Source organism: Rhinoraja longicauda, chromosome 5 (assembly GCF_053455715.1).
Source record: "Rhinoraja longicauda isolate Sanriku21f chromosome 5, sRhiLon1.1, whole genome shotgun sequence".
Lineage (NCBI taxonomy): Eukaryota > Metazoa > Chordata > Chondrichthyes > Rajiformes > Arhynchobatidae > Rhinoraja > Rhinoraja longicauda.
In genome coordinates, this window is record NC_135957.1 from 59,198,723 (window position 1) to 59,341,989 (window position 143,267).

Sequence of the window (143,267 nt, forward strand, 5' to 3'; positions counted from 1 at the left end):
CAACACCAAGATGACATTGGACGAATTATATTCGGTTGTCAACTTTCTTGGGACAGGAAGGCTTGATGCCCTAATCATCTGCTTCCAAACAGCCTTGAGTTGGATTGGAAAATGTTCAAAACCGCTTCAACCAACATGAGTGAGTATACCTCAGCCATTACCAGGTTCAAGAAATAGGTTGATGACAGCGTTCCAACAAAGGGTCTGCCCTAATCAGGAACCTTGGATGAACAAGGAGATTCACTCTCTTTTCAAGTCCAGATCTGAGGCTTTGAAGAAGGATGACCCTAAATTGTATGATCTCCACAGCACTAACAAGGATGCCAAGAGAGAATTCCAAAACGATACGCTCAATTCAATCATTGCCAGGCAACTGTGGCATTGGGGCTATAATCCTGAATCAGGGGTGATCTCTAGCAACGATCTATCTTTCCCAGCGGTGCTCAATGCTCTTTATGCCTATTTTGAACAGGCAAAGTTCCATGAAGGCAACTCACTCTTAACTTTATGCCATTCAGTTATTTTGTTGTGCATAATGCAGCCTGACTTGCTGAGATACTCCAACTCTTTGAGTCCTCTATGTAAACCAACATCTGCAGTTCCTTGTTTTTATATTCCATTATTGTACTTTGACACACCACAAGCTTTGTTCATTCTGTTGTTTTGCATTTGTTGTTGTATCAGTCAATATCATCTGTACTGTTTTCTCCATCAAACCATGTTTGTATAGAAATCCCAAAGTTGCTAACAACATCACAAAGTCAAAATAAAGAATGCCAGTGGTTTCAAGTTATTACCACAGCAAACTGAAGCATGACAGTGGAAATTTTACTTCTGCTCAGGGAAACATTTGAAACACTCTTGATACTTCCTAATTTTCAGTGGTGCAGCGGTAGAGCTACTGCCTTACAGCCCCAGAGACCTGGGTTTGATCCTAACTGCAGGCGTTTGTCTGTACGGAGTTTGTACTTTCTCCCCGTGACCTGCATGGGTTTTCCCTGAGATCTTCAGTTTCCTCCCACACTCCAAAGACGTACTGGTTTGTAGATTAATTCTTCTTCTTGCTTCTTCTTAAGCCCTTTGCTCCTATAGGGAGCATAGGCCATTGACAAACGTCCTCCACCTGACTCGGTTGTTGGCGGTTCTTTTGAAGCCCACTCCCAGACATTTCCCAGACATTTCTGCCTGGACACCTCTTCAGCTGTTCATGGAGCGACCTCTTTTCCCTTTTCCTTGTGGGTTTCATTTCAGGGCTTACCGGGTGATGTTTGTGGCAGGTTCTCTGAGGGTGTGTTCAATCCAACTCCATTTTCTCCTTTGAATTTGTCAATGGGATCCTGGCTTGTAGATTAATTGTCTAGGCGTAAATGTAAAATTGTCCCTCATGTGTGTAGGTCAGTGTTAATGTGTGGAGATCAATGGTCGATGTGAACTCGGTGGGCCGAAGGGCCTGTTTCCACACTGTATCTCTAAACGAAACAAAAAAAAATGAAACTCTTCATTTCACCTTGCCCACTGCAACAAGTGGAAGGTTTTCTTCTTTTCAGAGAGTGCTGGATGGCTGGAATGTGCTGCCAGCCGCTGTGGTAGAAGCAGATACGATAGTCGTATTTCAGAGCCGTTTTGTTAGGTTCATGGATATGAAGGGAATGGAGTGATATGGATCATGTACAGATAGAAGATATTAGTTTATTTGGCATTGTATTTTGCAGAGACATCATGTACCCATAGGTCCGTTCCTGTTCTGTACCATTCTGTAATAGCTTCTACATGATCTCAAAAAGATGTTCGATGATATTCATAAAATGGTAACATTATCTTCTTTCAGAAAGATAAATGAATTTGCAAGCAATGCCAACCAATTAAAGATTACCATTTTGGGAATCTTCCATTGCAGCATTATCTGCTTTTGTTTGCATTAAGATCATGATTGATTGCACCAACATAGGTAATCAAGACATTGAAATACAAGCAAAGTATAGATGCTTGAAGATAGGGATATCTGTTTAAGAGATTGTTGACAATGCATTCACAAGCCACAAGTGTAAATGCAACTGAAGTTAGATAAAACCAGGCTCCTTGTAACGTCTATCCTAAGAGTGATCAAGCATAAATGTAGGTTTAACCATTTTGGAAACATTCTGAATAATGTCTCAGATGGCAGGTTGTGCATCGTCATGTTTTTCTTGGCAAATCTTACTTCATTACATTGTTTTCCAGAGTCCCTCACCTCTTTACACTTTCCTTGCTGCTATAATTTTCTGAAAGCTTTTTCAAAAGTTATGCTTGGTAATTCTTCATTAATATTGGGACGGGGGTGGGGTCATCGGTTCTGATGACTGCCCATCACTTGCCAGTAAATTGTGTCTGCAATTGATTGATTGCCACCGCAATTGATTTTGGCAGGAAGACCCCTCAATCCACTTTGCATTACTCAGTTCATTGGCACCTGAGAGAGGTCACGTTATCAGCCCTCTTATGTACTGACGATGCCACTTATTTTCTGCACGGTGAGGGGAATGTGGGGAGATATGAGTCTACGCCCCATTATAGCAAAAGGATACAACCAAGAAACATTACCAAGACTTCCAATGCCAGTCTGGGAGGAAGCACGAGTTGATTTTTGTTTCTTTTTTTGTAAATAATGGCCTGCTTCTACTTTATTTTTTATTACTTTCCCCAGATTATATCTGCATTGTTGGCTGGCATTTTAGACAATATTTACTTCATTCACTTCCACATCCAACCCCCACCTTCTTTCCCAGGTCTCCTCCCATCCCTGAACTCCAGAGCCTCAGACTGATAACTGAATGGGTGAGTGGGGCTGATACATTCTGACATAAGCTGGTGGATTTCACCTTTCAGCAAGTGGACAGGGAACAGCTTCATGGGCAAGCAGGCATCCCAGGCTGCTTTTACCTTCAATGTACCATCTTAGTACACTTGGCATATGCTTCTTCTTCATCAGGCATCGGTTCATACCAGGATTTGGGATTTTGAATAAAAGATGGCATTGTAATAAAATATTGAAACAATACTTTTAATTGCCGAGGGCAGGGCATTAGACATTGTCTGCGTGGACTTTAGATCCTGCTGCAGGAAGGATGTCATTAAGGTAGGAGACTAAGGTAATCTTATAGAGCTGTATAAAATCATGAGGGGAATTGATAATGACTATGATTCTATCTTAGGTTGAATGCAGTCTTTTACCTGGGGTAAGGGAATCAGAGGACATAGGTTTAAGGTGAGAGTCATAGAGTTATAGAGTCATACAGCAGAGAAACAGGTTCCAAGGCCCAACTTGACCACACCGACCAACATGTCCCATCTACACATCCCACCTGCCTGGGTTTGGCCCACATCTCTCTAAACCTATCCTATCCATGTACCCGTCTAACTGTTTCTTGAACGTTGTGATAGTACCTGCCTTAACTACCTCCTTCAGCAGTTCGCTCTATACACCACCACCCTTGGTGTAAAAAAGTTACCCCTCAGGTTCCTATTGAGGAAGGAGCACCATTGTCACTTGGGGTGGTGAGTATTTGGAGGGGCAGCCAGTTGAGGTAGTTGAAGCAGCAACAGCAACAGCATTTAAAAGACACTTGGACATGGATAGGAAAGATTTGGAGGGATATGGGCCAAACTTGGGTAAATGGGACTAGCTTAGATGGGGCATCTTGGTCAGCATGGAAGAGTTGGGCCAATGGGCCTGCTTCCATGCAATATGACTCTATGACTTTAGGTTGGGCATGGTAGGCTCTTTTGGTAATTTAGATCACATGGAATCCAGGGTGAGAGAGCCATGTGGATACAAAATTGACTTTGTGGAAGAAAAAAGAGGGTGCTAATAGAGGGTTATTATTCAGATTGGAAACCTGAGACAAGTGGTGTGCTGTAGGGATATGTGCTGGGTCTATTGTTGATTGTAATCTACATTAATGGTTTTGATGACAATATTGTTAACATGCTCAATAAGTTTGCGGATGACACCAAAGTTAATGGTGCAGTGAAGAGTGATGAAGGTTATCTAAGGTTACAACTGGAGAAGATGAACTGGTCTAAGTAAGATCAGATAGAATTTAACTTGGACAAGTGTTAGATGTTGCAGTCAGGTACTTTAAACCAGGGCAAGACTTAAACAGTAATGTTAAGACCATGGAGAGTATTGTAGAACACTAGGAGGCCAGGTGCATAGTTCTCTGTAAGTGGTGACACTGCTCGACAGGATGTGAAGAAGACATTTGGCCCGCCTGCCCAGGACATTGGGTTAAAGGAGTTGAGATATCATGTTACAACAGTACAAGTCCTTGGGGAGACCACACTTGGAGCATTACATGCAGTCAGGTCACCCAGCTAAAGGAAGGATGTCAATAAGCTAGAAGTACTGCACAAAAGATTCACAAATATCTCACAGGGTCCAGAGGTCTTGAGTTATGGGAGGCTGGATAGTCTGGGACATTTTTTCCCAGGAGCAAGGGAGGCTGAGCGGTGATCCCATCGCGGTATTTCAAATCACGAGGATAAAATAACATGGACGATCACAATCTTTTTCTCCTAAGTAAGGGAGTTGCTGAGATAGCCCTCATGCACCTGATAAGAGTCCACAATGCCATTGAATTTCTTGTTTACTGGGATGTGCAAAATATGAGTTTAAGTCGAAAGGAAGAGGTGACAGAATGTGTGCATCAATAAAAACACAAAGAGCTGTAATTTCCCCTGAACAGGCTGAACTCGTAGAAGGACAAGAGATGATTGCCTGTTCAGGTTAGAGGACGAAGCATCTCCCTGTGGAAAGCAGATGGAATATTTTACATTACATTGCAATGAAACTGCTAAAAATATATTAATAATCTATGAGACTGCAGGAAGGGATTGATGCTTTTGAATAAAAGTGGGGGAAAAGCAGTTGTATTTTTTCATCAATATTTCTAATTAACTAACATCTTCTTTGACCTGGCTTCTCAAACACACAACTTCTATCACCTCGAAAGTCAAGGGTAACCTCACATAGGAACACCACAGCCTAAAGGTTTATTTTCAGGTTATACAACATTTTCACTGTGAAATACGTTGCTATCCTTCCTGTTGCTGAATCAAAATCCTTGGATTCCCCACCAATGGCCCCGTTGGGGCTTATTCATTACGTTTGCTTTCACCTACACAGCTCCACAAGGGAATGGGAAATAAAGGTTGACCTGTAACCCCAAAACAGAGACTAGAATTGCAAAGAGTATTGTGTTATAGAAGTACAAAGATTATTAGAAGTGAAATCAGAGACGGGTCAATTTTAAATCGGGTGTGGGAAAGATGTGCAAAAGGCACAAGGTGAGCATGTTTCATATTATTTATTATATTTCATATTTCAGATACAGCGCGGAAACAGGCCTTTTCGGCCCACCAAGTCCGCGCCGCCCAGCGATCCCCGCACACTAACTCTATTAACACTATCCTACACACACTAGGGACAATTTTTTACATTTACCCAGTCAATTAACCTACATACCTGTACGTCTTTGGAGTGTGGGAGGAAACTGAAGATCTCGGAGAAAACCCACGCAGGTCATGGGGAGAACGTACAAACTCCTTACAGTACAGCACCCGTAGTCAGGATAGAACCTGAGTCTCCGGCGCTGCATTCGCTGTAAAGCAGCAACTCGACCGCTGCGCCACCGTGGCTGATCTGTCCTAAGATCCTGGTCCTAACACATTAGGCCTGGTGGGGAGACAATCCTGATGGAATATACACTGATGAGCCAAAGCATTATGATCTGATGAGCCAAAACATTATGACCACCTGCCTAATATGCTGTTGGTCCTCCATGTGCAGCCCCATAAGCAGCAGGGTGTTGTGTGTATTGTGACACATTCCTCCCGTGACCACCATTAAAGTTTTTTGTGACATGTGCCACAGTAGACCTTCTGTCGGTTCGGACCAGTTGAGATAGCCCTCTTTGCCCTCACGCATCGATGAGCCTAGGGCGCCCAACACCCTGTCGTTGGTTTATGGTTTGTCCCTCCTCGGACCACTGTCGGTAGGTACTCACCACTGCTGACCGGGAACACCCCACAAGCCTTGCCATTTCAGAGATGCTCTGATCCAGTCGTCTGGTCATAACAATTTGGCCCTTGTCAAAGTCGCTCAGGTCTTTACTCCTGCCCATTTCTCCTGCATCCAACACATCAACTTCAAGAACTGACTGTTCACTTGCTGCCTAATATATCCCACCCCTTGACAGGTGCCATTGTAACAAGATAATCAATGTTGTGTAGGATAAAGTAGATGTTATTCATTTCACCTGTCAGTGGTCATAATGTTTTGGCTCCGGTGTGGTCATCAGTAACAGGACCCAGTCAACCTGTGTCAATGGCCCTGCTTGGCTGTTTAAAGATTAGGTGAGTACTGGGGAGACATTGTGGTCAGAGGAGTTTCTTATCTTAAGAACTTCCTCTTGCTGCAGGAGTGAAATTCAGGGCAATAAATGCTCTTCTACTCCTGAATCGCCTCAGAGCTAGAAAAAGTATTTTGTTGTCACAGGTTGTCAACAGACTCTGGAAATGATCACTGATAGTACTATTGCTGTATCAGGAGAAGTGAATATCTCATTGCTGAACCTGTAAGCATGACAGTGCTCTCCTTTAGATCCAATATTTCCTGCCAGTTCCAGTGACACAGATGGGCGTGAAGGCAGTGTTGGTGGAAAAGTGTTTTCCCTATATCCAGAGAGGCATTTATCACTCACCTTTAAGGAAAGTCAGTGCCAGCTGTGGAAAGAAAAATGGCTGTCTTATCTTCCTAAAATTTAGATAAGCCAGCGTTATTGTCCAATCCAAAATGTGCTGGGCAGCTGGTAATAGGGCTTCTTCCAATCTCTGAGCTCAACATTGTTTCAAGAATCCTACTGCTTCAGACTACTGTACACATTAGATGCCCCAAAGTGTTTCCAAGGAACAGTGAGGTATAACACCAGTGCAAATCTTTATTTTAAATCTGTTCAATATTGACTAGGATGTGAGTTATGAACTTTACCCTTCTGCTGGTTTCCCAGCAGAAACAAAGGAAGTTGCAAATGAGCAAATTTTATCTCACATTGTCCTATTTTGCCGAATGTAAAATATTCATTCTCTAGCTGAAAATTTCATGCTAGAGATTTCTTAAATCTGGTTTAAGTACCTTTCAAATTTAAAAGATGGAATTTCTCCACTTATGCTTACCCAATGTGAACTGAAATTATTTATTGTTACAAAGGTAAGAAAAATTAATAAAAATAGAAATAGATGTAGAATTTTAATATTAAACATTCTAGCAAATGACTTTCGCTGGAGAGAGTCGTAATGATATGTAAATCCATTGATATTTCTAATGATTAATATGTAGCTCATGGAGAGCAAAAATAAATTATCTTTGTCAAAAAACAGACAGCATCATATAGGATGAGAAGGTTTATCACAGTTTCACGGTAGGGCAATTGGATGTCTTTAAGATCCCACATTTTCCAATGAGCAAAGGTTAAAAGGGGTCTCAGGGTATTTTAATAACTTGAAGATATTAAGTTCGGAAATTGAAAGCCGTAATAAACGTTGTCCCTGAATGTAGAGGGTCATAATGCTGTAAATGTGCTGGTATTTACAGTAGCCAGCTTTGAGCGTTTGCTAACATCGTAAGCAAATTAATTGCCTTAATTAGAAAGCCAGCTTGTTACAATTCTGACCAAAGGAGTTACAAAGGAAGCCTAGAATTTGTGGTTAGACCAATGATGCAATTGTCACCACTCGCTGTGATTTATCTGTAAAACTGGCAGCATTGTCTATTACTTGCACATGTGCAATTAAAAACAAAAATCCAAGCATTTGACTTGGCGACACCCTACTTTTCTAGGCAGTACTGCCCTGCAGTCCTTCTTTAAATAAGCTTTTCAATTTTTTCTCATCAAGTCAGCCAACAATGTTAACCCAGATTTGCTGCATTTTCCATTTTATTTTAACCTGACAGGGTGTGGCAGAAGGTGGAAAGAGCAGGGCTAGGTGAGTGGAACTCAGTGAGGCCTTCCCTGCTCTTTACCCCGAACTTTGAACAATGTCCTCCCATTATTACTGAAATCACCTACCCTCCTCTCACCACTTCAAACCCTTAAACAACTTACATGACAGGTGAGATAATCCCTTTGTTGCTCTGGTACATCTTCACCCTCCCGTTCCATGTACTCGCCACTCTTTGTGTGAAAATGTTGCACTTCAGGTCCCTTTTAAATCTCTTCCTGCTCAGAATAAATCTACGTCCTCTAATTTTAGACTCCCTTACTCTGGGAAAAAGATTGTGATCCTCCACGTTTCATCTGTACCTGGGCAACAGGAAGCATAATTCTATTCATGGGAATCTCCTGAAACACTCGACCACCTGTTTTTAGAGCCCTAATTCCACTCTCATCTTATGTTGCCTGGCTCAAGTACAACACTTCAGGTACATGTCAGATTCCCAGAAGGAAGGAAGGAAACAAAGCCGGTTGCCTCTTTAGAGGAACGATGCGGAGGCTTTGGAGAGGGTGCAGTGGAAGTTTACAAGAATGCTGCCTGGCAGGACTTTCATATGAAGAAAGGCTGGATAGACTAGGCTTGTACTCGCTGGAATTTAGAAGACTGAGGGGGGATCTTATAGAAACATATAAAATTCTTAAGGGGTTGGAGAGGCTAGATGCGGGAAGATTGTTCCCGATGTTGGGGAAGTCCAGAACCAGGGGTCACAGCTTAAGGATAAGGGGGAAGTCTTTTAGGACCGAGATGAGAAAACATTTCTTCACACAGAGAGTGGTGAGTCTGTGGAATTCTCTGCCACAGAAGGTAGTTGAGGCCAGTTCATTGGCTATATTTAAGAGGGAGTTAGATGTGGCCCTTGTGGCTAAAGGGATCAGGGGGTATGGAGAGAAGGCAGGTACAGGTCACTGAGCTGGATGATCAGCCATGATCATATTGAATGGCGGTGCAGGCTCAGGGCCGAATGGCCTACTCCTGCACCTATTTTCTATGTTTCTATGTCACCATGAAGGACAAATGCTTATACTTTTGCATGATTCTGTACCACTGAGAAAAGGGATGGTCAAAAAAGTTATACCAAGATCTTTGAACATTGATTGAGAGCATTCTTCAAAACTGCATAAATAGAATTCATTCTTGATTAGAGAGGATGAGTACAAAAACATATTAATTCAACTGCAAGGGCAACGTAATTAAGGCTGTCAACTTTCCAGAAGTCCCTAGATCATGCAGTTTAATTAAAAAATTATATCATATTTTAAACTTTTGCTCCTGCCAACCATAATGAGTTATTTGATAAGAGTCTGTCTATTTGATAAGGACCTTGCTTTCAGAGAGCCGTGCCTTGTTAATTAAGTACTTTATAAGCTAACAAAATATTTATTGTGTTTGGGGGAACAATGGATTCATTTCCCTTTTTGATCTATTTTTCGAAGGAATGAAAAATCTGTTTATCTAGATTCCAAAATGGTGAACTGCTCAAAAATGTAATGGGTTTTATTAAAGATTGTGTGCCATACAACATGCAGCATCACATATTAAAATGACAATAAAAAACAAAGGTATGTTATCTTTGCAGATTTATGCTCTGAGGTTATAAAAACATTCAACGGGATTAAAGAAACCTTAATTTAGCTTCGTTTAGAGATACAGTGTGGAAACAGGCCCTTTGGCCCACCGAGTCCACACCGCCAGAAATCCATGCACATTAACACTACCCTACACACACTGGGAACAATTTTTACATTTATACTAATCCAATTAACCTACAAACTAGTACGTCTTTGGAATGTGGGAGGAAACCATAGATCTCGGAGAAAACCACGCAGGTCACGGAGAGAACGTATAAACTCCGTACAGACAAGCACCCATGGTCAAGATTGAACATGGCACTGTAAGCCAGTAGCTCTACTGCTATGCCACCATGACACCGTAAACCTATCTGCTCTTCATCTTATTTAGAATTTATTTGTATTAATACCATGTTTATAGAGCACCCTGCCTTTCGTGTCTCATTGCCCGCTTGCTGTCAGTGCGGTTCTTCGCCAGACATTGGGCCAAACTGTGCCAACATTGTCCGATGGTCTGAAAGAAAGTTTAGCTGCATGCAAGGAATGGCACAACTGTTCCACTGTTCCTTCGCTGGATCCTACAAGGATGTGCTGTGAATCCATGTCCCAGCCAGACCTGAGATAGGATCACAATCCCATTTAATTTAAGGATCAGAATCCCAACCTGGAGCTTTGGAAGAAAAGGATAAGTTATTTATTTTTTAAATTTCCACTTTTTTTAAATGTTATATTTATTTATTAGTATTTTTATATGTAACATAGATACACTGTACAAACTATATTTTACACACACACACACACACACACACACACACACACACACACACACACACACACACACGCACACATATATTTATATATATATATAAATAACTATATATATGTCTGTATATATATAGAAATGAGATGAAATATGCTCCATTGTGACAGACTTCACTGTGCTCCCCCCACCCCTCAACTTTACTCTGTATTTAATAATGATGCTTCTTGCACCATACACAACTGTGGAACTGTTAAAACTGCTTTAAATAAGTGTAGTAATCTGTTAAAATAAACAAGAGATAGCGTATATATATATAGAATTTATTTTAACAGATTATTCTACTTATTTCACCATTTTTAACATACAGGAGGCATCTTAAAGCTGTCAGAAAGCTGCACAGACCCTGAGAGAAAGCACGACCCTCAGCAGACCTCCTGTCAAAGCCTGTCAAAGCAGTCCTGGACCTGAGCAGCTTACTGGCTGAGGCCCCATCACCAGTGAGGCCCCGTCACCCTCATCAAGCCTCGCTGTCTGATTTCACGATTGACACATCCAGCAAGATTGAAGTCCGGCATGGTTGGTAGAATAGCTGGCGGACTGGGGGGTCATATTGGGGGAGTGGAAGTTGGAGGGAGGATGGGGGGGGGGGGGGGGGGGGGGGAGCAGTGTGGGGTCTGGCACAAAGGTGCATATTTCATCTCATTAATGATAATCATTATTTCTGCTATTCATCTGTATTTAATAGTGATGCTTCTTGCACCATACACAACTGTGGAAGAAACTCGTAGGAAGGAACTGCAGATGCTGGTTTAAACCGAAGATAGTCTATCTGTGGAAGAAACTCACTTGGCCAATGTGAGTATCAATGGTTCAATAGTACTTTTTTAGAAACTGTCACGTGTAACTAAGTACAGTGCAATTCCTTTTTTGCACAGTTCAGTACAAATCATACTGTACTTAGACACTATCATACTTACGTACAAGAGTGTAGGGATAGTACATTACATTGAACCAGTCCACAAGAGTCACCACGTTTATGGTGCCAACTGGTGCCCTTCAAGTTCAAAGTTGTGAACACTATAGACTCTAACTTGGCCATAAAGGCCGGCTGTCTGGGTAGCGGCATGGGATGGAGTTGCAGGGTTGCCCTTGTTAAGTGATGTTGTTGGTATCCTTCACCACTGCTCTGCTGCTCCATGCCACTGCAGACTTTGTCCGACCCGCCAGCTCGATCTCTTGGAGCAGCGCCCAAACTAATCGAGCCCCAGGCTGCGTTAGTGCCTCCAGAGCCCCATTCCACCAATGCCTCAATCCAGGAATGTCGACCAGCGAGCATGCGGTCCCTTGCCTCTCACACCAACGCTTTGACACCATGCACTGGGGCACCTCCCACAGCCAACCTCAGAGCCTCCAGAGCGCCACCTAGGGAGCGGGAGTTAAAGCCCCATCCTGACGACTGGCACTGTGTTTTCCTACATCCACAAAGTAGCAGTGACAATTGCCATTCTCATTAACGTCAGTTAAAACGTAATTTCCAATGCAAATGATCCATCTATAATTTCAAACATGGAACAGACTTCATAGATAACATGGAACTTTTTTCCATTGGGCAGTCCAGCTCCATTATCTGACAAGCAACCTGCCCACATTCTCTTGGCTGAAGTATGCAGAAATCATTCATTATGTTATATTTAATTCATTTCTGATCAAATACTCAGCTGCCTTATGGCCAAATTGTTAATGCAGAAATCAAGCAAGTTTGATGGGAAATAGTCAACTAAAACATGAAACCTATTTCATGAAGCGAAACATTAAATATTCAAATCATGAATTTTAAGCAGGGTACAATTTACTGCCCGTAAAATTGCAAATGGTGACCAGTTGCTATGTGGCCAAGGGTTAGAATAGTAATTATCTCCATTCTCATAAGGTCTACCCCAAATTCAGGACGATGTAAGGGAAAAACAGTTTTGTGGCCATTTTGTATTTTCAGATTTGTTGTTTAATATATATTTATATCCAAAGAAAATGTTATAGGAATAATAATTGAGAGCTGTGGGCAGTTTTCACTGACTTCTCAAACTTCAAGTATCCCTTGCTTTCCCTTTCTTTCCATCCCCTCCCCTTCCCAGTTCTCCGACCAGTCTTACTGTCTCCACTTCGAGCCTTACTCGACCCGAAACGTCACCTATTCCTTCTCTCCAGAGATGCTGCCTGTCCTGCTGAGTTACTCCAGCATTTTGTGTCTATCTTCACTAAATTGTTATTCATTGAGTTTTTCTAGATGAGCTGAAATCTTCCAAATGAACATTAAATGCCATCTCAATCAATTATTCTTAGTTGTGATAATTATGCAACTCTAAGCCTATGAAGTGATTTGGAAAGTGAGCTTTGAGACAGTCTCAACAAGTAGTTTGGTACAATCAGGGTCCAATTTCAGAACTGCAAATATTAACCAGTTCTGGAAAGTCAATAAATATAGGATGTGGAACATTTTTACATTTTACATAATTTTATTGTAAAACAATTTTACATAAAAATGTACAGATTCTCACTCTTAGTTTCAATTTTTTTAGATAGACAGCATGGAAACAAGTCCTTTGACCACCAAGTGCACGCCGACCATCGATCACCGGTTCACACTAGTTCTATGTTATTCCACTTTCTCATCCACTCCCTGCACACTAGGGACAATTAACAGAGGCCAATTAACCTACAAACCTGCACATCTTTGGGAGGAAACCCGAACACCCGGGGAAAACTCACATGGTCACACAGGGAGAACGTGTAAACTCCACATAGGCAGCACCTGAGGACAGGATTGAACCTGGGTCTCTAGGGCTGTGCAGCAGCAGCTCTACCAGCTGTGCCACCGAGCCACCCACACTGCAACACGGTTTAAAGAAATTGACTAAAGGGAACATTGAGGAACTGGTATAATTTGTCATTGGTTCTAGTTGTTGAAAATCGACAACAGGAGAATGGATTTATTTTAACATTTTTTGCAAGCTGTAAGCCCATGCTGCGGTTATTCTATGAAGCCACTGCATTGCAGCTGCATCTGAATTTTGGATTCTTAGAGCAGCTTGTAATGGAGCCTACACTCTTTGTAATGGAGTGTTGTCCAATGAACCAGATTTGATAAAGAGAACTCGAGGTAAAGGAACCGCTTGGAGGTAGTGATCATAATATGATTAGTTTTAATCTACAATTTGAGAAGGAGAAGGTTAAATCGGAAGTGTCAGTGTTGCAGTTGAACAAAGGGGACTATGAAGGCATGAGAGAGGAGCTGGCCAAGGTAGACTGGAAAGGGATCCTAGCAGGATTGACGGTGGAACAGCTATGGCAGGAATTTCTGAGCATAATCTGGAAGTCGCAGAATCATTTCATTCCAAAAAGGAAGAAAGATTCTAAGGGGAGTAGGAGGCAACCGTGGCTGACAAGGGAAGTTAGGGATGGAATAAAACTAAAAGAAAAGATGTATAACACAGCAAATAGCCAGAAGCCAGAGGATTGGGAAAACTTCATGGGACAACAGAAGGTAACAAAACGGGCAATACGGGCTGAAAAGATGAAGTACGAGGGGAAGCTGGCCAAGAATATAAAGAAGGACAGTAAAAGCTTCTTTAGATATGTTAAGAGAAAAAGAGTAGCAAAGTTAAATGTGGGTCCCTTGAAGGCAGACACGGGTGAAATTATTATGGGTAACAAGGAAATGGCAGAAGAGTTGAACAGGTACTTCGGATCTGTCTTCACTAAGGAAGACACAAACAATCTCCCTGATGTATTGGAGGACAGAGGATCTAGTGGGGTAGAGGAACTGAAATACATTTTCATTAGGCGAGAAATAGTATTGGGTAGACTAATGGGACTGAAGGATGATAAATCCCCTGGGCCTGATGGTCTGCATCCCAGAGTCCTCAGTGAGGTGGCTCTAGAAATAGTGGATGCATTGGTGATCATTTTCCAATGTTCAATAGATTCAGGAGCAGTTCCTGTGGATTGGAGGATCCCACTTTTCAAGAAAGGAGCGAGAGAGAAAACAGGGAATTACAGGCCAGTCAGCCTGACTTCGGTGGTGGGAAAGATGCTGGAGTCAATTATTAAAGAGGTAATAATGGTGCATTTGAATAGCAGTAAAAGGATAAGTCCAAGTCAGCATGGATTTATGAAAGGGAAATCATGCTTGACTAATCTTCTGGAACTTTTTGAAGACGTGACGTAAAATGGATAAAGGGGAGCCAGTGGATGTAGTGTATCTAGACTTTCAGAAAGCCTTTGATAAGGTCTCACACGGGAGATTTGTGACCAAAATTAGAGCACATGGTATTGGGGGTAGGGTGTTGACATGGATAGAAAATTGGTTGGCAGACAGGAAGCAAAGAGTAGGAGTAAACGGGTCCTTTTCAGAATGGGAGGTAGTGGCGAGTGGAGTGCCGCAAGGATCGGTGTTGGGGCCACAACTGTTTACCATATGTTAATGATTTGGAAGAGGAAATTAGAAACAACACTAGCAAGTTTACGGATGACACAAAGCTGGGTGGCAGTGTAAACTGTGAAGAGGATGTTAGGAGGTTGCAGGGTGACCTGGACAGGTTGAGTGAATGGGCATGTGCGTGGCAGATACATTATAATATAGATAAATGTGAGGTTATTCACTTTGGCGGCAGAAACTAGGATGCAGATTATTATCTCAATGGAGTTAGGTTAGGTAAGGGGGAGGTGCAGCCAGACCTGGGTGTCCTTATACACCAGTCACTGAAAGTTGGCATGCAGGTACAGCAGGCAGTGAAGAAAGCTAATGAAATATTGGCCATCATAACAGGAGGATTTCAGTATAGGAGTAAAGAGGTTCTTCTGCAGTTGTATGGGGCCCTGGTAAGACCACATCTGGAGTATTGTGTACAGTTTTGGTCTCCTAATTTGAGGAAGGACATCCTTGTAATTGAGGCAGTGCAGTGTAGGTTCACGAGATTGATCCCTGGGATGGCGGGACTGACATACGAGGAAAGATTGAAAAGACTAGGCTTGTATTCACTGGAGTTTAGAAGGATGAGAGGGTATCTTATAGAAACATAAAATTATAAAAGGACTGGACAAACTAGATGCAGGAAAAATGTTCCCAATGTTGGGCGAGTCCAGAACTAGGGGCCACATTCTTAGAATAAAGGGGAGGCCATTTAAAACTGAGGTAAGAAAAAACTTTTTCACCCAGAGAGTTGTGAAATTTTGGAATTCTCTGTCACAGAGGGCAGTGGAAGCCAATTCACTGGATGGATTTAAGAGAAAGTTAGATAGAGCTTTAGGGGCTAGTGGAATCAAGGGATATGGGGAGAAGGCAGGCACGGAGTATTGATTGGGGACGATCAGCCATGATCACAATGAATGGTGGTGCTGGCTCGAAGGGCCGAATGGCCTCCTCCTACACCTATTTTCTATGTTTCTATGTTTCTTACATTCGCCAAACCTCGCAGTACAAAAATTCCAGGCCCCTTTTAATCCTATAATTAAGATGTAGGATCTGTATAATGAGCACTATCCATGATTAATAATTAACTATGGAAAACACATTTCCTTTTAGCAAGTCATTCTGGCATTGTAACCTTGTCTTTTTTGGAACACATAATTTAGAAAGTCACAGGAGAATTTCCAGTTTTATTGTGATCTATACTACCACCTCCTGGCCCACCTCTGAAATAGCAGCCTTGCAGTTCACCAGCAAAGAACTCCAGAGTCAAGTGTGTTTAATTGTCATATGTGCCGACAACAGAACAATGAAATTCTTAGTTACCGCAGCATAACAGCACTGTAAACAATATACATAGGTGATATATAATAACCATAAATTCAATAAATAAATAACCACAGTGTGAATGCAACAAAAACAAGAAAACCAAAGTCCTTAGTGTAATCAAAGACTGTCCACAGAAGTTCATAGTTGAGGTTAGTGTTGTGCAGTGTTCAAAAGCCTGATGGATGTTCTTGAATCTGTTGGTCATTTTTTCAGACTCCTATACCTTTACCTTTGGTCCCGATGGTCGTAGTGAAATAAGAGAAATGCCAGGGTGATGTTGATGGTATTGACTGCATTTTTTGAGGTAGCACCTCCTATACATCCCTTCGATGGTGGAGGGGTCAGTACCCGCGATGGGCTGGGCAGTGTCAAGAGTGTCAAGAGTGTTTTATTGTCGTATGTCCCAAGTAGAACAATGCCATTCTTACTTGCAGCAGCACAACAGAATATGTAAACATAGTACACTGTGAACAATATAGTAAATGAGAAAAAAAGGTCAGTGTGTGTATATATGCCTACCACTCTCTGTCATCTCCTTCGTTCCTTGGTGTTGGAGTTGCCGAACCAGATAGTGATGCAAGCAATCATTATGCCCCCTACCGTATACTTATAGAAGTTCAAGAGAATATACTTCAGTATACCAAATCTCCTCGATCTTCTCAATCTTCATACACTAGCTCTGATACGAGAAAATGTGATCAGATGGAGAAAGGAAAAGATTCAAGGTGTTACTCGACGAATCTATTAAAATCTGCAACATGCCCATTGACTTTTAGGAAATTCTGGCTGATGGTCACTCCAAGTAGAGATTTAGGATGGTGTAGAGAATGTCAAGTCAATGCAGTGGAAGCATTCATAAGCCTTGCATTAGTTATAGAAGGAGTGCACCACCTCACAATTTACCCATCCACCTGCCCATCAGGCATCTCCTGGACCCTCAGTGTAAGAGTTTGCAATTCCTTCTTGGCATCACTCAGTTCAGAACCCTCAAAACTGTAGTGGAAGCAATTCATTGTGGATACCAAACACCTGCTTAATAAAACGTGTCTGCTATCAGTGCCCAGAGATTAAAAAAAAGAAGTAATCTGAAAGTAAGAGAATGAGAGGAATGTTTTCTAGAGCTGTTCCCGGGTCTGTCCAGATATTATGTAGATAATGCTGACGGGGTAAAGGAATTCTTTGATGGCTGGTGAAATAGGTTTATTGTGAACTGGATTGGAGGCACCAATAATGCAAATTTCATTGCCATATGAGTGTCTTGCAGATCGACGGACTTCACAAAGACTGTGAGGTCTGGTTCACTTATATTTAAACAGGACCTACCTGACCATTTTCCATCTGTGGAACTCAGCACTTGGAACCAGCTGTAGGTGTAATGTTGCGTAGTCATCTTTCACTTTGGTTCTGCCCAGAGTACCTAATTTTTCCACGTCAAATAGTGATCCCAGCACCAATCCGGCCACCACATCTCAACCTGTGTCATCCCCACGTAAACAAAATCTCAACCCCACTCCATCAACCCTATCTGATTGCAATCACACCCCTACAGACTCTCCATCTCTCCCGCAAACATAGACACTATACCACCCTGTCCTCTCCCATCTCCATCCCACACCAATTAATGCTCCTATCTCTCGGGTCTCATTTCCCTGTGTCCTATCACCCACTGCTGTTGCCTCCATCATTCAATAACATGAATATAAGAAATTTGAGCAGAGGGAGGCTATTTGACACCTCAATCCATCTCCATTTTTAACCTGATTTGATCCTGGTCTCAAGGTCATTGTCATGCCTGATCCCCTTAACACTTGACTTCCCTATAATCCAACTTCTCCAATTGTAGCCCTAAATATATTCAATGATTCTGCTGCACAGCTCTCCAGTATAAAGGATTCCAAAGATTCACAATATACAGTATGCTGAGGAAAGACATTACTCATTCACCTCTGCCTTAAACAATGAACCTTTTTATTCTAAAACTATGTTCCATATTCTTAGATAACCCTACTAGGATACAATACAATACGATACGATGGAACTTTATTTATCCAGGGAGAGAAATTGTTCTGCCAACAGTCATAAAAACGACAAAATACATGAAACATGAAATGAAAATGATGAGTGGAAAGGATTGGGGGATGTGCAAAGATTGGGGGGGGTGGGGGGGGGGTGGAATCAGTCCCAGTCTACCCCACGATAGAAGGGGGAGGAGTTGTAAAGTTTGATAGCCACAGGGAAGAAGGGTCTCCTGTGGCGTACTGTCCTGCATCTTTTCTGTATAAATCTTGTCAAGCACTCTCAGGAGCTAGTGTTTAAATAAGATCATCTGTCATTCATCTCAACTCCTATGAAAGCAGACCCAACCCAAGGCTCAACCTTTTATTATACATAAACCCATTTACTTCAAGAATTACTCTGGTGAACCTTCTCTGCGCAGTCTTTCATGCAAGTATATCCCTCCTTAAATAAGGAAACCAAAACTGCACACAGTCATGGAGAAGTAATTTCAACCTACAAAGTTCCAAACTTTAATTCTCTTTTCAATGAATAGAATTTTGCAATGGCAGGTCTCACACAAAACAACTTCAGTCCTTCATGAAGGAAGGGACTGCAGATGCTGGTTTTTAACATTTCATCATCTCCCTTGACTACGTACAACATGACCTTCACCTGATATTAAAATCACAGCTTAACACTCAATACATTCTGTGGTATCAAAGGGAAAATTAGTGAGTGCTCCAAGCTTGTAAACTGTGCAGAGGCTCCTGTTGTACAGTGTGCTTTTTGAGCTGAACATCAAGCAACGAGGTCAGAACAATATGTAGGAAGGAACTGCTGATGCTGGTTTATACCAAAGATAGACACAAAATGCTGGAGTAACTCAGCGGGTCAGGCAGCATCTCTAGAGAAAAGGAATAGGTGACGTCTCGGGTCGAGACACTTCTTCAGACAGTGCTGCTATATAGCACACCATATATAATGGACCTTTCCTGGCTCAGACATCATTGCTGGGTCCCCAAGACTTGCTTGTGTCAATGTTGCAGGTTATTCTATCAGATCTGCAGCTTCAGAAACTGGAATTTGTGCAAGCTAACCATAGGAGACGCATCCGAATATCATTTCCCTGCGATATATTTTGTGCGTAAGGTTGCCTGTGAGCTGTGAATGGGATTGACAGTGTTAATGTGACACACAACACCGATACATAATATAGTTAGATTTCCTAAAGTGCCTTTGCTCCCCATTCTTGCAGTCGCCCCACATTTCTGACCCTGGTGGTTGCATCTTGTGGTGTACAATGCCTTGATGTACTCTGACAACACTCTGAAGGGCCAAGCAGGCAGGACGAATCATTTAAAGTGCTGATAACATTTACAGTCTCTGGCTGTTCTGTAAATTCCTGCTAACAATCTGATATAAATTTTATTAAAAACCCAAGTTTCACATACAAACTTTGATTAAAAAAAGAGAATGACAAATGGCCGGGATTGAATGTGGGGTAATGTTCTCACTGACGGAGCACAGGTGATGACACGAGGCACTGCCACAGAGTTCCAGCAGGTCATGACCATTATCGAAAGCCACAGGCAAGATTACAGTCTTGAACTCACTCAGCTACATCTATTATTTTTCATGTTATGCACAATGGATTTTGCAGCATTATTTCTTCCTTACAATTTCATGGTGGAGGTTGTAAAAGCTCTAAAATTCACACTACAGCACTTAAACATTGCGATATAGCCATTGTTAGGGTCTTGACTGATGATTCAAAGTGACTAGCGGGGAGAAATATGCACTGTAAATTTTACAGAGCAATTTAATAAAAGATATTTAGGAAATTGAAGTTGTTAAGTGTTTAGATACCAAATCTCAGGAAGCTCATTTTTAGCGAGAAATGTGCCTGTTAAAAACAGATTAAACGATTTTATGAAACCTGTGTACAATCTAGTGAAGCAGTTTATAATTATTCATGCGACAAGGATGTCTGTTTGGATGGCAGGGGCAGACCATTGTTTCTCCCGCACGACTGGTCAGGATATGAAAATCCCACTTTGATTTATGAAATGGTGCATCAAAATGCGATGCTTTGCAGACAAACAGTCGTGATTAAACCCTAGTTAATTAAAAATACATCAGGTATTGCCTTCAAAATTAATTGCAAAAAATAAGCACTGACTTAGGCAGCTGTAGAAGGAATATTTTTCATTATTTTAAAATGTCTTTCATGCAAACAGTGTAACTGAGCAAATATCTTGCCTCATGAAAAAATAATTCAGATTCTGCAAAAGTCACGCACATACTGCTGTAGAACTAATCAACCAGTTTTTAACTTTCTCAAAAATTAGTGGCCGCTGAAAATGTTTGTGGTAAAGACATGGATTTGGGCAGAATGGAACTTTCAAGTATTCCCAGAAAATGTTTAAGTTGAGATAAGTGCTGCTACACCCCTTGTATGGTTCCACATCTTGTATGGGTACACAACCTTGTTTTGTTCCACATCTAACCCCCTGCCTCTGTCTCCTGGCTCCAAACCTCTCTTTCCCCTGCCACACTCCTTCTTTCCATTTTCCTTCGCCCCTCCTCAGTCCAGCTATTGCCTCCGGCCCCTGTATCGCCGCTACTCTTTGTACTGACAATCTTCCCTCGTCACTTTCAGTCCTGATGCAGGGTCACGATCCGAAATGGTGAAAATCCCTTTCCAAACACAGATGCTCCTCAAACCGCTGAATTCTTCAAACGGTTTGTTTTATTTCTGCTCCAAATTCCAGCCTCTGCCATCTCTTGGGTCTTGATTAGTGATTGAATATTTGACATGAATATCAGCCCATGGAAAGAGAAACAGGAGAGAGACAGAGCAAATGGAGCCAAGGTTTCCGGCTCTTACTTCTCTGAAGGGAAAAAATAAACTGCTGGAGGATGTTGGTGGATCGAGCAGCATCTATGAGATGGTGGATGTTTCAGTTTAGTTTAGTGATACAGCGTGGATACAGGCCCTTTGGCCCACTTAGTTCATGCTATCATGCGTTCACACTAGTTCAATCTTATCCCATTTTCTCATCCCTACATTTCCCTGCACACTAGAGGCAATTTATAGAAATAAATTAACCTACAAACCTGCACATCTTTATGAAGTAGGTGGAAACCGGAACACATGGAGGAAACCCACACGGTCACAGGGAGAATGTGCAAACTCCACACGTAGAGCATCCTAAGTCAGGATCGAACCCAGGCCTCTGGCGCTGTGAGGCAGCAGCTCTACCAGCTTCACAACTGTGCTGCCCTGGGCCACCCTGTTGAGATCCTGCAACGGGACTTCAGGGGTAGAGGGGAGATGGCTAGTGTGCATAACGAGGAGGGAGGGATGGGTGAAGCAGAGGCTGGCAGGCGTTGGGAGGAACCAGGTGAGAGGGGAGTGGTAATGGCCGGGTGGAGTCAGGTGTGGGAGGTTGGTGGGTGAATTGGCGGAAGACACCTGTCCAAGTATCTTGTAAATGCCGTTATTGCACCTGCCTCAACTGCCTCAACTGCCTCCTCTGGCAGTTCGTTCCACATATCCACCATCCTTGAAGTGAAAAAGTTGTCCCTCGGGTTCCTATTAAATATTTCCCCTCACAACTTAAACCTATTTCCACTGGTTCTTGATTCCCCTACTCTGGGTAAAAGACTCTGTGCATTCACCCTATCCATCCCCCTCATGATTTTATAAACACAAGGAATTAGATACTTATTTTCCCCCAAGTGCATGAGAAACTACTGATGTAAACCATTCACTCTTCTTTTGGTGTAATGTTATTATTTACACAACAGGCTCTTCATATGCCCTTCACTTCAGTTCATCCAAGAGTGACAATGTAGACTCGGTCAATTTCCTGATCTGCTAAATAAAACTTCATTCAGAGGCAGCAACTTCACCATGGAAAGGAAAAGCACATCCTACTTTGGAGTGGAATAATTGGGTTTGGTGTTGGCTGTCAAGTCAACAACTTAACAATCCGTGTAGGAAAGAATGGCAGATGCTAGTGCTTACCAAAGACAGGCACAAAGTACTAGAGTAACTCAGCTGGTCTGACATCAACTCTGGAGAAAAAGGATGGGTGACGTTTTGGGACGTTTTGGGAACAAAATGTTCCCAAAACGTCCCAACAAGGTGCAGGAAAAGTAGGTAAGAAAAATATAAAACTTGAAGTACATGTCCTTGAGAAGTTATTAATTTAACTTCATGTACAATCCTAAAAATATAATTGCTCTGGTAAAATCAATACTTTTGGACATTGCTACTATTACAACCTCAGACTTAATTCCCAAGTTCCAGCATCTACACACTCTTGTATCAACAGAAACAAACTTGCCTCCAGCTTTGTAATTACCCCTGTGTTCCTTATTCCATAAATGATTACTTCAAAGATGGACCTAAAGATCAGGCTAAAGATAAAGACAATAATTTTAAAATATTTTCTATATCTCAGTCACTAAATTAAAACACGCCATAGCAGTTCCACATTGGTTTTCAGTTCATATCATATATATCATAAGTGATAATAATAATAATAATAATAATAATTCATTTATTTTATATAGCGCCTTATCGCATGCTCAAAGCGCTTTACAAAAACAATTAACATAGAAACAAACAGACAAACTTTCCTGACGGAAAAGCGGCGAAATACACAACGCCAGCGTCCTCTCACGTCAGGGTCCGGCAGTAGACATTAAAAAGCACAAGACACACAGATATAATTTTTTACACAAACAGCCATCACAGTGATTGCTCTAGGCATACCCTCACTGTGATGGAAGGCAAAGTCTTATCTCCTCCTCGTTCTTCTCCCGTGGTGCCACGAGGTGATCGAGGCTCCCAACTTTTTGAAGCCCCCACCGGGCGATGGAAAGTCCCAGGGCCGAGCCGAGCAGGCCGATGAAAGTCCTGAGCCCCCACCGGGCGATGGAAAGTGCTGCGGCCGAGCCACGCAGGGCGATGAGGGGCCTGCGGGCGGGTCGATCGTACCTTGCGCTTCGGGGCGGTCGAAGCTGCTACGGCTGGAGCTCCCAAAAGCCGGTCGCCAGCCAGGGACCTGCGAACTCCCGATGTTGCGGTCTGCAGGGCCCACGGCCGAAGCCTCCGAGATGGTAAGTCCAGGCCCTGCGACCGGAGTCTTTGAGGTCGATCCCAGCTGGAGGCCGCCGACTCCACGATGTTAGGCCGTAGCGCGAACGGAGATACGACACGGTAAAGGTCACATCTCCGTTGAGGAGGAGATTTGAAAAAAGGTTTCCCCCAACCCCCCCACCACCCCCCCACATACACAGAGTTAAAAATAAAACAAAACGTACATTTAACGACGACAATGACAAAAAAACAACAACAAAAAACAGAGAGACTGCCGGTGAGCCGCAGCTGCAGAACACAGCCACGATAAGGGCAGAATTAGGCCATTCAGACCATCAAGTCTATGCTATTCAATCATGGCTGATATATCTTTCCCTCTCAATCCCATTCTCCTGCCTCTCCCCATAATCTCTGATGCCCGTACTAATCAAGAATCTGTCCATTTTTGGGGGGACTCTCTGACCAATTTGCTTTACCCACTCAATATAAGATACACGCATTTACAAATTTATAATGAGAAAAAATGAATTGGTGGGACAGTAATGACAGGTTGAAGAAAAAAGATGATTTCTCAGTCTTTTAGTTTGTCAGATCCTCAACATACATGTTCAAAGGTTCCTAGTAGTGCACACTTCTTGCAAATGTTGGACTGACTCACTGCTGCATTCAATGCATTGCAATTTTCATGTCACATTTGTTGAAAGCATCTTTGCTTAGAAATTCATCCTCAGTTACGAGCTATAAATGTGCGTTATTGTAGTGTCGTCATATTACATTCTGCCTCTGAAATTGATTCCATTCAGATCAATGAAATACATTTCAGAGTAAAAATGTGACACGTTTATCTACGGTGTTTAGTATCACTAACAGGGGACAAAGTTCTAACTACTTATCCTTTAGTTAGCATAATTGGTTAGCATGGAAGATCTGGAAGGTCTTTGGAAGATTTGTGGATTCCTAACACAGATACACACACACATGTATAGTCTAAAGAAGGGTCTCGGCCCAAAACGTCACCCATTCCTTCTCTCCAGAAATGCTGCCTGTCCCGCTGAGTTACTCCAGCATTTTGTGTCTAGGTTCGATTTAAACCAGCATCTGCAGTTCTTTCCTACACACACATATTAGATATACTGTATAGTATTGTAGAGTTATGCAGCACAGAAACAGGCCTTTCAGCCCAACCTGACCGATCCATTCCAGGTGCCTCCCTCGACCAGTACAATATGCCTGCATTTGGCCAGTATAACTTTCTTATCCATATACCTGTCCAAATGTTTTTTTAATGTTGTAATTGTACTCGTCTCTACCACTTCCTCTGACAACTTGTGCCATATACCCATGAACTTTCCCCTCAGATCTCCTTTGAATCTTTTACCACTCACTTTTAACTTATTGCTACTAGGTTTAGACTCCCCAACCATTAGAAAACAACTGTGACCATCCATGTTGTCTACGCCCCTCATGGTTTTATAAACTTCCAGTGGATCACCCCATCCGCCTTCTTTGTTCCAGAGAAAACATTCCCAGCCTATCCAGTCTCACTTTATAACTCAAACTCTCCTGTGCCAGTAACATTCGTGTGAATCTTTCCTTCATCTTCTCTCACTATTTCATTGCCACACAGTTATATTCCAGAACTTGAGCCACTACAAGCAGTTCATGGACAGGGAGTTAACGCATAGTAAATATATTTATTTGCAATGTCTTTTTTTTGGGATGATTAAGGTGCTAGAACACCCTAATCATCCTACCAGAGGGAAGGTTGGAAACTTAATAACTGAATATAGATGCCACTATATATTGATGAAGATTGTATTCTGGAAGTATGGAGGGGGAAAGTATAGAGTTATTGACAAGACACTTAACAGCATTAATACACTTGGGCGTCAAGTCCACCACTCCCTGAAAATGGCAACACAGGCAGATAGAGTGGTGAAGAAGGCATATGGTCTGCTTACCTTCATAGGTCAGGGCACTGTATATAAAAGTCTGGAAGTCATAATGCAGCTTTATAGGACTTTGCTGAGGCCGCATTTGCAGTATTGTAGTTCTGGTTGCCCCAATACAGGAAGGATGTGGAGGGTTTGGAGAGGGTGCAGAAGAGGTTGACTAGATTGCTGCCTAGATTAGAAGCTATTAGCTATAAGGCAAGGTTGGACAAACTTGGATTGATTTCTCTGGAATGCTGAATGTTGAGGGGAGACCTAACAGAAGCGTATAAAAACCATGAGAAGCATAGATAGGGTAGACAATCAGAACTTTTTTCCAAAGGTGAAAATGTTAAAGACTAGAGGGCATAGTTTTAAGGTGAAAGGGGCAAACTTTAAAAGACATTTGCGGAGGATATTTTAAAATATAAAGAGTAGTGGGTGCTTGGAACATACTGGGGTTTTAAACTTCTGCTGCATTTACGCAATGTTCTGCTAATTTGCTGCCAAAGCAGGCAGGAACCGTGATACTGTCTTGCAGGTAGGAGGGGTGGTAGAAATTAAGTCACTACCCAGAACAACAGAGATGATCCCTTCAAAGTGAGTACAGATTTGTTTTTCCTTCTAACACACAACCTTTAAAGAAACACGACAATCCTGCAGACAGGATTAATATTGTTGACAGCTGTGACGATTGACTCCAGGAATGCCCGACCTTTAGTCAATGCTTACATGCCTGCATCTTAATGTCCTTTAGATGTAGCACTGTTGCTTAAATTAGGCTGTGTTTCAACAGCAAATCGACACAAAATGCTAGAGTAACTCAGCGGGACAGGCAGCATCTCTGGAGAGAAGGAATGGGTGATGTTTTGGGTCGAGACTCCACCATTTTGTGTCGCCAGTCTCACTGAGTTACTCCGCCATTTTGTGTCTATCTTCGGTGTCGGCTGTTCAGCATCTGCAAATCCTTCTGACACATCTGTTTCATCAGAGACAGGTGGAGATTAAGTTGTAGGTTTTACTCTCAAACTGAGTTAACGTTCCAGGTCCAGAACCCTTTGTCAGGACATTGAATGTCTTACCTGAAACATCAGTCTTGGACCTGAAACTTTAACTGTGTTTCTCCTTCCACAGATTCTATCCGACCTCTTGTGTGCCTCCAGCATTTTCTGCTTTGGCACGAGCCCTTCCCCATTCAGCTGATGACATATGCAAACTCACACGTGGATTCAGAATTTTGAAGTGGGATTGCAACTGTTTAGAGGCTCAAGATGGGATGAAAGCAGATATTTTTGAAATGAGATAAGCAGATTGGCAATCCACTCCATCTGATCCCCATTCAGATGGGGGTCAAATAACTCCTACAAATAGAATGAAATCTAAATTGTCGGAACAACATGAAAACTCAGTTCAACACCTGCGGCAGCAATGCTTAGATTTAGTCAGAGTTCTAATTACAAGGAGCATCCATTTGCAAAATTTCAAAGGCAAAGTGAGCAAAATTTGCTCCCAATGTCACAATCTTATTATTTGCAACACTGACAGAAAAATGGTGCAGGCAGCAATCTATCACAGTCCTGGCTGATCTGAAAAGTTTTTTTATATGATCTTCTGGCAGAATTCAGAGTCTTCTGGTGAACTGAAGCCTTTATTCTGCTCTCCATTTTCAAAGATTTATTACTGCAAAAACCAGTGGAGATCAGTAGGGCTCAGAAAACTAATTTCTGGATTTGTATCTCACTGTTACTTTTAAAATAATATCGATGGTGCAGACTGTAATGTATATTTCTGTACTTCTGGTTTGCACTATTGGTGCTGCAAATGGAATTGCAAAAGCTATGGAGTATGGTCACATCCACTTAAATTAAGTCTCAAACAAGTAAATACTTTGATAGATCCTGTCATGTAAATGAATATATATATATATATATATATATATATAGAGATATATATATATATATATAGGTAATGTTGTATGGATTAGAGACATGGAAAACAACAAAACACACAACAAACAGGCTGCAAACATTCATTAACACCTGCCTCAGGAGAATACTAAACATCTGGAGGAGAGACAAAGTAAGCAATGTGGACCTGTGGAAAAGAACAAGCCAGGATCCCATTGACTTAAAATTTGAAGGAGAAAATGGAGTTGGATTGGACACATCCTCAGAAAACCTGCCACAAACATCACCCGGCAAGCCCTGAAATGGAACTCCCAAGGAAAAAGGAAAAGAGGGCGCCCCAGGAACAGCTGGAGAAGAGGTGTCCAGGCAGAAATATCTGGGAGTGGGCTCAACTGGGGAGATCTCGAAAGAACCGCCAACAACCGAGTGAGGTGGAGGACATTTGTCAATGGCCTATGCTCTCTAGACAAGCAAAGGACTTAAGAAGATATATATATATATATACACCTATCCACCACTTGCCAGGCTTTGTCCCATCCTTCACCTTTTTTCCAGTTTACCACAATTGGTCCAAAGAAGGGTCCCGACCTGAATTGGCACCTATCCATGTTCTCCAGATATGCTGCCTGACCCACTGAGTTACTCCAGCACTTTGTGAATTATTGGTAAACCAATAGCTGTAGTTCCTTATTGCCATGTATTCTCTCTTTCAATGCAATCATAAAGGCTTTACACTAGCACATAATCATTGGCAGAAGTGACTAACTCATAAGAATACAAAATGGAAGGAGGAGTAGGCCAGTCAGCCCCACAAGCTTGCCTCATTATTCAACGTGATTATGGCTAATCAGCTCCAGGCTACATCTTCTCTTCTGTGCCCATTCCTCATAACCCTGGATTCCAAGATCTTACCGAATCAACACTTCTCACTTAATAATGATTAATGTTTCTAATGAATAACTACTTTGTTTTTTTACTAACTTTGAACATAATTTTATTATGAGGAGTTTTGGAAGCACAAGATCCAATATCTTAATAGGTACCGAGTTAATGGTCAATTAAGGGAAGAAAATACTTTTTTTTTAAGACACATTTTTATTATTGACAGGAAATAGAAATACTACAAGATTTCATTTGAAGCATATGTTCCATAATAGCATAGTGATATCAGATTTTTTTGAAAATGATTTAAAAGTTTTTTTTAAATCAAGAAATACTAGTACAAAGATGGTTGGGACTTCAATTCTAAACAAAAATCGTGAACATTACAAATGTTTGTTATAAAATCTAAGGCAAGATTATGTAACATCAGCATAACAGTAAACTGAATGCCAAACTAATATTTTTTTCCAGGTAATTAATGTAAAATAAACAGTGAAATTATTAAATAATCCTACTATGAGGTGCTGATTAACATTAATAGTCTCAATGTGTTGCAAAAAACTTTTCATATGCCCCTTTATTAAAAAGTGTCATATGTTGTATAAAATTCGATTTTCCATTTGCTGGATTATGTTAACCCATTTAAATTACACAATCCTTCTGAAATAGCTGAGAAAGCAATTCAGATGAATGAGCATAAGCTTTCACATACTGAGTCTTGTAAGGTAATCGTGAGGCCTGATAAATTTATGAAACAGTTCCTTACTTAGAAATCAACATGATTAAATTTTGCCGTAAGTGCTCTATTGTGCAATCAGTATACAAAATTGATGTCTGGACATTAAACCATATCTGTGAAGAAATACAATTCAGTGTTCAAAGGCTCTAATAGTTAATTTAGCAATTTCCTTTTTTCCAAAATTCTGTCAGTATATGAAAAAAATAGACTAATGCATTATTCAAGCAGTATTGGACACATGAGAGTACTGTCTTGCTAAACTAATTAGAAGTAGAATAACTGAAGGATAAGTCTGAAGGGCAAGGCTATCAATCATCTCGCAGATCCACATTTTGGCAAGTGAGTACATGTAGAGCTCATTACTGTTACCATGCCTTAAGGAAACCTATTTTTCAGTTTATACTATAAAAATAATCAGATACTGCTTCACTCAATCCTGTTATGTCTATGTATAAATCCACAGCAGTAGCACATTGCGATGTCCATGCTGCCTTGCTGATCCAGGGATGACAATTTGGGAATGCAGGCAATCAAATGTAAGTTCAAATTCCATGGACATGGAGCTTAGCTTCAGTGGTTGAGTTTGGCTTATTATTGAGCACAGTAGTCACCAAAAACTGTTAAAGATATCAAAAGGCAAAACTGATAACCATGACAACTATATCTTTTCTTTATCACAAAAGATGTAAATTTAAATTGGCATTCTTTTTTTTACATCTGATAATCCAGCAATTGATATTCAATAAAGGCACTTATATAAACAGTGAGCCAGATTTTGTTGGAATAGAACAACATGTTTAAGGAAAAAAAAAACATTTTTAGATTTACAGATGGTAGCTGGTTAATGCAGAGGTTTCATTTTAACAGATGTCCATAAGTCAATTCTGGCAATGTCGGAAAATACACAAAATCGCTTGAAAATCATGCCTGCAGAGTTTTATAATGAATGGCATCAAAAGCATGTAGGACTGATAATAAAGAACAATTGCTAAAAATGGAGAGAGAGAGAGAAAACTAGTTTTGCCATTCATGGGACATGAATTTATGGGAGCTTGTTTGGATCTCAGTTATTCATAACCCAGAGATGTACACACAAAAAATACTGGAAACCATCTCTGATACTAGGGTGGACACAAAATGGTGGAATAACTCAGCGGGACAGGCAGCATCTCTGGAGAGAAGGAATGGGTGACATTTCGGGTCGAGACACATCTTCAGACTGATGCCAGGGGAGTGGGCGGGACAGAGATAGAATGTAGTCGGAGACAGTAAGACTGGTGGGAGAACTGGGAAGGGGAGGGGATAGAGAAAGCAAGGGCTATTTGAAGTCAAATAAGTCAATGTTCATACCGCTGGGGTGTAAGCTACCCAAGCAAAATATGAGATGCTGTTCCTCCAATTTATGCTGGGCCTCACTCTGACAAAGGAGGAGGCCCAGGACAGAAAGGTCAGATTGGGAATGGGAGGGGGAGTTAACGTGCTGAGCAACCGGGAGATCAGGTAGGTTAAGGTGGACTGAGCGGAGGTGTTCAGCGAAACGATCGCCCAGCCAGCGCTTGGACTCGCCGATGTACAGAAGTTGACACCTGGAACAGCGGATACAGTAGATGAGGATGGAGGATGTACAAAGTGAACCTCTGCCTCACCTGAAAAGACTGTTGGGGTCCTTGGATGAAGAGAGGAGGTAAAGGGACATGTGTTGCATCTCCTGCGGTTGCAGAGGAAAGTACCTGGGGGGGTGGTTTGGGTGGGAAGGGACGAGTTGACCAGAGAGCTGCGGAGGGTCTCTGCAGAAAGCAGAAAGGGGTGGAGATGGGAAGATGTGGCCAGTAGTGGGATCACGTTGGAGGTGGCGAAAGTGTTGGAGGAATATATGCTGTATGCGACAGTTGATGGGGTGGAAGGTGAGGACAAGGGGGACACTGTCCTTGTTGCGAATGGGGGGAGGGGGAGCAAGAGCGAAGCTGCAGGATATCGAGGTGACCCTAGTGAGAGCCTCATCTATAATGGAAGTGGGGATAAAGAATGAGGACATCTACTATGATCTAGTGTGGAAAACCTCATCCTGAGCGCAGATGCGGTGTAGACTGAGGAATTGGGAGTAGGGGATAGAGTCTTTACAGGAAGCAGGGTGGGAAGAAGTGTAGTCTAGATAGCTATGGGAGTCGTAGGTTTGCAGTAGATGTTGGTTAATAGTCTGTCTCCTGTGATGGAGATGGTGAGATCGAGAAACAGTAGGGAGATGTTGGAGATGGTCCAAGTGAATTTGAGTGTAGGATAGAAATTGGTCGTGAAGTTGATGAAGTCAGTAAGTTCTGCATGGGTGCAGGTAGCACTGATGCAGTCGTCAATGTAGCGCAGGTAGAGTTCGGGGATAGGGCCAGTGTTCTCCTGGATCAGTGATTGTTCGGCGTACACTACAAAGAGGCAGGCATTGCTGGGCCCCATGCGAGTGCCCATAGCAATGCCTTGGATTCGGAGGAAGTGGGAGGAGTCGAAGGAGAAGTTGTTGAGGGGAAGGACCAGCTCTGCTAAGCGGAGGAGCATATTGGTAGACGGAAATTGGCTGGTTCTGCAGTCGAGGAAGAAACGGAGGACTTTAAGACCTTCCTGGTGGGGGATGGAGGTGTAGAGTGACTGGACATCCATGGTAAAGATGAGGGAGTGGGGGCCTAGAATACGGAAGTCGTTGAAGAGACGAAGAACATGTGAGGTGTCTTGGACATACGTAGGGAGGAATTGGACCAGGAGGGAAAGGATGGAGTCGAGGTATGTGGAAATTAATTTGGTGAGACATGAGCAAGCCGAAACAATGGATCTGCCAGGACAGGTCTGTTTGTGGATTTTGGGGAGAAGATAAAATCGGGCCTTGTAGGGCTGGATAAGGTTGGAGGCTTTAGAAGGCAGAGAGCTCTAAGCAATAAAATCGGAAATGGTGTGTGATATTAAGGCCTGGTGCTCCTCTGTGGGGTCATGGTCCAAGGATAAGTAGGAGGAGGTGTCTGAGAGTTGTTGCCTGGCCTCAGCCCACCAGAGGTCAGCACACCAGACTACCACGGTACTCACTTGTCGGCGAGTTTGATTATCAATATTCTGAGAGTTGTCGCCTGCCCCGATATTAGGGCATTGCGAGCCAAAGTACATCTGGTTCCTTGATACACTGTGCAACAAATGGTGCACTACCTTATCTCATGAGAATAAAGGAGTGACAAATAAATGATGAATTAAAAGGGAGGGTAAATGAAGTGGGAGGATCCAATGTCAGAGAAAAAGAAAGGGAAAAACACGATTCAGAGAGGGATAAAAGTCAAAGAAAACAAAACATTGAAGTATTGAATACTAAATTTTCCGAAAGAAAGGAACGTTATTTGGAGTGCAGGAGGATGATGGGTGATCTTATCAGGAGGATGGAGTGTGATGGGTGATGCCACAGAAGGCTGTGGAGGCCAAGTCAATGGATATTTTTAAGGCAGAGATAAATAGATTCTTGATTAGTACAGGTGTTAAGGGTTATGGGGAGAAGGCGGGAGAATGGGGTTAGGAGGGAGAGATAGATCAGCCATGATTGAATGGCAGAGTAGATCTGATGGGCCGAATGGCCTAATTCTGCTCCTATCACTTCTGACTTTATAGAGGTGTACAGTATAAGATCATGAGAGGAATATAGGAGGTAAATGCACAGTCTTTTACCCAGAGAAAGGGATTCATGAACCAGAGGACATGGTTTTAAAGGGAGGGGGGAAAGATTTAATATGAACCTGAGGGGCAACTTTTTTTACACAAAGGGTGGTAGATATATTTCAAGTTGCCGGAAGAAGTAGTTGAGGCAACATGTAAAACACATTTGGACAGATACATGGATAGAATAGGTTTAGAGGGATATGGGCCAAACTCAGGCAGGTATATATTTATACATTTTCATATTTATAAATATTCTGTAAAAGATTGATTAGAAGTCATCAATAATCATTGCAATGTTAAAAGAGTGTGTGAACCCCTTTTATTTTTTGGTTCATTTTTCAGTGGATTAAAGGATAATGTGTAAATATAGGGATTTCAGTGAGGTTAAATACATTTCAGAGGTTACAGACAATAGGCAATAAGTGCAGGAGTAGGCCATTCGGCCCTTCGCGCCAGCACCGCCATTCACTGTGATCATGGCTGATTATCCACAATCAGTACCCCGTTCCTGCCTTCCCCCATATCCCTTGACTCCGCTATCTTGAAGAGCTCTATCTAACTCTCTCTTGAAAGCATCCAGAGAATTGGCCTCCAGTGCCTTCTGAGGCAGAGAATTCCACAGATTCACAACTCTCTGGGTGAAAAAGTTTTTTCTCATCTGCGTTCTAAATGACCTTCCCCTTATCCTTAAACTGTGGTCGCTGGTTCTGGACTCCACCAACATCGGGAACATGTTTCCTGCCTCTAGCGTGTCCAATCCCTTAATAATCTTACATGTTTCAATAAGATCCCCTCTCATCCTTCTAAATTCCAGTGTATACAAGCCCACTCGCTCCATTCTTTCAACATATGACAGTCCCGCCATCCTGGGAATTAACCTCGAGAACCTATGCTGAACTCCCTCAATAACAAGAATGTCCTTCCTCAAATTTGGAGACCAAAACTGCGCACAAAACTCCAGGTGTGGTCTCACTAGGGCCCTGTACAACTGCAGAAGGACCTCTTTGCTCCTATACTCAACTCCTTATGTTATGAAGACCAACATGCCATTAGCTTTCTTCACTGCCTGCTGTACCTGCATGCTTACTTTCAGTGACTGATGAACGTTATGGCAGGTTAATGCAAATTACCTGCAACCTTTGGTAGTTCACTATTTACAAGGCACTCTCTATTGCTACTAGTTCCTGACCAATTTGTACACTATTTGAATCATGCACCATTTAAATTCTGTTACTCTTTCAGCAAAATCTGACCCAATATTTCATAATTAAAATCTTCTTGGAGTTTTTTACTTCACATTACACTGTAAGACAGTTTTGCAAGTTGCTAAGTCATACCTTGGTCTGCTGGAAGGGACGATTCCAATTAACAACTTGATAGAAATCACACAATTAAAAAAACAACTGAATACTCATTTGTGCTGGTGCAAAGTCAAAATCCTAAATAAAATGTTATCCAGTTTAGTTCTAAGTTTAGTTGGCATTTTCTTAAACAAGCCCTTTATCAAAAATAGTGAATTAGGTTTAACAGAGATTTTAACAAAGAAAAACTAAAAAAAGACTGGAATAGTTGTAGGTTTAAATAATTTTCTTGTTCAAAACTAATATGGAACATGATTACTTCCATTTTAGTTTTCATCATCTATATGTATGTACATCTCGACGAGCAGCAAATCACACCGTAAAAAATACATTGAATTCCAAATAATCCTACAATGTAAAATTATGTACATATTTTGGAGGCACATTAAATACTACACAGATTGCAGTAGAATTTGAATATGTATTGTAAAGTACCTGCTGAATGAGTCTTAGACGTAGTCCAAAGACGTACAGGTATGTAGGTTAATTGGCTGGGTAAATGTAAAATGTAAAAATTGTCCCTAGTGGGTGTAGGATAGTGTTAATATACGGGGATCACTGGGCGGAACGGACTTGGAGGGCCGAAAAGGCCTGTTTCCGGCTGTATATATATGATATGATATGATATGATAATGCGTTAGTTAAATGACTATTACCAAATGTTTTAGACTTTACATTTGCACTTAGCAAAGGAGCCCACTAATTATTGAAGGAGACATGTATCTTTGTCAATATTTTCTACAGATGCATTGATGGGTGAACAATGGAAGACAAATGTGTATCATTATTTTCTCTTTATATGACACCTATTTATCTTGTTATGATATTAACTGAAATTATGTGTGAGCCTTTAAGTTTCCCCAGAAGTGGTGTAGTTGAGGAGCGTGGGGTGATTAAGACTGAAACTAATAAAATCTGGCACCTGCTATATGAACAAATTTGGGCAGGACTGGTTAGTTGTATAATATGTATTGTATAACATCACAAAAGCACTTACAAATTTCTTCTATTTTTGTACATATTTGGTGGAATGGTCAAATATGTAATAGCTTTTTGTGTAACCTTTATAAACCCTTCTAGATTTTCTTTTTTAATGTGGTCAATAAAAATATCTACACATTTCCAGTTTGGATGTTGGTGTCTGAACAGGATTTTTCAGGAATATCTCCAGCTCCAGGGCAGCACAGTGATGCAATTGGTAGAGCTGCTACCTTATAATGCCAGAGATCCAGGTTTGATCTTGACCCCGTGTGTTGTCTGCATGGAGTTTGCACGTTCTCTCTGTGATCATGTGGGGTTTTTCCAGGTGCACCTGTTTCCTCCCACATTCACAACACTTGCAGATTTGTGGGTTAAATGGCTTTGGAAAATTGCCCCTAGAACATAGAACTAGTGTGAATGGATGGATGATCGATGGTCGGCGTGAACTTGAATAGCCAAAGGGTCTCTTTCCTTGCTGCATCTCTTGGCTAAATAGCATAGCTAACAGCTGATCTATTTATTATTCCTTCCCTGTCTTTTTTGAAACATCTTCCCCCCCACCCCTCCATCTCCAACAGCGAGGGGACATTTCCAGAAGCTAGTCCAAGTAATTATTGTTATGCTTCTGAATAGACGGACTCTTTGAACCAGAAAATAACGTTGCGTTATTCCCACCAAACATTTGTGCATATCCTTTATCTCAGCATATTCAAAACAGATTTTTTTTTCCCCATGAACCATGGACTGCTGATTGGCCTCTTCATTAATATAGTCCACTTCAATGATGTCACTCCAGCTACTTATGAAAAGTAACAAGATTCAGTACACGTTCTTCAAAAATAATGTGCAAATTAACATCAATGACATGGAATCCTTTACAGCCTTTGGGCAAGTGCATGAACTTATGGTTGTTTGATATACGTATACGTACCAGCCTAAATCAAAGCCATTAAATTATTTAACAAAATCCAAGATTTGAATATTAAATCAGTTCTATTCATTGCAGGCACTAAATCATCAATGTTTGCTGATATTAACTAACAAAAACACCAGCGTCTGTGTAGGTTGAAAGATCAGTCTGAAAGAAGTCCTCCAGCTTCCATTGGAGGGTCTCAAATGTTGGCCGTTCACAATCATTGTCTTTCCAACATTCTATCATGATTTCATACAGTGGCAAGGGGCATTCTGCAGGGCAAGGCATTCTATATCCTTTTGCCAACTCCTGGATTACTTGATAATTTGTCATCCCTGAAAAAAAGAAAATGTTCAATATTTTACAAAATTCTAAAAAACAGAAACATGAATGTGCCGAAAATTTCTCAAAAGTTACATATTTTTCATTTAAAACTTTTTTTAAAAACTCTTCAAAAGCTATTAATAATTCCATTAGAGGGATCACTAAATTTCCATCTTCGGACAGAATCTGCCGCGTGGATTTAATCTGTCCGCAGCAATATTCGGATTTGCAACGAGTTTGTTTACTGGCAAAAATATGATACACATGCGCAAACTGTTCCTAATCTGGATTCCATTCGCTCAAACCCCTCCAGAAAGCTCAAGAAGGAAGGAAAAGTGTCAGCACCTTAGTGATCCTGAACTTAAGGGTATTAAGTGATAAACTCACCTGGATAAGGCATCTTTCCGTAAGTGATAATTTCATACAGCAGTATTCCAAAGGACCAAACATCTGATTTGATGCTGAACTTATTTGAATGGATGGCTTCTGGTGCAGTCCACTTCACAGGAAACTTTGCTCCTTCCCTTGCTTCATAAACATTTTCATCTTCTTGCTAATGATATTTTTAAAATTGTATCAGTAACCATGTATCCAATAGTGGGCAATAGTTCAATAGTTCAAAACATCCAATAGTTCAAATAATATGATAAATTATATTGACAAGATATTGGCTTTATATTTTGCTGATCAGGGCTCAGTGGCCACACTCGTTGCTCAGAATCTGCATTGCTCCACACAGCCACATTCAGTCGGCCAACATGCATATCAGCCCATGCCAGTTGTTTAAATGAACAATGAAATGAGTGGAATATAACTGTTATTCTTACCATAAAAACTCGGGCAAGTCCAAAATCAGCTACCTTGCAGATGTTATTCTCCCCAACCAGAACATTCCTGGCAGCTAAATCACGATGAATATAATTTTGAACTTCCAGATATGCCATTCCTGAAGCTACTTGCGCTGACATTTCCAGTAGGTCACTTATGACCAAACTTGTCCCCTGGTTTTCTGTTGAAATTAATATATGGCAAATATTACATTAAAAAAATTATTTCTATTCGTCCTTAATGTGATGAACAGTTATCAACCAGATGAAAATCAGTACTATTTCTTATTTTACAAGCAGCAAAGGATTTTTTTTTCACTTTAATATCACCTGAAATTAAAGGTATTTTGTCAAAATTGGCATTTGCAAACCTTGTTTATGTAGTGTAGTATTCTTGACATCAAAAGATTCTTAGTCAAGATTCCATTTATTATTTGGCATAATCAAATTGAAGCAAACAAATGGCCACATTTGTTACGCTCAGTTTCTCCTCCTCATCATTTGTGTACTGTCCTTCAGAGATCACACGAATATTGTAACTGTAGCTTTAACATGTGCCTTGCCTTCACACTCTTGGACTTCCTGTTTAATTACTCTTTTTGCAAACTTCTACAGATGCACCATAGAAAGCATACTGTCAGGTTGCATTGCAGCTTAGTTTGGAAACAGCTCTGCCCAAGACCATAAGGAATTGCAGAGAATTGTAAATGTAGCCCAGTGCATCACACAGCCCAGACTACCCACCATTGACTCCATCTACATTTCATGCTGCACCGGAAAAGCAGCCTCTGTATCAGAATTGCCTTGCCCCAGTTATTCCTTCTTCTCTATACTGCCGTCAGGCAGAAGGTACCAAAATCTGAAAGCATACGCCATCAGAATCAGGAACAGATTTCCGAATGGTCCTTCCATAGGCTAGTGTACTGGTCAATTCAGCTCTACCCCATTGTGGACTCTGGACTTTGTCTCTGAAAATGATGCGCTGCAATGTAGGGAATTATATTCTGTCCTCTGCACCTTCTCATTTGCTCTGTTTATTGTACTTGAGTTTGACTTGATTGTAGTTATGTATAGTATTATCTGATCTGCTTAGATAGCATGCAAATCAAAGCTTTTCATGGTACCTCAGTACATGACAATAATAAACCTAAACCTAAAATTAACCTTGAGTCTTGGATGTTAAGTACAGTACTGGGCAGAGTGGATGGACTAGTGGCACAGCTGGGAGAGCAGTTGCCTCACAGCTCCTGCAACCTGAGTTCAATCCTGATGTCAGGTGCTGCCTGTGTGCAGTTTGTATCTTTTCCTCGTGACTCTATAGGTTTTCATTGGGTGCTTTGGTTTCCCCACCACAGCCCATAGATGTGCAGTCGGAAGATGTTTAATTGGCCAGTGTTAATTGACATAGATTTGAGTGATAGAGTCAGAGTCTAACATCATGGCAACAGGCTCTTCAGCCCAACTTGGCCACACTGGCCAACATGTCCCATCTACACTAGTCCTACCTGCCTGCATTTGGCCCACATCTCTCTTAACCTGTCCTATCCATGAACCTGTCCAAATGTTTCTTAAACATTTTTATAGTACCTGTCTCAACTACCACCTCGAGCAGCTCATTCCAGACACCTACCTCCCTTTGCATGAAAAAGTTACTCCTTGGATTCCCATGAAAACTTTCCCCCCCTCACCTTAAACTTAGCTGCTCGGGTCCTTGATTCCCCAATTCTGGGCAAGATTCTGTGCATCTACCCAATCTATTCCTCATGATTTGGTACACCTCTATCAGATCACCCCCTCATCCTCCTGTACTCCAAGGAATAGATTTGAGTGATAGAGTCAGAGCCTGCTCAACCTCTCCCAATAACCAGACCCTCGAGTCCTGGCAACATCCTCATAAATCTTCTCTGCACACTTTCCAGCTTGACATCTTTCCTATAATACGGTGCCCAAAACTGAACACAATACTCTAAATGCAGCCTCACCAATGTCTTATACAACTGCAATATGACCTCCCAACTTCTATACTCAATGCTGTGACTGATGAAGGTCAATATGCCAAAAGCCTTTTTGACCACCCTATCTACCTGTGATGCCTCTTTCAACAAACTATGTACCTATACTCCTGGATTCCTCTGCTCTGCAACACTTCCTAGAGCTCTCCTCCCCAGAGATTAATAGAAACTGGGCATGTGGGGAGTTTAGAAAACAGGGAAAATACAGGAAACCATTGCACTGTGAGCCAGAATAGACAGGATGAGTCAAAGGGGCTGCCTTCTATGTTGTATGGAAATACAGTTCTTTCCTCCTAGTAATTCCATCATTTGATGTGGCCATTCTCTTAGACAGAACATTCTTCATTATTTACTTTATACTTTACACCACGCATCCTTTCCATCATATAATTTCTTCCTAACAGCTTCTCAAATCTGTCTTGCTCCACATTAGCTCCACTATTACAACTCTTCTAAGTGTTTTTGCTTTGGTCAGATGATCATTTTAAACAGCATGCATTCACTTTAAGTCTGCTCCTCCAACTGGCTCCAACCTGCCAAAGCTTTTGACATCTATATCCTGCCCTGCAGTATATCCTGTTCATCAATCAGCCTGCCTCATCATCCTATACCTCTGCTCATTCTCCTGCCCTTGCTTAGAATACACTCGATTGCCTTCTATTATCGCGGCGCTAATCCCAGCCTTCAATCCCAGTGTTCATAATTTATTTAGAAAATACCTCCTTGATTAATTAAATATGACCCAACAAAAGACCTTTGAAATGAGGTAAACATTGCAAAATTAATGTTCACACGCAACATTATGTGGCATTGAACCAGCCTTAATTAACATCTTCTGATATCAAAATTAAAATTGCCAAAATCTTAATAGGATGCAAAATTGACACCAATGGTTAATAGTCAAAGATAATAGGGATCGCTGATTCACAATGGAGAAAACAACATGAGAAGAAAGGTATAATGAGGTCTTCACAACAGATGAAAATAACTTTCAAACAAGTGGGGGGTCATGGTTATATATCACTGACCATGAGACATCTAGAAGCAAATATGATATACAATGCATGACCAAAGTTAAAAGAAAGCTAACTTCAACCCATTAGAAAGACAGAATGGTAGGTTCTAACAGGAGGTCACTAAAGGAAACCATTGATTCCATTTCACTTTACACGGGTAACATCTGATCTGTTTTTGTTTTCTGCATTCTCTGTTTTTTTAATATTGGAAATACATATCAAACTAAAGAACCATTTTTTGTATCCAGTATTAGCATTCAACGTAATGTAAACATAGTAAAATAATGAGAGAGAGAGAGAGAGAGAGAGAGAGAGAGAGAGAGAGAGAGAGAGAGAGAGAGAGAGAGAGAGGGGGGGGAGGAGGAGAGAGAAGGAGAGGGAGAGGGAGAGGGAGAGGGAGAGGGAGAGGGAGAGGGAGAGGGAGAGGGAGAGGGAGAGGGAGAGGGAGAGGGAGAGGGAGAGGGAGAGGGAGAGGGAGAGGGAGAGGGAGAGGGAGAGGGAGAGGGAGAGGGGGAGGGAGAGGGAGAGGGAGAGGGAGAGGGAGAGGGGGAGGGAGAGAGGGAGAGGGAGAGATGTTTATCAATATTTGCGTCAGCTGCTGAGAGCATAGGTACGGGTGGTAGGATGAGGAGGCAAGGGTTAAAGAGACAATCCTCAGGGAGATGGAGAAAGTTACAGGGAGAGGGAGGGGTAAATACTGAACACATCTTCTCAGTCTGCATGAAGCAGTACCACATCACACAATGGAATTAACTGCTGGGCCATCTGGGAGGCACTTTATTTTTAGAATGCACAGTATGGTCATTAGGTAATGTGCACAGATATTTACAGAGCAAAACAGCACTCCAAAATGACAGGGATGTGTTTGCCCCCAACACCACTGCTTTCTGACGTGAGCGATTAGTCACATTGAAACGTCATCCAACAGGAATGAACTTAAAGCACTTAGAAGTCTCGTTAGAAGTTATCTGGGGAAAATAATGACACTATTCCTAACACGTAAAATTCAGATGCAAGTTTACGATCTTTTCTTCCATTAAAATACCGTTGAGTAGATTGAAACTAATGATGTTTTCCACAAATGTTTTGATTTCAAAAACAAAAATATTTATTTTGAAAGAAGCTCCTAGAATCTGCCTTTAGCCAATGTGAATTCTCGTAAACGTTTACAACAATTGCTTTATGTAGTCTCAAAAATGTTAATAAAAAAACATCTATAAATAAGTGCAAAAATTGAAATGTTTTCCTCACAACATGTTTTGGTGCCGTGGAATCATTTAGAAGCATCAGAAATAGGTTTTGGTTTACAATACAACCTGATACACAAAAGCTTCATCATCATTGTAATCAAAACTACATCACCCAGGGATAAGCTTATCATAAAATTAAACAGAAGCTCATTCTTCTTCAAGAGTAACCATCTGTATGAACACAATCTCACATTAATATCACAAGGATACTTGGAGAATGCTCATTTCCTACATTTCCTTTCCCTTTGGAATTAATTGCAAACTACTTATCCTCTTGATATATTAATGCTGTATCACATTGTACTTTAGTTCTGTGAACCAAAGCATGGTTGATTCTATAAAGCTACCATACTTACTGTGTAAATGGTCAAGCAAGCTCCCATTTTTCATTAATTCGGTAATAATGTAAATTGGCTCTTCAACAGTGCACACGGCATACAGCTGAATTAGCTTGGGATGCCTTAATCTTTTCATTATTTGCGCTTCCCTTAGGAAGTCCTGCTTGGCCATCGTACCTAAAAATAGACACATTAAACAAATTCGAATCACCTTCACTCTTATCCAGCAAAGTCCATGACAACATCAGATAGGCAGATTACATTCTACACATAATTGACAGTGACATAACTTCTTTGAAAATAAAATCATCCCTGTCATCCGAAGGCTGCAGCACATCGTTCGATCAGCCGAGAAGGTTGTTGGTTGCAACCTTCCCCCCATTGACAAACTAGACACTGCAAGGGCCAGGAAAGGAGCGGGAAAGATCAACTCGGACCCTTCTCACCCTGGCCACATACGCTTTGAAGCACTTCCCTCCGGGAGACGACTCCGACTATCAAAGCTGCCACAACCAGACATAAAAATAGCTTTTTTTCCACGAGCAGTAGCTCTACTCAACAACCAAAAGCCTGTAACCTCTTTTTGCTCTGGTATTTTATTTTCATATGTTTAAATTATAATGTTTTATTTTTAATTGTCTACTGTATATCGTGTTTTTATCCTTGCGATGAAAGTACCAAGGCAAATTCCTTGTATGTATTAGGGCGGCACGGTAGCGCAGCGGTAGAGTTGCTGCTTTACAGCGAATGCAGCGCCTGAGACTCAGGTTCGATCCTGACTACGGGTGCTGCACTGTAAGGAGTTTGTACGTTCTCCCCGTGACCTGCGTGGGTTTTCTCCGAGATCTTCGGTTTCCTCCCACACTCCAAAGACGTACAGGTATGTAGGTTAATTGGCTGGGTAAATGTAAAAATTGTCCCTAGTGGGTGTAGGATAGTGTTAATGTACGGGGATCACTGGGCGGCACGGACATGGAGGGCCGAAAAGGCCTGTTTCCGGCTGTATATATATGATATGATGATATGATATGATATATATACTTGGCTAATAACATTTATTCAATTCAATTCAATAGTTTGCAGTTTTTATCATACCTTGTCAGCATAGATTCAATGCCTCTGATGGCTTCCTTTATGTACTCAGTTTTGTTACCTTTAGTTTAGTTTAGTTCATTGTCATGTCTACCGAGGTACAGTGAAAAGCTTTTGTTGCGTGCTCCACAGTCAGCAGAAAGACAATACATGATTGCAATCGAGCCATTTATGGTGTGAATAGATACATGATGAGAGAATATGTTTGGTGCAAGGTAAAGCCAGCAAAGTCCGATCATGGCTAATCCGAGGGTCACAAAAGAGGTAGACAGTAGTTCAGCACTGCTCTCTGATTGTGGTAGGAAGATTCCGTAGCCTGATAACAGCTGGGAAGAAACTGTCCCTACCAACAAACTTTGTGATGCCTTAGGGGAAGACATTACCAGTGAGGGTACTGCATAGCATCCCTAACAGTGACTGTATTGTAGAGCAGAGTACAGATCAACATTTATATGGGGTTTGTGAGGAAGATACTGCAATAATCATGGACGATAATAATTATCAAGTTGACAGAGTGTATTCAGAATGGTTTGTCAGAGTAAAATGATGAGGAACCGACTAGGGAGCAGGCTATTTAAAGATCTGTATATTGTAAAAGGATACAAGATTAATTAGATATCTTATAATAAAGCATCCCCAAGGAAAGATTCTTCACAGCAAGATAAGAAATTTGAGTCAGAAACCAGTGTGCTAGGCTTATATAATGGCAATCACACTTGTAGGGGCTCAGAGATGGTGAAAGCGGATGGGGAAAATAGATTAAAGGGTAAGATAATGAATCAACTGTGACAGATATTTAAGAAATCATTTCACACATTTTCAAAATATGCATATTCTGCTCCAAAAAAAGGGCTCTACGAGAATGATACACGTTCCATAGGCATCTACCGAAGTGTAGGACGGTGCTAAATTGAAAGAAACACCATACAATGTTGTGAAAACATAGTGGTAGGCCAGAGGACCAGAAATCTTTTAGAAACCAACAATCACTCACAAAAAGATTTACAGAGAGTGAGAAGATAAAGAGTATAAGAGAGAACTGGCGAATTATATTTAAAAAAGTTAAGATCTACAGATATATACCTTAGTTCATTAAAGTAAATGTTGGTCCCTTAGAAGACCAGATAGGAGGGATGGGGGGATAATAATGGGGTACAGAATTGGCTTCATGTAGGAAGCAGAGGTGCTGGTGGAAGGTTATTTTTCGGACTGGAGGCCTGTGGCTAGTGCTGTACTTCAGGGATTGGTGCTGGGCCCATTGCTGTTTGTCATCTCTATCAATGATTTGGATGAGAACGTACAAGGCATGATTAGTAAGTCTGCAGGTGACACTGAACTAGATGGTATTGTGGACAGTGAAGATGGTTATCAAGGACTGTAGCGGGATTTTGATCAGCTAGGCAAGCAAGCTGAGCAATGGCAAATGGAGTTTAATATTGGACAGCACCTGCCCCAATGTGTTTACTGACTACCTAGATTCCCCAGTCTCTCTTATTGCCTCCTGTCAGGTGTGATACAAGCTGCTGTCTCCCCAACTCTTCATTTATCCGCACAGTTTTTCCTACTGTGAACATTTCTCCATGACAACAAACTCAGGGTACTGAGGCCAATATGGGTTTAGCCACAGTCTTGTTGACTGGTGGATCAGGCTCAAGGGACCATCAGCTTACTCCTACTCCTGTTTCCTATGTATCTTGGGTTTCTTCTGCTTCTTGCAGCTTTTCGTGGTCCCTTGTTTCATGAAATCAACACATTTCCCACTGTTTCCAAATCCAGATAACTTATACTAGACCAACAAAAAAATAGTCCAAAACACATAGCATCAATCACTTTATTACATTGACTTAAATTTTGTTTAATCTACAATTTGAGAGGGAGAAGGGAAAATCGGAAATGTCAGTATTACAGTTGAGCAAAGGGGACTATGGAGACATGAGGGAGGAGCTGGCCAAAGTAGACGGGAAAGAGATCCTAGCAGAGATCACAGTGGAACAACAATGGCAGGTATTTCTGGGAATAATAAGGAAGGTGCAGGAAAAGTTCATTCCAAAGAGGAAGAAAGTTTCTAAGGGGAGTAAGAGGTGACCGTGGCTGACAAGGGAAGTCAAGGACAGTATAAAAATAAAAGAGAAGTATAATATAGCAAAGATGAGCGGGAAGCCAGAGGATTGGGAAACTTCTAAAGAACAACAGAAGATAACTAAAAAGGCAATACAAGGAGAAAAGATGAGGTACGAAGATAAGCTAGCCAAGAATATAAAGGAGTATAGTAAAAGCTTCCATAGGAATGTGAAGAGGAAAATATTAGTTAAGACAAATGAGGGTTCCTTGATGACAGAAGCAGGTGAATTTATTATGGGGAACAAGGAAATGGCAAACGAGTTGAACAGGTACTTTTGATCTGTCTTCACTAAGGAAGATACAAACAATCTCCCAGATGTACTCATGCCCAGAGGACCTAGGGTGACTCCAACTGAAGGAAATTCACATTAGGCAGGAAAAGGGATAACATTAGGTCCACTCCACTCCACAGGGTGGACTGATGGTTCTGAAGGCTGATAAATCCCCAGGGCCTGATGGTCTGTATCCCAGGATACTTAAGGAGGTGGCTCTCGAAATCGTGGACGCATTAGTGATCATTTTCCAATGTTCTATAATTCAGGATCAGTTTCTGTGGATTGGAGGGTAGCTAATGTTATCCCACTTTTTAAGAGAGGAGGGAGAGAGAAAAAAGGGAATTATTGACCAGTTAGCCTGACATCGGTGGTGGGGAAGATGCTTGAGTCAATTATAAAAGTTGAAATAGTGGCACATTTGGATAGCAGTAACAGGATCGGTCCGAGTCAGCATGGATTTACAAAGGGGAAATCATGCTTGACTAATCTTTTGGAATTTTTTGAGGATGTAACTTGGAAAATGGATAGGGGAGAGCCAGTGGATGTAGTGTACCTGGACTTTCTGAAAGCCTTTGATAAGGTCCCACATAGGAGATAAGTGGGCTATTTTTTTTTTCCTCACTTAAGTTTTTATTGAGTTTTCACAGAGATATAGACAGAACAGTACAACAACATCAACATAAATAAAATAAGAAAAATAATAATTTAAAATTATTACACTTACCAAATAAAAAATAAAAAAGTAACAATGATTGGTTGTCTGGAAATATTTCAATAGTCATACCAACATAATATCTAGTTCTATATAATATAATCTTCTAATATCTAGTTAGGCATTCATTTAATTGGTGTCGTGTCTCAAATAAATGATCCATTTTTTCCAATTCTTTTCAAATGTATTCTCTTTGAAATTAGAGCACTGGGGGTAGGGTACTGACATGGATAGAAAATTGGTTGGCAGACAGGAAACAAAGAGTCGGGATTAACGGGTCCTTTTAAGAATGGCAGGCAGTGACTAGTGGTGTACCGCAACGCTTGTTGCAGGGACCGCAGCTAATTACAATATACATTAATGATTTAAATGAAGGGATTAAAAGTAACGTTAGTAAATTTGCAGATGACACAAAGCTGGGTGGCAGTGTGAACTGTGAGGAGGATGCTATGAGGATGCAGGATGACTTGAGCAGGTTGGGTGAGTGGGCAGATGCAGTGGGCAGATGCATGGCAGATGCAGTTTAATGTGTATAAATGTGTATAAATGTGAGGTTATCCACTTCTCTGCACAGCTCATGGTCAATTTACTCAGTGCCCCTTGGAACCCGTGTAGATGCCTTCCCCAAAATTCTCCTCAACCTTCCCCTTGAATCATATCTTCTGCTTCTCTACCAAGTCATCCACATTGTCCCCTCTCAACCACTCCACGCCTCCCACCCTTGATAATCCCTTTGTGATTGTTTGCATGTGAAAGGTCTACCCTGCTGACACTGTTAATAACAAAGCCTCAAGAGCCCTGCCCAATATTGGATGATGCATCACACATGGAGTAATTGGTAACCTATTATCGCTTTTCCTAGCTTTTAATGTCTTGATTAGCATTCCTCTAGCACACACTTCCTACTTGAAACCTAACCTCAAGCTCTGCATCTCGATTGATCAAATGAGTGTTCATACCGGTTTTTAATGTCTTTACGGCAACTTGCGTTCTGTCATTCCAAACGCCTTGCCATACTTCTCCAAACGTTCCAGCACCCAATTTCTTTATTAATTTCAAAGAGGTTCGTGGGATTTCCCATTGATCCACGGTGTTGTAGGATAATCCGACTGTTACCGGCGTTTCCAGCTGATAGTTTAAAAAGAGACGGTCAACATATATTACTTTTCAATGGCACACATGAAATCAGTGGCGAGAATCTTTAAATTTATGAAAATAACGTAAGGGTCCACATCATGAAATCTAGAACCACCACTTAGTTTGATTTTGTCTTCACTACAAAGTGGGGAGCTTAGATTTGAAAACTGCTGTGAAGACACTCAGTGTCTCGTGCTTAGTTTGAGGGGACTGCTGCCAAAAGAAATCTGGCTGTTTTTAAGGATCCATCTAGGAGAGTCGGGGTGAAACCAGATTTACTAAAGAAAGAGGACATTACAGATGTCCGAGAGTGGTAACCCTCATCTTGGGAGTAGATGAGGCAAAGACGAAGAAATTGACAGGAAGCTTCCCCCCCCCCTAACAACATATTCTCTTTTCCAGCTTTCTGTCCCCTACCAATCAGTCTGAAGAAGTGTCGCAACCTAAAACATTATCTGCCCATTCCACCCATGGGTGCTACCTCACCCGCCGAGATCCTCCAGTACTTTGTTTTGTGTTTTGTTCCAGTACAGCATTTCTGTTCTTGGTTCTTCTAATGATTACTTCTTGCTGCACTAACACAGGAATTATTGTCCCACAACAAGATTAGAGAATGCAGGCTGGCTGTTAGGTCAGCACAGTAAATAGAGGATTGGACAGAGAGTTGCATTCACATGGAGCTATTCGTAAAGACCCATAACAAGTTACTCAGTTAAATAATGGTTGCCATCCAGTCACTATTTTCTGTTGGGAGGTACAGAAGCCTGCTAAGCCTGCTAAGTTTCACAATGATTGACAATTCGGGACAAAAATGAGCCAAGATTATAACGAAATGGGCTCCAGGGCCATAATGTGTACTTCTGCTCCTTTTTCTTTAAGATGTGTTTGTGCCATGGACTGGGTAGGGAGCTCTACATCTTGAAGTGCCAATGAAAAAGTGGTATGTGTACCAGAACCAAAACTATCAACGAGAACACAAATATCATAAAAAATCTCCTGCCTGACAAAACACACAGCCAAAGTCTTTAGGAATTTACTGTCCAGCTCAATGAACACATTTCATCTGAAAACTTCAAAAAACTTTGTGACAAAGAAAAACATTCCCCTAGTACTACTATAGAAAATTAAAATTATAAAAATGATGCAATAATTTTTGGGGGAAATTTGAACATTTAATTTTTAATATTATCTTACCTTCTGGCATGGTGCCACAAGTTTTGTACACAAGCCATCTTGCTTCTGCATGTAGTTGTAGACCATTTCTGCCAAAGTTTTAAATGGTGATCTTCTTGTAATGAAAAAGCCTCCTTCGTCCAACCGTCTGATTTTATAATGTTTCACAGTCTCTCCATCACGAACTGCAAATTAGGTCATAAAAAAGAAATAAACAAAACATAATTCAAAATACATTTTATTCAATCAGTTTTTATACAAAAGTGGTGATGGTTTGATCAATAACAATGTGAATGAGATAACACTGCATATAAATCAAAGTTTAATTGCCTCTGGCGGCTTTGATATGAACTAAACCTGGACATATCATACTCTTAGAATGGATTATTAGGCATCAATTAATATTTGTTTTAAAAAATTTAAATAGCGGATTGCGAGCACCCAAAGGAAACCCCTGTTGTCACAGGGAAAATGTGCAAACTCCACAAAGACAGCACCCGAGATTGGGATCGTACCCGGGTCTTTGGCTCTGTGAGGCAGCTGTGAGAATTAATGCAAACAAGTCTGATTCACATAGATAAGCATAAAGGTCGGCATAGGCATGGTGGGATAAAGGTTCTGTTTTTATGGCGTGCCACTATGATGCTATGACAATAAAAACACAGACATTTGGTGCGGTGCTGGGACCCCAGCTATTTACGATATACATTAATGACTTAGACGAAGGGATTAAAAGTACCATTAGCAAATTTGCAGATGATACTAAGTTGGGGGGTAGTGTGAATTGTGAGGAAGATGCAATAAGGCTGCAGGGTGACTTGGACAGGTTGTGTGAGTGGGCGGATACATGGCAGATGCAGTTTAATGTAGATAAGTGTGAGGTTATTCACTTTGGAAGTAAGAATAGAAAGGCAGATTATTATCTGAATGGTGTCAAGTTAGGAGGAGGGAGAGTTCAACGAGATCTGGGTGTCCTAGTGCATCAGTCAATGAAAGGAAGCATGCAGGTACAGCAGGCAGTGAAGAAAGCCAATGGAATGTTGGCCTTCGTAACAAGAGGAGTTGAGTATAGGAGCAAAGAGGTCCTTCTACAGTTGTACCGGGCCCTGGTGAGACCGCACCTGGAGTACTGTGTGCAGTTTTGGTCTCCAAATTTGAGGAAGGATATTCTTGCTATGGAGGGCGTGCAGCGTAGGTTCACTAGGTTAATTCCCGGAATGGCGGGACTGTCGTATGTTGAAAGGCTGGAGCGATTGGGCTTGTATACACTGGAATTTAGAAGGATGAGGGGGGATCTTATTGAAACATATAAGATAATTAGGGGATTGGACACATTAGAGGCAGATAACATGTTCCCAATGTTGGGGGAGTCCAGAACAAGGGGCCACAGTTTAAGAATAAGGGGTAGGCCATTTAGAACGGAGATGAGGAAGAACTTTTTCAGTCAGAGGGTGGTGAAGGTGTGGAATTCTCTGCCTCAGAAGGCAGTGGAGGCCAGTTCGTTGGATGCTTTCAAGAGAGAGCTGGATAGAGCTCTTAAGGATAGCGGAGTGAGGGGGTATGGGGAGAAGGCAGGAACGGGGTACTGATTGAGAGTGATCAGCCATGATCGCATTGAATGGCGGTGCTGGCTCGAAGGGCTGAATGGCCTACTCCTGCACCTATTGTCTATTGTCTATTGTCTATTGTCTATTTATATATCACTGTGAAACTATGAGGTGTCACGTCATTAGGACAGTTTAGCTCTGCAAGAGGAAGGAAGAGGAAGCAATATATCATAATATAAAGGATCTTAAATATATCATTTATTTTTACATCCATGGAAATAGTATTTAGACATCACCTTTGTTCTGAATTATGCCATCACAAGAAATAATGCAGGGTAACAAAATAAAAATTAGCAGCATGGTCATCAACTGAGGTAGCAACCCCAGGCCACCACCTGCATTCAGTGAAACTACCCACTATAAAAAGAAAGGACACCCCATAAAGAACTTAACTATCATTGTATTTAATCACATGCTGGTAAGTGCAAAGTTGTGTTGGTTTATTATCTCATCTGTATTAAAAACTTTTATAGTGTTTTTTACTGCTCACTGTTGAAGTGAGACACTGGTTCCAGGACTAAACTTCCGCAGACCTCCAGGGTAGAGAAGTTCAAAGGTTCTTGGCCCTCTGACAAGAAGAAATGTCTTCTTATTTTGGTTACAAATGGTCTATCCTTCATTTCAAACTGGTCTCCTGGTCCTGGAATCTTCAGTCAGGGCCAACATCTTCCTGACATTCAACTGGTCAAATACTATTTATAAGTTTCGATGAGATGTCCTCTTACCTTCTAAACTCTCAAGATGTCTTATCTGTGTCTCCTCATTCAGCAAAGCTACCATCCCCAAAAGGAGTCTAGTGAATTTTCACTGTACTCCTTCAATGGCAAGTACATCCTTTACTTAGTTAAAGATCAAAACTCAACACAATATTCTCGGTGCAATCGCACCAAGGCTCTGTACAATTACCATAAAACTTTCTTACTCCAGTAATCAAACTCTCTTGTAATAAGGCTACCGCATCATTTGTTCTCCTAACTGCTTGTTATACCTACAAGTTGGCCTTTGGTGTCTTTTCTACAAACACACCTACTGCACACCCTTTTAAAGTGAAGAAAAATGCAGTAAAATCTAGTGATCACATATCTACATACGGGCTTCGCTCAGTCCGCCTTAATCAACCTGATCTCCCAGTGGCTCAGCACTTCAACTCCCTCTCCCACTCCCAGTCTGACCTTTCTGTCATGGGCCTCCTCTATTGTCATAGTGAGGCCCAACGCAAATTGGAGGTACAGGATCTCATATTTCGCTTGGGCAGTTTACACCCCAGCGGTATGAACATTGACTTCTCTAACTTCAGATAGTTCCTCTGTCCCTCTCTTTCCCCTCCCCCTTCCCAGTTCTCCCACTAGTCTTCCTGGCACCTACTACATCCTATCTTTGTCCTACCCCCTCCCCTGACATCAGTCTGAAGAGGAGTCTAGACCCGAAACGTCACCCATTCCTTCTCTCTTGAGATGCTGCCTGACCCGCTGAGTTACTCTAGCATTTTGTGTCTACATACCTATAAAGATTTTGTCAGGCCGGGTGATCAGGTGGTAGGGATGCTAGTGGCTGGTTAAGGATTAGTATAGTGGTGCACAGAGTTATAAGGGCCCTGAATGAGAACACCTACATTAATTACTTTAAAGGTCATCTCTACCTGAGTATTGGTCTTGGAACTGCTCAAAGTCCCCTTCAATCATACTACTAAGGACCAAACAAAGCTCGGAAAACTTGGCTGGGTTGTAATTGCCGAACGACAAATATAACTCAGAGCAGTATAACATAATTTTACCAACAATATTTTTGCTCGACAACAGACATCATTATAGGTATATTGAATGCAGAGACCATTGTATGCACAAGTACTATTTGTGATAGGTAGTATCCTGTCGAATAGAAGTACAGCTTTCCACTTAACTAAATATAACTGATGCCCACTAGTTGTAGATGCTCATCAGCCAATACATAACAATTTTCTTTTACACATCTCTCTCACACCACACTGAGCCCTGGTCACCTTGAAAATAAGAATGCTTGTGTCAACCGGTGATTCATTGATAACAGCTTGGCCTTCAACACCATAATACTGACACTCATCCCTAAAGTTCTAGGCCTGGCTTGGGATCTCCATGTGAAACTGGCTCCTGACCGGCAGGCCTCAGTCAGATACTATTGTTTATAACATTCCCTCCACCCTTACCATCAATACTGATGTCCCTCAGGCTTATGTTATCAGTCCTTCGCTCTACCCTCTATACACCGAGGCAGTGTGGCTAAGTACAACGCCAACTAGATCTTTGAGTTCACCAAAGTTGCCACTGTTGTCAGCCGGCTCAACTATAATGATTAGAAAGAGTACAGAGAGACATCAGACACCTCATGCCATGACGATAGGACAACAGTCTTGCCCTCACCATCAGCAAGACAAAAGATGAAGCAGAATGGTGCAAAATTGTACTTCAAAAGAATCCAAACGAATGCAAAAATGTTAAAGTACAATAATAGAATAACCAAATCAGATAGAGTAAAGAGTAGGAGTACATGGCAGCACCTGGTAGATTGTTGGCCAAAGGATGAGAGGGCGAGAACACAATCCTATCTTCAGCCATGGAGCTGCTGGAAAGATGATCAACAGCTGCAGATTCCTGTACATCACTACTACCAGCAACCTAAACTGGTCCCTTTACATTGATGTGGTGATCAAGAAAACACATCAACATAATTACTTTTTTAGGCATCTAAGAATTTCGGCTTAAGAAAATTCAATGTGCCCATGAGAGTTCTCTTGAATTTCTACAGATCCACTACAGAAATAATGCATTTCAGCCTGACATAGCAATTGCTCTGCTCTTAACCACCTGAACCTGCAGATAATGGTAAACACAGCCCAGTCTATCACAGGCTTGTCACCTCTTTCCATCCTGTTCATCTTCATGCTGCATTGTATCGGGAAGGCTGGAAATATCGTCAATCATGTCTGCCACCCTCGTCATTCCCTCTTCTCTCTTCTACCTTTTTGGAGAAAGCTTGGATGTCCAGATCTAAGAGCAGTTTCTTCCCCACTGCTACCAGACTCCTGAACCAATTATCTTTCCCACCGACTTTACTCCTACTCTTAACTCCACTTGATATGGTAATTCCGTTATTGTACTCTAAACATTTTTGCACTCGTTTGGATTCTTTTGAGGTACAATCTTGCACCATCCTGCTGTTTTATATTTGTCGTTGCATGTATTGTTATATTTATCTTTACTGCATATCTCGTTTCCTCTGTAAGCTTCATGTGAACATGGAATTTTATTGCACCCTGGTGTATGTGTTTGTGTGACAATAAACTAATCTGAATCTGAACATGTAGAACTAGTTCAGCAAGCATCTGCATGCCTAAAATAGGCCCACAGTCCAAGTAAGCATGGGATGACTGTTAATTTCTGATAACTGGTAAATCCATTCAATGGTCTGTACCAGTCAATTGGAAGATAAAATACTATGTTGATATTTTTTTATTGATCTGTCTTTCGCATCCTATTTCTCAGGACATGTAACGCAAACAATATAGAAGAAAACAAAAGTAGTTCTACAGGTGAAAGATTGATTTGGTTCCTGAAATAAATTAAATTACTCCTCACAATCCAGGATTTCATTAAACAAAATCGTTATCATTCACAACCATTCCTCACAATCCAGGATTTAATTAAACAAAAATATTTCAAACGAATACCTCAAAAAGAAGCCATCCAAATTTCTCTGGGTTAAATATTTCAGCAAAATATTCTTATTTTCCACCCTTATTCCTAGAATTTAATTGAGTGGACCAAAACAGAGAATAATTGAAACCATTTTACATTGAATGAAATTTGAAAAATAATGCTTTTGTTAAGAAATTAGCCCGTCTACAATTAGAAGTTCCATTTTGTAAATTGGACAACACACACAAAATGAAAAGTAAATAAATCTGGTGAAATGTTCCTCCCTGAATAATTGAACATACTCATTAAAATAAAACATACTCAGATGGGGCTGAACTGAATGTATGCAAGAATAAAAATTGAATAAAGGAATAAATATCAAAATGGATAATTAAATGAACACCAAAACACTGACCAAGATCAAGGACTGGTAACTTTCTGCAGATATGATCAGATCCATGCTTTTTCTCAACAGATTCCAAAAGTGATTTCCAAATAGATCAAATATTTTATTTGCTCTGTGCACAAACTACTTTGTTTAATGAGAGTGAATTTTGCAGCCTCAATCTATTTTAATTTTGCCACACTACTGCCTTAAAAAGTGTTGTAAAAGAATGTCTTTCTTTGCTTCTTTATTTTTTCACAAGAATGTTACCTGGGCATGCAGGCTTGGGTTATAGGAAGAGGTTAGATAGTCTGGGACTCGTTTGGAGTGTAGGATGCTGAGGGGTGAGTTTATTGAAATGTAAAGATCATGATGGGCATGCATAAAGTGAACACTTTTTCTCAGAGTAGAGGATTCCAAAACTAGAGGGCATTGGCTTAAGATGAGAGGGAAGAGATTTAAGAAGGACCTCAGGGGCAATGTTTTCACTCAAATTATAGTCTGTATCTCAAAAGACCTGTCAGACCAAGCTATCGAAGTAGGTACAATTCTGAGGGTGCGGAGGGATATGCACCAAATGCAGGTAAATGGGCCTAGCCTAGAATGTCAATTTGATCAGATGGACATTGGGCTGAAGGTTCAGCTTCCATGCTGTACAGCTCGATGACAATGCTTTACACTCCTTTGGAACATCAATCTTAGATATTTTTTTGATTCAATCCGTACACCAATAGCAACAGCAATGGCAAAGGATGAGATAAACGCAAAGGATGCATTAGAACTATATATATATTGGCCATGTATGATGAAGAATGACACAAAATGCTGGAGTAACTCAGCAGGACAGGCAGCAGCATCTCTGGAGAGAAGGAATGGGTGAAGTCTCGGGGTCGAGACCCTTCTTCAGACTGATCTTTCGGGTCGAGACCCTTAGACTGATCTTTCGGGTCGAGACCCTTCTTCAGACTGATCTTTCGGGTCGAGACCCTTCCTCAGACTGATCTTTCGGGTCGAGACCCCTCTTCAGACTGATCTTTCGGGTCGAGACCCTTCTTCAGACTGATCTTTCGGGTCGGGACCCCTCTGCACCGTGTACCATGGTCATGTGGTTAAAGATTATAAGTTTGGGATAAATATTTCTTCCCTAAAAGAGTAAAACACAGCAGAATAGTAAATCAATTAGACCCTGCCCTGATAGACTGGCAAAAAGAAATTTAAAATGAATTTAGTAGAGGTAGACAATGCAGGGCTACTTCTGAACAAGGATAATATCCATGCATGCACTTCAAACCACACGACGGAGAATGAATAAGATTCCTAAAGAGTCATGAACCAAAATAGTTAGAAAGTTAAGAAACCATAACGGTATTACCAGAGAGTGAGAAGTCACCCATCATGCTTTCACTTTCTCGGATAATGAAGGAGCCAGTCCCATTTCCTGCCATCAACAATTGTTTCTCTGCATCCATTCGTTTAATCCCTCCAAAGAACCATCTGTAAAAAAAACACAACATATTTTAAATAGGAGTTGTGAAATGGTTGGCAACAAGGCTACCAGAACAACTTTGTCCAATGTTCACTTTCTTGTGTTACCCCGAAAATCAGTTGAACGACAAGCCGCACAGTCAAAGCAGTTTTGGCTTTGAGGGAAGTTTTCATCACAAAATTCTGACTTCTGTCCTTGTTGCGTTATCAACTATTAAATTATTTTCCATTCATCTACGAACAGTCTACCTCTCGAGCTTTACATGTGTTATATCACGAACACTCTCTGCTAAGTAACAATTGTGGACAAAATCATTGGGTCTGAATGGAATGATTCTCCACTGAGAACCACCAGCTAACCATGTTGCAAGACACATCGAAACATAGAAACTAGGTGCAGGAGTAGGCCATTCGGCCCTTCAAGCCAGCACTGCCATCAATAGGATTATGGGTGATCATCCAAATTCAGTACCCCATTCCTGCTTTCATCCCATATCCCTTGATTCCATTAGCCCTAAGAGCTATATCTAACTCTCTTTTGAATATATCCAGTGAATTGGCCTCCATTTCCCCAGTGTAAATTTCCCCGGTGTGGGACGAATAAAGGAATATATTATTATTGCCTTCTATGGCAGAGAATACCACAGATTCACACCTCTCTGGAAGTAAAGGTTTTTCCTCATCTCAGTCCTAAATGGCCGATCCCTTATTCTTAAACTGTGACCCCAGGTTCTGGACTTCTCCAACATTGGGAACATTTTTCCTGCATCTAGCCTGTCCAATCCCTTGTGTGTTCCGGAACTTTATACATGGTTGTAAGCCAAATGTGATCCAGGGGTCAGGAGCAGGTACATCTGACCTCTCACTCTGCATCAGGTGCAGAGGAATCTGGTGAACTGCTGCAATGAGGGGCAAAAAGATACACTTCAAATCTACCCATCCTCAATCACAATCCGCACATCTTTTATGGTAAGCTCTCACTTCACAGATACATTTGAATAACTTTTCCTTACTTCATTGTATGTTTGTTTTTATTTGATTAATAATGGTATCGCATATTTAGAAACTTATTCATCTTATTTAAACAGTTGTCATTGGTGTTTTGTAATATTCTGCAAGATGGTGACAAAGCATGGCAACTCTTTGCGGCTTGACCCAGAGGAGGATCTAGTTTAGTTTAGTTTAGTTTAGTTTAGTTTAGAGATACAGCGCGGAATCAGGCCCTTCGGCCCACCGGGTCCACGCCGACCAGTGATCCCCACACATTAACACTATCCTCCACCAACTAGGGACAATTTTTACATTTACCAAACCAATTAACCTACAAACCTGTACATCTTTGGATTGTGAGAGGAAATCGGAGAAATCTCGGAGAAAACCCACGCAGGTCACGGGGAGAATTTATAAACCCCGTACAGACAGCACCCGTAGTTGGGATCGAACCCAGGTCTCCGGCACTGCATTCGCTGTAAGGCAGCAATTCTACTGCTGCGCCACCGTGACCTCCCAATCTATCATCCGATACAATTTCCCTACTCCTTAAAATCTTTTTTCTCCCTGTAAATCAAGCTACAATGCTGACATATATATTTTGTATTCTCTATCCTCCCCTTTGTTCTTCCTACTATATTTGAGTTTGGCTTGATTGTATTTTATGTATACTATTATCTGATTTGACTGATTAGCAAATCAAAACTTTTAACTGTACCTCGATACAAGTGACAATAGTAAACCTTAACCCAAACCATTTAATTTCCATTCATCAACACAAAAAGCTGGAGTAACTCAGTGGGAAAGGCAGCATTTCTGGAGAGGAATGGGTGGCATTTCGGGTCTGATGAAATGTTTCGACCCGAAACGTCACCCATTCCTTCTCTCCAGAGATGCTGCTTGTCCCGCTGATTTGCTCCAGCATTTTGTGTCTATCTTCGGTTCAAACCAGCATCTGCAGTTCCTTCCTACTAATTTCCATTCAACTTCCTTGATTTTCTCTAATGCTCATGGACTGCAAAAAGCATCTAAAAGATTGTGCTCTCAAAATGCCTTCTAGGTATGATTATGATTATGATTATGATTATTATAATTATTATGACATATACATACAAGGAATTTCCCTTGGTGCTTTGCTCGCAAGTAACAACACGATAAACAGTAATCAATTAAGAATAAAACATTATAATTTAAACATATGAAGAATGAATTAAAATACCAGAGCAAAAGGAGGCTACAGACTTTTGGTTGTTGAGTAGGGCTACTGCTCGTGAAAAAAATCTGTTTTTTTGTCAGTCCGGAGTCGCCTTCCAGAGAGAAGTGCTTCAAAGAGTTTGTGGCCAGGGTGAGAGGGGTCAGAGATGATCTTACCCGCTCGCTTCCTGGCCCTTGCAGTGTACAGTTCATCAATGGGGGGAAGGTTGCAGCCAACAACCTTCTCGGCTGATCGAAAGATGCACTGCAGCCTCCGGATGTCGTGCTTGGTGGCTGAGCCAAATCAGACCATGATGGAGAAGGTGAGGACTGACTCTATGATGGCAGTATAAAACTGGACCATCATTGACTGTGGCAGATTGTGTTTCCTCAGTTGCCGCAGGAAGTGCATCCTGTTGGGCCTTTTTGACTGTGGAGTCAATGGTGGCCTCCCATTTAAGGTCCCTGGAGATGATGGGTCCAAGATACTTAAATGACTCCACAGATGTGACTGTGGTGTTGTTGATGGTGAGTGGGGGAGCTCTCCTAAAGTCCATAATCAATTCCACTGTCTTAAGAGCATTGAGCTCCATGTTGTTGCTATGGCACCAGGACGCCAGCTGTGTCACTTCCTGTCTGTAGGCAGATTCCTCCCCATCCTGGATCAGTCCAATCAGGGTTGTGTCATTTGCAAACTTGAAAAGCTTGACAGAGGAGTCTGTGGACGTGCAGTCGTTGGGTTAGAGAGAGTAAAGCAGAGGGGAGAGTACAGAGCCTTGCGGTGCTCCTATGCTGAGGGTCTGCCGTTCCGAGATGTGCTTTCCCAGCCTCATAAACTGCTTCCTGTCTGTTAGGAAGTTGGTGATCCACTGACAGAGGGGTTCAGGCACAGTCACTGGGAGAGTTAGGAGTGTAGTTGCTCAGGCACAATGGTGTTGAATGCAGAGTTAAAATCCACAAACAAAATCCTTGCTTGTCCCCCCGGCAGCCTAGGTGCTGGAGGATGAAGTGCAGGCCCAGGTTGACTGCGTCATCCACTGATTTATTGACCCAGTATGCAAAATGCAGGGGATCCACCAGGGGGTTTGTAATATTTTTCAGGTGGGCCAGCACAAGCCTTTCAAGGGTCGTCATGATTACAGTTCAAGGGTCGTCATGATTACAGAGGTCAGTGTGACAGGCCTGTAGTCATTAAGACCAGTAATCCTTGGCTTTTTGGGTGCAGGAATAATTGTGGAGACTTTGAAGCAGGCACGGACAGTGCAGGTTTGCAGGTACTGGTTGAAAATGTCTGTGTCGACTGGTGCCAGTTGTTCGGCACAGAGCTTGAGGATAGAGGGGGAAACATTGTCTGGTCCTGGAGATTTCCGGCTTTTCTGTCTCCTGAATGGCTTCTCCACCTGCTCAATTTCTATTGTTAGTGATGGAAAAGTGGCCAGACTGATGTTGGGCAGAATGATAGCATCTGAGGTCAAGGTTGAACCTGAATCCCTGGAGATATGAGTTAACAGCACTGCCCACCGCGCACCATGCCACTACCAGTGCCAAAACCTGCACATGATAACACCATGATTCCTTAAAGAATCAAAGACTATTGTATTTAATTTTAAACTATTGAGCCAACATTAAACAATGTCCTCAAAGCTATGCTGCAACTTAATGAGATATCTACTTACAGTATTGCTTTCAGTGAATTTTGAAATATTTAATCATTTATTATAGATAATCAATGAAGAACTTTCCAAATTGATACGCGCCATCAGATTATACAACACAACAGAACAAACGTTCAGCTTTTATTTTTAAGGGGCAGGTAACCAAACAGTTCTAGCAGGCTATGTCTTAATGCTGTTTGTTACCAATGAGGCTCAGTAAAGACATAAACACTTTACGACAAGGTGATAAGGGCATTGTAGTATTGGAATATATTAGAGAAATGCACCAGAGTTAAAAACAGAAAATGCTGGAAATATCCAGAAAGTCAGGTCATATCCGTGTCAATGAAAATAATGTTTCATGTTGATGATTCCTTTCCATGTACACCCCCTGACCTGCTGATGGATTTCAACATTTTCAGATGGTATTTCAGATTTCCACCATAAACACCAAGTTTAAAATAAACTTAATGATGTGGAGAAGAACGGGCGGCACAGTGAGTGCTACAGCAGTAGAGATGCTGCCTTACAGTGCCAAATTCCCAGGTTCAAACCTGACTTTGGTTGTGTTTGTATGGTTTGTACGTTCTCCCTGTGACCGCATGTGTTTTCTCCGGGTACTCCAGTTTCAGGTTTGAAGGTTGATTGGCTTTTGTAAAGAATCATGGAAAGAAGCTAAAATAGTTTTCTTCATGTGCTCTAGGACTCTATGATTTGATTATCAAGACACTGCTTGGAATCAAGGAATGGGGAAGCATATTAAGAATAAGAAAAAAATAGAAGTGTAGAAAATAGGAACAGGAACTGATTATTCACCTTTGAGCACCCTCTGCTTATTTGGTATTAACCTGGCATATTATCCAATTTCAGGATAGACACGAAATGCTGGAATACCTAGGCAGGACAGGCAGCATCTCTGAAGAGAAGGAATGGGTGATGTCGAGACCCTTCTTCAAACTGAGAGTCAGGGGAAAAGGAAATGAGAGATATTAACGGTCATGTAGAGAGATATAGAACCAATGAATGAAAGATATGCAAAAACGTAACAATGATTGGAGCTATCAATGGCCTGTTTCCTTTATCATCATTACTTTTTTGCATATCTTTCATATCAGATATTGATATATCCTTATATATTTTTCATAAAGATATTTTGCATATCTTTCATTCATTGTTGTATAAATCTCTACATTTCTGTCTGTATCTCCCTTTCCCCTGACTCTCAGCCTGAAGAAGGGTCTCGACCCAAAACGTTACCCAGAGATGCTGCCTGTCTCGCTGAGTCACTCCAGCATTTTGTGTCCATCTTCGGTTTAAACCAGCCCCTGCAGTTCCTTCCTCTACATCCAATTTCAGGACCCTGCTCCTGGCTTCTTTAAGTTCTTTGATCACTCTAGACCTTAAAGAAAGTGTTCCATGCATAAAAATCAATTTATAAAGGCAGCATTTAGTTTTTGAATCCAAATGAGTAATATGTTGAAAATCTTATGGAAACAAATTAATAAATTAACATAGAAACATAGAAAATAGGTGCAGGAGTAGGCCATTCGGCCCTTCGAGCCAGCACCGCCATTCAATATGATCATGGCTGATCATCCAGCTCAGTATCCCGTACCTGCCTTCTCTCCATACCCCCTGATCCCTTTAGCCACAAGGGCCACATCTAACTCCCTCTTAAATATAGCCAATGAACTGGCCTCAACTACCATCTGTGGCAGAGAATTCCACAGATTCACCACTCTCTGTGTGAAGAAATGTTTTCTCATCTCGGTCCTAAAAGACTTCCCCCTTATCCTTAAACTGTGACCCCTTGTTCCAGGCATTGGGGCCTTTGGTTAATTCCCAGCTGTCTAACTTAAGATGAGCAAAAAATAAACTAATCTTGTAAATTCCCTGTTCATCGCATTAAAATTAATTTGACCAGTAAAACCAAATACCCTCAAAAATTCCCATTTAATAAAAATACCTTAATCTTTCCTGTAAAAATAATTAGAGATTGAATTTGCTTTCCTACCTATGTCCTGGACTGAACACACAAAAAGGCAAATTCAAAAAAATCTTTCTAAACCAGATTTAAAGAGGTATTGGCCAAATGCAGGAAGGTCGGATTAGTGTAGATGGGGCAAGCATGGACAAGTCGGGCCAAAGGGCCATTTTCCATGATGTATGTCTCTATGTGTAGAAAGGAACAGCAGATGCTGGTTTACACCGAAGCTAGACACTAAATGCTGGAGTAACTCAGCAGGCCAGACTGCATTTCTGGAGAAAAGGATGACTCGATGACTGATTCATGCCGAATGAATGATGAAAGTCTAGTTTCAATTACTTTGTTTTGGCTTCACATTCCACAATTAGATTAACTTTACTATGACAATTGCAGTTTGCCACAGTGGAGGAGCAATGGAATGTGTCATTGCCAAGATGTAAATCATTGTAATATCTTAATTCCATCAGATATAAAGTGGGTTGTATCTCTAGATACACTAAATTGTGCAGATTTACAGTGGTGGGATTAGGTCTAATGATGGAAATTTAATTTTGGAGACCTAGTAGGATAGTGTTAATGTGCAGGGAACACTGGTCGGTGCTGATCTGGTGGCCAGAAGGGCCTGTTTCCGCGCTGTATCTCTAAACTAAACTAAACTTGACCCAAAACATCACCCATTCCTTCTCTCCAGAGATGCTGCCTGTTTCACTGAGTTACTCCAACATTTTGTGTCTATCTAAACTAAACTAAACCTTGCCTTTGGCTTGTTGCCTGATGATATTTTTTTCGTGTAATTTTCAATAGTTGAAAATATGCTCCAACTTAGCGTTAAGGTCTCAGATAATAGCTGAGGATCCCACCAGAGAAGTGGAATGAGAAAGATTTCAGCAACAGAACATCACTGAAATTTGTTTTCGATATCCATATATTCCTGGAGTTCAGCTCAGGGCTCACGTTGGAAAAGATGAACTCAATGACAGCAAGTTTACAGCAATCAAAGACTCGTGACAATAGTCAGGTAAAATGAACAATGATAGATATATATTCCTTTCCACAAGAGCTGTGGAAAGGTTTTTTTCTGGTGTGTGTGTGGAGCTGACCTTGTGAAGGCGATAGGTACCCAACATTTAAATCAGGACCAAAGTGCATTTATTTTTTAGAACAATCTTAACTGATGTAGTCAGATGCAGCTCTTCAAGAGAAGTGGCTCTAGTGAGGGTAGTTGGCCAAACGGGGGGGTCCAAGAGGAGGGAGTCCATTGCATCTAGTGAGGGTAGTTGGCCCTTCAAGACTCTTGCTTCTCCCTAAACCAGGAGCTCTTGCAGCTCTTCAAGACTTTGCTTCTCCCTAAACCAGGAGTCGGCAACCTTTTTTTGTAAAGGGCCAGATATTAAATAATTTAGGCTTTGCGGCCCAAGAGACAAAATCGAAGATATTATATAGGTACATATAACAAGGAAATCAAACCCGGTTTTATGAACTCACCATCGGTAAACAGTTTTCCTTGCTTAGCTAACAAATGAGCCACTCGGAAACATACTTTGGTTGCAACCTCATTTTCATTTGCTATTTTTTTTGTTAAATTCTGCTGTGATGAGATATTATGTTTTAAATTTTCTAATTTTTCTGATTGTTGCTTTTCTGAGAGTTGGGAATATTGTGATGAATGCTTAGTCTAGTAATGTCGATGCAGATTGTATTCTTTTAGCACAGCTATAGTGTCACTGCAAAATAAACGCAATGCTTTGTCATCTAATTCGGTAACAAAATAATCCACGCCCCACTGTTCCTTAAAGGCGCTACATTCCAAGTCTACTTTTCTCTTCTTTTTGTGTATTGACATGATGGGTATATAAACTGGTAAATTAATTTTAAAAAATAGAATGTTGCTGTACTGAGAGGAGTGTAGCGCTCCAAACGCTCTCGACTGATATTTGGTCACTGAGTGCCTTTGGTTCTGTAGTGCGCCGAGCAGCAGTGCGAAGCAATGAGAACATGTACAATACATGAACGATAGGTACACAATACATAGACAATACATAAACGAATGAGCGTGGCTGTGTTCCAATAAAACTATCTATGGACACTGAAATTTGAATTTCATATCATTTTAATGTCTCATGATATATTATTCTGCCTTTTGATTTTTTAACCTTTTAAAACTGCAAAAATACTTCTTATCCCACGGGCTGTACAAAAACAGGCGGCAGGCCGGACTTGTCCCGCCTGTGGGGAAAGAGGAAGAGAATGAGATAGACATTGTCTAGATCTGGCACAAACTGAAATAATTGATTCTATAATTCTATTGTATGAATATTGTATGAATATTGTACAGAACAGACAGGAAGATAGATAGATAGATAGATAGATAGATAGATAGATAGATAGATAGATAGATAGATAGATAGATAGATAGATAGATAGATAGATAGATAGATAGATAGATAGATAGATAGATAGATAGATAGATAGATAGATAGATAGATAGATAGATAATAAAAGTATTTTTATGCAAATTACTTCATGATTTCTGAACTTTGGTCTGCATGATGATTATCTAATACCATAAGACATTACATTCAGGAAGTAATATAAAAATACAAAAAAACACCCTTGACAAACACTAGGGGCTAAGTTCAACAGCCCCCAGTTCATAGCCTTCTTGCTCGTGAAACATTTGCAGTCTCAAAATCAATTTTAAGGAATAAAATTGTATCTAAAACTAGATGTGCAAATGTGAAATAACAAAAACGAAAAAATGATTCAAGGTATAAAGTAGGTACAACAATTTCTCAAATAAAAACATGATAGATGTTTGGATGAAGAAACAAACATTGATTTCAGCCTTTTACTGGTTGGAAAAACTGGAACACATTGCTTACAGCCACTCATCATACGAGCCCAGATTTAAGCCTCACCGTGTGCACTGTTCCAGGCTCACCTTCCACAGTAGTTTAGTCACTGAACTAGTCTACGGAGCACAGGAATATTGATCAGAAGGCAAGCGTTTGCATGTATTTCACCAGGATAAGGAACTTAAACTAAATTAAATTAAATAATTGATCTCCCCAACACTGAAGGGATCTGCAGGAAACACTGCCTCAAAAAAGCATCTAATATCATCAGAGAGCCGCAGCACCCTGGCCACACTCTCATTTCATCAGGAATAAGATACAGGAGTAAGCAAACCTTTGGGTCCAGATTCAAGAATAGCTTATTTCCATCAACCCATCAGGTTCTTGAACCACACTGCACATTTCTAACCGCAACTGTACCTCAGCAGCAAACTACTTTGCACTTTGTTTATCGGCTTGTACATGCCACAACCCTAAATATTCTGAGGTCAGTTTTGAAAGAACCAATTTGGAAATAAATTTTAAAAACTGAGCTGCACGAATTTAAAATTTGGAATATTGCTCAGAAAATTACAATATACATTGAAAAGGATATACCAGCTCTTGGGAAAAATCAGACATAAAACAATATGATTATGCTTTCCACCACATCAAGAAAAAAATATAATTTTTGTTTTGACTTTTTAGTTCTTAGTTAAATAATGGAAATTAAACACCCATCATTATGTTTTACTCGAAGTCGAATAATAACATTATAATAACAAACAAGCATATTTTACCTCCAGAATTAATTATTTTGATTACATAAAAGACATCACAATATTTAGTTAAAGTAGTAATGATTCAGTTGAAAATCAAAAATATGCTGCAAATGTTGGCAACCTGGATACATCCATTTATATCCCATGTTTATACATTTATTTATACATCAAGGTACCTCCCTTTATTGGTGACACTTTACTGCAGAAAAAGCAATTTTCACTATTATCAATATGGCATTATAATATAGGGTCATACGGCAAGGAAACAGGTCCTCTGGGCCAACTCATCCAAGCTGACCAAGATGCCCACTAAACCATTTGCCGGCGTTTGCCCGGAATTCTATCTTCAAGACAAGTAGGTTACTTTAAACCAGACAAATCTGAGGCATAAATCCTCTGATTTGTCTCATTGATGTCTGCATAAAACCGGGATGCAGTACACTTACTTGGATATGTATAAAGGAGTACTTATCCTCAGATTTATCCTGCAGGTCGAAATGCATGCACATTGTTATCATTAAACTGGAAATAAAATCTGAAGATAAATACTCCTTTATACATGAGATTATTCACCAGTCAACAGTAACACAACCTGAGATCACATATTTCAATGCATTTTCACAATTTAAATAGCTGCAGAGAGAGTGTGAATCCTTTCATGTGCCATCCCTATGCCAATTATCCAGCATCCATTTTTACATTGATTCTATAATAACCTATATTATTCCTCCAATATTTCCAATAACTACTGCTCTCCCTGATTATTTTTTTTTACATACTAGAGACAATTTACAGTAGCCAATTAAACTAATTGCTGCACAATTTTCCGATGTAGGTAGAAACTAAAGCACACAGAGGAAACCAACGCAGTCACAGGGAAAATGAACAAACTCCCCATAGGTAGCACCTGAGGTCAGGAGTGAACCTGGATGGCAGGAGCTGTGAGACAACAGCTTTACTAGCTGCACCACTGCATCATTCTCAACAGAAGGACAGAAAAAAAAGATGATAATTTTGATGATTTATTTCATAATTAACCAAAAATCACATGAAAACTAAATACATCCATCACTATAAGCCTACTAATAACATTAGATATGGGAGATATATTTATCTCGTGCAAAGGGTGTCCAAAACAAAAGGGCATAGTTGCTATTTTTAGGGCATAAATCAGAGGGCATAAGAGGTTGGACATTTAAAGAAGATTTTAGCGTTTTTTATTGCATGGAAAATAACTAATAATGGATATGTGCTGATGAAATCAGATGGTGATATAATTACAATGTTTAAAAGCCATTTAGTTAGACATTTACAAGGCGGTGAGGAAGGATACAATTCTAATGTGGGCAAGTGGGATTAGTGTAGATGGACAAAATAGTCATGGACACAGTGGGCCAAAGGGCTTGTTTATGCTTTGTGTAACTCTACAACACTACAACTAAACTTAAGCATGAAAATATTTTTAAAAATATAGGATGGGTGAGAAGGGAGAGGAAATGAGGGATTTAAAGATGTTTTTCCATTCAGATTTATTCTTCCATTTGTTTTATGTCATACTTTCTATTTATTTATTTATTTATTTATATTTATTTATTTTTATTTATTTATGTAACGATAGGGGCCTGCCATGCAAATTATCATTTGTCTCTAGATATACTCATTATCTCTGGTCATGGCACAGAATGTAACTAGAGGAGGGATGGCTACTTGCCCAATCTCGTTTGTGAGCTGGAATATTATGGGAATGGACCATCCTGTGAAACGTAAAATAATCCTGACACATTTACATCAGTTAAAGGTGGACATTGCTTTCCTTCAGGAAACTCACCTAAATATATCTAGCCCTTCACGTCTGCGTGTTAGATGGGTTGGTGAAGTTTATCATTCCAAATTTCAATCTAAGTCAAGAGGGGCAGCACTTCTTATTAGTAAACATGTGCCTTTCATCTCTTCCCAGATTGACGCAGACACTTTGGGCCGATATGTCATTGTTACAGGCAAATTATATAACACCCCAGTTACCTTAGCTGGTGTTTATGCCCCTAATTGGGATGACGCTACATTCTTCACTAATTTCTTCTCCCGATTACCTGATTTAAATGAACATTATTTGATAATAGGTGGAAATATGAACTGTGTGTTGACCCCTAGCCTAGACCGTAGCTCTGTTAAAACTATGCCAACCTCCAAGGCTGCGCTTTCAATTCAGTTGTTTCTTGATACCTATGGTATTGCTGATGTTTGGCGTACTCTTAATCCCACTGCTCGCAAGTATTCCTTTTTTTCAGCTGTTCACAAAACATTCTCACACATCGATTATACTTTAATGGATAAGTGTCTTATTCCTTCGGTTCAGGAATGTGACTATCATGCGTTCGCAATTTCTAATCACGCTCCCCATAAACCGAAACTTAATCTACCAGCCACAAAACCTGTTTACAGGCCTTTCGTCTCAACCCACTTTTACTTTCAGATAAAACATTTTCAGATTTTATCTCATCACAGATTGATCTCTTTCTAGAAATTAATCAAACACCAAATATGTCATCATCAACAGTATGGGAAGCACTTAAAGCATACTTAAGAGGTCAGATTATTTCTTACAACGCACAGTTACGAAAAACCAGAAATACCCGTACAAATGAATTTATGAATAAGATTAGTAACCTTGATTCACGATTAGCAACATCCCCATCAGCTGATGACATTAAAGAAAGCCTACTCCTCCAAAAGGAATTTGACCTACTAACCACACTGAAAGCGGAGAACCTCTTGGTTAGGTCCCACCATACTTACTATGAACATGGCGCTAAAACAGGGAGGATCCTTGCACACCAACTTCACCAAAAAGCAGCAAGTCAGGCAATCCCTAGTATCCGGGATGAAGCTGGTATGATCTGTATGGATCATTCTGTCATCAACTCACGCTTTATAAGGTTTTACCGTATCTTGTATTCATCTGAATCGCTGAAGGATGATCAATTAATTAAATAATTTCTTGAGTGTTGAGATCCCTCACATAGACCCTGTGTCAGCAGCCGAGCTAGAGTCTCCGTTTTCAACAGGAGACATTGAGATGGCCATTAGGAGTATGCAGTGTGGAAAATCCCCTGGTCCAGATGGGTATCCAACAGAATTCTTTAAGAAATTTTCTAATCAATTGGCTCCCATTTTAAAATCTGTGCATAATGATTCCTTGTCAGTTGGATCACTGCCTGAAACATTGCGACAAGCTACCATTTCACTTATTCTGAAAAAGAGCAAAAATCAACGGGAATGTGGCTCCTATCGTCCTATCTCTTTGCTCAATGCGGACAGCAAAATGTTTGCAAAAATGATCGCTCGCCGTCTTGAAAAAATCCTTCCAACAATATTCTCACCAGACCAGACGGGCTTCATAAAAAGTCGGCAATCCTCCTTCAACGTTAGGCGCCTGTATTACATAATTTATAGCCCTTCTCCACCTGACAGACCGGATAGTGGTTATATCTCTAGATGCTGAAAAGGCTTCTGATCGGGTGGAGTGGGACTATTTATTTCATACTCTTGAGAGATTTGGATTTGGACCAATTTTTTTATCATGGATCAAAATTCTATATAGCTCGCCAATGGCGGCAGTATGTACTAATAATAATATATCACCTTATTTTTCACTGACACGAGGGACAAGACAGGGTTGTCCACTGTCCCCCCTCCTTTTTGCGATTACAATTGAGCCGTTGGCTATAGCCTTATGTAGCAATAAAGATATTAAAGGTATTACAAGGGCAGGGTTGGAACATAAAGTCTCGCTATATGCAGATGATATGTTACTTTATTTGTCTGATCCTTCCTCATCTCTTCCTGCAGTTCTTTAATCTCTTAAGTAAATTTGGCAAAATCTCTGGCTACAAAGTTAACACCCAAAAAAGTGAATTGATGCCCCTAAATCTGGCGGCAAGAGAATCCTTGTTTATACGTACGGTGCCGTTTAAAGTGTGCATGGACAAAATAAAATATCTTGGTATCTGGGTCACACATAAATTTAATGACCTTTTCTCAGCAAATTTTCCCCCTCTCCTGTCCTCTATTAAAGAGGATATTGACCATTGGGATCTGTTACTTCTATCTCTGGCAGGTAGGATTAACACTATAAAAATGAACATATTGCCCAAGCTTCTTTATATGTTTCAGTGCATACCAGTTTTCTTAACTAAAACATTCTTAATTTCTCTGGATAGAAAGCTTTCTTCCTTTATTTGGAATAAAAAGAATCCATGTATACGCAAAGCTATACTACAGAGACCTCATCAGCAGGGAGGGCTTGGACTGCCAAACCTTCAGTTCTACTATTGGGCAGCAAATATTAAAAGTATTTCTTATTGGACGGAAAGAAATGTGTTAACCACTGTACCTGACTGGCTAATTCTAGAGAGAGACTCTTGTAAGAACACCTCATTATTTGCCTTATTATGTTCAGGTCTGCCATATCCAGAGCCTATTACCAAATACACTTCTAACCCAGTTGTTATAAATTCTTTAAAAATATGGAAGCAATTCAGACAATCCTTTGATATCTGTAAATTCTCAATACTCGCTCCTATTGTAAGGAACCATGCATTCCTGCCACCTTCGACAGATGCTTCATTCAGTGCTTGGCTCAATCATGGGGTCTGTTCATTTAAAGACATGTTTATAAATGGTTTGTTTGCGTCTTTTGCGCAGATTGTTCAGAAATTCAATATCTCTAGGTCACACATTTGTGACCTTTCAAGGGTTTATCTTTGGAAAGAACAGAGAGAATTTATTGCAGATCAACACATCAATGGCATAACACTCTACCACGTAATGGGACACAAATAAGGGCCTCTGAAGGCAATCAGTTCCAATCTCTCTGCGACCATCAGGATTGTTCAACTGAATTAAGGTCAATTAAAAAGTAATTAGAGTAAATTATGAGGTTAAAAGTTGTTCAAAAGCTGAATGATCTTGGGCAATAAAATTATCTTCCCTCGGAGAGATTAATTGTCCTTATTGTAAAGATGAAAATAAAAACAGCATGCATAATCCATGTGAATATCATGGTTATGCCAATTGCACCTTAGATGCATTTTAAGTATAAAATGGAATGAAATGATAATGTTCTCCCTACAGGCAAAAACAGTGCAGATCATCTTTAATTCTGCTGTTAAGTGTACAAAATCAAAGAATAGAAACAGACGTTAACCCGAATGAGGAAGTTAGATGTCTTAACTGACATGATGACAGCTAATTAGAGGTGCCACATACCCACACCAATGAATAGATCTGGTCAAAAAACTGAAATCAACTCATAAAAGAGATTATGCTGCATGATAAGTCTTTGATATTTTATGTTAACTTTGGGGCAGAATTTCTTTCCCCAAAACATCAAAGTTTGTAACGCTAAGATACAGTACCAACATAAATGAAAGCAGATTAAGGTTTTGATGAACAAATAATGAGGTGTCAGGTATCAAAAAAGTGGAAAGAAATGCTTGGTCATTCTTCTCACAAACTGCATCAATAACATCTATCTGGTTTCAGAATGCTTTTTTACTGTGAATTTTTCACAGAAATTTTATGGAAAATGAATCGTTAAAACAGTTTATAAAACACAAACGTTGCCATTTTAAAAGAACAGACCATTTCAAGGGCATATAATTAGACCCTGAGACATCTTATTAATTGGACCTTATTCTGCCCATTTTGAATTTAAAAAATACTTGCACCATAAATTTTTGAAAATGCTAATAATGATTGTGGCAAAGCAAAACCTGCAAGATAGTTATTACCTCACCGAAGGATAAGATGATTAAATAATGAGCTCGAAGGGTCCAAAAATATAAAGCAACAATGGAGATGGATGGTGAATTAGTGTCAAGCCAGATAAAGAAAGATAAATAAGAGGAATGAAGTAAGACTGGATTAACAGGGAGCAAGGCAATGGGCGAAAGACACAAAGGAAAAGACGAAAATATATTTGACATTTGACATTTTAAGAACTCCAAGAACGCATATCTACATACAGAGCGATGATATAACATCAAATTCTTCAAATTCAAGCAATACCTCTGCTTCAGTGCACACACGTCTCTCCTAACATCTCCATTCAGTTTAGTTTATTGTAATGTGTACCGAGATACAGTGAAAAGCTTTTGTTGCATGCTGACCAGCCAGCAGAAAGGCAATGCATGATTACAATCGAGCCATTCACAGTGTACAGTTACATGTACAGATACAGCTCCACTCCGTCCCCCCATCCACCCCCATCACCCTGCTCCTTCCCCCTCCTTGGTACACTCATCTCGCATCCCCAAGCCCCCATTTCCCTTTTATTCTCCCTTTTTCTCCTCTCCTCTTGTCCCCTTCCATCCATATCCATCCCTATGGCTTTACCTTCCAGTTCTATTATCTCCTTATATGACACCTCTTTGTCTCTCTTTCACCTCTAGCCTCAATCCATACATCTGCTAATCACCCCCCCCCCCACACACACACACACACGCACACACACACACACACACACACACACACACACACACACACACACACACACACACACACACACACACACACACATAGCTGTATCCACTTATCAAATGCCAGAGCTTTGTCCCACTCCCACCACTCTTTTCCAACTTTCTCCCCCCTACTCCAATCAGTCTGAAGAAGGCCCCGACCTAAAACATCACCTGTCTGTTCCCTTCACATATGCTGCCTGACCCGCTGAGTTCTTCCAGTACTTTGTATTTAGATAAACATGCAAGACCAGTTGTCCGTAGCAAATGTGTAATGACAGAAATCAGCAACAAATTCTGGAGATGCGTGATTCATATCTATCAATGCCCTGATACTGTTGCCCTTTCATAATAGAAGATGTCATTCACATATTATCAATAACGTCTGACCCAATAAACATTGTGAATCTCTTTTTTAAGTATGCACCAAGATGAGTGTGGTTTAATATACTCAATGGAAGTTGATCTCCCAGATATTAAACCGTAATGGACCTGTTAGTTTGAACTTGGTAATGGGAAGCTGTTTTTTCACGTTTAGGAGCACATCTTGCTGGCGAGATCCCAGCATTCAGTCAACTCTATTAAGTGTCAGACTTCTACATATGCGCTGTTGTACCCAGGTGTCCAATACTTACCCAATGACAGATGACGCAGCATCTGTCACTAGGCTAGGAGCCCAGACCGGCTTGGATTCTCCAGTATTACACTGGGAAAACAGCCCTCAGATTTTATTAACCTACTGATATTAATCAGGAGTCTAGATAAGTGGATTAGGAGGCAAAGGGGAAGTTTATTTGTAACAGCAAGCAACCTGCTAGAGGAACTCTCGGAAGATAGACACAAAATGCTGGAGTAACTCAGTAGGACAAACAGCATCTCTGCATAGAAAGAATGGGTGATGTTTCGGGTTGAGACCCTTCTTCAGCCCTGATGAAGGGTATTCAACACCATTCCTTTCTACCCACAGATTAGCTGCTCCGGATTCCAGCACCTGCAGTCTCCATTTGACTACTCCACTGCAAAGTCTCTTCAAGGTATACCGTCTTCAATGGAGACACAGATTGTTGATGCTGTAAGCAATCTGCTGGAGCAATTGAGTGGGTCGAGCTGTGTTTGTGTGGGGAAAGGAATGGTCAATTTCTTGGGTTGAAATCCTGGATTAGGATTGAGAGGGGAGTAGGACATAGAGGAATAATTGTAGGTAAAAGTAGCGACTTGAATATGCATGATTGTAAAAACCCAGTGAATTAAAACTATTGTACAACTGATCACCTTTCATGTTTAGATAAAGTGAAGAACAATACTTGAACTTGTCCCTCAGAAATAAAACTGGAAATGTAAAAAACAAATATATTTTGTAATGAATTGCCAAGCCCCTAATATGCAAGTGAAAGATACAGCCTGATTTTACATTATTTTAGCAAAGAAGTAATGTTGTAATTTTCACAGGGAGATGAGCAGAAATTCTTTTTTTTTAAGCAGAATTACTGGTCGCAGATTGATTAGTAGGACTTGATGTTACAATCCCTAAGGTTTGCACTACAATTGACTGGAGTTGTTCTTGGGGGTGACCACTAGGTAATGTTGTTACCATTCAGACAGATCTTCAGTTGTGTACCTCAACGTCACTGGGTGTTTCAGCCTTTTATCACAAGACACCCTCAGTTGAGGCAGGCCCACCACAGGGTGATCAGACCTGGGTGTGTGTCTTATGGTTAGCCTCTAGATGGTCACGTTGCAGCCCAGACAGTATCTTTTATTTTCAGCCACAGCCAGTGACTGCTCCGTTCGGCGGCATTTGCAAGTTCTTTGATTGCCCACCTTTGGGCCTGCACTCTGACTCCAACTTCCCTCAGGAGCCTTGCAGTGGAACTGGCTACAAAGCAGGAATATTCTCCTTGAAAAGATGGCAAAAGCTGATGCCATATACAGTCTGAGAAGTGAGCTGGGCAGACATTTTGTAAGATGGAATGGCACACAGAAAAATAAGCAATTTTAACTAGTACACTTCTTTCGAAGTGTAATCCCCTTCAGTACTTCATGTTTCTGCAATTCACAAATTACAATATGATCTAATAATTTAACCACCTCTGGTTAAATTTGTTCTGAACTAAATTCTTGGTAAAAATCAAAATATGCAGTGTCAGCTATATCTTTTTGGAGAAGAATAGACAGGTGGAAGGAGATGCAAAAGGAGGAGAAGTAATGGATGAGTGGAACAGTGTAAATTTGAGATGATACAAGCAGTCAAGTAAAGAACAAAATGTTTCCTCCAGGGCAATAGGATTCCTTCATATTTTCCTGGCTATTGGTTCACAATTTGGCTATTGGAAAACTAAATGGGGAAAAAAGAGAAATGGTAAAGGAGGTGTACGGCTAAATTTCGGACAAAACAAAGGAAATTAAATAATATGATGTTGTTACTAATCAAAGAACTGTTGATGCCAAAAACACGAAACAAAAGCAGAAAATCCTGGAAATACTATGCAGGTTGGGTTGCAGCTGCCTAAAGGTTTCCGGTCTGAAATGTTTGCTCTGTTCCCCTCTACACAGATGTGCCTGACCTACTGAGTGTTTTCAGCATTATCTGTATTTGTTTGATATAATTACCGTTCTCCTTCTATCGATGCTATTCCTAACAAGTTATCAATATTTGTAATTTATAATCCTAAATTAGGTAGATTAAATTATTATTTTAACACATTTAAATAACATTTTGCCTTTGACTCTGCGTAACTAGAGAACAATATTAAGACAACACTTTCTGGTAATAGCATTTTGTGCAAGTTGAAGAGAAATTAATTTCTAAGAAACCATGGATTTGATTACAGATCTAGTGGTGAAATGGATGTACAGGCATATTTCTTTTCTATCGCTAACCAAAAAGCTGTCTGTACTATGTTGGTCCATACATGTACCATTCAGAGGATTCAGCCCGAAGATTTTGATGGTGAGATCCTTGCAAGGAATAAGATCATATTAACCTAGAGAATCACCAGTCACCCAGAGAGAAATAAGACACAAGTGCAGCAGAACTCATTTTGATGAAATATCAGAAGAAATTCTCATTATCTCGGTAAAATATAGTTTGCTCTAAGCCTTTCCAATGCACTTGCTCGAAGAATTACAGGTCACATTCTACCTGTGCACCTATCGATCCTGTTCACCGAACTGATGATATATTAGTTACAAAGCACGGAATGGAATGTACCAAATTTAATGAAATAACAACACTGCCATCACTAGTGGTTACACCACCATCTGCACACAAAATGAGAACAGAGACTTGAGAAGTAACTTGCACTGAACGAACAAACAGAATTTATTGCAGCAACTCTGTTTTCAAGCATTGTGGTAGAATATTGATGTGTACAATTCCCTTTACATTGTAAATGTAGTCAGCACATTAGAGAACACAACATCTCATGACTTTAAGAACTCACTTACAGTTCAGAAACTGAACATTCAATGTATTTGCCAGACTTGTCTTCCAATATTTATTTTCTAATGTTAAAGTTATTAGGGGTTACTCAACAAACGATTTAAATTATAAAGGGGCAAGGATTTTTGGAAAGAACAATATGCCAGTGAATACAACAAACAATTATTCAGGGAATCTGATCAGCCACATACTCTCCAGAAACCTAATTGTAACTTATATGCCTTGGTAAAAGAGTTTCATGTGTTACATTTGCTCATTTCAAACTTCTTCACTCCAGCATTTTGTGTCTGCCTTCGATTTAACCAACATCTACAGTTCTTTAATACACAGAGGATGTTCTTTCTTTTCTCCATTGCCAGCTCAATGCCTTCATTTCAATGCCTTCATTTAGTTATGAAGTTATGTGGTCATTTATCTTCCTACATTACAGTAGAAAATTGGTTGGCAGACAGAAAACAAAGAGTAGGGATTAACGGGTCCTTTTCTGAATGGCAGGCAGTGACTAGTGGGGTGCCACAAGGCTTGGTGCTGGGACAGCAGTTATTTACAATATCCATTAATGATTTAGATGAAGGAATTAAACGTAACTTTAGCAAATCTGCAGATGACATAAAGCAGGGCGGCAGTGTGAACTGTGAAGAGGATGCTATGAGGATGCAGGGTGACTTGGACAGATTGGGTGAGTGGGCAGATGCATGGCAAATACAGTATAATGTGGATAAATGTGAGGTTATCTACTTTGGTGGCAAGAACAGGAAGGCAGATTATTATATGAATGGTGTCAGGTTAGGAAAAGGGGAAGTATGAGACCTGGGTGTCCTTGTACATCAATCACTGAAAGTAAGTGAAGTGTGCGCATGTGCGGGACTCTCGGGCGGGCGAGCCCTGCGGAATCAGCAATAATTTCCAGACGCTTTGAAGATGTGTATTACAGAAATGAGTTGCTTAAAGCTTAAATAAAGTTGAAGTAAATTGGAATTTTCATTTGCCTCACAACAAGTTAAGCAACTCAATCTCAGAAGTTAAGCAGTGTGACATCGAGATGGAGAAACTATTGAAACTACAACGCTTGGATCTGGATCCCAACTAACCTACTGCAGCAAAGGAATGGAAGCACTGGCTTCGTACACTAAATAACTTCTTTGATGTGTGTGGTGACAATGCACCAGACAAATTCAGGACATTAATAAGCTTTGTCTCTTATGATGTATATGATTACATAGAGGAATGTACAACTTATGATTCTGCTATTGATGTACTAAGCAGACTCTTCGTTAAGACACCCAATGTAATATTTGCTCGACACCTCCTTGCTACTCGTAAACAAAATCCTGGTGAGTTACTTGATGAGTTTTTACAAGAACTTCAAAGTAAAGATTGTGCTTTCAAAGCAGTTACAGCTGATCAATATCGACAGGAACTTATTCAAGACTCGTTTATCAATGGTTTGGCATCGCCTTTAATACGACAGAGACTATTAGAAAACAAAACCTTGGATTTACAGTCAGCTTGCAATCAAGCTTACTCATTAGACTTGGCTCAGAGAAATTCAGATGCTTATGGCTCATCTAATGTGTATTCTGCTGCAACTACCTCAAAAGAATCTCACCCAAGTACTAATATGGAGCAAGCTGAAACAATTTCTACTGATAAATGTGCCCTTGCTGCAGCATATACTTATCCAAAAAGGAAGTGTTGCTTTTGCGGAGGTAATATTCATAATAGAGAGATATGTCCTGCTCGAGAGGCAACTTGTAATAGTTGTAGCAAGAAGGGACATTATTCTAGAGTATGCAAGTCCAAAGCAACTATTAAAAGTGTGACTGCTGCCATGTATATACCTTCTCTATGTGCAATTACAGCTGCATTTCCTCAGAGCTTGTCTCATGCAGCTACACAATGGCCATACACTTAATGTACTACTTGATTCTGGCAGTTCAGAAAGTTTTATAAGTGAATAAGTTGTGTCTCGACTAAATCTAACTATAATTCCTTCAAATAGAGAAATCTCGATGGCTCTGACATCTCTCAATACTCAAATTATTGGATTTTGTATTGTAGACTATTCTGAACAAAACTAGTTATAAATCTGTATGTCTTGGTATTTTGGAAAATTTGTGTAGAGATATAATTCTAGGTCAGGATTTTCAGAAACAGCACAGATCACTTCAAATAATGTATGAATGAACTATGCCTGATCTTGTATTGTCAAAGCCACCAGTAATGTGTGTTTTTTTCTGCTGCATCTGTCCTTCATTATTCACTAATTTATCCTCTACGTGCAAGCCAATTGCTACAAAATCAAGACATTTTAGTAAGGATGACAAAAACTTTATCAACACAGAAGTAACTAATCTTTTACGAGAAGGTATCATAGAGCCCAGCTCTTCCCCTTGGAGGGCACAGGTTGTCGTGGTTAAGGACCCCTTGGAGAGACCTAGAAAGAGACTCTGCATTGATTACTCTCAAACTATAAACCAGTTCACGGAGCTTGATGCATATCCATTACCTCGTATAGATGATATTATCAATACATTAGCTTAGTATAAGGTATTCTCTACTTTTGACCTAAAAAGTGTTTACTACCAAGTTCCTTTGAAAGAATCAGAAAAGAAATACACTGCGTTTGAAGCAAATGGAAAATTATATCACTACTGCAGAGTTCCTTTTGGTGTAACTAATGGTGTGGCAGTTTTTCAGAGAGAGATGGACAAACTTGTTGAACAGAAAAACCTTAAAGATACTTTCTCTTATCTTGATAATATAACTATTGCAGGAAAAGACCAAGCTGAACATGACAAAAATGTACAACGGTTTTTAGAAGATGTACTAGCGGCCAGAGGACCTAGGGTGACGGAGTAGGAGTCTCACACTACAAATTTTATGTTAGCATAATTTTATTTGAGATCAATTTGTTGAAACTAATGAGCTTTTGCAATTAAAAAACCAAGAGAGATTTGCAAATGATTTTGTTTTCACTGTTTAAAGGAAATAATCATCAACCGCTTCAGTGTGTTAATGAAGTTATGGATGTTCCATATAAATATTTAAAAATTTACCAACCATTTTTATCTACGCCCCTTAAAAGTTTCTACTAAGGTCAGCCTTTCCGAATCAATTATGACAATACTTACCTCAATGCTCAGTTTCCATTGTGAATGTTATATACAGTTCAAAATCCCCAATGCTGTTCTTGCAATGAACAACAATAAGTGATATAATAATGGAGGTCAGGCAGCATAACTATAGAACATGGACAGGTGACGATTTGGGTCAGGACCTATTGTAGATCTGCAGTTTCTTGCTTCTGCTCTTCTTGCAATGACTTTTTCGTTGGCCTTAACTTTTTAAAAGGAAGTTGTTTATAACTTTATTAAGGGGAAATTATATATATTAAAGACCTTTATTCCATTTTAATTTTGATAATCATAGCAAATATTTTAATGGTTCCTTATATAAAAAAAATATTTTGCAAATATCTAGAAGATAATAAAAGAATTGTTTGATGCATGTCTGCCGAGCGTTGTTCCATTGTAATTCCCCAAACTGTTCCACATGCACTCTGGCTGTGTGTGTTGCATTGTGAGGTGAATTCCAGAGTCATAGAGTAGAAGAATAACAACAGTGAACTGCAGCTGTGCCTTGAAGTTTCTGTTTGCAGGCCATGTCCAATGTCAGGTGAAAGACGACAAGTATGTTTGAGCAAAGTCAGACCCTGATTACAGGCCTGTATGGGCATGTTGAGTGCTTAGTTCAGCAGTCTGAAAAATTGGTCAGCCATTACATTCAGCGCCAATTGACATCATTTAAATGCACAACATTGCTGATATCGGTACTACTTTACTATTGTAGAATTACATGCAGACATGCAGGACACCATTTCTCCAAAGTGCTTATTGCAAGAATAGTTCACAACTAGATCATATTCTGTAACAAACAGGCTGATGACATTGATGCTGATTAGTACGGGTGTCAGGGGTGATGTGGTGAAGGCAGGAGAATGGGGTTGAGAGGGAAAGATAGATTAGCCATGATTGAATGGCGGAGCAGATTTAATGGGCCAAATAGCCTAGTTCTGCTCCTAGAACTTAAGAATTTTGGAACTTGAACAATTTATGTCCATCCTTCCTATTACTTATGGCAACCTGTGATAATTATTCAGATTGATTAGTAGGACTAGATGTTACAATCCCTAAGGTTTGCACTACAATTGACTGGTGTTGTTCTTGGGGGTGACCACTAGGTGATGTTGCTACCATTCAGACACATCTTCAGTTGTGTACCTCAACGTCACTGGGTGTTTCGGCCTTTTATTACAAGACACCCTCAGTCGAGGCAGGCCCACCGCAGGGTGATCAGACCTGGGTGTGTGTCTTATGGTTAGCCTCTAGATGGTCACGTGGCAGCCCAGACAGTATCTTTTCTTTTCAGCCACAGCCAGTGACTGCTCCGTTCGGCGGCATTTGCAAGTTCTTTGATTGCCCTCCTTTGGGCCTGCCCTCTGACTCCAACTTCCCTCAGGAGCCTTGCAGTGGAACTGGCTACAAAGCCCCTGCACCCCACCTCCACTGGACGCACCCTTACACTCCAACCTCGCTCCTCTGCCTCTACTGCAAGGTTGGAATATCTCAGCCTTTTCCTTTCAAATGCCTCGTCCACAGCCTCCTCCCAGGGGACCGTCAGCTCAATGATAAAAACACGCCGACAGAAGTTGGACCAGAGGACGAGGTCTGGTCGCAGGTAGCTGCGATTTCAACTGGGAAGGAAAGCCTCTGGCCTAGGTCAACCCGCATTTCCCAGTGTCTGGCTGCGCTCAGTGGGCATGAGTTGAGAGGCAAGGTGGTAGTCTTTCGTTTCTCTCCTTCAAGGATGAACGATGGTATTTGCGGGAATGTTAGCTGGGCATTGATAGGCATGGCGTTGGTGGTAACTCTCTTGCACTTGAGTGCAGCTGCCAAACACCTCAGCACCTGGTTGTGTCGCCAGGTGTATCTGCCTTGTGTTAGGCTGGTCTTACAACCGACCAGGATGTGCTTGAGGTTTGCTGGAACTGCACACAGGGGGCAGGCTGGATCCTCTCCCAGGCAACCTGTGATAATTATTCAGAATATCTATACTGCAAATATGTACCAGCATTCCTTTTGTAAAGGAAAGGTTTAAATCATGGATTTAAAACAGTGATTGCCTGGAAACACAAGGGACTGCAGATGCTGACACTGAGTGCTAGAGTAACTGGAGCAAAGTGTTGGGTCAGGCAACATCTCTGAAGGACATAGATACGTGACATTTTGGATCGGATCCGTTCTTCAGACTGATTGAAATAGAGGGAAGAAAGCTGGGAGAGCGGTGGGGGGAATGTCAGTTAAGTTAAAAACTTTGAACAACAAAGAGGATCTGGCCAATAGTTTAAAATGTTTTAAATCTTTTCACCTTCTTGGATAAGATACAAATAAATGAAAGCAAAGATCCAGCGGCTGGTTGCAATCCAGGCATTGTTGCCACAAAGTGCTTTCATATTGTACGTCATTGGCTGAGGATGGATACGACTCAGCGATGAAGCTTCAAATGGTCAAACTAACACTGAGAGCTAAAGGTGTAAAACAGAGGTTTGCAGACTCTTTTGCTTTGACCCACATCAATGAAAATTTTATTTTCCTACCTCCAGCCAACACTAAATCCCGACCCACATTGTCCACTTGAATCATTATTTATTGTTCATTTTTCTAATTGCCACTGAACTGGGTGACTTGCTGTGTCATTTCAGAGGCAGAGAACATTAAACCACATTGGTGAGAATAGAACTGAATAAATACCATTTTTAAAATTTGCATGCGTCATTATTCAACAGGTTTCAATGTGCAGTTAGTTTGCTACATAATTAATTCAAATCCAGGATTTTATTATTAAATTCACCTCTTGGTTCATGTAAGTAAAACTCTATACTCAGTCATTTACCCTGTGCACTTACTTAAATAAATGCTACCATTCTGCAACATTGTCCACACCAATGGGCACTCATCCATGTTTCCAAATACACAGGACAAGATGTTAGAAATCCAAAGTGCCAAATGTCAATTTGCTCCCGGTGGTGATGGGAGGCTTATGCACTCACCTATGCTCCTCCGATGTTGAGAAAGGCTAGGCAGACACGTCATTGGGGTTATCAAGTGGGCACCTACTTTCATCGACGTTTCGCTGATTGGACCCACGACGTCTCCAGTAGGCTCAGCAGTGCATTCTGGCGTCCCAGAACCACCCCCCTCTGCATCTGCCTAGCCGGCTTATTTGGGAGACCAGATGGGGTCTTTCCTCTTCAGCCAGAGCCACTGCCATCTGTGATGTTTCCTTGATAGCCTGGCGTAGGGCTTGTCCGCTGATCCCCAGGTCCTTCATCAGTCTTACGGTAGATGTTGCCACAAATCCTCGACATCCAACTTCTACCGGGCAGATCTTTGCTCTCCAGCCCCGCTGTTCTGCCTCTGCTGCAAGGTCTGTGTAGCGCTGTTTCTTTCTTTCGAAGGCTTCCTGCACAGCATCCTCCCAAGGGACTGCGAGCTCCACAAAATACACCATGCGCTGAGAGTTGGACCAGAAGACAAGATCAGGCCTCAAGTTGGTGATGGCTATCTCTGGTGGAACTGTAAGCCATTGGTCCACATCCACCAGCATCTGCCAGTCCCGGGCTGCCTCCAGCTGTCCAAATCTTGTCCTTGGTGGAATTTTCCGTTGCTTTTGTTCCCCCTCCCGAACAAAGGCAATTGGCATAACTGGGTTGGTTGTTCTGGGCGGCAGGGCATTGTTGGTTGTTCTCCTGCTTTCCAGTCACTGCCAGGCATTTGAGCACTTGATTATGTCTCCAGGTGTACCGTCCTTGGGAGAGGCTTACTTTACACCCAGTGAGGATGTGCTTAAGCGTGGCTGGTGTTGAACAGGGGGCATGATGGATCTTCGCCCAGCCATTGGTTGAGATTTTTTGGGCTAGGAAGGACATCATATGTTGCTCGAATGAGGAAGCTTATCCTGCTCGCCTCCATCTCCCACATGTCCTTCCAGCTGATCTTCCGCTTTTCCACACTCTCCCATCTCATCCACTGGCCCTGTTTAGCTTGCGACACAGCCTTGGCACACCTACTCGACTCCTCCTGTCGGCGGACTTCGGCCGTGACCAACTTCCGGCGCTCCAGTGAGGATGCCTTGTTCCAGCAAGGTCGCTTTCCGCCAAGCCCCAAGCCACTTCATCCGTGTTGGACTTGCCCAATCATGTCGCCTTGGTGGAGAGCAGATTTTGCCTGCTGTGTCGCATTCTTAGCCGTCCACTTCCTTCTTGTTGCCAGGGTTGGGGCAGCAGCTCGGATGACATATATTGATAATAACCGGTCCTACTACTTTCTACCACTTATGTTTGTTTGCTTACTTATCCAACCTCCAGTCCTGATCTGGCACGATTTATAGCTCTGAACATCAGGAAGACTAATTTTTTTGTCTCCCGACATGTAGGTTAATCCTTATATACAAGACTATCTATTTCCTTGCCTACTTTCTCGGACTGGATTGAAGTGTTTATAATCTTCATGATATAATAATAATAATAATAATAATATTCATTTATTGTCATTGCAACGAGTACAACGAAATTAAAAAATAGCCAATCCTGACGGTGCGTACAAACATATATGCAATAAATGCAAAACAAATAAATACAATTATATTAAGTACAAGATTTTTTAACGGTGTTGCCTAGTGCAGAAGGTAGTGTTCAGTTCTCGTATGGCCCTGGGGTAAAAACTGTTCTTAAGTCTGTTTGTTCGGGATTTGATCGACCTGAAACGTCGACCAGAGGGCAGATGAACAAACAGACGGTGGCCGGGGTGGGATGGATCTTTTATTATTTTGCCTGCTCTACTGAGGCAGCCTAGGCTGAACAGGTGCTCCAGGGAGGGCAGTGAGCAGCCGATGATCTTCTGGGCCGTCGTGATGACCCTCTGAAGGGCCTTCCTGTCCTTTTCTGAGCAGCTGGCATACCATGTGGTTATACAGTATGCCAGCACACTCTCGATGGAGCAGCGATAGAAGGACATCATGAGCTTCTCCTGCAGGTTGGTTTTCCTGAGGATCCTCAGGAAGTGGAGTCTCTGCTGTGCCTTCTTTACTGTGGTGATGGTGTTGGTAGACCAGGTAAGATCCTCTGCGATGTGCGTACCCAGGAACCTGAAAGCGGGTACCCTTTCCACACAGACCCCATTGATGTAGAGTGGGTCGTATTCTACACTGGTTTTTCTGAAGTCAATTATAAGTTCCTTTGTTTTGGAGGAGTTCAGGACAAGATTGTTCACTGAACACCATGCTGCCAGCCTTTGGATTTCATCCCTATAGGCTGTCTCATCTCCTCCTGAGATGAGTCCAACCACAGTCGTGTCATCCGCGAACTTGATGATGGTGTTGGTGGGATGGGTGGGGGCGCAGTCGTGAGTGTAGAGGGAGTAAAGGATGGGGCTCAACACACAGCCCTGTGGTGAGCCGGTGCTCAGTGTAATGGTGGAGGAGAGGTGAGGGCCTATTTTGACGGTCTGGGGGCGGTTGGTCAGGAAGTCCTTGATCCATTTGCAGATGGTTTGGGAAAATCCAAGGTCAGAAAGTTTGGTGACCAGTCTGCTCGGGATGACCGTGTTAAAGGCAGAGCTGAAGTCGAGGAAGAGCATCCTCACATAGCTCCCCTGGTGTTCAAGGTGGGTCAGTGCAGTGTGAAGAGCAGTGTCGATGGCATATCACTATTAGGATTTAAAGTACATCCTCTCTTCCTTTTTACCATCCTCTTGTGGCATTGTCAGAAGCTCATTCATACAAAGCACACCATCATGGATTGGGTATAAATATCCATTGATATGTGCTATTTTATATATAATAAACTCTTTAAAATATTGATGGATTTTTCTTTATATCATACACACGAAGCCTTTCCATTATCTGTTTCACATCATGTTTTCATTTCATTTTCTCAGATATTAATTAAAGGGTTATTTGGCCAGAGTCAATGCTATCTTCGAGTACTTCGAGTACCTACAGTATCAGTCTCCCATTCACTTCACATGTCAGGTCCTCCCAATTCATCTGCCACCCACATTGTAGGGCCAATTTTTACCATCGGCAATTAAACTAGCAGCAAGTCTTTGGATGTGGGAAGAAACATGATTCACCTGGGGAAATCACAAGAGGAGCACATAAACCTCACATGGAAAGCACTCGTGGTCAGGAACACACCTGTGTCACTGAAGCTACGTGCTAACTGCAGTGTCACAGTGCCACCCTGTTGCGATTACGTCAATCTCTCTCTTCATCACTGAATCAACCTCACCTTTTCTGCTTAACATCACCATTTTATTTTTAACTACGTTTTCTCTTTACTCTTCCTTTAGCTGACTCCACGTGCTGTTATCTTCTGAAATTTAAAGACAAATAGAATTAGAGCGAGAAACAGGACTGTTTGGCCTGCCGACTTCCACCAACCATCTTGCAGTCACTTCTACACTAATCCTATCCAAACAGATTTTATTGTCCTCACATTCCTACCAACCTTCTCCAGATTTCTCCTCTCACCTACACACAAAGGACAATTTAAAATCGGCAATCGTGTGGAAATACATTGTGTAAGAAAGGAACTGCAGATGCTGGTTTAAACCGAAGATAGATATAAAAAGCTGGAGGACCACTGGTGACTAGTCATAGCCTCAGAATTAAAGGACGTTCTTTTAGTAAGGAGGTGAGGAGGAATCCCTTTAGTCAGAGGGTGGTGAATCTGGAATTCTTTGCCACAGAAGCCTGTGGAGGAAAAAATTTATGGGATATATTTAAGGCAGAGATAGATAGATTCTTGATTAGTATGGGTGTCAGAGATTATGGGGAGAAGGCAGGAGAATGGGGTTAGGAGGAAGAGATAGATCAGCCACGATTGAATGGCAGAGTAGACTTGATGGGCGGAATGGCCTAATTCTACTCCTATCACAAATGATTTTATGATCTCTCAAAAAAACATGAAATTTCCGAAGGGTTCTCACTTTTTAATCAAAATCCCTGACCTCCTAATTGACGAAATCTTCAGATCAACCTCCTGCGCCCTCCTACAATTTATGGTTCACTTTCCAACCATCTCCCTCCGACAATCCTTACCCCCTTTCCCCAGGCTGTTCCTGTCCCCCTCTCCCAACTGTGATCCCATTCACAGCTTGCCATTCTTCCCCATCCATTATTTCCCATCTATCCACTGCACTAATTTTCTCACTTTACATATTCTTTTTTTTCCACCCTCACTACCAACCCAACACCCTGCCACAATGCGAATTCATAGAAGCAAGGACTTTTTTCCTGATTCAGCAATCAAGGATAATCCTATACCACACATTGCACTTTGAGTGTTTCTTGATTAGTACGGGTGTCAGAGGTTATGGGGAGAAGGCAGGAGAATAGGGTTAGGAGGGAGAGATAGATCAGCCATGATTGAATGGCGGAGTAGACTTGATGGCCTAATGGTCTAGATTCACCAGAATGGCCTAATTCTACTCCTATTCCTTATGACCCTATGAGCATCATGCATGTGATGGCAGAATGTGGCAATTACGAAACCTTACCCAACATTCATGCAGATCTCAAACGTCTTAAGCGAAACCATGCACACAGGTAGTAGAGCTGCTGCCTCACAGCACCAGACACCTGGGTTCGATCCTGACCGCGGGTGCTGTCAATGTGGAGTTTACACATTCTTCCTGGGATTACGTGGGTTTCCTGTGGGAGTTCCAGTTTCCTCCCACATCCTAAATTCATATGGGTTTGTAGGTTAATTGGCCTCTGTAAATTACCCCTCATGTGGAGGGAGCGGATGAGAAAGTGTGATAATATAGAACTAGTGTGAATGGGTGGTCAATGGTTGGCGTGGACTCAGTGGGCCAAAGGGTCCGTGTCAATTGCTGTATCTCTAAATTCTAAACTGAATGTGGAATCATTTTTAGCCGGTCCATATTTTATGTAATTCCTTTGATGTATTACATTTCTGAGCAACACTCCTAGAAAGAAAAACATCCATCAGGGAGACAGGCCACAAGGCTGCAAAAGGCTAACCTGTCAACCAATTCAACCTCTGTCAGTTGATCACCAACTTCCTGATAGATAGGAAGCAGCATGCGAGGCTGGGAAAGTACATCTCGGACCCACTGACCCTCAGCATAGGAGCATACGTGCCGCTCCCGATGTTCAGTTGTTTAAAAAGGGGATTGAGCAACTAGATCTCCTCAACTTGGTCAAAAAGGCCACTTCAAAATTTAATCACTACTCTACTCACTCCGACCTGCGCACGATAACCACTTATGAGGTGTTTGCGCAGTAATCAACCAGAACCAGAACCGCAAGGCTGCCTACCCTCCCCTCTCCTTTACTCACTCGACACCAACGACTGCACCTCCACAGACTCTTCTGTCAAGTTTCTCAAGTTTGTGGACGAAACAACTCTGATTGGACTGATCCAGAATGGGGAGGAATCTGCCTACAGACAGGAAATGACACAGCTGGCGTCCTGGTGCCATCGCAACAACCTGGAGCTCAATGCTCTTAAGACAGTGGAATTGATAGTAGACTTTAGGAGAGCCCCCCCCCCCCCCACCTCCACTCCCCCCACTCATCATCAACAACACTACAGTCACAACTATGGAGCCATTTAAGTTCCTTGGAACCATAATCTCCAGAGACCTTAAATGGGAGGCCACCATCGACTCCACAGTCAAAAATGCCCAACAGAGGATGTACTTCCTGCGGCAGCTGAGGAAACACAACCTGCCATAGGAAATGATGAAGGGTCTCCACATGAAAAGTCACACATTCCTTCTCTCCCGAGATGCTGCCTGACCTGCTGAGTTACTCCAGCATTTTGTGTTTACAGGCAATGATGGTCCAGTTTTACACTACCATCATAGAGTCTGTCCTCACCTTCTCCATCATGGTCTGGTTTGGCTCAGTCACCAAGCACGACATCCAGAGGCTGCGGCGCATCGTTCGATCAGCCGAGAAAGTTGTTGGCTGCAACCTTCCCCCCATTGACGAACTGTACACTGCAAGGGCCAGGAAGCGAGCGGGGAAGATCATCTCTGAAACCTCTCACCCTGCCCACAAACACTTTGAAGTATTTCCCTCTGGGAGGCGATTCTGGACTATCAAAGCCACTACAGCTGGACATAAAAACAGCTTCTTCCCATGAGCAGTAGCTCTACTCAACAGCCAAAAGTCTGTAGCCTCTTTTCACTCTGGTACTTTATTTTCACATGTTTAAATTAGAATGTTTTATTTTTAAATTGTCCGATGTATATCAAAGTGGATATAGTGGAATCAGAGTGGAATCAAGGGATATGGGGAGAAGGCAGGCACGGAATATTGATTGGGGATGATCAGCCATGATCACAATGAATGGCGGTGCTGGCTCGAAGGGCCGAATGGCCTCCTCCCGCACCTATTTTCTATGTTTCTATGTTTCTATTTTTCTATATCGTGTTTTTATCCTTTTGCGAGCAAAGAACCAAGACAAATTCCTTGTATGTATGTATGTATACACACTTGGCTAATAAATGTTTTTAATCATTATTCATAAATAGATTTTCCTCGATTTCATTTATCCGTCTTTGCTTTGTGTTCCTTTACACATTTACTGGATAAATTGCTGCTGATCATAATTGACCCAGCATCCATAGATTTCTTTGGTGACAGCAGGTTCCAGATTTACGATAACATTATTTTTTACATGGACTATCTTGAATATGTGATCGTGCTGACTGGTTAACTTATGAACCAGTACCAGAAGTCAAGCCCCAACCTCTCAAGCTTACTTAACACCATGATTGATCTGATTTTAATCTGAATTCCCTACCTGCAGTAACCTTTCATTCCCTTATTTTTTTTAACTTTTATACTTTTTCTACCTCTTCCTTAAAAATACTCTGAAGCTCTGCTTCCATAAGTTGATAAAAAATTCCAAAAAATCATGACCCTCTGAGAGCAAAAAAATCATTTATCTTAAACACTCAACTTTGTTTTTTTTGCTCTAATTTTTCCCACAAAAATAAATACCCCCCACAGCCAAGGAATGTTCAAGACTCTTCAGTTCTTATGCACTTCCATCACATCCCTTCTCACTCTTACAACTCCCAGCAGATCCACGCCTGGCCTGACCATTCTTTCCTGATGTCAGATATTCATGTGATAATCCTTGAACTACACCCAATATATTAACACACCCTTCTTATCGAAGGAGACCAATTCAGTACACAGTGTTGTTAATGCGGTCTCATACAATGCATTAGTTATCTGAAGCATAACCACTCTACTTATGTATTCAGTTCCCCTTGCAATGAATGCTAACATTCTGATAGACACAAAAAGCTGGAGTAACTCAGCGGGACAGGCAGCATCTCTGGAGAAAAGGAATGGGTGACGTTTTGGGTTGAGACCATTCTTCAAACAGGTTAGGGATAAGGGAAACGAGGAATATAGATGGTGATGTGGAGAGATAAAAAGCAATAAATGAAAGATATGCAAAAAGTAACAATGATAAAGGAAACAGGCCATTTGTTATCATCAGTCTGAAGAAGGGTCTCGACCCGAAACGTCACCCATTCCTTCTCTCCCGAGATGCTGCCTGACCTGCTGAGTTACCCCAGAATTTTGTGAATAAGGCCATTTGTTAGTTGTTTGTCGGGTGAAAATGAGAAGCTAGTGGTGACTTAGGTGGGGGAGGGATAGAGAGAGAGAGGGAATGCCGGGACTACCTGAAAGTGAGAGAAATCAAATTCATATCACTGGGCTGTAAGCTGCCCAAGCGAAATGTGAGATGCTGTTCCTCCAAGTTGTGTTTAGCCTCACTCTGACAATGGAGGAGACCTAGGACAGAAAGATCTGTGTAGGAATGGGAAGGAGAATTAAAGTGTCCAGCAACTGGGAGATCAGGTAGGTTCAGACGGGCTGAGCGAAGGTGTTCCGCCAAACGATCACCCAGTCTGCATTTGGTCTCGCCGATGTATAAGATTCCACATATTGTTGGGGTCCCTGGACAGAGTGGACGGAGGAGGTATAGCGACAGGTGTTGCATCTTCTGCGGTTGCAGGGAAGGTATCTGGGGAGGGGGTGGTTTGGGTAGGAAGGGATGTTAACCAGGGAATTGCGGAGGGAACGGAAAGCTGTAGAGATCGGAAAATGTGGCTAGTGGTGGGATCCCGTTGGAGGTGGTGGAAATTTAGGAGGATTATGTGTTGTATGCGAAGGCTGATGGGGTGGAAGGTAAGGACCAGGGGGACTGTCTTTGTTGTGACTGGGAGAGGGGGAGTAAGGGCGGAGCTGCAGGGTACTGAGGAGGCACGTTCCCTAAAGAATGAGGACATCTCGGATATTCCAGTATGGAACACCTCATACTGGGCGCAGATGCGACGTAGACGGAGGAATTGTGAGTAAGGGACAGAGTCTTTGCAGGAAGCAGGGTGGGAAGAAGTGTAGTCGAGATAGTTGTGGAAGTCAGTGGGTTTGTAATAGACAGGGCTGCAGTGCTGCCGGAGCTCACCGTAGCACTGCTCCGTCACCTCTGTAAACAAATAAACAAATAAATAGCGGGGAATTTTAGCTACGGGGAGTTTAACAGCGGCCGCTCCAGCACCAGTGATAGTTCCGGCATCTAAAAAAATAGCACTGTAACACTGGTAATAAACGTCAGTCATTAGTCTGTTCCCTGATAGCTTTCTACATTAACTGCTGAACAGGTTCCATTTTTACAGAAGTTGATTTTGTGAAATTGTCATATAGTACACAAAAATCACTCAATACACAACATTACCTCAATTGCATTGAGTGAATGGCATCAAAATTACGAAAGACTTCTTTCTTTACGGCACAGTGACGCAGGTTGACACTGCTTATTCATGGCGCCGGAGACCTGGGTTCGATCCTGACCTTGGGTGCTGTCTGCGTGGAGGTGTGGAGTTAGCCTGGCCTCCCTGTGACCACATGGGTTTCATCCAGGTGCTTCGGTTTCATCCCACGTCCAAAAGACATGCGGATTTGTATGTTAATTGGGCTAATATGTTGGCAGTGGATAAGAAAGTGGGATAACATAGAACTAGTGTGAATGGGTGATAAATGGTCGGCATGGACATGGTGGGCCAAAGGGCCTGTTTCCATGCTACATCTTTCAATCAATTAAGAACAATTATTAAAAAACAGTGGGAGGAAGGAAACTATTTCTGTCACTTGGAGGAATGAATGTCGAATGTCGTTTAACTTTTGAATTTAATAATATTATGGGAGCTTGTTCGTACCTAAAGATGTCCATAAATTGGGCATTCATAACCCTGAACCCTGCAAACACTTTGTTATGAATCGCGCACTCTACATCTCAGACCTCTGAATCTCTCACCATTTAGATGAAATATTTATAGAAACATAGAAACATAGAAAATAGGTGCAGGAGGAGGCCATTTGGCCCTTCGAGCCAGCACCGCCATTCATTGTGATCATGGCTGATCATCCACAATCAGTAACCTGTGCCTGCCTTCCCCCAAATCCCTTGATTCCACTAGCCCCTAGAGCTCTATCTAACTTTCTCTTTCTCTTGCCAAAATAGAGAAAAAAAACGTTTTCCCTTATTATACTCCAATTACTAAATCACAACCCATTTATATTGCTTTGTGGCCACCTTAGGTGCTGTTCACAGCCTTCTTTCCTGCCATTTTTTGTATTATAATAAAAAGTTAGCAACCACCCGCTCAATGCTTCCATCCATTCAAGGACAGAAATGGCAAAAACCTTAGGTCCCTGCACCAGTCTCTGTGGCACACTGCTCATTAGACAATGAACCAGAGAATCTCCGGTTATATTGACTCTTTGGACTTGTTCAAAACGTTCTCAAGTGAAAATCCCTTCACAGTATCTACTCCATTGAATCCCAATTATTTGATAACCCTTATATCTCCACACAATCTTTCAAGTGAGGGATGGGAAACAATCCATGATTATCCTGTTATCATTGTCAAGTCAAGTCAAGTCAATTTTATTTGTATAGCACATTTAAAAACAACCCACGTTGACCAAAGTGCTGTACATCTGATTAGGTACTAAAGAAAAAAAAAGAAACATACAGTAGCACGCAAACAGTTCACAGCGCCTCCTCAATGAGCCTCAAACGCTAGGGTGGTGTTTTTGTGGGTGCTTTTCAAGTGGCCTCCCATCTGCATGTTTAATTTCCATGACTGGAGAATTAGTCTCCCTGGGCAACCAGCAGCTTTCAAAAATAAAGGAATAGCCAAAACACATGAAAAAATGTTGCAGTTCAAGTTAAATGTTTTTATTATGCAACATACTACTTCAGCATTCCAACCACTCCACAGCTTCATATTTATTCATTTACAAATGTGCCCATGGTCCTTCTCATCCAAAAGTAGATTCTATTTTATTTCCTTCTATTAAATTTGCAGAGGAAGTTGGAGAGGCAACCAAAACACTGGAGCAGATCAACGCAATGCACCCAAATGACAAAAGGGCATAAGTGGATAATGTTATCAAAATGTCATGATTTAGTTATAATTTGATTCCTGACGCTCATGCACCACAGGACAAGCAAGACACCAAGGACTGTGCTGTACCCTGACCACTGTCCACGTCTGTCCCCCGTGTCTTTCCCCCAGTTGCACGTGTGGTTTGCATCCTTGCAAATCGAAACGAACTTGAAGCCTCCCTGCCTGGGGCGTCCCCTAAGGCAGAGCTGGCCACAAGACGTCAGGTGGTGAATTGTGAGGCTCCACCCTCAGACCACTCTTTAAACTTTTGGATTGGTCACTGAGATCAAGCACCTTTTCAAAAGTTTTTAAATATTCCTGACTCATTTAAAAACACCTCAATGGATATATTTTAATTCAAAACTATGAGAGGAATAGATAGAGTAAATGCACAGAGGCTTTTACCCAGAGTAGGGGAATCAAGAACCAGTGGATGTAGGTTTAAGCAGTGGTGTAGCTAATGGGGGAGCAAAGGGAGCAGCTGCTCCCCTTGAGCGCATTTTTGAAAAGTGGCATATTTTCAACAATTTTTTAACTCTTTAGTTCACTTGTGCGATAAAAATCGAATCTCATTATTTGTCATTGTTTTTTATCGCATGGCCTTGGAAGAACTTTCTGGAGTCATTACTTTATTTGACCAACCACCCAGTGTTTTGAACTGTCTGCTCAATCTCCTGTAATGCGTTGGTGGCCGCTGGCATCTGGGGAACCAAAACAAACCGTGACGTCATAACCTCCTCTCTGACTGGCAGTTTACCTCGTCTTTCAGTACTAAAAGAAGAATAACGCAGGCAGATCAAATCTTTCGCACTGACTCTAAAGAAACTTTGTGATACTAGATGGGCGCCAGAAAGTCAGCAGTAGAGGCAGTCTTGCAGAATTTATCAGCACTAGTAGTTGCTCTACAAAGAATTCTGGATGGTGAGATTAAAAAAAAATTCTGACCTTACCAATAACTAGCGCAGTTGCGGAACGATCCTTTAGTCGGCTGAAACACATAAAGTCCTACCTTCGTTCTACAATGGGCGAGGATAGATTGTCTGGGTTAGCTTTGCTCTCCATTGAAAGAGAGTTGGCTACTGAGGTGGATTATAATAAAGTAATGGATAACCTTGCTAGAATCAAGCCTAGACGAAAGAGACTGTTGTAGTTTCTTCATATTTTTCACATTGCTTCGTTTTGTTTTCATTTTACGTTTAAAATTAAAATAATTAAATAACACATGTTTTTATTACGTTTTGAGATTTATGAGCTTACTGTAAAACATTTTAATTGTGTTTTGATTTTAAACACAAAATAACAATTATGTACTTCCTTTAAAACTGTATCTTCCTTGTGTTTTGATTTTAAACACAAAATATAAATGTATAATGAGTTTTAAATTGTTTGGTATGTGTCATGGCGCCTTTTTTTATGTGCTCGCTCCCCCTAACTTTAGAACCTGGCTACACCCCTGGGTTTAAGGTGAGGGCCGGGGGGGGGGGGGGGATTTAATAAGAACCTGAGGGCAACTGTTTTACACAAAGGTATATGGAATGAGCTGCCAGAGGAGGCAGGTGCTATCACAACATTAAAAAAACATTTAAACAGGTACATGGATAAAGTAGGTTTGGAAGGATATGGGCCAAACGCTGGCAGGTGGGACTCGTGAATATGGGACATGTTAATTGGTGTGGGCAAGTTGAGCCGAAGGACCTGTTTCCATGCTATACGACTCGAGGACTCCAGAATAGTATAAATCTAAAAATGAATTCAAAACGATAAAGATGATCCGGTGCTCAGGCACCTTAATACCTGTTTGGATTTACATGTTGCAATACAAAGGCATGGAATTCAAAGGCAAACTGATAAGGAGACGATTATTGGTGTTTCTATGCATTTGCATTGTACTTTGATGCCAATTCTTTTAGGAGAGGCCCAGCACATTTGCATATTTGCGTTTATACAAAGCCTCTTCTTCAGGAAAAATGTTCCCGATGTTGGGGGTGTCCAGAACCAGGGATCACAGTTTAAGATCAAGGGATAGGCGATTTAGGACTTCAGGATTTCACCTAGAGAGTTGTGAATCCAAGGAATTCTCTGCCTCAGAAAGCAGTGGGGGCCAATTCACTGGATGTTTCAAGAGATAGTTAGATTTAGCTCTTAGGGCCAATGGAATCAAGAGATATGGGGAGAAAGCTGGAACGGGGGACTGATTTTGGATGATCAGCCATGATCATATTGAATGGCGGTGCTGGCTCGAAGGGCCAAACGGCCTACCCCTGCACCTATTTTCCATGTTTCTATGCTATGTTTCTTCAGCCCTCAGATGTTTTACAATTAAGCTGGCCACCCAAACGTCCCAACTCTATGGGTACACTGCCAGATCAATGTACTGTTTAGCGATTTCCACTGTGATTCAAGTCCGCCTGCTTCTTGTGCAATTTGCAATGAACATGTTCATGGATTCCAAATTCTAAAATCTACTGGCATTCTCCCAATTGTAAATTACATTTGTGGGAGAAAGGTCATGCATACAGAAGATAATCCAAGATTCTGCAACAAAACCTCCTGTTACATTCCCGAGCAAAAAAAGTCACTGAAGAAAATCCTCGCTGGAGAATTCTCCTATCAAAAATTGCAACCTTTGAAAAATAATTCTCCTATTTAATTTGGGGATTGATTCAACCTTGCATTTGACAGAAATGACACATGGTTGAGCACAATATAAAAATCAATCCATGCTAGGTGCTGAGATTCAGTTCATTAAAATAAACCAGAAGATGTCTTTCTGCTTTTCAGTTTATCATTTTCACAGCTGAAGTAATAACATTAGCTGAAATGAGCACTTTGCAGAAGATGAGGTTTCATTAAGTATAGTGCCAGCTTTCACAGTGAATGATGCTGCCAAACAAGATTTGAGCAGGGAATACAATTTGGCTGATAGGTTAGCAATAAAGTCTTTGAAGGTTCAATTATTTTTTAATTTATCAATATTGAATTATCAAAATCTAGCTTGCTCAGTCCTGTAATAATTTAATGAAAATACTTTTGAGAATGATTTATAGATTTTAATATGAGCTGGCATGTAGAAATTTACTGTGTATTGAACTGTAACAGTAAAATTGAAGTGTGTTATATTAACTTCAACTCAAATATAAATTAGTTGATCCCAAGATGAGACACTGCAGTATATCTGAAGACAAGAAATACTTTGAAGCCTTAATTCCATGGTTGATTTCTACAGTAAGTCAAGTGAAACACATTGAGATAATAGTAGGGTAAACTTAACCACATTGTCCAGTTGCGCTCCATGTTCCCCATCCCACAAACCTCACCACTTCCCGTAAGAGAAGGCAAGTTAGATTTTCCAGCGATAGGGAGCTGTTGGGCATTGGTGTCCAACTATTCCACTTCATCCACTTGACACCATCAACTCTAGAATTTGGAAATGGTGGAAAGGTCATGGCTGCATTCTAAATGAAGCTAATCATTGTGTTTCATGGTCCCAGATCACAGCCTTCAACATGATCTGTTCAGAATATGATCTGTTCATATTCTGTATTAGGCCATTTGGACAACAAAAACACATATGTCAGGTTGTTGTTCATAGACTACAGCTCAGCATTCAACACCATCATCCCTTCCAAATTGGTTACCCAAGCTCACGGAACTGGATCTCAGCGCAGCCCTCTGCAACTGGATCATTGACTTCCTCATCAACAGACTACAATCTATACAAATTGACAGCAACACTTCTCCTCGATAACCATCAGCACAGGGGCACCTCAAGGCTGCATGCTCCGCCCCCTGCTCTACTCACTCTATACTCATGACTGTGTAGCCAGACACATTTCCAACTCCATCTTCAAATTCACCAACTACCCCACCATTGTTGGACGAATTACAGATGACAATGAGTCAGAGTATAGAAGGGAGATTGATTGATCTAATGGTGCCAGAACAACAACCTTGCTCTCAACATCGTTAAAACCAAGAAATTGATTGTTGACTTTGGAAGAGGAAGGTTGAGGATCTACAACTCCGTTTTCATTCAACGGGGAAGTGGTGGAGCCAGTCAAAATGTGCATATCTCTGAAGATCTGTCCTGGACACAGCTCATTGATGCAATCATAAAGAAAGCCCATCAAAGCATCAACTTCTGTGGAAGACTGAGGAGATTTGGTTTGTCAATGAACACCAAAGGTGAAATTCTATATAGTGGAAAGAATATTGACTGGTTGCATCCCGGCCATCCAGGAATGAAGCTGCAAAAAATGATGAACACTACCCAGTCTATCACGGATACTGACCTCCCCACCATTGAAGCGATCTGCAAGAGTCTCTGCCTCAAAAAGGCAGCCAGCTTCATCAGAGGCCACACCACCCTGGCCACACTATTATTTCGCTCCTACCATTGGGAAGAAGGTATAGGAGCCTGAAAACTGTAACGTCCAAGTTCAGGAGCAGCTTCTTCCCAACAATCGCCAGGCTATTAAACACTATAGTTAGAGCCATAGAGTGATGCAGTGTGGAGACAGGCACTATGGTCCAACTTGCCCACAACAACCAATGTGTCCCATCTACACTAATCCCACTTGCCTGCGTTTGGCCCATATCCCTCTAAACCTGTCCTATTCATGTACCTGTCTAATTGCTTCTTATATTTCTCCATCGCTGCTCCCACCCTATGGAACTCACTACCTCAAACCGTCAGAGACTCCTCCTCACTCACCACATTCAAAACATCACTGAAGTCTCACCTGTTCAGTACTGCCTTCAACCACTGAAGGTCACCTCACCTTCTGTCTCCTTTCTCTGTTCGTTTACTTATTTATCTATTTATTCACTTCCCTATGTTCTTTAAATCCCTGTAAAGCGTCTTTGAGTGTATGAAAAGCGCTATATAAATGTAATGCATTATTATTATTATTATTATTATTATTATATATTGCAATAATCCTTGCCGCAACTGCCTCCTCCGGCAGCTCATTCCATACACCCACCACCCTTTGTGTGAAAAAGTTACCCTCAGATTCCTATAAAATCATTCCCCCTTCACCTTAAACCTATGCCCTCTGATTATCGATTTCCCCCACTCTGGGCAAGAGACTCTGTGCGTCCACCTGATCTATTCCTCTCATGATTTTACACATGATGTTGTTGACCCCCGACCTCTATTTTGTTAACATTTTACGGGATCGTTTAGGTCTATGTGATATAACTTCTGTTCAACATCTCACCTGAAAACCAGCATTGTGAGACCACATTGAACTCTCAACATGGACTGTGCGTCAGGATTATATAACTAAGTGCCTGAGCATTATGACTCAGTGTCAAAGGTGCTAACAATTGTGACATGGATGACACATACCAATGTAAGTATCTCCCCACCAAAAATTCGAGGAATTATCAGCATACATAGGAGTGTAAGATTAATTGTATTTGTATGAGTTGATCTGCTCTCAATATCTTTACTTCCTTTTAAGGTGGCATGAAATGTGCAGTATTTATTATGACAAATAAACATAGAAACATAGAAAACAGGTGCAGGAGTAGGTCATTCGGCCCTTTGAGCCAGCATTCAATATGATCATGACCAGTCATCCAAACTCAGTACCCCGTTCCTGCTTTCTCCCCACATCCCTTGATACCGTTAGCCCCAAGAGCTATTTCTAACTCTCTTTTGAAAACATCCAATGAATTGGTCACTGCCTTCTGTGGCAGAGAATTCAACAGATTCGCAACTCACTGGGTGAAAACGGTTTTCCTCATCTCAGTCCTAAATGGCCTGCCCCTTATTCGTAAACTGTGACCCCTGGGTCTGGACCCCCCCCAACATCGGGAACATGTTTCCTGCATCTAGCCTGTCCAATCCCTTAAAAGTTTTATATGTTTCTATAAGATTCCCTCTCATCCTTCTAAATTCCAGTGAATATAATCCCAGTCGATCCATTCTTTCATCATATGTCCGTCCCGTCATACCGGGAATTAACCTGGTGAACCTATGCAGCACTCCCTCAATAGCAATAATGTCCTTCCTCAAATTAGGAGACCAAAATTGCACACAATACTCCAGGTGTGGTCTCACCAGGGCCCTGTACAACTGCAGTAGGACCTCCTTGCTCCTAAACTCAAATCCTCTCGCAATGAAGGCCGACGTACCATTAGCTTTCTTCACTGCCTGTGTGCCTGCATGCTTACTTTCAGTGACTGATGTACAAGCACACCCAGGGCTTGTTGCACCTCCCTTTTTCCGAATCTGACACTATTCAGATTATAATCTGTTTTCCTGTTCTTGTCACTAAAGTGGATAACTTCACATTTATCCACATTATACTGCATCTGCCATGCATCTGCCCACTCACCCAACCTATCCAAGTCACCCTCAGTTGTTTGGCTTGTTGAATCTCGGATGCCTCCCAGAGCAATCATATCAATCCTATTCCACCACTTATTTCCCTGTAACCCATTCTCTCTCATGCGCCCATCAGCACCATTTGAGTCATCTGTCTGAGGAATAATTTGTGCTAACCGGTTAACCTACCAATTGACACAGCTTTAGGATGAGGAAAGAAAAGGGAACATTTGGTGGAAACATGCATTCACAAGGAAAACATGCAAACTTCACCCTGGCAGCACAGAAGGTCAGAACCAAACACAGGTTGTTGGAACCACAAGGCAACTGCACTTCATGCTGCACCCTTTTTACATCCCAACCAGCTGCCATAAAATTTACAGGTGAACAGGAAGCTACGCCTTTCAGTGCAGTCTTAAATTGCTACAAGACCCATCATAATTTTGAGTCGTTTCATACCAAAGATAGACATAAAGTGCTGGAGTAATTCAACGGGTATAAGTTCAGGTAGCACCTCTGGAAAAAAGGGGATGGGTGAAGTTTAGGGTCGGGCTAGGTGCTGCCTGACCCTTTGAGCTACTCCAGCACTTTGGGTCTATCTTCACTATATGCCAGCATCTGCAGTTCCTTTTTATACACTCGAGTCATTTCATGTTCTGCTGATTTGGAGCCGACAAATTTCAAAAGACCTCTCCGATCTGTAAAAACCATTTTCGTGCCCAAAACTGGCAAATAATACCAGTAAATAGTAAAAGAAAGTCAGCTGAAATTTGGGGCACTAACCATCTCTCTCTATTGAGCACAGACCCTCACCACTCTGTTGTCTTATCAACTGCTATCAACACATGCTCACTTGCTGGCACAATTCCCAATTGTTGTTCAGTAGCCTTCAGCTGATTGTTTTTGGTTTTGTTCCTAGTTTCCACCCCCTGCTGAGATTAGTTAACAGATTGATTACTCCCCTCACCTTCAAATTGCTGACTTGTGAAACAGTTCATCAATAAATTTTAAATGCACATTATGAGGGGAGGAGCATAAAGTTTGCCATTGTTTCAAAATTCCAGTGCAATTGCACTAAACCTCTAAATTAAGAATAGTGACATTTTGAATACAGTATTCCTGCATTTACAAATTAATTCAGTTTAGTTTAATTTAATTTAGTTTAGTTTATTGTCATGTATACTGAGGTACAGTGAAAAGCTTTTATTTGCATGCTATCCAGTCAGCGAAAAGACTATACATGATTACAATCAAGTCGCCAACAGCGTACAGATTCAGGATAAAGGAAATAATGTATAGTGCAAGATAAAGCCCAGTAAGACTGACTCCCTTTCTTCCCCCCCCCCCCCCCCCCAACCTCCCTCCTCCTCCCTCCAATAATAAGTCTGAAGAAGGGTCCCGAGCTGGCTCGAAGAGCCGAATGGCCTACTCCTGCACCTATTGACTATTGTCTATTGTCCTGAAACATCACCTTTCTATGTTCTTCAGAGATGCTGCCTGACCCGCTGCGTTACTCCAGCACTTCGTGTCTTTCTTTTTTTGTGAACCAGAATCTGCAGTTTCTTGTTTCTCCCTTTCTTACTCAGACAGAACGTTATCTTGGATTTCCAAAACCTCGCCCAAATTCTGAAGAATCATTGTGCAACATGTTGATCAAGGACTCATTCCCTTGACACATGATTGTCAAGATTGTGTTTGCAATTCTTCAAATATGGGAGAGATGCCAAGAGCCAAACTCACCTGACTAAAATACTATGCTTAATATATTTTATATACTGATTTTATATAGACTGGATCCTGGACTTCCTGCTGGAACGACCGCAGGCAGTGAGAATGGGCCCGCACCTGTCCTCCACTATCACCCTGAGTACCGGCACACCACAGGGCTGTGTTCTGAGCCCCATGCTCTACTCCCTCTTCACACACGACTGTGTTCCTGCATTCGACACCAACACCATTGTCAAGTTTGCAGACGACACAACGGTGATCGGGCTTATCACCAACGGGGATGAAACAAACTATAGAGCGGAGGTGCAGAACCTGGCGGACTGGTGCTCGGATAACAACCTGTCCCTAAATACCACCAAGACCAAGGAGCTGATCATCAACTTCCGCAGGTCACATAACGGGGAATATGCCCCGATCTCTATCAACGGGGACAGTGTGGAGAGAGTGTCCAGCTTCAAGTTTCTGGGCACTCACATTTCGGAGGACCTAACATGGTCCAATAACACTGCTGCGCTGGTCAAGAAGGCACAACAAAGACTGTTCTACTTAAGAACACTGAAAAAGTCTGGTCTACCCCAACAGCTGCTGACGACCTTCTACCGCTGCACCATAGAGAGCATCCTAACGCATGGCATCCCTGTGTGGTACCTCAGCTGCACGGAGGCAGAAAGGAAAGCTCTACAGCTCAGAGGGCCATCGGAACACAGCTACCAGACTTGGAGTGCATCTACAACACACGATGCCTCAGAAAAGCCACCAGCATCCACAAAGACTCTTCACACCCCTGCAACAGTCTGTTCGAACTCCTTCCATCGGGCAGACGATACAAGGCCTTCTACGCCCGCACCTCCAGACTCAGGAACAGCTTCATCCCCAGGGCCATAGCTGCTATGAACCGGTCCTGCTGAGCCGGATGGCCACAACGCATAGATCAACTTGCACTTTACCCTGTCTAAAACTGTTACAATTGTTTCGTTTCGTTGGATTGCTGTTGTCTAAATTACTTAAATTATTGCATCGTATGGGAGGCGCATTCCCAATCTCGTTGTACCCCTGGGTACAATGACAATAAAGATATATTGTATTGTATTGTATTGTATTGTATATACCCAAAATGTCACCTATCGACGTCCCACAGAGGTGCTGCCTGACCCGCTAAGTAACTCCAGCACTTTGTGTCTTTCTTTCCAAAAGACTTTGCATCTGCAATTCCTTGCTTCTATAAACACAGACTAGTCTATAAAATACTTTGCTGCAGTCAGCAGGGAACTTTTGAAATATAAAGGCAAAATTTAACTGTATTGGTTTGACAATAGTTGAATGGTCATGGTGGGAAGGACAGTGAGTCATCAGAACCTTTCCCAGCATCACTTAAACAATGAGCTAGAATCTTGAGGGGATCTTGCTCATGATCATTGCACCAGGAAAAAAATGATCACCATAGTGGAGGTACAGTTTATGAGCAGAGAACTGGTGAGACAGGATAGAAACATGGAATTCATGCATCATCAGTAGGTGCACTGTTAATATGCAAGCCAGAGCAATGTCCCTTGCTCAGAGTGGCACAGAGAGTTCAAAGGACAAAGTGTGTAGGAAAGAAAACTGCAGATGCTGGTTTAAATCGAAGGTAGACACAAAATGCTGGAGTAACTCAGCGGGTCAGGCAGCATCTCTGGAGAGAAGAAATGGGTGGCATTTCGGGTCGAGACCCTTCTTCAGACTGAAAGGACAAAGTCCAAGAGTCATATACTCTTGGAAACCAACCCATTCAGTGATGGTCACTGTTATTTTCAGGTATAATGGTCAAACAAACTCTTCTGGAGGAGGTCAGGAAGTAAGAGTCTGAAGAAGGGTCTCAACCCGAAATGTCACCCATTCCTTCTCTCCAGAGATGCTGCCTGTCCCGCTGAATCACTCCAGCATTTTGTGTCTAAACTAAACTAAACATAACTTACAATATTAACTACATTTCAAAAATATTTAGGTGGCTGCAAATCACTTTGGGGTTTACTGAAGTCAAGAAAAACATGTTTAACAGCGCAGTTTTCTGCCTTTTTGTATGGTTTGAATGAAAACAATGCCCCCAGAATTGCAAGAGCAATTACTTATTGCAATATTAAGCACGTTTTCACAATGGTTTCAGAATAACTTCAATATTAAAAAATAAACACAGAATTACAAATAGGTTCTTTTCAGTTTGAATAACATTTCTCCTGCTGTCATCTTTTAGTGCAGTAATGCGGTACAACATCCCCTTAGAACATTTCCCAACTGTACAGAAGAAGCTCCTTAATGGGAACACCTAGTGTTAGGCAACGCGTTCTCTTTACCTGAAACATTTCTTCCAGCAGTGCCTTTGCCATTGTTTGCTTTTACAGACTATTAATCAAACAGTATGTACTCTGTTCTCTGTGAGAGACCATGGCAATCTATTATTTTTTCAATTTAACACGTAAGGTGATAGCTGATATAAATTTCTGCATGAGAAATTTCGTGGACCAACTGTTGTATATCTTCAGGAAAATGTTGCTAAGCACAAAAAAGAGGCAGGTTAATGAGCTTGTATTTGATCTGGCAGTGCCGCTGTATATAGAGGCACAGCATTGGATCATGTGGGAGAGATTAGACTGGGAAGACGAGAATTAACCAACAATTTTTATAGTGGTTGTTCCCCAATAATTGTAACCAGTATTCCTAGCTGCAGAATTGGTTGGCATGGACACAGTGGACCACAGAAGGGTCTACTTCTGTGCTGTGAGACTCTATAACTATATGATTAAAGCTTCTTTACAATGTTCTGTCAACCTTTAAGGAACTATTCCACAATCCCATCGACTCTCCCAACATTCATGAAACAGTTAGACAGATACATGGATAGTGTGTAGGGAGGATATGCAGATGCTGGTTTAAACCAAAGATAGACACAAACAGTTGGAGTGACTCAGCAGGCCAGGCAGCGTCACTGGAGAGAAGGAATGGGTGACGTTTCGGATTGAAACCCTTCATGGATAGGTCAGGTTGTGGAGGGATATGGACCAAATGCAGGCGAGTGTAGCTGGGCCATGTTGGCTAGTGTGGGCAAGTTGGGCCGAAGGGCCTGTTTACATGCTTGATGACTCTATGACTCTAACTCAGGCCCGCACATGCTCTGCATCAGCTTGACTTAATCTCCTATTGAACAAAGCAATCTACATTTATAAAAATAAATCAACGCATTTTACAGTATACTTCTACAATCATTCACGTAATGAAGCCTATACACCGATGAGCCAAAACATTATGACCACTGACAGGTGAAATGAATAACATTGATTATCTTGTTACAATGGCACCTGTCAAGGGGTGGGATATATTAGGCAGCAAGTGAACAGTCAGTTGTTGAAGTTGATGTGTTGGATGCAGGAAAAATGGGCAGGAGTAAAGACCTGAGAGACTTTGACAAGGGCCAAATTATATGGCCAGACAACTGGTATTTATTTCCCAAAATGATGGAGTAACACAGCAGCTCAGGCAGCATCATAGGAGAGAAGGAATGGGTAACGTTTCGGGTCGAGACCCTTCTTCAGACTGATGTCAGGGGGGCGGGAGAAAGGAAGGATATAGGTGGAGACAGGAAGATAGAGGGAGAACTGGGAAGGGGGAAGGGAAGAGAGGGACAGAGGAACTATCTAAAGTTGGAGAAGTCAATGTTCATACCGCTGGGCTGCAAGCTGCCCAAGCTGGCCAGACGACTGGGTCAGAGCATCTCTGAAACGGCAAGGCTGTGGGGTGCTCCCAGTCAGCAGTGGTGAGTACCTACCGACAGTGGTCCGAGGAGGGACAAACCACAAATCGGCGACAGGGTGTTTGGGCTCGCGAGGCTCATCAATGCGTGAGGGCAACGAAGGCTATCCTGTCTGGTCCGAACCGACAGAAGGTCTGCTGTAGCACATGTCACATAAAATTTTAATGGTGGTCACGGGAGGAATGTATCACAATACACAGTGCATCACACCCTGCTGCGTATGGGGCTGTGGAGCCGCAGACTGGTCAGATTGCTCATGATGACCCCTGTCCACCGTCGAAAGCGCCTACATTGGGCACACGAGTGTCGGAACTGGACCTTGGAGCAGTGGAAGAAGGTCGCCTGGTCTGATAAGTCCCATTTTCTTTTAGATCACGTGGATAGCCATGTACGTGTGCGCCGTTTACTTGGGGAAGTGATGGCACCAGGGTGCACTGTGGGAAGACGACAAGCACTGTGGGAAGAGGGAGTGTGATGCTCTGGGCAATGTTCTACTGGGAAACCCTGAGTTCGGCCATTCATGTGGACGTCAATTTGACACGTGTCACCTACCTAAACATCGTTGCAGACCAGGTACACCACTTCATGGCAATGGTATTCCCTGATGGCAGTGGCCTCTTTCACTGCCACAATGCACACATTGTTCGGGAATGGTTTGAGAAACATGATGAAGTGTTCACGGTGTTGCCCTGGCCTCCAAATTCTCCAGATCTCAATCTGATTGAGCATCTGTGGGATGAGCTGGATCGCCAAGTCCAATCCACGGCGGCTCCACCTCGTGACTTACAGGACTTGAAGGATCTGCTGCTAATGTTTTGGTGCCAGATACCACAGGACACCTTCAGGGGTCTTGTAGAGTCCATGCCTCAGCATGTCGGCGCTGTTTTGGTGGCACACGGAGGACCAACAGCATATTAGGCAGGTGATCATAATGTTTTGGCTCATCAGTTTATATCATTTGGCTTGCTGATTGCTAGCTATACCAGTACGACAGATTTGTGTAACGTACATTAGAACATCTAGGTCCCTTTGAACATCAACTTTTCTTTATCACTTACCATTATAAAATACTCTGCTTTTCTGTTGAATAAAACAGATGACCTCACATGATTCCATCTTACATTCCATCTGCCAGGACCCTCCCACTCACCTGACCTGGCAATATCCCCATGAACCTGATGGAAATACCTCTCTATACTCACAATCCCACCTAGTTTAGCATCATCAGCAACTTCGGAAGTCCCCACAAGCTAGGCACTGATAAAGATTGTGAATATCTGGGCCCCTTGAACCAATTCCTGTGGAACCTCACGAGTCACAAACTGCCAATCTGTTTTTTTCCTGCACTTTATTTCCTGTCTGGAAACCATTTCTCAATCCATGCCAATGGATTATCCCCAATTTCGTGTACAGACACCTCATGTTTTATGTGGGGGTTACATTCTTGAAAAGCAGCGCATATCTGAAAAACACATAAGTTAAACATATATGCGACTACACTGCCACGTGTAAATTTGAACACATTATTTGAAAAATACGAGTTGTAATTCAGGTTTTGGTATTAAAGGAACAAGCGCGTTATTCAAAAAATGCAGATATCAAACATGCGTAAAACGTGATGTGCCTAACTTTGTTCACCAAACCTGTGTGGAAAAATTTTAAACACTGAAAGCACTGGTTCGTCTTTATCAATGTCAACATCCTTTGTCAAACAATTCCAGTAGATTATACAATTTCAGTTTTATTTTCATAAATCCATGTTGATTCTACTTAATCTTATTATTTTATCTAAGTCATCTGTTGCTACATTTTTCATTATAGATTGCAGCATCTTCTACACCATTGATGTCAGGGATGACAGTTATGCAGTTCACTATTTTCTCTCTCCTTCCTTTCCAAAATAACAGGATCATTCTTTCTATTCTCCAAACTGCAGGAACAGTTCCAGAAACTATCTTGGAAAATGAAAACCAGAACATCTCCAAAGCCAGCTCTTTGAAAAGTCTGGGATATGGATCATCTAGTTCTTGGATTTATCAGCTTTCAGTTTCAATAACTTCATCAGCTCTATGTTTTTGCAAATGCTAATATTCTTAAATTCCACATTCTCACCGAATCCTTGATTCTCCAGTATGTCTGACAGTATCTTTTTGGCTTTTCCAATGAAACAGACACAAAACAATTGTTTAATTTCTCTGCCATTTCCTCCTGTCATTGGTTATTAAGGGTGTGCATTTATTTTTTACATACCTAAAGATGTTCTTAAAATATATATGTACTTCGTTTCTTGCACGCTACGCTAATATTCTAATCTCCTTTTCTTTATCAATATTCTGGTCCTCCTTATCTGAGTTCTAAAATGCTTCCGGTCTTTAAGTCTTGCTATTTCTGGCAATTCTGTAATCCTCTTTCTTGGATTTAATGTTATCTTTAATTTCTGCAGTCAGCCACAGATGGATCATTTTTCCTCGAGTTTTTGTGCCTCAAAGGAATATAGAAAACCTGTATGGATACTAAGAAGTGAAAGTGAAGAGTTAATTTGAAGAGGTCAAGAACTGTGAATATATCAGTATTAATTTTCAGTTTTGTGTGGCTTGAATTTATACATGCAAGGAAAAGAAACAGTTTGATACAGCTGGTTGTCTGTTTTAACGAAATTACAGTATATGCTGTAAACTATTTACTGGGTTCTTGCAGGGGACTGTGCCTTGAACAAGAACAAATATTTCAGTGAAACATTATTTTCTATTGAGGAACTAAAGGTGGCACGTAGCCTGATGCCTCACAGCAACAGAGAGCCAGGTTTGACCCTGACCTCATGTGTGGAATTTGCACGCTCTTCCTGTGACCACTGGGTTTCCTCCAGCTGCTCTGGTTTCCTCCCACATCCCAAAATCTTCCAGGTTTTAGGTTAATTGGCCTCTGTGCATTGCCCCTAGTGTGTTGGGAGTGGATACGAAAGTGGGATAACAAGGAACTAGTATGAACAATGGTAACATGGAACTTGGTGATTGATGGTCAGAATGGATTTGATGGGCCGAAGGGCCAGTTTATACATTTTATCTATGAACTAAACTAAACTTGAGCTGTGGGGTTTAATGAGGTACCGTGGCCAGCACAGCACGTTTGACCACTGCTGGAGGTTTATCCAGGTGCTGACAGAGTTGTCCACTTGCACCGTCTCCAAACTCATCTATTGTATCTGTAGTTCTCAGTGTAGGTTCCGATATATCAGCGAAACCAAGCACAGACTGGGCGATCATTTCGCTGAACACTTACACTTGGTCACCCTACGTGATCTCCCAGTTGCCAAATATTTTAACTCCCCTCCCCATTCCCACACTGTCTTTCTGTTCTGGACCTCCTCCACTGTCAGAGTGAGGCCACATGCAAATTGAAGGAACAGCACCTCATATTTTGCTTGGGCAGCTTACAACCCAGCGTTATGAACGTGATTTCTCTCATTTCAAGTAACCCCTGCATTTGCTCTCCCCCCCCCCCCCCCCCCTCCCTTCCCCACACTAGTCAGCCTACCTGTTCCACTGTTTGCATCCTTGTATCCCTCCATTATTACCTCTTCCCCAGCCAACAATGGCCCATTAAGGGCTCCACCCTTCCTTGGTCATCTGTTGATGGCCCTGATTTGTTCTGGACTTTTCTTATCTCCAGTTGTTCCACTGAGTTACTCCAGCTTTTTGTGTCCCTCTTCTCCAGAGATGCTGCCTGACCTCTGAGTTGCTCCAGCACTTTGTGTTTATCCTAGATTCTGAGCACTTTCTCATCATCTCCTCTTGGGTGTAATGGAAGCTAGTGTCTCCCCTTCTCTTTGGGCCCTCCCCACCCCAAAGATTTCTCAAAGGGAGGAATACACAGAAGATTTCCAGCACCGCGGTGCATTGCAACAGAATGCAAGGTTGGGCCAGAGTTCTCATCGGATTCCTGTCACAGCAGCAGGAAAGGCAAGTGTTCACATCAGCTTCCTGACATCTGTCTGTATTGAATGCTATAATGACTCCTCTTCACACCAAATGCATCAGCATTCTTGTTCCAGGGAAGGCATCCCATGTGTGAAACAAGATAGCAGTATGTAGGAGATGAGACTGAGAATGAGAGAGCGAGTTCAATGATTTTCAATTTCTAGAGGAAAATACAAAGAGAAAGAAGTATCAATCTTGATTTTAATTATAAAAGCATGCAAGTTGGAAAATAGAGAAGACCAGGATTGGAGCTGACAGATGGAATAATGGATTAACTATGAAATATCAGGCTTCACTTGGATCTCTTTCAGCTTGGCAAAGATAATATGGAAACCGTATTCAAATGGTGAAAATATTAAATGATAAATGTGCGTGTAGCCATTTTTACTCGTGATGGAGATATACAATGAACCTGCAATCCAGTATCAGGCTATTCAGGATACATTGGTATTGATGCTAAATCTTGTGACTCCTTTCACGCTTTTTTTTCTCCTTTTTTATTATCTGCTTTCCTCTTAAATGCATCTGTATTTTTTGCCCATGTATCTCCCTTACACTGCAGTGAACAATAGGTAAAATAATTGTGTTTTTTTAAATATTCGTGAATCTTGTGTCTTTCAGTATTCCACTGAACTACTTTGAATATGGGTTTGGAAAAAGACTATCAGGCCACCTAATCTACACCAATATATGCTTTCCTTTCATGGAGACTACTACCACCCTTCATCTATCATAGTCGATCTGCATAGGCTTCTTTCATTCTGTCTCAAATCCTTACCCTAGCTTTCCAATTGTCTGAGGTAAATTAATATGCACCATTCTTACTTGCTTCAACAAATTCCGATCGCAGCGAGTTCCATATTTTCACTATTCTCTGAAAAAAGAGATTTCTCCAGACTGCTTTATAAGATCGTATTTGTCACTTTACCTCATGCCACTTTAAAATCTAACATTTCTTGTGTCTTTTTACATCCAAAAATACATAAAACTGTCCAAAATAGAACTTCTGCAGCACTCTAGAGGAGAACATAAACACATAAGATTATTAAGAGGTTGGACACATTAGAGGCAGGAAACATGTTCCCAATGTTGGGGGAGTCCAGAACCAGGGGCCACAGTTTAAGAATAAGGGGTAGGCCATTTGGAACGGAGATAAGGAAAAACTTTTTCAGTCAGAGAGTTGTAAATCTGTGGAATTCTCTGCCTCAGAAGGCAGTGGAGGCCAATTCTCTGAATGCATTCAAGAGAGAGCTGGATAGAGCTCTTAAGGATAGCGGAGTCAGGGGGTATGGGGAGAAGGCAGGAACGGGGTACTGATTGAGAATGATCAGCCATGATCACATTGAATGGTGGTGCTGGCTCGAAGGACCAAATGGCCTCCTCCTGCACCTATTGTCTATTGTCTATTGTATAAGACCAATGCCTTATTTGAGAATCTGATCCCTGGGTTTAAACCGAATACAGGGAAGCAGCACCCAGCATCTGACCTATTAAGTTCCATATTATTTTTGACCTTTATCACATGTGCTCTCTTTGCATGCCTACTCCATCAAAACCTGTAATGTTTTTAAAGATTTATTTTTGGTCACCCTACACTCTCCCCTTTTCAAGAAAAAAAACCCAGAAATAGATCTATCTGTACAACCTATCCTGGTGGGCTATTATCTTACATATCCTTCTACATCCTTGTAAATCATGTTTGCAGTCCATCAAAAAGCTCACGCTGTGTCAACAATATTGCAATCACATTTTACACAGAACTCTAAAGTGCGGCAATACAAAAATTTGATCCAAGGAGAGCACTCTGATGGTCTTATTCAATAATATCTTCTAAAGAATAATCCTAGCCCATTTTTCTCAGTATAGTCTTATTATCATACTCTGCGATCCTGTATTTCCTTTTTTTCTCTTCCAAAAGATTAATACTTTTCATGTATCCCAACTGCAATTGATTTTCCAGTTGTGCATGTTTATTAATGTTCAATATAATTTGTTGTAATCCTTCTTAGTATCAAATGTTACACATTCCCATCTAGGGTTGCCAACTGTTCCGAATTAGTCGGGACATCCCGTATATTGGGCTAAATTTGTTTGTTCCGTACAGGACTGCCCTTGGTCCATATTAGGCCCAGGGGGCGCTGTAGGTCCGGACATTGTAGGCCCGGACATTGTAGGCCTGGGGGCCGCTGTAGGGCTGGACAGTGTAGGCCCTGGGGCTGTTGTAGGTCAGGACAGTGTAGGCTAACAGAGTGGGTTCGGGGAGCGGGGCCGAGTGTGTTTGCCTAACGGATGTCGCATAGCAACCCACCTCCCAGCCTGGGCGGCTGCCATTGGTGTAGCGGGAGCACGTGGCCACTGGCTGGGTGAGGTCACGTGGGGCACCGGCGGTGATGTCACCTTTTGTCCCTTATTTAGGAGTTAGAGAGTTGGCAACCCTACCCCCAACCCCACTTCATGTATTTGCAGACATCCATTAGTATAAATAGTGAAAAACAATGATTCCATATGAGTCTTTGTTAGACCTGCTTTCTCCTACCACCCTGAATATTTATCTTTTACCCTTCTATGCGTCACCCTAACTTAAAGCCATTTGCAAATTTGTTCTCCTCTATGCCTGTTTACTTTGCAGGGTTTGGCCTTTGTCATGAATCTATTATGTGTAAGATAGACACAAATGCTGGAGTAACTTAGCGGGACAAGCAGCGGCTCTGGAGAGAAGGAATGGATGACGTTTTGGGTCAGGACCATTCTTCAGACTGAGAGACAGGGAAAAGGGAAACGAGAGATATAGATGGTGATGTAGAGATATATAGAACAAATGAATGAAAGATATGCAAAAAAGTGACAATGATAAAGGAAACAGGCCATTGTTAGCTGTTTGCTATGTGGGAACGAGAAGCTGGTGCGACTTAGGTGGGGGAGGGATGGAGAGAGAGGGAATGCAGGGGTTACTTGAGTTTGGGAAATCAATATTCACTGATATACAAAAAAGTTAATTGGCTTCTACTCTTAATGACCTAAGCTTTATCATGAATTTCCTCATCATGGAGCTTTAATGAAACTTTTTGGCCTACGAATATCAGACCCATTTAGTAATCTTTTCTCATCTCTCTAATACTTAGTCAGAGAATTCAAATAACTTACTAAGCATGGAATTTTTCAAATCCCAAACAAATACATTTTCCATCTTCTCTAAACTTGTTGATTACATGTTTAGTAAAGATTATACAATGTTCATGGTTTTATCGATGGAGATCTATTTAAGATCAAATGAGATCGCTTATGCTATCACAATACTTCATTTTTGCAACTGTCCCTATTCCTACTTTGCTATAGCCCTGTGATAACACTTTGACCTGCTGAGTTGGACCACATTATCCATAGTTTTGACAGATCAATACATTCTCAAAAGTGCATCTATCAAATGACATGTTAAATTTATTGGTTCAGATGGATGTTAAAAGAGGCATCCAATGATGCTACTTGAACTGGAGCAAAGGACTTCTCCCCTTACCCTGACAAACATGTTGCTGCCGTTGAGGTGCAAGATTTGACAAAAGCTCTGGATGTCTGTTCTGGTGGGAAAAAAACTCCCTGTGTTTCAGACCAAGTAATGTTGTCACAACAGATGAGTTGATTGATTAGATTATTCCAAACTTTAGAAGATGCATTGAATGGAAAAGTTTGGGTGTATTTGCCAAAAAAAATCATTAGACCTCAAATCAATTCACTGCATGTTGAAAATTACAGGTAATTTATTAGTACCTTTGAAGTTTAATTATACAAAATTACAGACAGCAGCAATTTAATAATCTAAGTATTGCTGCTCATATTTTGTAAGTTTTTTTAAAATATGAACAACAATACTTAAATTGTAAGCTTGTTAAAATGATAGCTTTGAACCCATCCCCAAATTCAATCAGAAAAGCTGAGTAGAATTCATGTTGTGCTAACAGCTGACATGCCTTTGCTGGAAGTGTTGGCAGGTGGATTGACGTGCTGGAAGGATGTTCAGCCTCTCTATCTAGATTTGCAACTTTCCCATTAATGACACAGAAATCTTTGCCGAAAATATTTTGGAATTATGCATTGTTGAGAGCAGAGAAAAGAATTGTCGGTGGCCAGAAGGAATGGGTGATGTTTCGGGTCAATAGAAGCATCACCTCCTTAATTTCATGTTCAAACCACAGGATTAATATGAATATTTTATTCACTATTTAGATTACTTTTACTTGGTGTGTACTAATATGCGTTATGGTACAGGCACACAAAAATCTCCTCCTCCTCCATTTTCCCATTTTCTTTGACATTAAGAAAGTATTCTCATTCATCTTCCTAAGAGCTCATGTGAATACCTTCTGTTCATTTATATATTCATCTGTCACTTCCTGTCCCATTGTATTAATACTGCAAAGAAGAAAGTCCAAGGATTGTTACTATTTAAAAAAACAGCAAATAATGACCAGGAAAATCATGTTCTTTATCTATTGATACATCACATTATGGCACAAGTGATACCCTCTGAAAAATTAAATTGAATTACATAGGCGTTGGATATTCTTCAAACATTCTGGAAAGTTTTGAATCTAACTATCTAGAACCTCAATGGAGGTCACATCAAAACAATGAAGTTTAGTTACAGAACCTCCAATGATAAGTGATTTTATACCAGTGCATTGACTGGTGACTTTTTTCAGAAAGTAGAGTGTTTTAACTCAAAGTCACATTACATCCGAAAGGGATTTTAATTAATCTTTTACAACCCTCTTGCCTTTATAGCTTCGGAAGAATTTTCTACTGTTTCTTTTGGATAGTGCAACTATGATTTTCATATCAGAATCACCAAATTATGTTTCTATTATATCTGTTGATTGTCTTTAATATAAATAAAATGAATATGAAAATGAAGAATAATTCTCCAAAGGCTCAAGTTCTCCTACATATTTTATCTGTATAGTTTGTTTCTTATTATTATCAATTTAGCATTGTCAAACGAATCCTCTCTGGTGTTAACGCATATCACAAAGTTGCATACTTCTCTCGGCATGGAGTTTTTCTCATCAGGAACATAGTTCAGCTAATCAGAAGTGGAAATCAGCATGACTAATTAGCATCACAACTATTTTCTGACCAAGTACCGAACCGACGTTAAATCAAGTGAAACCACAATTGAATTACGAGGAAGGAATACAGTAACTGGCAAACAAACCTGCAGATGTGGCCAATGCCTTAATAACATTTTCAACTACTCAGGCATCCTTTGATGTGGCCCCACTGCCTTGTTTACTTTATCACAATTAAATCAAAGCTAAAAGGAAAGCACTATTTCTCACAGGTGCAGCTCATATGGTAACAATTCCACAGGGAGATCATTAGGTATTTTGTGACCAGCTGGTGCATATAAGATCTGGAATTGGGAACATGTTAATCATTTGAACCGACATAAATTGAAATCGAAACAGAAACTATTAGCGCTTTTAAATGAAGTTGCCTGGGGAAATTGCCTACAGCATATCACAATTTTAACAAGTTTACAATTCACAGGTTATAGGAGTAGAATTAGGCCATTTGGCCTGTCGAGTCTACTCCACCATTCAATCGTGGCTGGTCTCTACCTCCTAATCCCATTTTCCTGCCTTCTCCCCATAACCCTTGACACCTGTTAAATTTTAATTTTAATTTATCTTCATTTCAAATATATTGCACTGACTCTTAAAACGAAATAACAAATGGAATTCTCGGTATCAAAAGCAGAAAAATACTTGTAACTGCGCATTTGATAACTTAATCTATTTTATAGTCCAAAATCTAGCACCAATTTTTCTTCTCTTCCCTTATAGCAGTAAATCTGGATATGTGTCACACAATGATTATTGACTTTTTATTTCCCATCTGGCATGATAAAGAATTTTAGTTTTATATATTTTCTCATTGCAATCACACACTTTTACAACAACCTGTCTCAAGTTTTCTTCATAATTATAATCACAAATGCACCAGAATTTAACAGATCGATATATTTGCAGTTTGAATATTGGGATTGTGGAGCCACAGACTTCTTAGGATAGATAATCACTTGTCCTATTGTTCTGAGAAATAGTCCTAATACAATCCCTTACAGGTGCCAAAGTAATTGGGATCAAATAATTCTAAAGATTTTGTGCGTTGCCAGTGAGAAGAGGGCAAGGCTCTTTTCCACTGCTTTGTGGAAAGGAAATTGATCCAAGAATTGAAGATGAAATGTTTCTATTGTATGCAAGAAATCGATGGCACTATTCAGGTATGTCCACCTGATCTATTCCTCTCATGATTTTATACACCTTTATAAGATCACCCTTCATCTTCCTGCACTCCAGGGAATAGCGTCCCAGTCTGCTCAACCTCACCCAACAGCTCAGACCCTTGAGTCCTGGCAACATCCTTGTAAATCTTCTTTGCACCACTTCCAATTTAACAACATCTTATAACATGGCGCCCAGAACTGAAAACAATACTCTAAATGCAGCCTCACCAACATCTTATATAACTGCAGCATGACCTCCCAACTTCCATTCTCAATACTCTCACTGATGAAGGCCAATGTGCCAAAAGCCTATTTGACCACTCCATCTACCTGTGATCCCACCTTCCAGGAACTAGAAACTTCTATGTTTCTATGTTTCTATATTCCTGCACTCCCCGATCCCGTTGCTCTGCAACACTTCACACACCCCTACCATGCGCTGTGTATGTCCTGCCAATGTTAGGCTTTCCAAAATGCAACACCTCACATTTCTCGGTATTGAATTCCATCAACCATTCCTCAGCCCAGTTGGCTAACCGATCAAGATCCTGCTGCAATTTTTGACAACCATCTTCACTATCTCTTCATTCTCCCTGTGACTACATTCGTTTTTCTCCGAGAGCTCCGGTTTCCATCCACACTCCAGAGAAGTACAGGTTTGTAGGCTAATTGGCTTGGTAAAATTGTAAATTGTCCCTAGTGTGTAGGATAGTGTCAGTGTGCAGGGAACACTAGTCAGCGCGGACTCGATGGACTAAAGGGCCTGTTTCTGCGCTGTATCTCTAAACCAAACTAACCTAAACTAAACTTTTTGTTTGATAATGGTCTTATGGAGCATCTGAGGATATTTAACCTGCACTACTTGAAATTCCTGTTTTCTATTCTATGCTTTTCCTAATGAATTCATGGTACATGGATTTTGATACAGTATGGCCTTATGGATAAAGAGATGGCTAGAAGGTAAAAAGCAATGAATGTCTTGGACTGGGCTGATATAATGAGTGCTATTACATCATTATTTGTTTTGAAGTGCTCTTATTGTATCATGTATATGATAAATTCTGAAAGCAGCAGGAGTAGAATAGGAGGTTTGTAAATAGAGATTACGAGTGACAAGCGATTTTGGATATCATTCAGTTTCAAAGAATAAGGAAAGAAATACATCCTAAAAATGAAGCATGATAAAGAGAGGAAAAAAAACCCTTCAAGTGATGCTGTAACTCAGAGAGTCAGGCAGCATCTCTGGAGAATGTAGATAGGTGATGTTTCAGGTTGGGACCCTTCTTCAGACTGAAGTCTGACCCAAAATGTCACCTATCCATGTTCTCCAGAGATGCTGCCTGACCAGCAGTTACTCAAAGGTTCATAGGTTATGTGCAGAATTATGCCACTTGGCCCATTAAATCTACTCTGCCATTCAATCATGGCTGATCTATCTTTCCCCGTCAACCCCATTCTCCTGCCATCTCCCCATAATCCCTGACACCTTGCTAATCAAGAATTTGTCAATCTCCGCCTTGAAATATCCATTGACTTGGGCTCCGCAGCTGTCTGTGGTAATAAATTCCACAGATTCACCACCCTCTGAGTAAAGAAATTCCTCCTCAAGTCCTTTCTAAAGGTAAGTCCTTATATTCTGAGACTATGGCCTCTGGTCAATAGACAATAGACAATAGACAATAGGTGCAGTGTCTCACTTCAACAGTGAGCAGTAAAAAACACTATAAAAGTTTTTAATACATGTGCAACCCAGATGAGATAATAAACCAACACAACTTTGCACTTACCAGCATGTGATTAAATACAATGATAGTCAAGTTCTTTATGGGGTGTCCTTTCTTTTTATAGTGGGTAGTTTCACTGAATGCAGGTGGTGGCCTGGGGTTGCTACCTCAGTTGATGACCATGCTGCTAATTTTTATTTTGTTACCCTGCATTATTTCTTGTGATGGCATAATTCAGAACAAAGGTGATGTCTAAATACTATTTCCATGGATGTAAAAATAAATGATATATTTAAGATCCTTTATATTATGATATATTGCTTCCTCTTCCTTCCTCTTGCAGAGCTAAACTGTCCTAATGACGTGACACCTCATAGTTTCACAGTGATATATAAATAGACAATAGACAATAGACAATAGACAATAGGTGCAGGAGTAGGCCATTCAGCCCTTCGAGCCAGCACCGCCATTCAATGCGATCATGGCTGATCACTCTCAATCAGTACCCCGTTCCTGCCTTCTCCCCATACCCCCTCACTCCGCTATCCTTAAGAGCTCTATCCAGCTCTCTCTTGAAAGCATCCAACGAACTGGCCTCCACTGCCTTCTGAGGCAGAGAATTCCACACCTTCACCACCCTCTGACTGAAAAAGTTCTTCCTCATCTCCGTTCTAAATGGCCTACCCCTTATTCTTAAACTGTGGCCCCTTGTTCTGGACTCCCCCAACATTGGGAACATGTTATCTGCCTCTAATGTGTCCAATCCCCTAATTATCTTATATGTTTCAATAAGATCCCCCCTCATCCTTCTAAATTCCAGTGTATACAAGCCCAATCGCTCCAGCCTTTCAACATACGACAGTCCCGCCATTCCGGGAATTAACCTAGTGAACCTACGCTGCACGCCCTCCATAGCAAGAATATCCTTCCTCAAATTTGGAGACCAAAACTGCACACAGTACTCCAGGTGCGGTCTCACCAGGGCCCGGTACAACTGTAGAAGGACCTCTTTGCTCCTATACTCAACTCCTCTTGTTACGAAGGCCAACATTCCATTGGCTTTCTTCACTGCCTGCTGTACCTGCATGCTTCCTTTCATTGACTGATGCACTAGGACACCCAGATCTCGTTGAACTCCCCCTCCTCCTAACTTGACACCATTCAGATAATAATCTGCCTTTCTATTCTTACTTCCAAAGTGAATAACCTCACACTTATCTACATTAAACTGCATCTGCCATGTATCCGCCCACTCACACAACCTGTCCAAGTCACCCTGCAGCCTTATTGCATCTTCCTCACAATTCACACTACCCCCCAACTTAGTGTCATCTGCAAATTTGCTAATGGTACTTTTAATCCCTTCGTCTAAGTCATTAATCTTGGTCCTAGATTCTCCCACTATTGGAAACATCCTCTGCACATTCACGCTATCTACACTTTTCTTTTTTTATAACCCAACATCTGCAGTTCCTTGTTTCTATGTGATAAAGAGAATTTGATGTAAGATACCTAGATTATTGGAGATAGAAGCACCACAGTTATTAGAGGAGCTAGCTAAAATAAATCCTGATGTGATATAAATATGCACAAATCTTGATCTTATACATGACTTTAGTTGATCTTACGTTGCCCATCCAAAATACAGAATAAATATATGCAAAGTGTATGATGTAGTGCAGGTTCACCTGGGTTTTACGAAAAATGGGAATTAAAATTTAGACAAGATTATGATTATTTTCATTGAAGAAGAAGAAGAGTTTACCCAAAGAAAAGTCACAACTTAGAATAGACACAAAGAATATTAAGGATTTTTTTTGTAGAAAAAGCATACAGCATTCATTGCCACTAATAATTGTTGAAACAGTCTATATGTATTCTTTACAATAAAGACCTGCTTGGAAAATGTAAACTGAAATGAGGAAATCCAGAAAAAAGTGGAATAAAAGTAATGGCACATATTGAAAACGTTATATATTGGGTGGCTTTTTTTCTGTACTGTAACAGTAAATAATTCTGCATTTTGAAACTTATTGGCATAACAACAAAATGAATTGGTTAAGCATATCCAATGATGTGTTATAGCCAACAACGGTCTCCCGAAACTTGCTGTATGGCATTCAACTTAAAGTTTCCCATGAATGTCTGGTTAATTTTTGATATCCCCAACAATTAGCATCATTAATAATTGGATTGTGATACACAATGTTATACTGTGTACCACAGAGAATAACAACAGATTAAGTTGTTGGCCTCTTCATTTCACACCTTGATATTTAGCTTGATCCCAAGATGAACACTTTGGACGTTAAGATTAAATGAGATTGAATATTTTAACTAAAAATGTTAGTGCAGAAACATAAATAACTCGTTTTGAAGTATTTTGTACTAACACACATAACAGCACTGTTTAAAATGTGTAGGAAGGAACTGCAGAAGCTGGTTTACACCGAAGATAGACACAAAATGCTGGAGTAACTCAGTGGGTCAGGCACAATCTCTGGAGAAAATAAAGAGGTAATGTTTTGGGTTGAAACCGTTCTTCAGACACTGACCCCTTCTTTGAGTCTGAAGAAGGGTCTCAACCCAAAACATCACCCTTTCTTCCAGAGATGCTGCCTGTCCTGCAGTTACTCTAGCACTTTGTATCTATCTTCACTGCTTAAAACTTTGTACCTGAAGAAATTGATTATTATTTCCCAATCAATAGTAATAGTCACCTATTTCTTACCTGGTGTCAAGTTCAAGCTTACTTTTAGGAAAGTTACTACTGAAGGTATTGATGGAAATTCCCAGCATTGATTAATGCACCTTCTGAATATGACCACTTTTCTGGGCAGAATCTGCTTCTAATGCAATGTTTTAAAACTGACTGCAAAAGAATGTGGAATCACAGATTGCACTGAGCACAATTTGCAATTAAAACCCCACGATACTTTCTCCTATTAGTTTTACATTTGGAGAAATACACCATAAAATCCCACAACTGGAATTTACAAGCCAATGCTTCCGTACATTGTAAGAGAAAAAAAAGCAGTGATACAACAAATGTATTGATCACCGAACAAAGACACAAAAAGCTGGAGTAACTCAGCGGGTCAGACAGCATCTCTGGAGAAAATAGGTGGCGTTGATTAAATGTATGAGGTGAAAGCATGCTAGCTAGTTATTGGTGTAGGATATGTATTTGGTATACATCATGATGAACTACTATTTTCATAGATATTGTTGAAAATATATCATGTCCTTAGCCTTTATTATGCTATGATGCATTGAGAAATGAATGCATTCCTATCAGCGGTAACTGGCTATTTTACCAGCACATTTTAATTTCCCTCCAGGAATCATGTAAAAATGTTTCCAATAGTTTTACAAGCCATTAGTGCAAGTGATGTTTGCAACTAAGTGAACTGCTATAAAGTTAAGACTTAATCTTCATGAGACATATCAACTGTGAAGAGGGCAATCAACATGACAGAATAGCCTATATTAAAGCAGTCGCATTTTATACTAATTTATAACCCCCACTCCCCTCCTCATAAAACAAATATTTTGTTTTATTATAGAAATGAAAGGGAGAATAAAGATTTATGAACTCCTTTTCCGATGTTTATTAGACCATTTTAAACCACAGATGGAATGGAACTTATTTATTACCTTCTTTATACCATAGAGCAAATGCAAAGCTACATTCTATCCTGCAGATTCCTGACCGCACATGATGATTTATCACCACCAATTTTGAGAGGTTGAGAGAATGAGAGATTGAGCAGGCTGGGACTCTATTCCTTGAAGCACAGGAGAATGAGGGGTGATCTTATAGAGGTGCTTAAAATCATGAAAGGAATAGATCGGTTAGATCTAAGGAATAGAAAGGAATAGATCATAAAACTAAGGAAAAGAAAGGAATAGATCGGTTAGAATCCCTTGCCCAGAGTAGGGGAATCGAGGACCGGAGGACATAGGTTTACGGTGAAGGGGGAAAGATTTAATAGAAATCTGGGGGGTAACTTTTTCACACAAAGAGCTGCCAGAGGAGGTAGTTGAGGCAGGGACTATTGCAACGTTTAAGAAACAATTAGACAGGTACATGGATAGGACAGGTTTGGAGGGATATGGACCAAATACAGGCAGGTGGGACTAGAGTAGATGGGAAAGTTGAAGTGTCTGTTTCCATGCTGTATGACTCTATGACTCTCATTGAAAACATTATTTCTTGTTCAGGATCTGGGTGTTGTCAGCAAGGCCGCATTTGTCACCCATCACTAACTGCCCTTGAAAGGTTGGTGGCTAGCTGCTGCCTTGAACTATTGCAGTCCTTCTGGAGAAAGTACTCCCATTTTGTCGATGTCTATGGAGTCAGAAACTCATACACCATGGAATCAGGCCCTTGGGTCCAACTTCTCCATGTTCCCCAAGTTGTCCATTTAAACTAGTCTCATTTGTTTGTGTTTGATACATAATCCTCTACACCTTTCTTAAACATATACCTGTCCAAATATATTTTAACTTGTTGTTATAGAGGTCCAAAACTTCCACTATTCTAAAGTGTTATTTTAGATTGTATAAAATGTGTGACCTTTACAATTTTCCAATACTGTTGGGATTATTGCATAAATTGGTGAATATACTCCAAATCCTCTTCTGCAGTTAGATTTTAAATCTATTCTCCCATTTGGTTTTAACTTTTGCCCAACCTTGTTGATTACCTCTGTATGCCATCATAATTATTTGCCCTAATTTCATACTTTCTTTCGTTTACAGTTCATAGGTTTTCTGGCTTAATTTTACAGGCATTTTAAAAGGAACAATGGTACACTTTAAATCACAGCTTGAACATCAACAACACATGCCTTAACATTGGATTCCACTGACTTGGCTGCTGATTAACAAGAAATGTTTTTAATGAAAATAATGTGTCCATTTACTTTTCAAGTGGGGATTCTTAACCTCGGGTTAAAATTACAAAAATGGTAAAAGAATCCTCAACAAACAATGAAGCTTTTATAAGAGTCATGGAGTCATACAACACGGAAAGGGGGCCTCCGACCCAACTTGTCCATGCCGACCAAGATGCCCTATCTGTGCTCGTCACATTTAGCACCATTTGTCTGCTGTTTGTTGATTTACCAAATTTCCAGGAAAGGTCCAGTGATCAATAATCTGGAACAATATTATACAATCCACTCGTTGTTTCGTTTATATGCATATTTAAAGCTTACCTAAAGTGTGAAGAAAATATGTACATTAGGTAATAGCTAATGAGCTATTTTCATCATGTAACCCAACGCATTCATTCCTACGGTAGTCATTCAACCGGGGTACTTTTTAAAACCCCAACTTCCTGAAGTATGAATCAAAAAGCAAAGATGCAAACTGTACAACATGTAGGGTTGTATATACTATACAACATGTAGGGATGCAAACTATACAACATGTAGGGTTAAGACTTAATCTTCATGAGACATGTCTGAAGAAGGGTCTCGACCCGAAACGTCACCCATTCCTTCTCTCCCGAGATGCTGCCTGACCTGCTGAGTTACTCCAGCATTTCGTGAATAAATACCTTCGATTTGTACCAGCATCTGCAGTTATTTTCTTATACTATATGTAGGGTTGCAGTATATAAAGACATTCCAGCATTGATTTCATGGATTCCTTGGTGCTGATGAAGTCCAGGGATTGGATTTCAACACAGGGACCATAACAAACTCAGGCAAGTGCACAGTGATGCCCTCACGGGTGTTCGGTCACACTAGTTATTATATCGGCAGCGACTGACAGTAGACTGTGTTTATTCCATGCAGCAATTTCAAAATTGCATGTTACCCGAGAGACCTCTCTGCCACATATGATGGTCCGACAGGAGATCATCGTTATTTGAGCTGGATCGTGGTGGGTGACTGCGATCTTTGGGGGAGGTTAATGCCCGAGGAAGCGATCACTGACATATCTCCAGCACTAGAGTGTGACAATCTCTTTACTCACGGCTCTGCCTCGATGCTGCAGTCGAGCGCCACGTAGTTGCTGGGGATGTATCCCTGCCTGCCCTCCTCCCCTCTCTTCAGCGAGCGTGCCAGCCACCAGTTGTCCAGGGACTGGTCGGTCACCTCCAGCCTTTCGCCGGCCTCGAAGCTCAGGTCCTCGGGCGTGCGAGCAGAGTAGTCGTACAGAGCCAAGTAGATCCCGCGGAGCTCGGCGAACTGAGGTGCCAGTGTCGGCGCCGGCTTTGGGGGCAGCGGACGACCCATCGTGGGATGACTGTCCATCTCGACAATGGACTGCTCCGTCTCCTTCGGCTTAGTCGGGTCGTGGAAGACACAGGGGCAGATGCCCTTGAGCCACACACAGTGAGTGCGGATGAAATTCCCCATGGCGCTCCCGCTGCTCCTTGTCTATTGTATCTCCACAGAGGAAGGCATTGAGGGCAGCAAATCTGGAAACGGCCGTCTTTGTTTCTTAAAGTTCAAGTCTTTTTTTTTTAAATGAAAGAGGAATAAAGCCAAGCAGGAGGAGGGAGATCTTTTGCAAGTTCCATTGGCCACTCCGCGGGCAACGCTCTCGGCGCTTGGATATCGAACCAGGAAGTGTTGTTGCCAGGAAAAAGGTAGCAGGAATCTGAAACTTTGACATCGAAGAGACACACCTTTCCCGTTTCGAACAGCCTCGGTTAGATGACGTCCGCCCGCACCACGAATTTCACTTGATTTCCTGGTCCGTCTCTACCTTCCAAGCACTAATTTTCCGAATGAGACCTTTAAAGCAGTGGATTCAACTCCAAACTGCAACTATTAACTCATGTGTAGGAAGGAACTGCAGATGCTGGCTACACACCGAAGATAGACACAAAATGCTGGAGTAACTCAGCGGGATAGACAGCCTGTTACTTCAGCATTATGAACTTTTGTGGATTGCCTTTGCTTGTACAAAGGACTCCGGAATTTTATTTTTGCACTAGTTTTAGTGGTATTAATGTATTGATTTTTGATATCTATATGTACCATGTTAACAGGCCTGTTAAGCTGCTGTAAGTAAGAATATAATTTCCCATTGTCGGTATATTTAATAATTAAACTCTCTAGACTTTTGTTTCTATTTCTGAACAATAATATCCATGGGGTTATGCAATTGCACTCATTCATTGCGCGTTTTGAGTTTGGAATGGAAATAGAAACATGGAAAATAGGTGCAGGAGTAGGCCATTCGGCCCTTCGAGCCCTTCGAGCCAGCACCGCCATTCAATATGATCATGGCTGATCATCCAAAATCAGTACCCCATTCTAGCTTTTTTCCCGTATCCCTTGATTCCCTTAGCCCTAAGAGATAAATCTAACTATCTCTTGAAACCATCCAGTGAATTGGCCTCCACTACCTTCTGTGGCAGAAAATTCCACAGATTCACAACTCACTGGGTGAAAAAGATTTTCCTCATCTCAGTCCTAAATGGCCTACCCCTTATTCTTCAACTGTGACCCCTGGCTCTGGACTCCCCCAAAATCGGGAACATTTTTCCTGCATCTACTCTGTCCAATCCTCTAAGAATTTTATATATTTCTATTAGATTCTCTCTTATCCTTCTAAATTCCAGCGAATACAAGTCAAGTTGACCCAATCTTTCATCATACATCAGTCCCGCCATCCCGTGAATTAACCTGGTGAACCTATGCTCCACTCCCTCAATAGCAGAAAATGTTGAAGATACAAGTGTCAGTATTGACTGTAAGAAGAGAATTGAAGTTTCTGAACTTTACCCTAACTGCAGCCTGAATATAATACACCGACTCAAACTAACTCAATCGATCGGTCGGGTTGCTGTTGCCAAACTTATAGCAGGTTCCAGCACCCACAGAGTCTCTGGCGAGTAAGGAAGGGAACACCAACCTTCTGATCATTTGAATTCCGTGTGTCTTTGGTTTCAGTGTGCCCAACTTTGGGTGGATTCAGCCCGTTAGGATAATGCATTAGCAGCAGACCTTGCAAGGTGCATATTGATTTTCTGGGTGGATTCAGCAATGTTCATAAGCCTTTCTGGGTATTTAGGGAAGTGTTGAATAGACTGAGACGCGCCAATACATTGTGGGAAACCAAAGACACACACAAAAATCTGAAGAAGGGTCTCGACTCGAAACGTCACCTATTCCTTTTCTCTAGAGATGCTGTCTAACCCGCTGTGTTACTCCAGCTTTTTGCGTCTATCTTCGGTTTAAACCAGCATCTGCAGATCCCCCCTACACATTGTGAGAAACCATGCAGTTAGACTCAGATATTAAATTCCAGGAACTTTCTCCATCACTGTGCCTTTTCCTCTCTCTCCTTAGACTCTCCTTAAAACAGATTTTTTGTGCAAGCTGTTGATCTACCCCAACATTTTCTTATGGACACTATTCAGGCTGGCAGTCTGTGATCTGTGGAGTTCCTCAGGGACGTGCTGGGACATGCTTTATGTGATATAGGTAATAAATTACTTAGACGTAAACGTTGATGAATTAGTTTGTAAGTTTGCAGATGATACCAAGATTGTTCGGGGTCGCAGACTGCGAGGAAGGCTGTCACATATACAGTAGAATATGGATCATTTACAGAAATGGGCAGAGAAATGGCAGGTGAAGTTTAATCTGAGCAAGTATGAGGTTTGAGGTTTTGGGAGATCAAATGTAAAGGGGGAAATATACCATTAAAGGTATGACCCTTAACAGTATTGATATACAGAGGAATTTTGAGGACCAAGTCCATAACTGCCTGAAAGATGGATAGATGGGTAAAGAAGACATATGGTATGCTTACCATCTTTGATCAGGAGAGTATGAGTCAGGAAGTCATGATGCAGCTTTATAGGACTTTGTTGGGCTGCATTTGGAGTATTGCATGCAGTTTTGATCACATCATCACAGGCAGGATGTGGAAGCTTTGGAAAGGGTACAGAGGAAGTTTACCAGATTGATATCTAGATTGGAGGGTATTAGATACAAGGAGTGGTTGGACATAAAGGGGAGGAAAGCATAGGATAGCTTCTGAAAAACTTCACACTTTGTGTTTTAGCCGTGTGGTAGTCACTGCTGACTGCCCAAGTGGGTTCTGCTGACTTTGGGTGAATTGAGTAAGTGTGTGAAATGGTATGCTCAATTCTACAAGCAGCTCCTCAGCAAATGAGGCAGCCCATGCCCATGCCCATGTGCACCAAGACCTATGCAATTGTCAGGCATGAGTGGCAAGTAACACCTTCACTACAAAAGTGTCATGCTACAGCCATCACCTACAAGAGAGAGTCTAGCCACCTATCCTAAACATTCAACAATATTACTGTACCATCCTTAAGTCTGCCACTATCAATTCCCGTGGTCACCTTTAAAGAGAAACACAACTGGACCAGCTCCATAAATATAGTTTATTGAACAAAAAACAGTACAGCACAGGAACTGGCCCTTTGGCCCTCATTGTCCATGGTGTTCACGATGTCCCATTAAACTAATCTTGTCTGCTTGCATATGATCCATATCCCTACAATAAACAGACATCCCTACAAATCCCTGCAAAATGGAGTCTGGAAAAGGGTCACGACCCAAACTATCACCTATTCCTTTACTCCAGAAATGCTGCCTGACCTGCTGAGTTACTCCAGCTTTTAGTGTCGATCTCCTGCAAAATGGTTCCTACAAATCATAGACTGGGTATGCTGCAACAGGTGTCTCACCTCCTGATTTTCAGGTTCTTTGCACTGTCTACCAGATGCAAATCAAAAGCACAACCAAATACCAAGATTGCATCATCCAGCAAAAAGCAATTCACTAGCTTGCTACCAACCTACTAGGCTGTTGATCATCTATCATGCCATCCACATCTGGCAAACCATGGCTGCAGTGGGAAACGAACGTGCACTATAGTTATTCGCCCAGGATACTCCGACAGGACTTCCCAAGCCCACAAACTCTACCACCAAGAACATGAACATCACCATCTGTAAAGTTCCCTTCCATTTGCACATCATCCAGACTTGGAAATGTACTGCTGGCCTTTTCACTATCACTGGGTTTAAGTCCCATAACACCCCGTCTAGTAGAACAGTGGGAATGCATTGTCCAGAAGGTAAACAATGGTTTAAGAAGGTGCTCATCAGCATCCAGTCAAGGAAAGTTAGGATTAGTAAAAGATATTGGCTTTGGTTTCAAAAACAAATGGGGTTTTTTAAATGATGAAAGCTGACATAACTTTAAGCATTCAACAATAATAATACAAAAGGTACTTGGTAGACAATAGACAATAGGTGCAGGAGGAGGCCATTCGGCCCTTCGAGCCAGCACTGCCATTCAATGTGATCATGGCTGATCATTCTCAATCAGTACCCCGTTCCTGCCTTCTCCCCATACCCCCTGATTCCGCTATCCTTAAGAGCTCTATCTAGCTCTCTCTTGAATGCATTCAGAGAATTGGCCTCCACTGCTTTCTGAGGCAGAGAATTCCACAGATTCACCACTCTCTGACTGAAAAAGGTTTTTCCTCATCTCAGTTCTAAATGGCCTACCCCTTATTCTTAAACTGTGGCCCCTTGTTCTGGACTCCCCCAACATTGGGAACATGTTTCCTGCCTCTAACGTGTCCAACCCCTTAATAATCTTATACGTTTCGATAAGATCCCCTCGCATCCTTCTAAATTCCAGTGTATGCTTAACCTTAAAAGCTTGTACCTTGCACCATCCCCCCCACTTCAGACTGCCCATCCAAGGTATGAGGCCCACCCCTCACCATTCTAAGACACCACAACATGAATATGACCTACACCTGCCCATCATAATGAACCAACCTGAATTTAAAGACCCTCTTTTCTCATTGACTAATTCTCTGACCAGCCCAACAACCTTCAACGAGACTTTCACCTAACAATCTGTGAAGCAGGCATGATCTACCTGTTTTCCTCTGTGTGTATCATGGTATGGTAGCATAGTGATTACATTTCCAAACCAGTAATTCTCAGGTCTAAATTCATGGCCTGGAAATCTGTTTAACTTGTTGTGGTGGCTGGGGACATTAAATTCAGTCAATTGAATAATAACAAATTTAAAGAGGTAGAACCAATAATGGGTACCATGTAACCACTGAATTGTCACCATCTGATTCACTATTGGAAGGAACACTTCCATCCTTTGGCTAATGCCATTCCAGATCTAGAAGGTGTTGTTTACCTTAATTTCTCAATACATGGACAAATATATGGACAGAAACCACCAGATGGCACCAACAATGGCTGCCTCCTCAACAGTCTGTCTGTCCCTTCTTTGTTGTTTTAATAGTATGTGTTAAATGTATGTTTTTAGAGTTCTTAAGCTTGTTTTATGTGGTTGGTGGTGGGGGGGTTTGTTGGGGGAAATCTTTTTAAAATCTCTTACCTCGACTGAGATGTGATTTTTTTCCATATCGTATCTTCGTCCGCACTGCGGCCTAACATCGAGGACTTGGCGGCCTTTGCTGGAGACTGACTTCGGGAGCTCCAACCGCAGGAGCCTGCGGAACTTACCATCGTGGAGCGGGCGATCCCTTTGCCAGGGATCGACCTCTGAGCTCCAACCACGGGAGCCTGCAGACTTTAAATTTAACATCGTGGAGCTCGCAGTCTCTGGTTTGAGACCGACTTCGGGAACTCCAAGCCGCAGGAGCTTCGACCGCCGGCTGCGGGAGCTTCGATTGCCCCGATGGATGGTTCGACATGGGAGAATAAAGAGGAAGAGATTGGACTTTACTACCTTCCATCACAGTGGGGAATCCGCTGTGGTGGATGTTTATGTTAACGTTTATGTAGTTGTGTGTCCTGATGCATTTTCTTTAGTATGGCTGTATGGTAATTCGCATATCACTGTACCTTGATTAGTACACGTGACAATAAAAGACCTTTGAAACCTTTGAAATAAGGATGAGGGATTCATGTTGACCTGGCAATTTCTCGTGAATGAAACATTGCCATTACCATCAAATGATAAAGAGAGGAGGTGCGAAATGTGAAGTCAGAGGCAGGGATGGGGGGGGGGGGGGGGGAGAAGGGGAAAGGGAACAGAATAGTTTGAGAAATTGATTTTCATCCACGTGGGGCACAGGGAAGAGAGGAGGGAGAAAGAGGGAGGGGTTAGTAATCTAAAATTAGAAATTCCAATGTTCATACTGTTGGACTGTTAGATAACCAAACATAATGTGAGGTGCCGTTCCTCCAGTTTGGGGTGCTTTTGTACTCAAGCTCTCACAGCAGTAATGTAGGGTGTCTGGGTTCCCTGTCAGAAGCATTCAAATCATCCATTTGAATTACTGTGTCACAGCAAATGTGTTTCAATAATCAGAGCTATATTGGTAATTATAATAAACCCACAATGTAAATGCATAATGCTGCAAAGTTACTTGTCTGCGCTCAAAATGTTAAAGGTTAGTAGATAATTGTAGCCATCAAAGCTGTAGTTAATCATTTATTGTTATCTCTGTGTGTTAAACATAAATAAGCTCAACATACTTTGAGTTTGGGATATTCTATTGAGAGGTTTGCCTAGAGAATGTTTGTTTCCCTTGACAAATAATGAGCTTTATATCAACCTGTTCCCTCCTTCAAGTGACACAGTTCAATAGGGCACAAAAGTGTCAAAGCAAAGTTAGTATCAAAGTTTAAAAATAAGCTTATCCGGCACCAAATGCCTCAAAATCGAAGCTCTTTTTGCTATTTTTTTTATGCATGCTGTTTTGCATATCAGACAAGCAATAATTTCAACATCAATTAACAACCATAAAAATATATATCATTGGTGCTCCTGTGTACAATTCACTTTAATGTGTGAAACATTTGCACAACATCTGTTGTTGATGTGCAATGTTGATGTGCATTTGTTGACGTGCAATGGACATTTCTGTGCTTTGCAAAATAAATTGGTTGTTAAAGGTGCAACCTTTGACCTGCATTTTCCATTCACTATAATCATATATCATACTCTGACGAGGGTCAGCAAAGAGACACGAATTGAAGATCTCCCACTGGGACATCAATGTTTTATCATATCATATCTATACAGCCGGAAACAGGCCTTTTCGGCCCTCCAAGTCCGTGCCGCCCAGTGATCCCCGCACATTAACACTATCCTACACCCACTAGGGACAATTTTTTAATTTTACCCAGCCAATTAACCTACATACCTGTACGTCTTTGGAGTGTGGGAGGAAACCGAAGATCTCGGAGAAAACCCACGCAGGTCACGGGGAGAACGTACAAACTCCTTACAGTGCAGCACCCGTAGTCAGGATCGAACCTGAGTCTCCGGCGCTGCATTCGCTGTAAAGCAGCAACTCTACCGCTGCGCTACCGTGCCGCCCACACCCTTCCTCAGACTTATTTTTCAGTACTCTATTTTTTTAATCAAGGTTCACAAAGACTGTAGAGTAGCCATATTGGTGAAGATGCGTCAATAACTTACCTTTTAAAAAGCCCATGAATCTCAATGACAATGGGACAGTTAGAGCAAGCATGGATTGGGCCACAAATCATCACATTAGAGGACAGGGGTCGCCCAGACACACAACAAAACATTCTGTCATTAGACAGAATAATCACACAATTTTTCATGCCTTCAACTTGGTAAATTACGAGTTGCCTTGCCAAGATATTTTGTAGCACACAGCATTTTTACTAATTTAATGTGGCATTTTAGTCACCATTTAAAAAAGTTCACAACAGAATTAGGCACAAGTGCGGCTTTATTTTTCTGCCCTATCTGTTGATGCTAGAACCTGAATTCTTCATGAAGTTTTCAACTTTGCTTTACAATTCAAATCCCTATCTCTTCCAATTCTCGATTACTGTTACAAAATGTGTCATTGCAATTTTCTTTACTTTGAGTCAGAAAAAGTGAAGAAAAAATTACTATAATGTTTCAAAATTGTCAAGTATTTTGTAATGGTAGATTAAATAGGGCGGCTTCTGCTCTTTGGCAGGTTGGGAGCAAAAGGATTGAAAAAACAAAATAATATTTGCACTGAGATTTATTTAAATGTGAAGCATCACACTCGTCTACAAGCAGAAGGGAGAGAAGGATGACCAATGTCTTTGGCAACTGGCATGACTAATGACCTGTCCCCTTCACCATCAGGTCTGACTATTTGAACATGCTGGAGATCTGGTTCAAAGATACAGTATACCGTATGTCTCCTTTTTTCATGTTCATTTGTGGAAGATGTTTTATTCAATTGATACCAGCATCCTAATCCAAAGTGACAGAATTTCATTGAACATAGCGTATATTAGAGAAATAGAATTAACCAATATTAGATGAAAGGACATAACATTTGGTGCTTGAAGACAAACTTTCACCATTTTTATTTCAAGTGAACACGACAAATCTAGCAAATTTGGACAGCTTACTCTTGATAATGTCGAGAGACTTGAAGTACCGTTGGAGTCATAGAAAAACCAGGAAACATTGTGTCACAAACTACTGCTAAAAGGCCACGAACATGATACGTGAACCTGATTTTCTCTCCACAGTTGCGATCACACCTGCTGAATATTTACAGCATTTTCTTTATCTAGACTTCTCCTTGAATATTTTAGTTGGTATGCAAAATTGTAAAGATTAAGCTGGAACTTTATGTGAAATGTCTCCGTTAGATTCAGTTACAGGTGAGCCTGGAGTTAATTTTTTTTAAAAATCTGGCTATTGTATCTTAAATTGCACCTGCCAAAGAGAAATATGAAATTAGTTTTGTTCACGAGTCTGTAGACTGATAGTCTAAAATGGAAATTATAAATTAATGCAAGAATAAAGATAAAAAGTGCAAGAAACCAAATAACATTACCACAATTTATTAATATAACAAACGGATCTTCAAAATGAATAAAAATGTTCAAACAGTGATTTTCATAATCAGGTTTAAATTATGCAACATAAATCATTCCAGTCAGATGAACATTATCAAATTTTTCATGCATGTTTAGAAATTCAAAGTGATTGCATTGATTATTATGTGTTCTTGCTGTACAGATATGGTTCATTACATTTATTTTGTTATATATTTATATTTAACTTACAAAGGCAATTAGCATGCAAGTGTGTTAATGAACTAATATCTGGAACCAACTTTTCCAATCTGACTCAATTAAGGTTGCAAAATTATAATTTGTCTCGTCAATGGCACCCAAGCCAGGTGACCAGCATCCTAATCCAAAGTGACAGAATTTCATTGAACATAGCTCATATTAGAGAAATAGATTTGATGATCTCAGAAGTGGATCTGTGATCATTCATTACAATCGCTCCACTCTTTTAAACTTCTACTCCAAGACTTTTCTGGACATTATCTCGCACGAAAAGTTATTCCCTTTATCCTGTATCTGTACACTGTGGGTGGCTTCATTGTAATCATGTATAGTCTTTCCGTTGTCTGGATAGCACGCAACAAAAAAGCTTTTCTCTGCACATGACAATAAACTAAACTAACATTTATTAATGTGATTGTTAAACGATATTTCAAATATTTTAAAACTCAAATTAGAAAGGAACTGAAAGAATTGAAATATTATTGTCTGAAATTAAGCAATGTAGCTGAGGTCAAGCTGTTCGACAATAGACAATAGACAATAGGTGCAGGAGTAGGCCATTCGGCCCTTCGAGTCAGCACCGCCATTCAATGTGATCATGGCTGATCATTCTCAATCAGTACCCCTTTCCTGCCTTCTCCCCATACCCCCTGACTCCGCTATCCTTAAGAGCTCTATCTATGTTGGAAAATATATTTTCATTGTTGAAATGTTAAGCATTCAAAGACAGCTACGAATTTATTTTCAGGTTTGTTGCTAAAATGTGCCACTGTTTAAGTCATAACAAAAGCAGCATCACATAATGGTGTTGGAGATATTATAAGCCTTTTCTGTATTTATAATGAAAGATAATGTAATTTTGTTCAATGCTACTTTTTGTAAGATGTGCTGTGTGGGTGGTATCATACTTTTGAACATGGAATTTAAATTACCTGCAATTTTATTTTGATTTCTCTGCACACATGACAGAGAATTTTAACATTCAATACCTTTCCTTAAAGTATTCAGTAGCATGCATATGACAATGATTCATGGTGCAAAACAACAATATTTTCTTCAAAACAAATTTATCTACCAGGTAATTTCAGTAAAAAGGTAATAGGTTAACAAATATAAACACTGGTCTTTAAGGGATACCTTGCTGATTTATTAATCTGTCCTTTTGTGCAGGCTTGTGTATCTTTTATGTTTTTAATAAATGATCACAGAATTCTTTATTATCATTCAAAATGTCATGTAATACAGTCATTGAGATTATCAACACAACTGTACCTATTGCATTGGATTGGTTTGGTGGATCAGAAATCCTGAGAAGGATGATTGCATTATATTGGAGGAATACAAACCATTAAAATTTCTTAAAGGCAACTGCAAATATATTTTATCTACTTCTTGAAGCACTAGTACAACACCCCCTGAGGCTTGATCAATCTTTCTTTCTTTGTAATCATTGTATGTGTATAGAATTGGTTTGCCATTTTTATATAATGCAACTTGAACACTTTTGCCTTTGACATGGACATGATATGAGAAATAGTAGATGCCAGGTACCTGACATGTAAAAACTCCAGTTTCTGAATCATAGATGTTGTCTTGATTGAATTGTATTCTGTCAAAAACAATTGGCAATCCTGGTGCAGAGTATGGTACAGAAAGAATAGCTTTAAAGCCCATACCAATATTTAACATTCCCGATGTGGTGTAGGTACCGTATCTGCTGGACGGTACATTGGTTTCTCCAGCTGGACCTGGTGGCCCTGGTGGCCCTGGTGGACCATGGGGACCTTGAATTCCTGGTGATCCTTGTATTTCCATATCATCAGCTGCTTCGTTGAACCGAGTTCCAAACATGAAAGTGTTGAATCGTCCTGATGGACCAGGTGGACCTGGATCTCCTTGGTTTCCTTTGTACCCCGAAGAACCTCGAGGCCCAGTTAAGCCTCGATCACCAATAATCCCCAAAAGTCCCTCCAATCCATTAACACCCCACTGACCCAAAGGCCCTCGAATACCAGGAAGGCCTCTTATTCCCAACTCGCCATGTCTACCCCTGGGTCCTTCATCACCTTGTGGAGTAGGTGATCCTTGTGGTCCTTGTGGCCCTCGGATACCTTCTTCTCCTGGAATTCCTGCTACTCCGGGAGAACCCGATGGTCCTTCCTCACCTTGTATTCCAGGAATTCCTTGCAGCCCCATTTCCCCATGATCTCCTGAAAGCCCTGGATTGCCCTTTGAACCTGAAAAACCTGGTTCTCCCACTGGACCTATAGGCCCCGGTGCTCCTATGAGCCCTGAAACACCAAATCCTCCATTTACTCCTGGATCTCCTTTCTCGCCAGTATTACCAAAGACCCTGGGGCCAGGATCACCCCTAACACCTGGAAAACCTGGTCCCCCAATAGCTGGTGAGCCAGGTTTACCATTTACACCCTTTGGGCCTGGTGGGCCCCTTATCCCAGGAAGCCCTCCCACGCCTTGTTTACCATCTGCTCCTGCTATTGTGATCGCTATACCAAATGGACCTTGCATTCCTCTTTCGCCGGGAAGTCCTGGACTTCCAGGATCACCAGAGTTCCCAATATCACCTTTCTCGCCCACACTGCAAAGAGTACCAGGAATTCCTGGTGTTCCTGCAATTCCTTCTCCAGGAGGTCCTGAATTGCCCCGTGGCCCTGGATAACCCTTTTTTCCTGTGATACCAGGCAGACCAACCCCAATATTGCCTTCTTCTCCACGCAAACCTGAAAGCCCTTGTTCTCCATCTATTCCACTTTTGCCTTCTGGTCCTGGAGAACCTGGATGTCCTTGGGAACCTGGCTTACTATTTTGTTGTATTGCACTTGCACCCGGAGCACCATGTAGTCCTTGCAGACCATCCAGTCCTTGTAATCCTCGAGGGCCTATGTCACCAATTTCTCCACAAGGTCCTTGTTTACCCTTTACTCCTGGTAATCCTGGATTTCCTGGTTTTCCCACAAAGGGTGCTCCTTGTTTTCCTTGGTGTCCATCTAATCCAGGCATACCTGGTGGCCCTCTATTCATCATGCCATTTGCTCCTGGTGGGCCTCTTTGTCCAGGTAATCCTGGAGGGCCTCTGACTCCTATAAAAAGAAAAAAAAATCCATTATTTATAATATGCTAATAGGATTGTGAATTTGGTACCTTTTACCATAATATTTTTAACAACTAATCTAAAGCCACTTATTAAATTCCAGAGGCTGGTTGGAATGTAGTTGCACCCGCAGTGAGTAGATGACGTGAATTGTACAGCTACACTTAAGCAGAAGCTGAGTAAACATATAAGGGAGAAAGAAATAGAAAGCTATGTCGGCAAGGTTATCCCATATGATGCAATATTAGAGTAGGCTTCCGTGCAGCACCATCATCAGTGGTGATCTTTCTATTGTCTTCCTTTTTAGTATCATAATCTATATACATATATATCTATAACTAAAACTCTCATCTTCATCATATCATATCATATATATACAGGCCGGAAACAGGCCTTTTCGGCCCACCAAGTCAGTGCCGCCCAGCGATCCCCGTACATTAACACTATCCTACACCCACTAGGGACAATTTTTACATTTACCCAGCCAATTAACCTACATACCTATGTATGTTCCCAAAATACAGCCAAAACGGTACACGATAGTGCAACAATTTTAGGGGCACCTTACTCACCATTTGCCTGCCATGTGCAGTATCAAGTTTCGTTCAAATTTTTGCGCTCTCGTGTACCGTTTTGGCTGTATTTCAGACACATCCCCATAAAATAAACATCGCCATTTTGATCTAATACTTCCGTGCTCATCTTGCGGTCACAACAGGAACCCAACTGGTAAATGCGCGTGCGCAGTTGGAGGAGGGTTGCCGGGATCGGCGGTGGCGCACCTGCGGAGCAGCGCCGGGAGGACTGGTGCCCGTCCCGGCGTGCCCCGCGCCTGACTTTCCTCCCACACTTGAACGGGGACTCAACGGGTCCACGGGTCGTGTTTCGTTCAAATTGTTGTGCTATCGTATATCTTTTTGGCTGCTTTCTGCCCAACCAATTGTTCAAGCGCATTTGATTGCAACATGCGCCTTAATTTAGTTCAACAAAGAAACTGACAAGTTACTAAAGAACCTTTCGTAACAACAGGAACCCAACGGGTCCACCGGTCGTCTAGTAATAATAAATGTGCATCATGAATTGCAATTGGCAATGCTGCAATAGCTGAGAAACTACAATGGGTTTGTTCAAATATTAAATCAGTGTTTTTCATTGGCTTTGGAATTGATCTATATCAAGTGTGCAATTCTGTGAATGTTGTCAATGGAACATAAACTGTAAAAGATGTTGCAAATCCAATCCAAGCAGTTTCCCCACTTGGGTGAATAAAGATCACTCTACTATGCTTTAAACTTTAAATGAATCATCGTCAGGAGATATTACGAAAGAACACAAAACTTAGAACTGTACAGCACAGGAACAGGCTCTTTGGTCCATAATGTCTGTGCTGAATATAATGCCAAGACCATCTCTTATCTACCTGCACATAAACCACTTCCCTTCATTCCCTGCATATCCATGTGCCGATCCAAAAGTCTCTTAAATGCCATGATCATATCTGCTTCCACCACCTCCCCTGAGAGCATATTCCATGCACTCACCACCCTCTGTGTTAAAAGTCCTCGAGTTGGAGCCCTGAACTGGGGGAAGGCAGATTTTGATAATGTTACATTGGATCTGGAGGAGGTAGATTGGGAGAAGCTACTGAATCAGAGCTGGTAAGTCTTCAGAATCAGCTTGTCCCTGTGAGAGTAAGACGCTAAGATACTAAGTTTTGTGAACTTTGGCTAACAAAGAATATTGTAGGTTTGATCAGGGAAAATAATAATAATAATAATAATAATGCATTACATTTATATAGCGCTTTTCTAAACACTCAAAGACGCTTTACAGGGTTTACTAAAACATGGAGAAGAAAATAAATAGATAAATAAGTAAACGAACAGAAAAGGAAAAAGAAGATGAGGTGACGGTCAGTGGTTGAAGGCAGTGCTGAACAGGTGAGACTTCAGTGATGTTTTGAATGTGGTGAGTGGGGAGGAGTCTCTGGCGGTTTGGGGTAGTGAGTTCCAGAGGGTGGGAGCAGCGATGGAGAAAGCCCTGTCCCCCCAGGATCTGAGTTTGGTCCGGATGGGAGGGGACAGGAGGTTAGCAGCAGCAGAGCGGAGGGTGCGGGTGGGAGTGTGTCTGTGGAGGAGGTCAGTCAGGTAGGAAGGCAGTATATGTCAGATATAAGAGATTGTTATTAAATGAGTCTCTTAACTTCATAGGGACTTTGGAGAAAACTTAAGAAAGAAATGTTGGGCGGCACGGTAGCGCAGCGGTAGAGTTGCTGCTTTACAGCGAATGCAGCGCCGGAGACTCAGGTTCGATCCTGACTACGGGTGCTGCACTGTAAGGAGTTTGTACGTTCTCCCCGTGACCTGCGTGGGTTTTCTCCGAGATCTTCGGTTTCCTCCCACACTCCAAAGACGTACAGGTATGCAGGTTAATTGGCTGGGTAAATGTAAAAATTGTCCCTAGTGGGTGTAGGATAGTGTTAATGTAAGGGGATCACTGGGCGGCACGGACTTGGAGGGCCGAAAAGGCCTGTTTCCGGCTGTATATATATGATGATGATGATATGAAATGAAGAGGGCATAAAGGGACCATGAAATGGCCTTGGCAGGTAGGATTAAAGAGACTCCTGAAACCTTTTAGAAGATCATCAGAGTAGCTGAGGCAGCAAAAGCTCCTCTCATTGATTAGAAAGGAAATCCATGCAAGTAGTCAAGGGATATGAGTGAGATACTAAAGGAACACTTCTCATTGGTATGCACCAGTGAGAAGGATGCGGAGGCTAGATCCTAAATGGAGAGTTAAGGAGGGGTATTCTGATATTCTGCAGCATGTTTGTGTCAAGTGACGTCAGTCTGAAGAAGGGTCTCAACCCAAAACGTCACCCATTCCTTCTCTCCAGGGATGCTGCCTGACCTGTTGAGTTACTCCAGCATTTTGTGATACCTAAGGGTGGAGAATGCTGGGGCTCTGAAAGAGATATATGTATTTTCATTAGATGTTTCGTAACAATTTGTTCTGGTCCAACAATGGCAGAACTACACCATGAACGGTAGGGTTCTGGGGAGTGTTGTAGAGCAGATGAGTTTAGGTACATAGTTTCTTGAAAGTAACATCGCAGTGAAAGTTGCAACACATATAGTATTTTTAAAAGGCTTTCGGCACATTGGCCCTTCATCAGTCAGTATTATGGGCCAAATGCGGGCAGGTGGGATTAGTGTAGATGGGGCATGTTGTTCAGCGAGGGCAAGTTGGGCCGACGTGCTATTTCCACGCTGTTTGATGCTATGACTCACATTGACTACCTTGGCTTTATGCTTGCCTGCTGGGGAAGTGTGTGTGCTTTACGTGACACTCAAAACAGTTTGCAATTTTGAATTGGTAAAGATGTAATGGCTAATTTCCATTGCATATGAATTCATATCAGACTCGCCCATATGCTCCAAATTTTGCTTTGGAAGTCTGGCCTTTGCTTCCATTATATGACTATAAACTAACATCAATTTGAACATTGCAGAATCTTCAGCATTCCTCAAGGCCTTTTTCATAGATGTCAAAATTTTGTTTGCAAATCAATTTAAGTTCAATTGATTTTACTTATCAAACATAATGGGTGGCAAAGTGACGCAGCAGTAGAGCTGCCTTACAGCACCAATGACCTGGCTTTGATCCTGACAATGGGTGCTATTTGTATGTTCTCCCTGTGACTGTATGGGTTTCCTCAGGTACTATAGTTTTCTCCTACATTCCAAAGATGTGCAGGTTTGTAGGTCAATTGGCTTCTGTAAATTGTCACTAGAATGTAGGATGGAACTTGTGTATGCGGTGATTTCTGGTCAGCGCAGACCCAACTTGTTTCCACACTGTATCTCTGAACTAAACTAAATTAAACGAAACTACATTTCTCATACAGCACAGTGTAAAAACAAATATGCTCACTGGAAATGTTGTATAACTTATGATATCTAACATTGCATTTAGAAGGATGGATAGAGAATTGTTTTGTACAGACACATTCATACCAACAATTCTCATTATATTACTTTCTCCAATTATATTATGTTATATATCTAAACTCAAAGTTCATATTCCTCGTCGCACACACCAGTTTCCAAACCAACCCCTTGATTCTGAGTAGCCTTTTTGCCTTGTTCCCGCTTTTGTAGTGACACTGTTTCTGTTCGTGACCTGTTTTGTCTGATTTATTCATTTATATGGTCACCATATCTTTATTGTTTCTCCCAGTACTGTTAACTTTGGACTTTGACTGATTTTTACATGAATTCAAAGTTCCAGACTCAGATCATGAACTGATAAGCTTTGTTCTTTGACACATGTTTTCCTATTGCCTCACCACCATCTTATTAGTTGTTGATATGCCATGCTAATTGCCAATTTAAACTGTATGTGTAAGTAGCCATGATCATATTAAATGGTGGTGCTAGCTCAAAGGGCCAAATGGCCTACTCCTGCACTTCTTTTATCTGTAACCTGCACAATGCAGAATACTGAGAAAGAAACAGAGCTGTATGTGCAACTGTTTAATACATTGAAACTGCTATGCTACCCATGGGATATATATGTGCACATATATCAACATAAATTTCCAATACAAACTCAAAGCAGTGGAGAAGTACAATTAGTGCTTTTTCTGAAAAATCCTCCAAATCCACCGGTCGAAAGATGACCCTTTAACGTCATCCTCGCCCAGGGCAACATCAAAGCTCAGATCATGCACAACCAGTTCCACTGGGCAGGCCGCATTACACACATGCCGGCATGTCTGTCTTCATAAACAACCTCTTTACTCCCAGCTTCATTTTGGCCAAGAGGTTAACAGGTCAGAGGAAACTCTTTAAAGGCATTCTCACAATCACTCTGAAAAAATAACTTCATAGATTCTTGGACAACTCAAAATTTAAAAATGTAGAAGAAATGTACAGGAAGACAGCGCCTTATGCCTCTATGATGGGGACATGCAGAGGACCTGTGCAAAAGTGGAAGAAGTGCACAATGTTCGACCACCATCCCTGTCATGCACCACCTGAGGCAGAGTCCGAGGTTCTTGCATAGAACTCACCTTAAAACTGGAACAATAATAAGTCATTCTCAAACCCTGCCTAAAAGGGAAGAAAAAACTATGGCTAACTGGGAAGAAAGGGAAATGGTGGGAAGCAGGAGCACCCCAGGCTAATGTGGGAACATTGAATGGTAAGCAATACCAGTTATTTACCAGCAGATGGTGCTGTTGTACTGTTCAAAAATCAATTGCCAATTTTGTTAAAGATGAACACAAAAAGCTGGAGTAACTCAGCGGGACAGGCAGCATCTCTGGAGAGGGAATGGGTGACGTTTCTGGTCGAGACCCTTCTTCAGACCTATCTTTAGCCAATTTTGTTAATGTGGAATTCATTTGCACTACATTTTCTAAAGCCTCCTGTGCAAAAACAATTCTTTTTTCATCTACCATCGCTCTAACATCTGTTACAAATTGTATATTTCCTAAATGGTGTTAATTTCACAAATCATGTTGTTTGATTTTTGAAATAAGGAGCCGTAGATACTTGTTTGCAAAAAAGAAAAAATGCTGGAGTAATTCAGCAGTCAGGCAGCATCCTTGGAGAACATGGATATGAAATAGTTCGGGTCGTGACCCTTCTTGCAGTCTGATGAAGGGTCCCAACCTGAACCGTCACCTATCCTTGTTCTCCAAGGATGTTGGCTGACCCGCTGAGCTACTTCAGCACTTTGTGGCTCAGGTTGTTTAATTTGTTGCTCTCTTTGCCATAAGCTATAATTTCATTTGTGCCTGAACTACCTCTGCTCTAAGATTTAGGAAGCTGAGCTTCTGAGTCTTCTTCACTCTTTCACTGAGCAGGAGTATAACTTGCTTGGAATGAGGCATCATTTTGTTGTTCTGTTTGCTGCACCTGTGTGGCGTATTGCGTCCTTCTCCATGAGAAGTATTTGCTTATCACAGTCCTCCATCTCCTCACACAAATTACCGCTGTGGTCTCTAATGATTCCTACACTTTCCCTTGTTATCCACCTTGTCTTTAATATACTAGATAGACAGTAGTTGTAGTTGTAGATACTGTAGTTGTGTGGTCACCAGTTAACTCATGAAGGGTTATAAGGATTAATTGTATGCCTATATACTTCAGATGATTTGCGTAAAGATAAAGACTAAGTTGTACTAAACTTTAGTTTGTGTTACTTCTTTGTCAATTATGTAATTGATCAACAAGAGGATCAACAAAATTTATAAAATGCTTTGAGGTTTTCCTTTATCCTTATGTTGCTTACTATGCCGTATTGTGTCTGCTCTCACTTTTTTTTTTAAATTGCCCATTGATCATTCTATACTCCAATAGAGCCATTTTTGTCCGTTCTCTGTATTTGTCATAAACTACCTTTTATCTTCTTGATATAGATGTAAAATGCTGGAGTAACTCAGCGGGTCAGGTAGCATCTCTGGAGAAAAGGAATACGTGACATTTCGGGTTGGAACCCTACTTCAGACTGAAAGATAGAGAAGGCCAATTTTATCTTCTTTATTCAGCTATCAATGTCCCTTGGCATCTAGCATTGCTTAGACTTGTTGGCCTCACCCTTCACCATTGCAGGAACACGCTGACCCTGAAATTTCACAAATTTCTTTTGATTGTCCCCTACTGGTTGCCTGCAGACCTTCTTGCAAATAACTGTTCCACTTTTGCCAGTTCAGTCTTATTTTGAAGTACTTTGGCAATCTGTGCAATTTGTGAGTGTGAGCTTATGGCACTGCTCAGTCTGCAAGCGGCCAATGGACCCTACAAGATTCTATCTTTGAGTATTTGCTGGTAGATGAATGTTGGTTAGTTAATTTAGTTTAGTCTAGTTTAGCTTAGTTTTAGTTTAGTCTTGTTCAATGTAGTTTAGAGGTACAGGATGGAAACATGCCCTTTAGCCCACTGAGTCGACGCCGGCCACTGATCACCCTTACACTAGTTCTATATTATCCCATTTTTGCATCCGACACACTGAGGACAATTTACAGAAGCCAATTAACCTGCAAACCTGCATATCTTTGAAAGCACTTAGGTGGTAGGTGGATGAATGTAGTGGTGACGTTATGTCATTTAAAAATGCATGAACTGATCTTAATGACAGTCCTCCAGCTATTTCCAAAAAAACACTGGCCTGTATGATGTGTGACACCATGTGTGACATTGGTGCGGTTTTCCAGATTAGATACAATTTATGCCTGACTTCCAGCAGCCACTTCAGACAAATTGATCATTCTCTTAAAAAAACAGCTTGAAATCCTTCTCAGGAAGTTATGAATATGATCTCTATGCTTACACAATTAAGAGTGTTGATAGAATTGGTTGTAAATCAGTAATTATGGTGATCGGTCGGCACCTTACAGATTTCATCCAATGTGCAAATGTTAATTGAACTATATGATTGTTGCCCTTGTATTTGAGGGTTTTCTAATTTAGCTCCTGCTAACAATATGAACTTCATCTCACAGATGTCCTCTTGTATCTCCCCTAGTGAAAGTTTGTCACTGGTTGGGTTTAATATTCAATTCAAGTTATTTATTTCATCACAGGGAGCATTACAGCTAAGTAGATCCAATCCACTCCTTTATTCTTACACATGCAATTCCAACTGAGCTTCCAAATGCTCATCTAAATGTGAGCCATAGTCACAATCAAAGATACTAGAGGACCAAGATGAACCACTCTGTCGAAATCGCCTATACTGAAGTGTAGGACGCAATGGAGCGTAACGTCCGCCATTTTAGTAAGCAAAACACACCGTTCGTTATGCCTCTCGTAGTGTAATCATGTTTTGGGTGACAGTATGTGTGATGATACCATAAAAATGCAAAATATATCTCATCTATCAATTCACAGATTTTTGTTATTTTTCTTTTAAAATGTTTCTGCAAGTTTCTGCCTACTAAAATGGCGCCATGACATACTACGGTTTTTAGGGTCGAGTGGTCTAACTTGCTCTGCTCTATTATCTTTGGTCACCATACAGCACCAAGGCTGAACATTCCCAGTCTGTTTTACCACCACCTTGAACACATCATTTCACAAAAAAAATGGATTAATCTTCCATGTCAAATCAATCACAAAATTACTGTAAAATCTAGGAAAATAAGATTTTTCTAAAGGAATAATTGCAACTTCTGTTTCTCTTTGATGTTATTACAGAGCACAGTACTTAGTTTATCAAATCTATGCAGGAATAATTGCAAACTTTTTCTTGATTACTTTTGTAGTAGCATACTTTATGTAATTCTGTGCAACCCCAGTCATATACTTATATAGTCTTTGTATTTATATTGGAGTGCAGTGACAGGAGAAATAATTCAACTGCTCAAGCCTGTTCAGCCATTCTAAAACATCATAGTTAATTTCTACCAAAACCCCATTTACTCACCTTTGTTCCTTTTCCCTGGATGCTTTAACAAAACAAAAAGGCATTAATTCACAAAATGCTGGAGTAACTTAGCAGGTCAGGCAGCATCTCGGGAGAGAAGGAATGGGTGACGTTTCGGGTCAAGACCCTTCTTCAGACCCTTCTTCTTCTGAAGAAGGGTCTCGACCCGAAATGTCACCCATTCCTTCTCTCCCGAGATGCTGCCTGACCTGCTGAGTTACTCCAGCATTTTGTGAATAAAAACCTTCGATTTGTATCAGCATCTGCAGTTATTTTCTTATACAAAAAGGCATTAATATCAGTTGCAACTATTTTGTTTGGTGCAGCATCAGCAGATCTTCCACAAGAGGTCAAAGGCGCAAAGGTAGAGTGAAAATGAGATGGAGAATTAAAGGTATAGTCTACTGGAAGCTCAGAGTTACCTTTGCGGAAGTAATCTATCAATCTGTCACTGCACTTTACCGAGTCGATGAAAATTCATTGATCTGAAATATTAATTTTCTTTCTTTCTTCGCGGATGTTTCCTGACCTGTTGAGTTCTTCCAACATTTTCTAATTTTAACCAGATTTCCAGCAGCTATCTTTATTGCTTTTAATATTTGAGAAACATGGCAGACTATTAATTGAATATAAATTTAATTGTGCCAATATGGGGTTTGAACTGGCATCTCTGGATTATTAATTCAGGCCTCTGAATTAATGACCAGTAATAAATCAATTAATTAATGACCAGTAACAACTGCACTACATATATCTTGTTGGGCATTGCTTGCTTCTGATCTATAAATACCTGGTAATAACATAATTTCACAGTGAACTTGCCGAGCACTAATTTTAAGATTTTGTTCTAGTTTCCCCTACTGGAAAAATAGTTTACCTCTAATAACTCTTTTGGATTCCTTACTTCACCCTTCTGCCTTCTTGACCACCCTCATAATTTAAAGCTTAGTGAATCTGCACTTTACCCATTCCAAAGCTAGTACAAGATGTTTGAAGTTAAGTGACCAAAGTTCAGTACTCCAGTCTCCAATCAACATTGGTAGTCATTCCATAGAAATGTTGGCAGGTCATCAAGGAATTGGTGTCATTGACCTATGTGACTGAGTGCAAATGTTGCTCTTCTTTTGCAATTATATCTTTCCTTGAGTATGGAGATCAGATACGTGTACATTATTCCTGGTGCAATTTCACCAGAAACGTATGTAATTTCATTAATAGGAAGATTTTTTTTAAAACAATCACATTGGAAGACCACTGCACACTGTTTATCACTGGAATTGCAATGGTATTTTACAGGCTACATCCATATTGTAGCAATCAACACAGTCAATTTAAGGAATCAGTTCCACCCTGGCAAGTCTAATTTGCAATGTCTGGCTGAATCTCAATTTTCATGCTGAAATTGGGATGGGAACTGCTATGTTTGCAGGATCTTATCAAGATATAAAGTAAGAGTACTTTTAGAAAGTGTTCAAAAGAGCTGCAAATACATTTTGACACAAAGTTTAGATCTAAGAATGATTGTGATTCTTTGTTGTGTCAAAGCCTAGCAATGGAAAATACTTCTACACTCCTAAAGAAATTGACATTATTGACCTGAGAATCAGGTTGCTTCCTTTCTTTGGAGACAATCGGAGATAATTTACTCTATTGCGATGTAAACATACCATTCATTTCAGGGAAGCATAGGCAAATGGATGCAAAATAGACACAAAAAAATAAATTAGCATTTTCTTCTCTCAGGTTCAATAGAATATAGATTAAACATTAAATA

General features: G+C 41.1%; 2 protein-coding genes across 2 annotated transcripts in view; both read right to left on the reverse strand.

Moving 5' to 3' along the window:
• Positions 1–33,872: 33,872 nt before the first annotated feature.
• On the reverse strand, positions 33,873–121,447 carry frk (fyn-related Src family tyrosine kinase). Its single transcript, XM_078399623.1, has 8 exons — positions 120,879–121,447; positions 54,972–55,093; positions 47,958–48,121; positions 46,586–46,754; positions 41,445–41,603; positions 36,811–36,992; positions 36,371–36,536; positions 33,873–35,994 (listed from the first exon to the last, which is right to left on the reverse strand). Exons 1-8 carry the CDS (start codon positions 121,262–121,264, stop codon positions 35,780–35,782), a joined length of 1,563 nt encoding a protein of 520 aa, XP_078255749.1. The 5' UTR covers positions 121,265–121,447; the 3' UTR covers positions 33,873–35,779.
• Positions 121,448–131,217: 9,770 nt separating this feature from the next.
• LOC144593682 (uncharacterized) overlaps positions 131,218–143,267 on the reverse strand; it is a 13,772-nt gene continuing 1,722 nt past the window's right edge. Inside the window, exon 3 of the mRNA XM_078399628.1 lies at positions 131,218–133,046. Within this exon, the coding sequence (XP_078255754.1) occupies positions 131,218–133,046 (1,829 nt within the window). The remainder of the gene's footprint in view (positions 133,047–143,267) is intronic.

Excerpts from the sequence above, each read along its gene's own strand:
- frk (XM_078399623.1), bottom strand. The coding sequence starts at position 121,264 with ATGGGGAATTTCATCCGCACTCACTGTGTGTGGCTCAAGGGCATCTGC. Across the intron at positions 48,122-54,971 it reads GGGTGACTTCTCACTCTCTG|TTCGTGATGGAGAGACTGTG; the intron begins GTAATACCGTTA and ends CCTAATTTGCAG. Across the intron at positions 36,537-36,810 it reads GACTTGCCCGAGTTTTTATG|CAAGAAGATGAAAATGTTTA; the intron begins GTAAGAATAACA and ends AAATATCATTAG.